Below are 144,179 nucleotides of genomic sequence, written 5' to 3' on the forward strand. Positions count from 1 at the left end.
GGAAAACAACCTGGAAAGGTGTAATATACCAATCTTGACTCAAGCCAAAATAGAAAACCTAGAGAATCCTCTAATAATTAAGAACACTGAAAATCCCTTTCATTAAGAAAACTTCAAATCTAGATGTCTTCACTGGCCAGTTCTATCCAACATTTAAAGAAGAATCAATTTTAGTCTTTCAGAGAATGGAAAAAGAGTAAACAATCCCCAATTCATTTTATGAGATTAACATAACCTGCATGAAAAAACAGCACACAGATACAGCAAGAAAAGAAAGTTACAGGCCAATTTTACTCATAAATATAAATGAAAAATCCTTAATAAAATGTTAGCCACAAAAATCACTATATAAAAGGATACCACGAAAGTGGGCTAGTCCCAGGAACACAAGATTGATTTAACAATAGAAAATCTATTCATACAATTCAGCACATAAAGCGATTAAAAGACAAAAACTACGTGCAGAAAACGACCAGATAAAAATTAATATTTATTCATAATTTTAAAACCAAAAAAATGATAATCTACGACATTATAAACAGAAGGGAACTTCTATAATTTGATAAAGACTATGTCTGCGGCTACCATAATTAATAGTAAAATATTGCAAGCTTTTCCTTTTGAGGTCAAGAAGTCAAGGATGCCCACTATGTGCATTTTATTCACCATTTTATGGCAGTCTTACCCAGTGCAGTGAGGGAAGAAAAAGAAAAGACGTAAGATATGGAAAAGAAATAAATGCCATCTTTCAAAGTTACTATAATTAGTATGTGTAGAGAAACCCAAAATGATCTACAACTATGTTATCTAAATTAAGAAGAAAATTTAGTGTTTTTATTGGATTCAAAAATAAACATATTACAAATATGCTTCCATATAACCACCCACTGAATTATTGAATGAAGCTGCTGGGGGGAAGATTTACACTTAGGGGACAAGAAGATCTTCTGAACTTCCAGAGATAAACCTGTGGGAACAGGTTACCCTGTGTGTGAGCGAGCTTCCCATCACTGGAAGGGTTCAAGCAGGGGCAGGATGGGCTGCATCCAGGGGTGCTGGAGAAAGAACCTGAGCTCAGAGCGAGTGGCTGGTTCTCCTCAGGTGGGACCTGAGCTCTTCTCACACTTGGCAGCGGGAGGCAGCCTCTGTCCTTTCCTTTGGCTCCTCTCAGAATCAACTTAATGCTTCTGGTAAAGTGGGTAAAATGAGCCAGGATTTAAGGCTCCAGAACATGTCTGGAGCAACCCCTAATCTCATCGCTGTCCACGCCCCTCTCCTAGGCTCGCCCTGCCTCCTGCCCCCCACCTCCGCCCCACCAGACTTATCTACCAAGTTCAACTTCTGTGGCAAACAGAGCAGCTCCCCCATGGGTGGTGGGTGCTGGCCTAGGGGCTTCTCCACAAGCACAGACTTGAGAGGGTTCACCCTGTTCAAAGCCTTCAAAGGCTCCCCGCTGCCTAAGCCTTCAAAGGCTCCCCGCTGCCTAGTCAGGTGTTTTTTCTTCCTTTTCCCAACATCACAGATCCCTTTGATAAGGGCAAATCCTTCCTTGCACACAGCAGTCCACTGAGTATTTACTCTGTGCCTGGCACTGTGCTAAGGCTTAACAGGCTTGATTCACTGAATCCCCCATCAGTCCCCACGAGGCAGGACCTATTATTAGCCCCCCAGGTCACTAAGTGGGGACTTGGGACTGGGACATTTTCAGTTCAGGCCACACATTGAAATACCATGCTACCTGGTTTGGTTTGGTTTGGGTTTTGTAACTGTTTTTCTTTCTTTTTTAAAGATTTACTTATTTGTTTATTTTGGCTGCCTTGGGTCTTTGTTGCTGTGTGCAGGCTTTCTCTAGCTGTGGCAAGCGGGGGCTACTCTTCATTGCGGTGGCTTCTCTTGTTGCGGAGCATGGGCTCTAGGTGCACAGGCTTCAGTATTTGCGGTGCGTGGGCTCTAGAGCGCAGGCTCAGTAGTTGTGGCGCACAGGCTTCATTGCTCCGTGGCACGTGGGATCGTCCCGGACCAGGGATCAAACCCATATCCCCTGCATTGGCAGGTGGATTCTTTTTTTTTTTTTTAAGAAATTTTATTGAGATACAATTGACATACAATAAACTGCATATATTTAAAGTGTACAATTTGATATTTTTTCTTATTAGTAATGTATATATGGCAATCCCAATCTCCCAGTTCATCCCACACCACCCTCCCCACCCCCCCCACTTGGTGTCCATATGTTTGTTCTCTACATCTGCATCTCTGTTTCTGGCAGGTGGTTTCTTAACCACTGCACCACCAGTGAAGTCCCTGTAACTGTTTTTCAAGTGAAATTTGACACAGTCCCTTAAAGACACAACACGGACCAATAATGATGCTTTCACTGGGGCAGGCATGGGGGGCCTGGGCTCCTCAACTCTCCCACCTTATCCCCTGAAGCAGCTCCCCCCATACCATTCAGCCACCAAATCCATAATCCTTACCAGAGGGGCCCAGGAGGCAGGGCACATAAGCATGCAGACTTCGGAGTCAGTCCTATACTCTCTAGCTACCTGACCTTGAGCCTTGGTTTCCTCACCTGCAAAGTGGAGCTAATAGGTCTTCCTACTCTCGGAGGGTTATTGTGAGGATTAAACGAGATGGTGAATGTAAGGGCTCATCACCCAGCAGGTGCTGCATACATGCTGTCTGTGGTTACTGGCAGTCTCTGGGGTTTGGGGTAGCCTCTCGGCACCTCCCTCTGGACTCCAAACACCACAAACCGGGGGCCATGAGCTCCTGAAGATGCTGCAATCCATGAGCTGAGGCAGCCCTGACCCCTGCCGGAGACATGGCCATAGAGCCTCACCAGCTTTACTTGCAGCTGGAGCACCACAGGCAGATGCAGGGAACCAAGGCTGTTAATAAATCTGTCCGTTTCCAGGATGCCCCCCACCCCCACCCTCTGGGGCCCCTGCTCTGACAGGCGCCACAGGGGGGCTGAGGCCCAGCTGGCAGCAGACCCAAATGTTGGCTGAGCCGCTAGATAACTCGGTAGCTCTGTAATGAACGGTCCCTCAAGCTGGAGGCATTGACCTTGCAGCCTGGGGGCCCTGGGGTTAACCCTTCCCTTCCCAGCTTGTGTTAGGGAGGGCTGTATGGACGATCTGTTGCTGCCTAACCAATTACCCCAAATTTAGCTGCTGGAAATAACAAATAACTATAAACTTTCAGTTTCTGTGGCTCAGGAATCTGAACGTGGCTTAACGGGGTGGTTCTAAGTCAAGAGTTTTCACAAAGCAGCAATCAAGTTGTCGGCCTTGGTGGCAGACATGTCGAGGCTTGACTTGGGGAGGACTGGATTCCAAACGCACTCACATAGTTGTTGGCGGGTCTCCGAAGAGCCATGTCCAAGCTCACTCACACGGGCCTGTCCACAGAGCTGCCTCACGTCAAGGCAGCTGGCTTCCCCCAGCACAAGGGATGAAGAGGGAGCAAGAGAAGCACCCAAGGTGGAAGGCACAGTCCTTTTAGAACCAACCTCTTCACCCACCACTTCTGATGTTTCCTGTTTGTTAGCTGTAAGTCAGTAAGTCCAGTCCACACTCAGGAGGGAATTACACAAGGGTGGGAAAACCAGGAAGCAGGGTATTACTGGGGACCAGCTCACAGGCTGCCTGCATCAAGGGGGGCAGCTGCTGGGACACACACGTAGGTCTGAGGCCAGCTCACCTTCAGATGCACCTGCGCAGAGAGCCGGGATTGGCTTCAACTTCTCATTCCCTTTGTCGCCACATCCTGTTGGTTCAAAATCCTAAACAGTTTCCGAGTCTGACCACACTGGACCGTCATGGCTTTGGCTAGGCCCCCATCGTGTCTCATCAGGATGTCATTACTCCATCACCATCTCCTCACTGGTGCCCCATCATCTCTTCTGCTCCCCTCTGCCTCCACAATCCCTTCCACCATCATCTGTCCCTTCCTAATAGTATTCGGAGGAGTCTTTTTTTTTAATGCAGATCTGATGCTGTCTTTCTTTGCTGAAAATCCTTCAGAGGCTTCTCATGATTCTCAGCAGGAAGACCCAAGCCGTCTCCGTGGATGACAAGATTCTGCAGGGTCTCGCTCGCCCTGAACCTCGACAGCCCTACCTCACAGCAATGATGGCTCCTTTCAGGGCTCAAACATACCCTGTGCCCTCCTGGCAGAGGCTTTGCACATGCTGTTCCTCTTCTGGGAACACTTTTCTCATCCCTTTCACCTAGTTAACCCCTCATCACCCTTGGGATCTTAGCTCAAGAGTCACTTCCTTGAAGAAGCTGTCCCCATCCGGCCCCGACTAGGTTCAAGCCACCTGTTGAAAACTCATCCTCTGGTCATAGCACTTTGTCAGGCCCACTGTGCCTTTATCTGATTGGTCACTGTCTGTCTCTCCCCAAGACTTTAAGTGCCATGAGGGCAGTGACTAAACCTGGTTTTACTAACTGCATCCATAATGCCTATCACCAGTGGGTGCTTAAGAAACACCTATTGAATTAAAAAACAAATTAAAATCCTTGGGAAGATGATAAAACTACAACTTTGAAAAATAATTCGTTAGAATCACAAGACTCCAGGGCTCAAAGGGGGCTCAGAAACCAGCCAGACAACTTCCTCAGAGGAAACTGAAACCCAAAGACAGGGAAGGACTTCCTGGGATGCAGAGTGAATGAGAACAGGACAAGAAGCCAGGCCCTTGTGTGACCCCTCACCTGCCATTTCCCATCTGTCATAAGCCCCACTCACCTTCGCCACTGGAACTTGACGAATGCTAACAGATCACCTCCATCAGCCCTAAGATCTTGGCAAAAAACTCTAGAAGCTGATGGGAAAGCCTCGTTTCTGGTAAACTCTTTTCTGAGCTCTGGAACTACTGGTTCCAAAGATGTACAACTGGTCCTGAAAATAGCCGTTTCACCCCAAATCAAGAACAGGACCTACTTTTGAGAATTTTTAATTTGGGGTTCCTCCCAAGCAGAGCTCTAGACCATTTGCATTGGCAGGGACCTGAGACATTCTGGGCCAATTCCAGAAGGGGAAACCGAAGCCAGAGAAGGACAGAGACTTTCCCAAGGTCAAATAAGGAATCAGTGACAGGGCTGGGACCAGAACCCCAGGCTCTGGACTCTCTGGCCAGTGCTCCTGTCTCTACAGCAAGCTGCAAGTAGTCAGACTGGATTAACTTGAAGGTACTTGCAGGCTCTGATCCAAGGCTAACAGGTTCTTCTTCGAACAGGGATTCTTCCTCAGACTGATCAGCTGTGCAAACTCCTGTCACAGGTCCTCAGCAGAGAGTAACTTTCAACGTGCAAATATGCAATATGGCATTCCAAAACAAATTGGCATTCCAAGAACAAACAAACTGATAGTCCAAAAATATATATATTCCAAACTGGTATTCAAATTAGTTGCCAACATTTAAAAACTAAAATATTTTTACATGCAAATCCAGGTTTCCACATTCTCTTAGAAAAATCTGACAATCTGGTGATACTGATCTTCCCTTCCGGTGTTCGACACTTGGCTGAACTACAGAGCGGGTGTCACACGCTCGCCTGCGCACAGCTGCCCAAATCCCTCCTTCCTATCGCCTTCTCATGTCCTGAGGGCATTTGAGTTTGCAACCCCTGTTCTATTGGGATTTGCGAATCCCCTCTGTAACTATTCCCAAGATAAGAGATCGAATAGGCACTGTTTGTCGCCTCTAGGGACAGGGAGTTCGCTTCCAGTTTGTTCCATGGCTGGTCAGGAGATGGTGATGGGAAGGGAGAGCTTGATTTGAACCATGGCTGATCTGAATCCATGTATAACAGGTCATGCTGTAATGTACTTCCAAAGTTTAATGAACTTTAATTACCTCAGAATCAGGACTGTCCATGCTTGTTTTGGCTGAGGCAGATAAGAAAGTCCCTCTTGGAAATGACTTCATAGACTGCCAGGCCATCGAAACGAAATCCAGATGCCATTGCATTCTGGGCAAACTAGGGGCCGGGTCTGGATGGCCCTTTTGGAGTTTCAAAGGCAATCAGTGCCGATATCAAAAGAGGGTTTGGAGGGCTGTCCTCGGGTTCTTGAGCAATGACAGTGCTCAGATAAATTGCCTTTCAATGACCTTGCCAGGAGCTGTCACCACCAACCCGTGTTTCAAAATCCATGGGAGTGGGGGGCTCTTAGAGTAATGTCAGGCCGGTGAGCACTTCATCAGGAGGTAGCCCAGGGAATTTGGGCAGACACTAGCTTCAAACTTTGGAACTTTAAAAGCACTGGCTTCATTCCTACCACACTTATCAGTAATCAAATCTCAAAGCCAACAGAAATACTAGAGTGTAGGACTATTCCACATGGGAGGGCCCTTGCAGGTTTCTCTCTCTTTTTTAAACTTTATTATTTTTTGGCGGCATTGGGTCTTGGTTGCTGTGCACGAGCTTTCTCCAGTTGTGATGAGTGGGGGCTTCTCTTCATTGTGGTGCACGTGCTTCCCATTGCTGTGGCTTCTCCTTTTGCAGAGCACAGGCTCTAGGCATGCAGGCTTCAGTAGTTGCAGCAGGCAGGCTCAGCAGTTGTGGCTTGTGGGCTTAGTTACTCAGCGGCATGTGGGGTCTTCTCAGACCAGGGATCAAACCCATATCCCCTGCACTGGCAGGTGGATTCTTAACCACTGTACCACCAGGGAAGTCCCCTTTGCAGGTTTCATCTCATCTCTCTACCTTAATTGAGAAGCTCTCTACAGTACCCCAGAGAAGAAGGCTCAGCCAGCCTTGGTGGGGCAATGTCTTCCTGATAATGGGTCAGAAGCTCTCCCAACTGAAACTTTCAACTCCTGTCCCCAGTTTTATCCTCAAAGTAAGAACCATTTTTATGCCTGTCTTCCTCTATGTACATTGAGCACCACCATATTTGCCCTCTCATCTGCAAGCTGAACTGTTCCAGGTCATCATTCCTGGGAGATTGATTTTGAGGCCTAGCTACTCTCCTGCAATGGGCTGGTGTCCCTCTTCAGTATCTTTTCACAACAGCTGTCTTGACTGTAGGAGGACACAGTTCTTGCTCTATGACCTCCAGAGAATGGCTGAGTCCAGCTGTACCACATCCCAGGCTCACATGCCCAGAGTTTGCAAGGGATTGTTCCACATCAGTAAACAGCTTTTATTTATTTAACAAATACTCATGTAGCTCAGCTTACTTTAGCAATATTCATTAAATCCCCATAACCCTCGGAGTTAGAGTCTATTATTATCATCCTCAGTGTACAGATGATGAAACCAAGACACAGGGAATAAAGTCACTCAGCCAAAGTGCCAATTAAGCGGGGAGACTGGGACTCAAACTCAGATTGTTGGAGTCTGGAGCTGGTGCCCGTAACCTCCCTGTGCTGCCTCTCCGAGCAGTTGTTCATATTAAGCACAGGGATCAAGATTTCCAGGGAGATCTGGAAATAATACATCTCCCTGATAAGTCAGCCTCACCCTGAGATGTGGAGTGACTTGCCTAAAGTCACTCTAGGACTTCCGTGCTAGTTCAGTGATTAAGACTCCGCCTTCCAATGCAGTAGGCACAGGTTCAATCTCTGGTGGGGGAACTAATATCCCACATGCCACAGGATGCAGCCAAAAACTAAAAAATAAAATTAAAGTCACTCCATTCTGCAGTGATGGAGTTGGGACTTCACCTGGGTTCCAAGTTCAGGGCTCTTTGCTCTAGCCTAGAGCATGCCAAGTGGACTCCTCAGACTTAACTGAAGGGGACTCCTCCAGGGTAGCAACATCACAAAGAGCCCACCCAGGGAAGTGAAATGCATTCTAACCTGGCTTTGAGTCCACATGCATATCTAACAGCCCACAATCACCCAGTGGGTTCCTGGTACAGGGAGAGGAGAACTACCCAACCTAATCTTCTGATATTTTGAAAGTGTGCATGTTAGGAAATACATGGAGACCTCATTAACTCACAGCCCAGTAATTCAGAAGTCATCATGGTCTCTGTTGGGCTGAAGTACATGTTACATTAATCCAGAGCTGGGCAAACTTTTGTAAAGGGTCAGATAGTCAATATGTTGGAAAGGGTGGTCATACACAGCCTGATGACTCTTACGCAGTTGCCTGAAAGTGTTCCTGGGGCCTGAAACATTTCCTTACAGGAAGGTAAGAAGTTCTCACAGCCGGTCCTGGGCATATCATCTTGTTTGCAAATATCCTTCCCTGCTAACAGGGGATGTGCATGTTTTTGTTACGCTTAAGTGGCACCTGGCTAACCCCACTGCTTATATTGGTTCCTGGGAAGAGGGAACAGGGGCCTCCTCCTGCAGCAGAAGAGGGGCATGTGCCGACCATCCTCCTGTGTCAGTTGCAGGACAGGACCCGCTGACCATGGGGAACCAATGCTCACATTTAAAGCAGATCTGGCTCTGTCTCTTCTCTCTGTGAGTAAAGCATCGTTCCATCTAGTGCGTACGTGGGTCGCGTCTTCCTTGGTTATTCTGACACCTGGAACTATGCACTTTACATTTCTTGCTATCTCTGCCTTTTAACTGAGGTAGACATTTAATGTGATTACTGATATAATCAGATTTTAGCATATCATCTTGCTATTTGCTTTCTACGTCTCATCTATTCTTTGCTCCATTTTTTCCCCTTTTTCTGCCTTCTTTTGAAATAACTGAATAACTTTTATGATTTCATTATATCTCCTCTGTTCACTTATTAGCTACAACTCATTATTTTCATGGTGTTTTAAACTTTTTAGTGTATACCTTTACCTTATCACATCCTACCTTCAAGTGACATTATAACACATCACAAATACTATAAGATCGTTACAATAATACTTCCATTTCTCCCCCTTCTGACTTTATGCTACTGTTGTCATATATTTTGTATGTTATAAAACTCTTTTAAGTACATTATTTTGTTTCAACAGTGAACTATCTTTTAAAGACATTTAAATTGTGAGAAAAAATCATATGCTTCCCCATGGAGTTATATTCAGTGCTCTCCATTCCTTTGTGTAGATCCAGATTTCTATCTTGGTATCATTTTTCTTTAGTCTGAAAAACTTCCTTTAACATTTCTTATTGTTCAGGTCTACTGGTGATGAATTATTTCAGCTTTTGTTGCTTTGAAAACATTTTTCTTTCATCTTCATTTTTTCTCTCTTTTTAGAAAATTAAAGTAAGGACTTTCCTGGCAGTCCAGCAATTAGGACTCTGTGCTTCCATTGCAGGGTGTGGAGGTTTGATCCCTGGTCAGGGAACTAAGATCCTGCATGCTGCATGGTAAGGCCAAAAAAAAAAAAAAAGAAATTACAGTAAAATTGACTTACAATATTAAATTAGTTTCAGGGGTACAATATAGTGATTCAATATTTCTACACATTACAAAATTATCATCAAGATAAGTCCAGTTATTGTCTGTCACTATATAAAGTTATTCCAATATTATGTAGTCATATAATGTACAGCATATTCCCTATGCTGCACATTACATCCCATGACATTTATTTTATAATTGGAAGTTTGTACCTCTTAATCTCCCTCACCCATTTCATTCAACACCACCCTCTCTGGCAATGACCAGTTTGACCACTGTACCTATGAGTTTCTGTTTTGTTCGTTTTGTTTTTCAGATTTCACATATAAGTGAAATTACATGGTGTTTGTCTTTCTCTGACATTTCACTTAGCATAATACCCTTTAGGTCCACCCATGTTGACACGAATGGCAAAATTTCGTTCTTTTTTATAGCTGAGTAATATTCCATTGTGTATATACCACATCTTCTTTATCCATTCACCTGTTGATGGGCACTTAGTTTGCTTCCATATCTTGGCTACTGTATTTAATGCTGCAATGAACATAGGGGCACATATATCTTCTCAAATGTTTTGTTTTTTTTTCAGGAAAATACCAACAAGTGGAACTGCTGAATCATCTGGAAGTTCTATTTGTAATTTTTTGAGGACTCTCCATACTGTTTTCCACAGTGGCTGCACCAATTTACATTCCCACCAATAGTGCACAAGGGTTCTCTTTTCTCCAATTCCTCACCTACCCTCGTTATTTCTTATATTTTTGCCAACAGCCATTCTGACAGGTATGAGGTAATATCTCACTGTGGTTTGATTTGCATTCTTCTGATAATTAGTGATGTTGAGCATCTTTTCATGTGTCTGTTGGCCATTTGTGTTTCTTCTTTGGAAAAAAGGTCTATTCAGGTTCTCTGCCCATTTTTAAAAAATGGGATTGTTTGTATTTTTGATGTGTCATATAATTTGGATATTAACCCCTTTTGTCTATATTGCTTACACATATCTTCTCCCACTCAGGGTTTTAAAAAATTTCCTCTTTGATATCTTCAAAAATCCATTTCTTGTTTAATAGCATATTATTTAGCCTCCATGTGTTTGGGTTTTATGTAGTGATTTTTTTTTTTTTTTTTGTATTTGATTTCTAGTCTTATACCATCATGGTCAACAAATGCTTGATATGATTTCAACCTTTTTAAATTTACTGAGACTTGTTTTGTGGTCCAGCATGTGATCTATCCTGGAGAATGTTCCATGTGCACCTGAAAAGAATGTGTACTTTGATGCTTTTGGAAGGAATGTTCTATATCTATTAAGTTAATCTGGCCTAATGTGTTGGTCAAGGCCAGTGTTTTCTTATTGATTTTCTGTCTGCATGATCCGTCCATTGATGTAAGTGGGGTGTCACAGTTCCCTACTATTATTGTATTACTGTAAATTTCTCCCTTCATATTATAAGTTACTATTTGCCATATATATTTAGGTGCTCCTATGTTGGGCGAATATATATTTTAAATTGTTGTATCTTTTTGTTAGATTAATCCCTTTATTATTATGTAATGTCCTTCCTTGTCTCTTGTTACAGTCTTCATTTTAAACTCTATTATGTCAGGATTGCCCTGGTGGCACAGTGGTTAAGCGTCCACCTGCCAGAAATAGAGACACAGATGTAGAGAACAAACATATGGACACCAAGTGGGGAAAGTGGGGCGGGGCAGGGGGTTGGGGGGAAATGAATTGGGAGATTGGGATTGCCATATATACATTACTAATAAGAAAAAAAATATCAAACTGCACACTTTAAATATATACAGTTTATTGTATGTCAATTGTATCTCAATAAAAATTCTCAAAGAAAAAAAAGTTTTTCTTGACTTTAAAGAATAAAAGGTAAGCTTGAGTATGCCTTTAAGAGACAAAGAACCATAATTTTTAAATCAACTGTATTTACAAATAATAAAATTCATATATTTTAAGTTTAAAAAAAAAAAAACAGTCTGCTTGCCAGTGCAGGGGACATGGGTTCAATCCCTATTCCGGGAGTATCCCACATGCCACAGAGTAACTAAGTCCATGTGCCATAACTACTGAGCCTGTGCTCTGGAGCCCATGAGCCACAACTACTGAGCCCATGAGAGACAACTACTGAGGCCCACATGCCTACAGCCCATGCTCCACAGCAAGAGAAGCCACCACAATGAGAAGCCCATCAGAACGAGGAGTAGCCCCTGCTCACCACAACTAGAGAAAGCCTGTGTGCAGTAACAAAGACCAATATAGCCAAAAATAAATAAGTAAATACATAAATAAATAAGTCTTAAAAGAGAAAGACTACTAAAATCTATTATATCTAATCATTGTTACGCCAGTTTTCTTTTAGTTTCCATTTGCATGGAATTCATTTTACCATCTCCTCACTTTCAGTTTGTGTATGTCTTTAGATCTAAAGTGAGTCTTTTAGGCAGCATATACATGGGTCCTGTTTATTTTTATCCATTTAGCCACTCTGTGTCTTTCATTGGAGCATTTAGTCCATTTACATTTAATTATTTTTTAAATAAATTTATTTATTATTTATTTATTGGCTGTGTTGGGTCTTCGATGATGAGCATGGGCTCTCTCCAGTTGCAGCGAGTGGAGGCCACTCTCCATTGTAGTGCATGGGCTCCCCACTGCAGTGGCCTCTCCTGTGGGGCATGGGCTGTAGGCACATGGGCTTCAGCAGCCATGGCACACAGGCTCAATAGTTGTGGCTCACAGGCTCCAGAGCACAGGTTCAACAGCCATGAAGCATGGGCCTAGCTGCTCCGTGGCATGCAGGATCCTCCTGGAGCAGGGATCAAACCCGTGTCCCCTGCATTTGCAGGCAGACTCCCAGCCACTGTGCCACTTAGAAAGTTTCTAAAGTAATTATTGATAGGTATGTACTTGTTGCCATTTTGTTTATTGTTTTCTGGTTGTTTTCGTAATTCTTTTTTGTTCCTTTCTTCTTCTTTTGCTGTCTTCCCTTGTGATTTGATGACTATCTTTAGTGTTGTGTTTGGATTCCTTTCTCTTCTTTTTTGGTGTGTGTACCTATTATAGATTTTTGGTTTGTGGTTACCATGAGATTCATATATAACTATAAATACATGATTATTTTAGGGGGTTCCAAGGACAGATGCTGGCCTGCTGGTGGGTGGGTAAGACCCTGGCACTAATAGGCTATAGAGAGAAGACTCCAAAATGGTTCTTGCCACCACCAGTGTCCTTGTGGTAGAACAAGCTCCCCCAGATGGCTGCCTCCAGTATCTACGTCCCCAAGGGGAATTCCTGCCTCTCCAGGAGGCTCTCTAAAGTCAGCAAGTGGGTCTGATCCAGGCTCCTTTCAAGTAAGTGCCCAGCACTAGGACTTGGAACATGTCAGATTTTGTGAGCGCCATTTAACAGTGGACTCTATTTCCTACAGCCCTCTGGCTCTCCTGTATGCAAGCCCACTGGCCTTCAAAGTCAGACTTTCTGGGGCTTATCGTCCCAGTACAGGACCCCTAGCAAGAGGTCTCTTACTCCTTGGGAAGAACCTGTGCAATTGTGATTATGCTCTCAATTGTGGGTCACTGACCTGGGGGTGTGGGTTCTAGCTATACTGCATCTTCACCCCTCCTACCCATCTTGTTATAGTTCTCTATGTCTTTAGTTGTGGACCATTGTTTCTGCTAGCCTTCAAGTTGTTCTCATAGACAGGTGCTCTCTAAATAGTTGCAATTTTGGTGTGCCTGTGGGAGGAGGTAAGTTCAGGGTCTTCCTACTCCACAATCTTGGCCCACATGCCCATCCACTTTTGAAGGACATTTTTGCTAAATACAGAATTCTAGATCTTTTCCCCCCTTTCAACACTTGAAACGTGCCATGCCATTCCTTTCTGGCTTGCATAGGTTATGATAAGAAGTTTGCTGCTATTTTGATCTTTGTTCCTTGATATATGTTTCTTTTTACATTCATTGTCAGTGGTTTAGCAATTTGACTATGATGTGTCTTAGGATGTAAGCTTTTTTCATGTTTATTCTTCTTGTAGGCTACTGAGTTTCTTGGATCTATGCCTTTATCATTTTCATCGTATTTGGGGAATGGCCATTATTTCTTCAAGTATGTTTTCTGTCTCTTTCTCTCTTTCCTCTCCTGCTGGTATGTATTTTTGACACTTGGTATTGCTGCACAGGCTGCTCCGTTCATTCCTTTTCCCATATTTTCTCTTTGCCCTTCATTTTGAATAGTATCTATTCTTGGGCCTTTAACTTCACTGATCTATTCTTCTCAGGGTCTAATTTTTTCTGCTGCTCATCTCATTCAGTTTATTTTAATTTCAGATAGTCTATGCATCATCTCCAAAAACTTTATTTGGATTTTAAAAAATACATATCCTATGTCTTTCCTCATTATGTTCATGTTTTCCTTTATATATCTTTGAGTATTTATAATATTAATACTGTCTGTTTAAGGTCTTTGTCAGCTAATTCCATACCATCTATATCATTCTGGGTCTGTTGAACAATTTTTCTCCTGGTTCTGAACATGTTTTTCTACTACTTTGCCTGATGATATTTTTTTTTGTGCCAAAGATAATAAATTTTACATTATTGAGTGTTGGGTTTTGTTGTATTTCTTTAAACGAGCTCTGGACTTGGTTTTGCCAAGCAGTTACTTGCAGATCAGTTTAAGGATTAACCTTGAGCTTGTTTTATGGCAGGCTAAAAGCAACCTTTACTCTAGGACTACTTTAGTCCCACTACAAAGACATGACCTTTTAAGGATTCTATCTAACACTGTGTATTATAACGTCTCCTCTTTGGCTAGTAGAAACTTCCACTATGCCCAGACCTGTGTGAACCCTGGGAATTACTTGGTTCACTGCTTTCTGATTTTTCTTTCCACACATCAGAACTCACCTAAGGATCAAGAGAAGCATCTGGGGGTTTTCTGAACTCTACCTCTGTGCAGCTACCTCCTGTCTGTTATTTCTCCATGTGAATTTTAGCTGCCTCTGCCTTCCTGAACTCTCACCTCTGGCTCCTCAGTTCAGTGATACAGTGGGTGTCTGGTTCCCCGTCTCTGTGCTGAAGACCAGAAACATCCTAAATGAGTAAGATGGGTGATCGCCTCTTCCTGTGTGTCTCCCTTCTCTTGGGCAGTCACAGCCCTGTGCTTCCTCATGCCCAACGTCTGAAAACATTTGTTTTATATACTCTGTCTGCTTTTCCAGTTGTTTACAGTGGAAGGCAATTCCCACAGCGCTTAACCCTTCATGGGTGGAACTGAAAAATGTCTACTCTAGTTGTTTTCACCATAGGTTTATACTTTAAAATATCATTTAACTAATAGACGGTGACTTCATTAAAAGTTGTTGGAGACAATTTAAGAAAATTGGGGTGGGAGTTAGTTCATGAATATTTCTGAGTTTTATAATTCTACCAGGAAGTCAGGCTCTGTCAGGATTTTATGAAAAGTTGAACCAGGAAAAGATCTTCAAGGTTATCTCGAATTGATCAAGACACAACCCATTACTTAACTTTTAAATTCACTTTTTAAAGTGTTCAAGATTTTGACAAGGGTGCCAAGACCGTTCAAGGGGAAAAAATAATCTCTTCAACAAATGGTGCTGGGTGAGATAACTGAATATCCACATGAAAGAATGAAGTTGAACTCTTACCTCATGCCATATACAAAAACTAACTAAAAAACGCACCAATGATCTAAATATAAGAGCTAAAAGCATAAAATCCTAGAAGAAAACATAGGAGTAAATGTTCATGACCTTGGATCTGGCAGTACCAAAAAGCACAAGCAGCACAAGAAAAAACAGATCATACAATTCATCAAAATTCTACCAAAATAACATCAAGACACTGTCAAGAGAGTGAAAAGACACCTACAAGATAGGAGAAAATATCTGCAAATCATGTATCTGATAACAGTCTAGTATCCAAAATCTATAAAGAACTCTTACAAATCAACAACAACAGAGACAACCCAATTCAAAAATGGGCAAGGACCTGAATAGACATTTCTCCAAAGATATACAAAGCACAATAAGCACATGAAAAGTGCACAATGTCATTAGTCATTAGGAAAATGCAAATCAAACCCACAATGAGATAGCACTTCATACCCACTAGGGTAGCTATTGTCACGGGTTGAATTATGTTCCACCTTCCTCTCCCCCGCTTACCTCAAAAAAAAAAAATGTTTAAGTACTAAACCCTGGTATCTGTGACTGTGACCTTATTTGGAAATAAAGTCTTTATAGATATAATCAAGTTAAGATGCAGTTATTAAGGTGGGCCTTAATCTAATACAATTGATTTACTTATAAAAGAGGAAAATCTGGACAAAGGTACAGAGGGAAGATGGCCATGTGAAGATGGAGTCAGAGATTAGAGGTATGCTCCCACAAGCCAAGGAATGCCAGGGGCTACCAGAAACTAGAGGAGGCAAGGAAGGATCCTCTGCTAGGGATATGGAGGGAGCACAGCCCTGTGAACACCTTGATTTTGGATTTCTAGCCTCCAGAACTGTGGGACAATGAATTTGCTGTTTGAAGCTACCCAGTTTGTGGTACTTTCTTACAGAGCCCTAGAACACCAATACAGCTGTAATTTTAGAAATGGAAAATAACAAGTATTGACAAACTTGATGGTTAGTTTTATGTGGATGGGCCACAGTGCCCATTTATTTGTTCAAACATTATTTTGGATGTTTCTGTGGTGTTTAAGATGAGATTAACATTTAAATGGATGAACATCTGAGAAAATCAGATTACCTTCCACAATGTGGGTAATCCGTCACAGGTCTTAATAAAACAGACTTGAGCAAGAAGTCATTCTGCTAGCAGACTGTCTCTGGATTCAAACTGCACCTCTTTCATGGGTCTCCAGGTGCTGGCCTACCCTGCAGATTTTGTACTTACTACGCCTCCACAATTGTGAGAGCAGATTCCTTAAAATAAATCTCTCTCTATCTATCATCTATCTATCTACCTATCTATCCATCTATCTACATATATCAACATCCTATATGATTCTATTTCTCTGGAAAACCCTAACACAGCAAGGATGTAGAGAAATTAGAATCCTCATCCATTGCTGATAGAAATGGAAATGGTGCAGCCACTGTGGAAAATAATTTGGTGGTTCCATTAGTTAAACATAGAGTTATCATATGATCCAGCATTTCCACTCCAAGGTACATACCTAAAAGAATTGAAAACAGGTGTTCGAGCAAAAATTTGTACAAGAATATTCATAGCAACACTATTGACAATAGCCAGAAGGTAAAAACAACCCAAATGTCCATCAACTGACTGATAAATATTGATGAATATGTGGCATATCCATACAATGGAATATTGTTCAACCATTAAAAAAATAAAATTGTGATAAATGCTATAACATGAATGAATGTTGAAAACACTGTGGTGAATGGACAAAGCCAGACACAAAGGATCACACATTGTATAATTCCATTTATATTAAATATCCAGAATAGGCAATTTCATAAAGACAGAGCAAATTAGTGGTTGACTGGGGCCTGGGAGTAGGAGTGACTGCTTAATGACTATGAGGTTTCCTTTTGAGGGGGGTGAAGATATTCTAAAACTAGGTTGTGATGGTTGCACAACATCATGAATGTATTAAATACTAATGATTTGCACACTTTTAAAATGGCTAAAAAGGTTAATTTGTATCGTGTATTTTACTGCAATTAGAAAAAAGTGTTCAAGTACACAGAGAAAGATAGTTCTTGAAGTTACTAATTAAGAAACAAATTGAAAATGTGGAAATGAACTTTTAAAGTTAAAAATAAAACAGTGAATGAAGAAGTAACGGTTGTAAAATAAATCATGTGTGTAGCAGTTACGATAAACAAGTAGGCTTGTGGAATTACAATCACAAAGCAACTTTATTTTTGTCTCCTACTGTCCCTTGAAATCCAACTTCTGGGACTAGCGTATCCCTTAACTCTAGAAGAAAACTCAGGCCTCTACAACTTCTCTAGTCAATCTTACATCACCATCATCATCATATCATCCTGTAGTCACACTTAAGGTACAAAATAGTCTCAGTTCAGAAATTTAAATGTCCAATCCCATTATAATCAAAATGGCTTATCATGTGAAGCTGAGGCTTCTCTGGGCCTGCTGCAGACCAGACGTTAACATCAGGGAAATGAAGCCTGCCTTGCATATTAAGGTTTCTGACTCTTCCAAGGATAGGGCCATGGGAGTGAGGAAACGAAGGCAAAGCAAGAAAAAATCCTTAGTTGAGGTGTTATGGTGACGGAGGACTGACGTGGCAAGAGTTTAACTGTGTCTTTCTCAGGTGGGCTCCTCCATCCTCTTCTCCCAGTCGTGCCATCTTCATGCCCTAGGGATCCCTCAGGGGTGATGCCTTCCCATGTGGCTCTACTTTCTGCTTCCTTTGTTAGCACTGTGAGTTGGAAGTTCACCTTCTGGAGGAAACCCTTGCTGCTTGCTCAGGCTCTGAGTTGACCATGTGCCAGTTCTCTTGCACGCAGACCACATCTGGTCTTCGGGAGGCATGCACGCATCCCCCGTCTTAACAGGCTCTGGGAGTGGAGGCTGCACCCACCTCTGCCACTTCTCCTTTGCTCCATCATTAAGGCACCCAGCCAGACACTGGTATCTCATCCTTTAGATTTTCCCAGGCCAGGGTCTGTGTACTCCTCCAGATTGTTACCCTAGAGGGGACGTACATTAAGCTCCACTGAGGCCCTTTTCCCTAGCCTTGAGGTGAAGGGCAGCTGGCAGCCACTTCTCTCCCTGAGACTCAAAATACACATATGGTTCTCTTCAAACAAATCCCCACCAAAAATTCTCCTCCTTCATGAAGCTCTTACTCTTCTTTTATACCCTCAGTGTGGGTGAGGAGGTTTAAGACAGCTACAGGTTTTTGACCATCTCCATTATAAATAGAGCATATGGTATAGGTATGTGGTATCTGTTGCTGCTTTGCAAAAAACATCTATTTTAACCTCTTGTTACATGTGCATTTAAATAACTACAATCATTATTGAATATAGTAACAGCTACTATGGAGCCCCTAATTTGCCCCAGACACGGTATTAGGCCCTTTTTACAAACATCTCATTTAAAGTTATTAATAGGTATGCTTATAACTACCTTAATTTATCGATTTCATGAGCTCATACAGATAACTGGCATTTAAAAATCTACAGGGTGAGGTATTAAGATTCTCAATAGGAAGAAATATTCTGAAAGCCAAGTCACAAAACTTTAGATCTGGCAAGGACTTCATAGGTTAGCCAACCTCACTCATTTCCTTTAAGCAGCAGCTGAGGTCCCGCAAGTCTGAGGGACTTGCCCAAGGTCATCACAGTGAGAGGAGATGAGAAGAAAGGGGCCATCATTTGCTACAGCTTAGTCATAAAAAGTATTAAGTAAATTTTGGTGCATACTGCTAATTTTAATATTTATCAAACCAGTGGTAGAAGTGAATTCTTAATGCAGAATAACTATTTCAGAGTCTTAAAAAATTGAACTAACTGGGCTTTCAACCCTAGATAAAGCTGTGAGAATCCTAATCTACTGTACAAGAGAATAATGGATTCTTAATTGAATCTGCACCTCAGAGTGGAACAATGAGTTTTAAATGGAAAATCCCACAGAGGTGGCGATGAGAAATGAGTTTAGCTAGATGAATGATCTTACGAGAAAGTGAGATAGCAAACCATGCTGGAGAGTAGATTTTTCTTAAAGATCTCAAACCAGATGCAGACTATTTGTGTCCAGGCAGGGAACTGCTGTGTTTACTATCATCTTCCTAGTCTTGTCACTGTCTCGCATTCCCATCCTTATAGTCTCCAGGGCTTCCTATATACTTAAAAAAAAAATAAGCGTATACAGCACAATGATGATATTATTACTCTATTAAATACTATTGGGAACCCAGGACGTGCCATCCAGCATCCTCAGACTTCAGTCCTGCCCTCTTCTCCGGCAATACAACGATCATAGGCTTTAGGGCTGGCAGGGTGTCCAGAAAAAATGTAGTGCAATACACTTCAAAGATAAGAAAACTGAGGCCCAGAGAGGAAAGTACCTAGCCAAGGAAGGTCACACAGAAAGTTAATGGCTCTAATCACAAAAGTTAAGCATTTTGACAGATTCATGAACTCTTGGGTAGTTCCATCCTCAGCTCTGAGGACCTCGGAGTCACATTTTGTAGCCTGAAGTGCTAATTAAACTAGAGGAATTATGGACTCACTATTTATAGGTAGGAGTGAGCACATTAAGTAGGCCATGAAACCTGGGGACACAGAAGATCTTGTCTCCTGAGATTCACATATTACATTCAACCTTTATATTTTAAGATAGAACTTGGTTAATGCATACTCCAACTTTTCAAATCTGATCTTAATCTTTAGCCTTGAAGGACGACCGTGGCTACAACAGTTTTTTTGTATCGTGAGATAAATAGGATAAACTGGTAACTGTACTTCTTTTGGTAAATGCTGCCCTCACCCAGGTAAGAAAGGTTAAAACCATCCTTCTAAATGTATCAATTACTTTAAAGGAATGTATTTCAAACCATTTTTTATTATTTTTAATTTTAACCAATAATAGTCAATATGCTCTCACTGAATTTAAAAATGAAAAGAAACCCACAAAAAATGTTTTTAAAAGACATATACCACTTGGGTTTGCAATTATCTCACGTTTCTTTTACTGTTCAGAGTGGCTTTCACTGTACTGCCAAAATCAAAACTCTCTTAGGAGGCCTAGTGGTGTGAACAAAAGCACTGAAATCAAAGAACTTCCAAGTTTTAATCCGTCAGAGACCGTGTGGTACTAGGGAAAGAGTCATTTAACCTCTCTCCATCAGTCCCACTTTTGTACAATGAGGATAAAACTATGGAGGTACCTCTCCTGGGTACTGTGTGGATTGGCTAATTAAAACTAATTAATCCCCTGGAAAGAACCAAAAAATACTATGTAAGTGCTGAGTATTTATGGGCCACTAACAGTCATGAAAACTCCTAAGAGACAAGACTCTGTGCAGACAGCACAATCTCTATTGGTGATTACTAATTACCCACTGATTACAAAGAAAGCTTTGGGTGTTCCCTAACAGGGGAGGGAAAAGAAATATTACACAATGCCGTTCAACAACACCATCTTTATTCAAAAATATATATCTATGAGACATTTCAGAATATACTGCTACCGCCAATGGCAGCCTATACTTCTAAATAAAGTCCTAAATTAATATACAAATTTAAGCTTTAAAAATATTCTTTAAGAAAAAAACAAAAAACAAAACAAAAAACAAAGGAAGCTTGAAGACTTTCTGGGGAATATGACCTAAAGGAAAGGTCTCTGAGGCCAATGGATGCCCTAAGTACAGGAAAACACAAAACAAAAAACCACCCACCCCACCCCACCAGATCACCTCATACATACAAGGAGAAAGGTTCATTTAAATTAAACAAATGAAGTAAAAAGCACACTTGGGGAGGATGTGGGAGGATTAAGAGTTAAAAAACAAAAGCATTTCATTGAAAAACAAAAAACAGAACTAACTTCCTTACAGGAAGTCCACTAGTAACAGGTGTTAAGAGGCCAACACATTCATTTACATAATTGCTACAGTTTCATTTCTTGCTCTTGCTGTAATAATTATGCACCAATTTCTAGTCAAAGACTCAGACAAAACACAGCAGCGGGCAAAGTCCATTATGTCACAACATTTTCATCTAGCTGATGAGAGCAAATACCTACTATACCTTTTGGTTGGTTTGTGGCTGGTAAGATTTTGCTTCCTCGGTGAAAGAAAGCACAGAGTATGTCCAAGATGGGTCTGTTCAGAGGCAAGCTCATCTGCAGGACTAAAGCAGCACACCACGTAGGGAGGGGGCTTATATGCAGAAACAACAAAGACTGGAATTTATTTTGCAATTTTGGTAAAGTCATTTACTGCCCTATGGCCTCTGCGAGAAAAAATTTTATATAGACTCATTAATTTAATAATGACAGGACAACAGGCAGTGTCAATATGCAAACAACACACAGTCCGTATTCAATCTGAAAAATAGTTTAAATGCTACCAGGTTCTACACCAAGTGAAACTGTATACCTGCTATGACTTCTCATCGTTTTCACTTCATGGCAGGCAAGAGAGCTTCTTGAAGGGACACCTGTTACACTTTTAAAAACAGACGTTATGTTCTAACATGTTGAACATGTAAAATTATGTGCTTTTTGGTAATCCTGAAAGGAGCAACTCAAAATAATTCTGGAGCCCCCTCCACTGAATTCCTTCTTATACCTTTTGGATTTCCACCTCTGGGCTATAATTCCTATTACATTGTTGGGGCAAATTGTTTTCTGCCCTTTCCAATGTCAAAAATAAGCCTGCCAAATTAGAATAATTTGCAGTCAGCAGGCCTAACCTTTACTTAAAACCAAGGTAAAAATCCTCTCTAACTGCATTATATAGTCATAATGTCAGCTGGCATGATAATGGAATTAAGACCCCCAATTAACATCCCTCACTTTCCCCCTTCCCGAGAGGAGCTATTCAGTAACATCTGACACACAACAGTCCCTCTCTGAGGGGCACGAGGACATGTGCAGTAGTGTGAACTGAAGGACAGACAAGCATGCAAACTGTGTCATTTGCAGGGGAGATTTTCAAGTTTAGTCACCATGCTGCGGACATGTGCCCAGTGCAGTGAATTAAATGTTAGTGTGTGCCCTAGTCCCCAAAAGAAAGGGTCAAAGCAACACCCACATGGAGCCCGGACTCCCAGAATGCCTTTAGCTTTGGGGGCCCACAGTGCCATTTCTAACAACTGCCTTCACAACCAACTGGATCAAAGATCATGTTTCTAGGAACGTGCTCTCTGACAGTGGCTGGGACCCCTGATAAGTGCAGGCTGGGAAGGTTGTTGATAGGAACCTAAAACAAATAACTTATTTTTAATTCATGCCTGATTCCTGTTAGTCTGTCTCTGAACTGTGACCTGATGTCCCAGATCAGCTTTGAATCGTACTGCTAGATTCTCTAGTCTGCTCACAAGACAAATGCACCTAGCTTCTGACTACGCATTGCCAGAAGTCACAGTAAGGGACAATCCAAGATTTGGCAAACTCTTTATGGCAAAGCTGCTCAACAGTTGCGCCTCCAGCCTCTGGGGTGGATGGCAACCAGGAAAGCCAACGACTCCAGAATTGAGTCCCTCTGTGGAAGCCTGTATTGAACTTGAACGAGCCCAGCTCTGAAAGGAGAAGCTGCTTTCATGACACAATGCTGTCATGAAGGACAAGATTTTTCTACACATGATTTTTGTAACATCTTGGGTGTAAAAAGAGAGATGACAATGGAAAACCAACAGGGGCGTGGACACATGAAGTGAGTCTGTATTCTTTCCAAATATAAATTCAAACTGGATTCCATTCACCACTGTCCTCAATTGTGCGCAACAGGAGAGACCGGAGAGGAGAATCAGAGTCTGTGGTTGTTTCTTGAGGCGGGGGGTGGGGCCGAGCGGAAGGAGGGGTAGAATCAGGATCTACTAGGTTATTTCCAACCATGACTTGCCCTCTTCCTTCTGCTGGTACAGACGGGAATCTGGGGCATGACACCTGCCCTAGTCAGTTGAAAACAGGTCACCAGCAGAAGGCAGGGGGGCCAAGCCCCCTGTGACGTTGGGCAGCAACGAGAGGTCTGGCAAGCTCTGAATATGGGACTTGAGCTCCTTGCGGACCTGGGTTACCCGAGCAAGCTTCTGTTTATACTCCTAAAGAGACAAAGAGAACACAATGCAGTTAAGTCTGTGTGACGGGCAGGTTGAAGGAGCCGCTACAGGTACTCTCACCCTCTTGCTCTACGTGCTCCTCACCAGACAGCCCCTCCCCCATTCAGCAAAACGATAATGCTCAGGTTTTCAAACTCTCAAAAGGCAAAACTTTAAGTAAAAAAGGAAAGCTCTAGAGTTCAATACTGGCAACAGTGAATTAAATGGTATTTAATTTAGCACTTGAGATTTGGAAGTAAAAGTGATGTTTTGTATTTGCAGTGTCTTTGATTCTTACCTATTGTAAAATCCTTTATAAGGTAAAATAAAAGAAAGCCTGAGCTTTACAATTATTTCGAAGGCTCACCTCGACATGGCTAGGAAAACCACTATAAAGCTCTATTTTCTGTGTTAAACTTAGATTAACCCAGAGTTATCATCTTCGTAGACAAGGACTACAGAAGCTCAAAATTCTCACTGCCACTGCCTGTGTCCAGGACTTCCTCGTTCCACACTGAGAACTGCAGCAAGGCCCAGCTGAGGCCTTCTAGTAGTCTCCCCGAAACGTGCCCCAGACTTCTCTCTCAGAAGCCCAGCTTTCATCAAGTCACCCCCTGACAGCGGGATGCATGGCACCACACCATCTCCATGACTGCTCCCAGCACAAGCTCATTAGCCCCTGTCCAAATGTAACTTCTTACAACTTCCCAACCCCCCGTGTACAGGTCAGAGCCTAAACGGGCCCTTTGTTCAGGATTCCCCTCAAGCCTGAAGGGATCTCTTTCTTTCCCTGGTCCCGACAAAGTCCTGACTCCACTCCTTCACCTACTTGCTGAGTCCCACCGCTCTAGAAAGATCTTTCCTCCTCATCCAAGACACTGGTCCCCATCTCCACTGGCCTTTCTATGCTCTGAGCCCCTAACAGGCTGCTCTTAGGTGCTCTCTCCATACATGTTAGACTTCTACGTTCCTCTAAAATATGACTCCCCTGATGACAGGAACTGAATATACCATTTTCTTTCCTCAGCTCCCAGCTAAAAGGTCTTCTTGGTAAATCTATATGGACGAACAACTCCGGGCCATGTGAGATCTGTGGTTTGTGGCCCCTTTGGGGCTTGATTTTCTCCCTCTAGCCGTGTCACCCTCCTCAGTGTTTCTGCAAAGACAAGGAGGTTCCTGAGGCTGGGCCCCTGCTGACTAAAGCCTGTCCTCCAGGAATGTACAGAAAGCCCTAGGCTAAAACGCAAAGCTCTGTGTTTAGTTCTGGCTCTGATTTTTAAGTTTCTGTGTGACTGTGCATGTGTCCCTCCCTTCCTTCATCCTTCCTTATATGAAAATGAAGGAACTGGACCACCCGTAAAGTCTTTCTTCAAGTTCCAGATTCCTTCATGCCAGACACCTTATGCACACTTAGAGAGGCAAAGGGTTTGCGGGCATAAGCTTAAGCACTCCTAGGAAGAGTGATAAGACAGGAAATAGGTTAAATGAAGAACACTTAGTTCAAGCTGGGAAGACAAATTCCCAGCATGGAGTGGGAGAGGGGAATGGGGAAATGGGCAGGGAGGCTCTGCCCCCACGGGACTGCCGGCGCTCAGCCTTCCACCTGAAATGAGAGCTGCTCACACAAGCCATCAAACGAAGAGACAAGGGACAAGAAAGTAAGCTCTCCTGGCACCCCATTACTTTCCTGTGTAGACTTAATACAACTAAAATAATGACTTTTGTAAGTTATTAAGTGACTCCCCCATCAAACTACTAAGTGCCGGGAGGCTAGGACCAGATGCATCTGTTTCACCCAGCATCCACGTGCCCAGCAGTGCTCTGGAAACAGGAGGTGTCTACACAGCTGCCCTATGAATTAACAAGATATAAAAGATAATACCATGTACAAGTACACCAAGTAAAGTAATCGCTTTTCATTCTTGAAACTAAAAACTAATTTCAAATCTGAGGCTTTAAAATGTGAAGGTTCTCTGTCCTTCTCCTCTACAAACAGTTTTCTTCTTTGGTTTTATAGACTTCACAGGAAATTAATAGAGGAGACCAATTCTCTATTATTGGACATGGATTCCTTCATTTAACCTCTCCTAAATTCTAGGTACAAAAGAGGTAAAATAGTTACTGAATAGGTACCCCTTGCTCCCTGCCCAAACCCTCTGAGCACTGCCGACAGATGAAAGCCACCTCAACTCAGAGCCATCCAGTCATGGTAGCTACAGAGCACTTCAGCTGAAGGAATTCCTCAAGAACAGTTTGAAAATCACTGAGTTCTTAGTGAGCTGACCTGATATCAGAATCCAAGGGTCCTCACCCTTGGGTGATGCTCAGACTAATTTAGCAAGTCCACCTGAGGTCAAAAGGAAAGGTGGTTGATCTTTCACACCTTTATACCACCTTAAGTTCAAATAACTCTCTTTAAAGGCAATCTTAAAAAGAAAAGTCCCATTCGTTCCTGTTTAGGAGTGGGGAGGGGGGTTGTTTAGGCTGCTATTATGCTTAGGCTACTATTACATTCTAGATATCATCAAAGAAACTTCATTTTAATAAAAGGAAACATGTTCCACATTAAAGTCCCCTCTTCAGGCCACTCTGGAAGTGGATGGATCCTGCCCACACTTCCTTGCACCACGGGGGTTTCTTCTCGTTCTCTTCCCACAGGGATTTCTATTTTAAGAGCAGGTGCAGGAGCCTAGGAGAGGGCATCACCAGAGAAAGGATGAGAGTGGGATTCACTGAAAAGGATTAAAAAACTTAAAGATATAAGGTTAATATATAAAAGTCAATTGCTTGGAACTTCCTAGGTGGCGCAGTGGTTGAGAATCTGCCTGCTAATGCAGGGGACACCAGTTCGATCCCTGCCCCGGGAAGATCCCACATGCCACGGAGCAACTAAGCCGGTGTGCCACAACTGTTGAGCCTGCACTCTAGAGCCCGTGAGCCACAACTATTGAGCCCATGTGCCACAACTCCTGAAGCCCACGCACCTAGAGTCCACACTCCACAACAAGAGAAGCCACCGCAATAAGAAGCCTGCACACTGCAATGAAGAGTAGCCTCCACTCACCGCAACTAGAGAAAGCCCGTGTGCAGCAATGAAGACCCAATGCAGCCAATAAATAAATAAAATTCAATTACGTTCCTATATACCAGCAATGAACTAGTGGAATTTGAAATTAAAACCCAATGTCACTTACATTAGCCCCCAAACATCAAAATACTTAAGTATAAACCTAACAAAGTATATATAAGTACATATAAGATCTATAGGAGGAAAACTACAAAATTCTGATGACTGAACACAGAGGAAGTAAATAAATGGAGAGATATTCCATGTTCACCTATAGGAAGATTCAATACTATTAGGATGTCAGTTCCTTCCAATTTGATCTACAGATCCAAGGCAATCCCAACAAAACCACAGCAAGTTATTTTGTAGATATAGAAAACTAATTCTAAAGTTTATACGGCAGGCAGAAGATTCTGAATCGCCAACACAATGTTAAAAGAGAAGAGCAAAGTCAACCACCACCCGACTCTAAGGCTTACTTTAAGCTGTGGTAATCAAGACAACGCTGTACTGGCAAAAAAAAGACAAACGGATCAATGCAACAGAATAGAGAGCCCAGAAATAGATCCATGTGGTCAACTGATCTTCGACAAAGGAGCAAAGGCAATATAGTTGAGAAAAGGCAGTGCTTTCAACAACGGTGCTAGAACAACTGGATATCCACATGCAAAAAACAAAACTTAGACACAAATCTTACATCCTTTACCAAAATTAACTCAAAATGAATCAGAGACCTAAATGTAAAACACGAAACTACAAAACTCCTAGAAGATAACAGAGAAGAAAATCTAGATGATCTCTGGTTTGGTGATGACTTTTTAGGTCCAACACCAACGGCACAATGCACAAAGGAACTGATAAGCTGGACTTCATTAAAATGAAAAATTTCAATTTCACAAAAGACTATCAAGGGAACGAAAAGACAAGACAGAGACTGGAAGAAAATGTCTGCGAAAGACATCACATATCATCAGGGAAATGCAGATTAAAACAACACTGAGATACCACCCCACATCTATCTGAATAGCCAAAGCCCAGAACACTGACAACACCATAAGGTAGTGAAGGTGTGGAGCAAGAGGAACTCTCAAATACATTGCTGGTGGGAACGCAAAATGGTACAGCCACTTTGGAAGACAATTTGGTGGATTCTTACAAAACTAAACATACTCTTACCAATGTGATCCAGCAATCATGCTTGCTGGCATTTACCCAAAGTAGCTGAATATCTATGCTCACACAAATACCTGCACATGAATGTTTATAGCAGCCTTATTCATGATTGCCAAAATCTGAGATCAACCAACATGTCCTTAAGTAGGTGAACAGATAAACAAACTCTGATACACTCAGACAGCAGAATATTATTCAGCACTAAAAAGAAACGAGCTATCAAGTCATGAAAAGACATGGAGAAACCTTAAATGCATCTTATTTAGTGAAAGAAGCCAATCTGAAAAGGCTAACTACTGTATGAATCCAACTCTATGACATTCTAGAAAAGGCAAAACCATGCAGACAAAGGTTGGAGGGAAGTAGGGAGGGATAAACAGGTGGAGCAGAGATGACTTTTAGGGCAGTGAAAATACTTCAGTGATGAATTACACATTTGTCCAAATCCACAGAATGTACACCACCAATATGAAGCCTAATGTAAACCACTGACTTTAGGTGACTACAGCGTGTCAGTGTAGGTTCATCAACAGTAACAAACGTACCATATCTGGAGAATGTTCATAGTGGGGAGAGTAGACGTGTGTGGGAATAGGGAGTATATGGGAAATTTGTGTACCTCCCTCTTAATTTTGCTGTGGACCTAAAAGTGTTCTAAAAAAAAAAATAGCCCTAAAAAACATGACCAATGGGCCAAGAGGCTGAAATGTATCAGCAAGACTGACTAGGCATATACTCTGAATATCTATATACAGGTAAAGACTGCTTTTAAAACTGTTAAAACATCCCTGGGTAGGGGGAGAACTAAGATCCCACATGCTGTGCAGCACAGCCAAAAAAACCCCCCGAAAAACAAAAAACAAAACCAAAAAAACTGTTGAAGCATGTACCTGCTTAACTGGGGCAGCCGAATGACCCCACTTAATGTCTCGAGGAGAGATAAGCAGGTTAGAATTCACAGCAAGCTCTGATTAGGTCAAACCGAGGCTATAGTGATTTTATAGTCCCCTAAACAGATTTAGTAGTAACTGATTGTGATCTGCCACCCTCCCTTTAAAAAAAAAATTAAACACAGCTTTTCCCCAAATATAGTCATCTATAAATGCTGCCATGGGCCAACAAAAAATTAAGAGTGAATCCAAACAAAACTATTCCCCCCAAATACAAATCCAGCCTTTACTTGCCTTCCACGTCTTCCCTCGACAGCTACCTTTCCAGTATTCTCTTAGGTTCTCAACAGGCAAAGGAGACAGACCTCAGGAGGATCCAAGAATCTTTTTTCTCAACCTACTAGCCTGCCTTTTGACAACTGTGGGCCACAAGCTCTGCTGCTACAAGGTTCCAAACTGCACCCTCAGCAATTCCTGTACTCAGCAGAAATCCTGGCTTCTTTTCATGATAGCATGAAAACCAACTTCAAAATAATGAGACCCATTCAAGTTCTTCTGACTCATTTAAGTGTGCTGCATCCCACAATCTCTTCAGCACACCAAGTACCACTCAGACAAATGATGTAGCAAGGTGGTCACGTGCTCCTTGTTTAAAATACCTTACACTCGTGTGTAACAGAGGACCTAGCCTTTAATCTGAGGCTCACACTACCCTGCCTGGTACAGGAATTGGAGAGATCAAGCCCTGCACCATTTACACCAGCAGATGACACCACTGCACCGCTCCTGCTCATCAGTCTTCTCTCCCTAACAGCTGGTTCACCTCACCCACACTTCACACAGCTTTTTCGTACTTGTCTTCAGACACTTGCCTTCTCCTCCACTACCAACCTTAAGCAAGAAAAGACAAGGCAAACCCAGGTAGCTCTGTTGCTTTTCCTGCCCTGCTCATGTATAATTTATACTGGCGTGGTGGCAGAGGTGAAGGGTTGAGCTAAATGCTCCAGTCAGCTATAGGCACCTACTGCAGCAAAACCTCACCCCGCCCCAGAGAGGCCATGGGGAGCCATGAGACAGGGAGGAGTTCCACCAGATTCACTGCTACTGCTGCCCTGTTTCAGGATCCCTGAGGAGGGGAGATGGAGGGGAAAGCGGGTACCTGTGATGAACTGCCTCAGTTTATCTGACTGCTAAGAAATGTTTAAAACAGGGAAGGTAAAAGCCCAATGTGTAGCTCTAAGATAATGCCTAGGATCTATGCTCCTGGAAAAGCTCTGGAATCTTGCCTCACAGACTCTTCAAACGAGAAGGAGAAAATGTGTCCAACATTTCCCCTGCTTCCTATGGATCCAGCTGACACTGTGGGAATGCAGACCAGCATGGAGCACCAGGAGAGCTGGCTGAAGGAACTGACACAGTCTTTGCCTTTTTTGGTTAGAACGGTAAGCCAGACCTGACACGCTGCAGATAAGATTGGGGTAAGATGGTTAGAAATGAGAGGGGCTGACATCTCAATGACCTTTCTACAGGAATTTCATTTTCAAAACAAGCAAAATTATAAGCATTTCCTCTAGCGACTCATGTAAGAAATACCGATCAAAATGTAAACACTGTCAAACCTACTTTTTTTCTTGCTAAGAAGTATTTACGTAAGAACTATTATGTTAGAAATAACACCACGGGCAGGGGCTTGATTTGATAAGATTTCTAGTAACAAGACTCATGTTTTCCTTTACCTTGCCCTGTTGTGCTATAGGACATAAGGTGTATAAAAATCACCCACTGCTTGGCTACTCCCAATTAAGAATCATAAAGGGTTATTATTCATGAGGAAGTTTACGAAGGGCCCTGTTTAAACGTGACCTGCCACACTGAGTTGAAGTCAATGAGAACGGCTTCATCGCACGAAGGGTGAGAGCCAGGCAGAAAGGGGAAGCTGATCCTTGCCCTCAGATTACTTAACGTGTCCACTCATCCTGGCAGGAGGCTTACCTCTTGCCACTAAGGCTCACAGGATCTACACTTAGAAATCACATCTTGTACTTAAACCACAATTAAATAATTAATTAATCTTTCATTCATTTTTTTAAGGGAAAACACAATATATAAATCTTTGAACTGAAAATAAGAATGCTGCTTTTAATTTTTCTTCAAGGTTCTACACAGGAACATTGAAAATCCATCACTGACCTGCACCAGCTCCATGCTTCATATGACTTAGTGGCAGCTGAGACGTTTCAAAATGATACATTCTGGGGTGTCACAGCAGGGCTGGAGCTGCTGAGTAAGATGCTGGGGAGGATACCAGGAAAAGAGGAAGCTGTGGCTCTGATCCCAGTACTCAGGGGCCTCTCAGCTCCACTGTTAGGGGCTCAGAGTGGGCTGCCCCAAAATATGCCACCATGGTACACTGATTATTCTGAATTGAAACTGCTTTAAGAAGCCACTGATATAAGAAAGGAAAAAAAAAAAGGCTGTGATCCCCCTCTGTCTCCCTGAAAAGCAGGAAATAAATCTCCCATGTGAAAGGTTCACTCTGCATCTGGAGGTGGAAGGACACCCTTATTGTCAGAAACAAGGAATTCAGAGCTGAGAAGCCTGTATAAACAAACCTTGTTACTTTACTTCTTTACTTTATTACCCCAAGCTCAAACTCTGTTTAGATTCTTTTCTAATTAAAAGCCTAAATTTCTTTGTGCTGTCAATTCCTCACAAATTTACTGGTTGTTTAGAAAGTATAAAAGCTGCCTGCTTTGGCTACTTCTTAGGGCCCATTTTTATGAGATCTCCACATGCATGATTAAAATGTGTTTCTTTCTCTCCTCTTAATCTGCCTTCTGACAATTTTATTATTAGCCCAGCCACAAGAGCTCAAGAGAGGCAGAGGAGGAAATCCCTCCCCCTCCCACCCCCAACAGTACACACAAAGTATTTCCCAGAAGGGAAAATGACAAAATCACTACAATTAGGAGTATTCTCAGAGCAATCCAACCACCCAATGGAGGAATCAAATGCAAACAGGCTTCTTAAGCTTGAAATCATACCACAAAGTGTTCTCAGGGTATTTCTTTCTCCCCAGAAGACCCTCTACACAAAAGGTTTAAGGGAGCTTCTACTATCATAACAAAAACCCCCTTCTGATAGGGATTTGCAAAAGCCAGGGAAGAAGAATGGAAAGTTACTGTATACACATAACTAAACTCATAAAAAATGAAACTAACAAAAATAAAATCAATTTTAGGACTGGACAAATTTTCCAATCTTTATGTAATCATAAAGCTAAAATTTACAATTTAACAGATGTCCATAAAAGTGCTTTAAAAAGAGACTTATTTAAAAATACACCTGGGTCCTTCAAAAATGCTTACACCATTTATGCAATGGGTCCCTCATACAAAACCAGGTAAAACAAAAATACTAACAGGAAGAATTATTTATAATTAATTCTTCTTTTAAAAAGTTAGCCTAAAAAAACGCAAGCTTTATGCAAATAAAGCCCCCACAAGCTGACTTCCTTAATGACCATTTTAATAAAAAACCAGGTTACTGATGTTGTGCAAAGGTGCAGACCTTTCACCTGTTTCTCCTGTTAAGCCTAATCCTGGTGGAGTCAAGCAGTCCTAGAAGGCAGATGAGAAGCAAAGGGTGCAAAGGAAAAGGGCATTTTTCACACAAAATAATTTTAAGCAACGTTTATTATAATTTTAAGCGTTATAAGGTCCGCCTGGAGCAGGCCAGCCTGTAGGTTGCTGAACTGTATTTGGATATGGCTCTCTCTATAAGCAATAAAAAGACATCAACTCCTTTCCATTAGCAAACAAACAAAAAAAGAAAGAAAGAAAGGAAGGAAGGAAGGAAAGAAGGAAGGAAGGAAATGCGTTTCCTAGCTCTTCCAAAAGACTGAGGGTGTATCACACTCCCACTGGAGGGAGGTCTCTATGGTAGAACAGAAAAAACTCAGAGTCAGAAAATCCAAGGTTCAGATCCGCCTCTGCCCCTTGCCTGGTATGTATGACACGTGACTTTACCTTGCTGAGCTTAGCACCCTCCCATCTAAGATGGGTATGGAAATAATGCCTATACCCTGGGGTATAGGATTTGGGCCCATATTCTAGGGGCAATAGGAAGCCATTTAAATATCTGAGCAGAGAATGACACGCCCAGAGCTGCATCCTGAAAACACCACAAGCTGCCATGTGAAGGATGGATCACAGGGCGTAAGAACAAATGCAGATGGATCAGTAACGAGGCTACTATAGGCGACCAGGTGAGAGATGGTGACAGCTTGGACTAGGGTGGAGGAAGTGGAGACAGATGAAGAAAAGGGGGACAAATTCGAGAAAAACTGAGCAAATAAAAACCACAATGGCTTGGCAACTAACTCCAACATGGAGGACAAGCGACGGGAGGTTGTCTGGCAGAAGTGCAGCAGGGGAGCCGAAGGAGAGACTGGGACACGAAGAGGGTGAACTGACTGGTGTGGGAGGTGGGAAAAACAGGGGGAGAAACACTGGCTGAGATCTAGTGTCTGGTTTTGATGAATGGCAATGCTATTCTCCAAGAGAGGGAAAGAGGAGGAAAGGAAAGGAAAGGTTGGAAGGGAGAAGATGGTGTGTTTTGATCATATTAAGTATGAGGTGTCTGTGGAAATAAGATAAATGGGTCTTAAGTACAAGGAAGGGTTTAGGTAAAGATCTAGATTTAAGCCATCAGCACACAGGTGGTATACCGCTGAAGTCACTCAAGGAAAAGGTCTGGAATGAGAAAAAAGCTAAAGGAATACCCACATCTACAGGGCAAGGATGGAGAAAAGCTGATTAAAGGACAAAAATCCTAGAACCAGCAGAAGGTGGGATACAGAAACCAGAGAAGGAAAACACATATAGAAGTAATAAATAGTATTAAATGCTACAGAAAAGGCCAAAAAGTGAAAAGGAGATGAGAGGCAAAGACTGAGAAGTGTCTTTTGGCTTTTGAGATTAGACTAGTGGTGGAGGATTCTAAAGACAGTAATGGAGATATGCCTGCCAAACTGCAACGCCATAAACAGAGGCAGCAAGGGGAGACATGAAGTTACCAAGTGATAGCGGTAGTGGTGCAGGGATGCGCTTGTGTGAATGTGATTTAAAAAAAAAATATTGGAGAGGCAAAGCACTACACCTGCTGCCAGCCTATTGGAGACTTCTTCCACACAAAGGAAAATAACTTGGCCCTAAAGATCCTCTGGGATAAGGAAAAGCAAACACTAACAACTTAGGTTAGACAAGTATTGGAACTTATTTGCCCCAGGAGAGGGTAAAATTGTTACTTTTATAAATGAAAAACCACACCAAAGATAAGAGGCTGCAAAGACCACTGGCCTCAGTAGAAAAAGTCAGAAAAAGCCTGGAATTGGCACTGCAGATCCTCATCGCTAAACCCTAACTGGGGTAAACGGTATCTTTCTGGGAATAACTCAGAGTGAGTCTATGTCCCACGGAGCAGAAACACTGTGGGCAAAATAAAAGAATTTGGAAAAGCACCATATACGCCAGCCATCATGAAGAAAAAGTGGGATGTGTCTATTTATAATCACTATCCAAACCCCAAGAATGCCTAGAAGGCTGCTGGCAAATTTTTGCTGAGTTGAAATTTGCCAAGTTACTCCACTTAAAATTCTCAAAATACCTAATGACTGGAACAAGCAAGAGAGTGGTCCATACTTTTTCCTACAGATGCTGAAAGAAACTGAATAAGGACGAGAATAAATAAGGAGGCTTGCAGAGTCATAATGACACTGGGCTGGTACCATCACTTCTTCACATGAAGCATGCCATACCTAAGGGACTTTGCAAAGGTTTCAGGTTGACTCCTTATTATAACCATGCATATTTTTGCCCTAGTCATGGAAAAAGCCTCTTTCTGACCTTATTTTATGTCCTACATTTTACAAGGAAAAACAAAGTCAGAGATATATGATTGCAGAGGATGCCACAATCTAATTTTACTTTCTTCAAAAATCACAACTTGAAGTGGGAGTAGAAGGCCCACCTTAACAGGAGTAGGAACATTCATAAAGACTAAAATAGACCTTTGCTCAAAATAACATTGGGTCAAATAGACACTGAGACACAAGAGCTCATATTTCTGTAATCTTAACTCTGCTCTCAAAGTTATGCTCACTCAAGTCAATGTTATAATAAGTAGTTGCTATTTTCCCACAGCTGTTTCAAATGTAAACAGATAATTTAAAACCCAGAAGAGAGCCCCCTTTGTCTAATTAAACTATTCAATGTTCATTCCTTCATACAACAAAGACTAATCCTTACCTTGTGGATATATATACACATATGGTACATATATATCTTTTACCTATCTGATTATAAAGGTCAATAAAGTTCTAGATTGCTTAAAATGCTTTGAAAAAGATCAAGAATCCTTAAGATAGAAATGCCTACTGGTGGCAAAGACACTGAAATGCATATGACCTGAGACTTAAAAGACAAGCAGACATTTGCACACATACAGAATCAATTTTTAGATATTTATAGGAAGGAAATAAGCCAGATACCAAAAGTTAGCCCAAAGTAAAAAAAAAGAAAAGAAAGAAAAAAGAAACAGTACAGTAAAAATAATCATTGAATATCCAACCACTGATATTCATGCAGCCATTTAAAATGTTTACAAAGTTTTTAATAAGGGAAATGATCATGTAAAGTTTTTAAAAGCATGACATTATGATTATTTTAATTTTAAAACCAGAAGGAAAAAATAAAAGAAATATACCCAAACTAAAAGTAACCATCTCTGGGTAGTGAGATTATGATGTTTTTCTTTATACTTATTTTTTCTAAGTTTCCTATGATGTGCTTCTTTTATAATCAGAAAAAAAGAAAAAAGAAAGAACTGAATATTAGTTGAATAAGAATGAATGTTTTGGCAGACCAGCAGTGACATGGGGCCCAGATGCTATTTTGACTCAATTATGTATATGCACTTTATAAATAAATATGAAAAATCAGTGCTATACACAGTGGCTAAAACTCACTGGAGCCGTTTTAAGGAAGAGGAATCATCAAAAGTTGAAGTATAACTATGAAAACAATGCTGTGGCTCAAAGTATGGACTTCCAGCTGGGAGAACTTTGAAATCCCATCACATTTCTCAATATAAAGCCTCAAATGTCAGTGTACCATGCCCTTAGGTCACCAAGTAAGTGAAGTGTACATTATTGGGGGCATTTTTCCCCCTGCAGTGACAAGAGATTAACACAGAAAGAACATACACACACCTAAGCACACACACAAATAGATAAAAGCTCCAGCTGCAAATCTGGCCTGAGCTATAAGCAGCACCTAAAATGAATGGAAGGAATCCAAGGACTAAACACAGCTAGCCTCCAAACTCCAAATTACTCAGCGAACCACACAACTCAAGAAAAGTCCCCACCTACTGGAGGAAAACCTATTAAAAAAAAAAAAAAAAAAAAAGGATCCCACATCAAAGGGATGAAAAAGCAGCGAGCAAGCCCTGGCCTGCTGTGTGGGGAAGGATAGAGTACAGCCTCCTGATCACTTGACCCGTGTGAGCAGACTAACCTGCTTCAACACTGTTCTACAGCCCGCGGTGCTGACAGCACTGCTAGTCCAAGGGAGGCAAGAATGACATGCTAAGGAAGGCCAGTGAGTGTAGAAGACTGCTTGGCATGGGGCCAAGCAGGGCTCTCAGTTCCCAGGGTAACACAGTAGATGATTACTGGAGTCAGGATTCAGGAGACTGGAGTTCTGGTCCTCACTGACTTCCTAAGTGACCTTGAACTGCTCATATAAACGCTGAGCTCTGTCTTCTTATCTAAAGTGAGGATCAGGGACTTCCCTGGCAGTCCAGTGGTTAGGACTCTGTGCTTCCACTGCAAGAGGCACGGGTTCAACCCCTGGGTAAGGAACTAAGATCCCACATACCACACAGTGAGGGCAAAAAATTTTAAAACAAACAAAAAAAACCCCTGATTACAAAATGAGGATTAGATCACCTGTTCCCATCTGCCCTTACTGTTATGCATGATGAGATAAGATACTGGCTTTCATCACCACGGGGAAAGGGGAGAATTCACTCCAAAGCTGACAACAAAAGGAGCTCTCCATCTCCACCTACTGCCTATCCCATTATAGAAACGAACACTTCTAACCATCTGCACCCTGCAGGGAGGTGGGGGATGCTGCCAAAAACGACAGACGGCCGTCAGTTTGGTTTAGTACCCCCTCCGCTACAGCCAAAGAATTTCTCAAGTTTGTTATAACCAAACTACAGATATATGAAGAATCACAAGACAATGCTGGATTCTGGGCCATTATCCCCTTCCAGCTGTACTGTCTGAAGTAGGAGGCTGTACTCCTGAGTATTCATTACAGCCGAGGGGTAGGTGCCAAGCTGGGGAGAAAGAACAGCAGGCCCAAGTTCAACAAGCCAATTTCTCTCTCTCAGAGCAAGAGCATGCATAGTTACAGCAGCAGGGAACTCAGAACCTTGGTGGCAAAGTGGGCTCCCTCAAACTCAGAAAAGTTTTCTTGGGGGTCACTCTAGCAATGCTTTCATGCAACCATTTCAATCTTCCTACATAAGATGTCATGTTTCTAAAACAAGATTCTTGGGATTGCTGAAATGATCAATTGTGGCTACCCTTCTGTGTAGAGTGTCTTTCTGCTGTGACCTGACTTTATGAAATAAATAAATTTTAAAAACCACAATACACAAACAAAAACACAAACTTGATAAAAATTATAAGATGTCTGCTTTGAATTGTATTCCTGGTCTTGGCTAACTCTGGGTCTAAGTTTCTTCACCAATTCAGAAGCTGGACTATACAATCTCTAAGGTTCTGCCCAGCTCAATAATCCTGTTAATGACCTTACCTAGACATCCAGGCCTTTTATTTTGCAGAGTGAAGCTGGCTGTCGATGACCATGCCCTGGCGACTTTGCTGAGTGCACATGCATATACATGCACCTTCCAGAGGTGAGTAAAACACTGCCTACTGAAAAGAGGTGCATACTGTCCTCTACTGTGGTCCCTGATACTGAGGGCACCTAAACAGGGCCTTTGTAATATCAAATGCATCAGTAAGAGACACTCTAGCATCTCTTTTAAAATTCTGCAGCAGAAATGAAAGAATATCTAAATAAATGGGAAGACATCTCATGTTCATGGATTGGTAGGCTTAAGATTGTTAAGATGGCAATAGTGCCCAAAGCAATTTCCAGATTCAATTCCTATTAAAACTCCAACAGCCTTTTTCGCAGAAAAGGAAAAGCTGATCCTCAAATGCACATGGAATTGCAAGAGGCCCCAAATAGCCAAACAATACTGAAAAACAAGAACGAAGTTTGAGGACTCACATTTTCCGATCTTAAAAATTACCATGAAGCTACTACAGGGATCAAAACAGTTGTGATACTGGCATAGGAAAGACACATAGATCAGTGGAAGAGAACAGACAGTCTAGAAATAAACCCACACATCTATGGCCAACCAATTTTTTACAAAAGTGTCAAGTATTCAGTGGCGGACAACAAATGGTGCTGGGGCAACTAGGTATCTATATGCAAATAATGAAGTTGCTTTCAAGTCCCCCTGCCCAACCTCACGTAATATACAAAAACTTACTCAATGACCTAAATGTAAAAGCTAAAACTATAAAACTCCTAGAAGAAAACATAGCAGTAAATCTTCATGATCTGGGATTTGGCAATGGATTCTTAAATGTGACATCAAAACACAAGCAACACAAGAAAAAACACAGTAGAACTCATCAAAATTAAAAACTTACTACTAAAAAAAAAAAAAAAAAAAAAAAAGGCAAGGGCTTCCTAGGTGGCGCAGTGGTTAAGAATCCGCCTGCCAATGCAGAGGTCACGGGTTCGATCCCAGCTCCAGGAAGATTCCACATACCGCGGAGCAACTAAGCCCGTGTGCCAAAAAAACAAAAAACAAAAAATTTACTACTTCAAAGGGCATTATGAAGAAAGTGAAAAAACAATTTCTAGAATGAGAGAAAATATTTGCAAAGCATTTATTTGGTAAGAGTTTAATATCCAGAACATACAAAGAACTCTTACAATTCAAGAACAAACAAACCCAATTCAAAAACGAGCACAGGACTTGAATAAACACTGCTCAAAAAAACACACAAATGGCCAACAAGCAGGTGGTAAGATGCTCATCCCTGTTAGTAGTCAGGGAAACGCAAATCAAAACCATGAGATATCGCTTCATGTCCAATAGGATGGCTACAATTTAAAAAGGACAGACAACGGCAACTGCTGACAAGGATGTGGAGACACTGGAACCCTCGTACATTGCTAGTGGGAATGTAAAATGGTACAGCTGCTACGGGAAAGTTTTGGTGGTTCCTAAAAAAGTTAAACATAGAATTCACCTTATGACCCAGCAATTCTATTCCTAGGTATACATATACCAAGAGAAATAAAACATACACCCATAAAAAAACTTGTACACAACTGTTTACAACACTATGATTCACAATGGCCAAGAGGCAGAAACACTCCAACTGTCCATCAACAAATTAATGGGTAGACATTTTTTCATATCTATATAATGGACAATCCAGCCATAAAAAGAAATGAAGTACTGATACATGCTACAATGTGGATGAACCTAAAAAACACGCTAAGTGGAAGAAGCCAGACACAATTATATGAAATATCCAGCACTGGCAAATCCATGGGGATAGAAAGCAGATTGGCGGTTGCCAGGGGCTGAGAGGAGTGGGCACGCTGGGAGGAGTGGGCACACAGGGAGTGACTGGTTAATGGGTATAGGGTTTTCTTTTGGTATGACAATGTGAAATGTTCTGGAATTTGATATAGGTGGCAGTTGCACAATGCTATGAATGTACTAAATGCCACTGAAATGCATACACTTTAAAATGGTTATTACTTTCATGTTCTATACATTTAACCTCAGTTTAAAAAAAAAAATCTGCAGATAGGAATACAGTTCCCTAGAGCTCTTCCCTGTGTGGCATACAGTCTGTGTGTGTACCAAGTGGCCATGTATTCACACACAGAACTGTCTCCTTTCAGTTCTAGAGCACTGCTAGGCAAACACCATGATGTAAAAGAAAACAACTGATGTGCTAAGGTGGTAAAATTTTGGGTACCTTCCCCCTTTTGATTTTCTTCTTCAATGCTTGTAAAATAGATTTCCTTCTTTCCCCTTTTCACATGCCCTAATCAGTCAGACATACATCACCATGCTTTATCCAAACTCACAAGACAGGAACTCTGTCCATCCTACTTTATGGCTTGTAAGCTTCTAGCAGTCACTTGGGATAATGGTCACCTCTGTCACCCAGAAACAAACCTTCCCTTTGCTCTAAGAACTGAAGTTTTAGAGGCATTTCTGATACCTCCGACCTTCTCCTTCTTGAATTCCCCTTCTTCTATATCCTCCACATTTCTTATCCTCACTCCAGAGCTGCTATTTGTGCTTCCTTCTACATGTTTTCTTTCCCATTTCTGTGTTTCCTCATGTTCATGACAAAAACATGACAAATATTAAGCAGCTCTCCTTCTAACCCTGCCTGGAGTTTAAGGCCAATGTCTACCATAACACCCAAAAGCAAAAGCAGAAAAAAAGAAAAGGTTAAAAAAAATATATCATCATCTCAAAATGAATCATGATTCTACTTAAAGGAAAAAAATAAAAGTAACACAAAGGAGGAAACCCACAGCTTCCATCAAATACTCACCCTTCTTTACTCATATATTCTTTACAACCAAGAATTAATTTCTTTAATGCAACCTGAAAAAACCTCTTCTTTATGAAATAAGGTTATATCAGGTGATGAATTTCACTCACATAACAAATTTTACTGAGGAGCAATTATGTTCCTGACACTGTAAGAGTAGCCAAAGAGCACATATTCTACTGAACTTTGGAAGACCCTCTGAAGGCATTATGTTGTTCAAAAACTACCCGTGCATTTCATAATTCTCTTATATTTTAAATAAACTTCTGATCAAATTAATGTTAAACAATTAACATTTTCATTTTCCCGTGGTCTATTTTAACTTAGACACAGTGAGTTAGGATATTCTCCTTACTTAACATGTCTCATATTCTACTTTAATTCCTTTGTAGCTGCTGTTCTTCCCACACTGGAGTAGAGGCTCACTGAGGGGAGAGCACACACCCTGCTCGTCTCAGTTTATTTCCTGCCTGGCATGGGCTTTGTTGACTTCAAGGCTAAATGAGCAGCCCTTGAAAGAGTAGGGAGCTTAATTCCCACAGGAGGGCTCTGGCACCCCCACCCCTACCTTCTGTCTGTGTCTTCTTTCACAAATCTATCTGCTCTAGTCTGCCTGTTCCCCATTTATAAATATATTTCCCTTCTTCAACTGCTACCTCCTTTTATTGCCTGCCAGGAAGTTTGGACTTAACCTTAATCCACAATCACAATTGCCAACTGTCTCCTTGATCTATATTATGTACAATCCCCAGGTTTGGTTTTATGTTCACCCATGCTGTTTGTGTGAGAATATTATCTCCTTGAGGGCAGAAACACAATCTCTCTGTGAGCCGTAACTCTGTCTTCTCCATCCCAGGGTCTGAATCACCCTCTGCTCTGAGTCACTACACTCCCTCTCCCAAAGTTTAGAAGCCACCGAGAAATTTAACATAAAATCCTCAAGTGAAAGAATAAAAAGATATGTGTATTACATAAGGAAGATAAAAACTTGAAGAAAAAAACCTACGTGTTAACAAATTAGAGCTTTGGGAAGAACAGAGACTCTCAAGTAAACAATTACATTTCCAGAGTTCTAAGAATTCCATATTACACATCGACAGCAATGAAAAGATTAACAAATAAAAGCAGACTTCATCAGCATTCTGATGTGGCAGTTTTAAAGCAAGGATTGGCAGTATTAAAAAAAAATGAATGTTAAAAAGATAGGTAACTTTATGTACTGTCCTCATCAATAAGAGACTTTTTGGAAGATTTATAAGACTTCATAGTAATAACGCATCTTTCAAGTGGCACATACCTAACAAGTTTTATCATCACCAGAAAGATATAATGGAATTAAGACCAGTCTATTATGGGATATGAGAGAAAAATCTCCGATTCTAGGGAGCAAACCGTTCACATTTTTAGCAAACAGGGACAAAGAATAAATTAAAACCATCTCTCAACATCTTATATCTAGCAGTTTGTTTTTTTAAATGTAGCAAATTTAGCTCCACTTTTACAATGAATAGTTTTGCTCACCTGGCTGAGAGACATGGTCTGGAATAAGAACTGGTAGTTCAGAATCTGTACTTTCCAGTGGTGGGACATGCCTGTTCTGATTCTTAAAGCAATGGAATCCCAATGCCCAGATGAGTACAGAAATTTGGGCTGGAAAGCAACAAAACAGGCTCAAATCTCTGATTCATCTCTCTGCCTTAATGACCTCTTGTGTCATCTAGCAAACCACTGGTTCTACAGAAACTAGATTGATCCCCCAAGAAATATACGGAGGAAAGTGCAACTATGACGAAGGAAGACGAACAAAGAGTTAAATTCACTCTCCAATTCAATCTCCTTCTCAAAGACTCTGTCCTCTATGGTGGCATGCCACATTCCACCCAACAGCAGCTGCTCATGATAATCAATGTCTGACAGATCAGAGAAAGCCCTTAATGTGTCGCCAAGGGGCAGTTCAACAGATGGCATGGTGACTTACAACCAGAATCATTAATTACACTCTCTTATTAGTCCCGGTGCACAGCGCTGAAAATGCTTCCTCAGTCAAAGAGGAGCATTTCAGATAAATGACCGTCTGGTACTGCCTGTGAAACTCCCTTTAGGATTTCTGGTCAGTGTTGATTTCTAAATCTAAGCCATACTATTTTTACAGCCGTTTCCCAACTTCCACTTTCAAGCTGGCTAGGAATATGAAGTTTCCACTACCACTACCCATCACAGCTCCCATAATCACCGCAGGTAACGACATGGTAAAAAGCACCCACCCTTCATTTCCCTGCACAAGTCAGGTGACTGTGCTGAAATGCAAACACAATCATGTCAGCCAGAGGCCTAGCTCACTTTTCCCTCCCTCTGTGCCAGAGAATGTGTTTCTTTAGTGCAGGGCTGGGGGAGGGGGACTATCCCCTCCCTCCCTGATCGACTCTGTTTCTTGTAATAAGTGACAGATTCTCCAGCTCAAAATTGTCTTCCCTTCCCAAATCACTGGCTATAACTCTTCTCCATGTCTCTTTGGGAAAAAAGAAGGGCAGACATTCCTAAAAAGGAAGCCTTGCAGATTAAAACAAGCAAGAGTTCCCAAATGTCCACACTACTGGTTCAGTTATCTCCATATATTTAATTAAGAAGCCAGACAAATGCATGGAGAGAAACTACTTTTGATGTCCCTCTCCAAGGGCACTCAGAAAATGTCAACTCAGGGTAGAAATTAGTTCCTTCTCAACAGTTTGAGAATTTGGCTCCATAAACATTATTACGTTTACATGGAATTTTAGAATAGACTGTAGACAGAGCTTGGAGGCACGCTGCTCTTTGGCCTTAGCAAGGATACGAGTTGGAAATAAGTCTCAATATAACCCAAAAGAAAGAAAATTTCAAGCACTTCCCAAATATCACCCAACAATCATTCTTTGGTCTCGCTGAATGCCTATTCTTCTTGTACCTCAACCTACAATTGTTTTTTTTTTTAGTATGAGTTCAAACTAAACCAACAGTAAGACCCTAAATGCATTTAAGACTTCATTGTTTGTTTTCTGCATTCCCTTTTGTTCCTTCCTGGACATACAAAAACACGACTTCAATCTTCAACTAGGTTCAAATAATTACAGTATCTGATGGATGCCCTCACCTCATGAATTAACTTTAAGGGAAAAAATGTGTTAATTAAGGCATAGTAAAAACCTCCTAATGTGGGCTACAGGGAAGGGAAACTTGGAAAGTTTGGGTCTGCCTTGCAATTAACTACTCACTTCTAGTTTTTTCTCCTTTTCTGACAAAACGTCTTTCTGGTTCTGGGTGTACTCCACCAACATCCGAGCCAGCTGGCGTCGGTCTTCCAGTTCTGCCGCCAGGCGCCCGTTATATTCGGCTAGTAACAGACATGCTTCATCTACTGTTTTTGAAAGACGTTCAGCTGCCTCTTTGTCTAAGTACAAACGAGACCAAAAAAAGAGAGACAATGTACAATGACACAGGCATAATTGCAAATATTTCTGGGGGAGACGAGCGGTTTCTCCCCTAACACCCAAGTCCAAGAACAGGCCAGAACCTGTAGGCAAACAATGGACTGGCTGACAGAGATATCCAAAGGTACTCACTCCTGTCAATAGGACGGGACATTTCTGAATACCCAAAGTGAGGCACCTGTACAAAGAGGGGAATCTGGCAAAGGATTTCTAAATGCCGACACCAAAAAAATATATATATATATATAAATAAATAAATAATTGTATGCCTATACCTACAAAAGCTCTACAAATAAACAGAAAGAGATATTTAAGGTCATATGTGAAATAGTATTTCCCTGCCTCTGAGAATTTCAAAGGTGCTTTCATTCATATTATTTCATTAAATATTCTTTGCATATCCCTCTGAAATACAAAAGCAGTGCTCATTTCTTAGGTGTGCAAACTAAGACTTAATAAAAGTGACAGATCCCATATGATGTGCTTTGCGGAGGAGCTGGGGCTCCATGCCACATGTATAAAATGGACCTATAATAGGATTCAATTTCTTAAACTATGTAAGCCTTAAACCTCTTCTTCTGCTCAACAAAATATAGGGTCTGATAAGAATAGAAGCTTTCAACTGCTTTTGAATGTGAGCCACACTAAGAAATATACTTTATATAAACATACAAAAATAAAAGAAACAAAAAGTTTCATAAGACAGTACTTTCCTCAGTATGTGCAGGTGTTCTATCTTCTATCCCATTAAAAAATACATACATGTTGGTCATTATCTACCAGACTGATTTCAGGTCCCATTAATTGGTTGCAACTCATTGTTTGGGGAAAAAACTGTGTGGAAGAATCAAAGTATAAGAAAGGGTGTCTTTGGGAAGAAGTGGTGAACAAGGCTCAACATTAGGAAATAAAAAAAGATGAAGGACGATTTGTATTTCAAAGAACTGGTACAACTGACTACGTGTGGGTATGGTGAGATTAAACCTTTAAGTATGTATACCTCCTTTGAAAATGGCTTTAAAGGATTAAGACAGATTGGTGCTTTGAAACAAAGCACTAGAGACTCCAGTAGTTTCACGGGACAAACTCTGAGTTACACAGTGACACAGATCCCTTACGTCCTATGAACACAGGTCATCAAAGTAAGAGACCCTGGCGTTGTCATAGGTAACCAGGATTTAAGAATTCCTGACTCAGTTTCTCTAGCAAACAGTCTGCCTGACTTTTAGATGCCTTCTCAATATGAATACTGAAAGATGAACTGTTGAGGGATTCCAAATTAGGCCTGATGCCAAAGATCAGGTACTTCTACACTCCTCAGGGACAGGGAAACAACAGGATGTTCTTAGTGGAGGAAGAGTAAGCCAAAGAGAACACAAAGGAAAGAGACAATCTCAGTCTCTGAGGGTAAAGAGGACAGCGAAACTTACTCATCGAGACTGGTGGGATGGTCTGGGAGTAAGCTGCTGGGGTGGTTAGGTTGGTTTAGGTTTGTCACTGCTTAACTAGTTTTTGTAATGGTTCACTCATTAAAATGTTTAAGTGCCTGTAGCAGAGAAATGGCAAGGAAAACATTAACTATTGAGATTAAAAAAAAAAAATCAATTCTCACACACTAAGATGTTGTACATGCCTACAAATAATTACAACCCAGAAAAAGAACCTGTAGTAGTTTTATGAGCTACAGAAAAAACTGCAGCCGAAATGTTCACTTCGGAGAACTTACCTGTGGCTGTCCTCACACACTCTGCACTCCCAGTCACACAGACAAGGGCTGTGTACCTCTTTCAGCCAAATCTTCACTTGCTCATGGGCATCCCACCCCTTCCTGCTTACTCCAAGACTCAAGTTTCTGGGACTGTCCCCTGCATTTCCCCACACCTCATCAAACTCCCCCCCAACCCCCTCCGGAATCACCCCACCAGCACACACGCTGCTCTATCTTCCAACCACGTGTCACTCTCCAGCTACTGCACCACATCCCTGCTCCTTTTACAGGAGAACTTCTCGAGAGAGCTAAATATCCTTCTGGTACCCACCTCCTCTCCTACTACTGTCACTAAACTCACTCCAATCAGACTTTTATACCCCAAACCTTCCAGTTAGCCTGACAAATATGTGGGCTCCTACTGTGTGTCCAACACTGACCTAGGCTCTGAGCCAACAGGTAACACAAAGGACAAAAACTCTCTGCCCCCAAGTTTACATTCTCAGAGAGGAAGAGAAATAAATAATACACTATATTTTACTTATTTACTGGCTGAAGGTAAGAACTCTAGAGAAAAATAAGACAAAGGAGGAAAAATGGGGCGTTCAGAGGAAGGCAGGGTAGGCTTCACAGAGGTGATACAGAAACCAAGGGCTGGAGGTAGTGAGAGAACAAGCCACATGACTATCTGGGGAAGATCATTCCAGGCAGAGGAAACAGCCAAGTACAAAAGCCTTTGGAGGGCAAAGTACCCGGCAAGGAGCCCATATGACTAGAGTGTTCTGAGCAGAGGGGGACATGATTCAACTTCCATTTTAGCAGATCACTCCGGTTACAGTTTTGAGGACAGAGGGATGGCTGAGGGACAAGAGGCAGCAGGGAGAACACACAGGAGGCTGCTGTGATAATTCAAGTGAAGGTGGTGGTGACTTGTACTAGATGGCAGCACGGAGGTAGTAACAAGGTGTCAGATACAAGCTGTACTCCGGATCAGCAGGAATTATGAGGGGTCACCTACTGAGATGGGGGAAGACCACGCGAAAATAATGGAGGGAAGATGAGAAGTTTTGTTTTGGACAGGTCAAGTCTGAAATGTCTTTTGAGATATCCAACTAGTAACACTGAGCAGGAGGCTGGATGTATGGGTCTCGAGTTCAAGGGAGAGGTCAACCCTAAAGATGTAAATCAGGGGATCATTAGTATAAAAATTGTTATTTAAAGTTATCAAACTGAATGAGAGGAACTGTCAGTGAAACTAACTAGGGAAGAGGGCTAGTTACTCAAAATTAAGAGGTGAAGGAGAAGGGAAGAAACCAGCAAAGGAGAACTGAAAAGACACAACCAGAGAGAAGAGGAATGCTAGGAGAATATGGGGTCCCAGCTTCTTCCTGCTTTTCTAACACGTCACCACAAACCTGGTGGCTTAAAACAACACAAACCTACTACCTTATTATTATCAGGCCCTTTTCTCCATCTTCAAAATATATCTCTCCAACTTCCGCTTCCACAGTCATATCTCCTCTGACTCTTGGCCTCCTACCTCCCTCTTCTAAGGACCGGGCCCACTTGACTAACCCAGGATAGCCTCCCCACCTCAAGATCCTTAATTAAAATCACATCCACAAAGTCGCTTCTCCTGTGTAAGGTAATATACTCACAGGATCTGAGGATTAGAACATGGACATTTTGGGGGATCATTATTCTGTCCACCACATCAAGTGAGAAAGTGTTATCAGGAAGAAGAGATGATCAATTGGACCAAATGTTCCTGAGATCAAGTTACAACTGGGCAAAAAATTCACCACTGAATTTAGCAACACTCATAAGAGGAGAGTCAGTGAAGTGGAATCAAAAGAGAAGGAGGCCGGGTGGGGGGAGACAGAGACACATGAGCACAGGCGATCTGTTTAGAACGTTTTGCTATAAAGAACGGAGAAATGAGATGGGTAGCTAGAGGAAGATATGGGTCAAGAAAAAACTTCCCACACAGAAAAAAAAAAACATATTTTATACTATGGAGAATGACCCAGTAGAGGAAGGGAAAAAACAAACAAACTGGATATGCAAGAGAAAATGGGAGAACTGTTGCAGCAATGTCCTTGAGTAGGTGAGAAGGAATAGGTCAAACAGGCAGAGGGGCTTTAGAAAACAGCATGCTCATCCACAGAAACAGGAAGAAAAATCAGCCAATGTTTGTATTTGTTTTGCCAGCCACATTCGGTTGTGAATGGCGACCGCCGGGAGCTAAGGGTGGGGAAAATGAATTGTTATTTAATGGTATAGAGCTTCAGTTCTGCAAGATGAAAAGAGCTCTGGAAATCGGTTGCACAATGTGAATGTACTTACCACTTCTGAATGGCACTCTTAAGAATGGTTAAGACGGTAAATTTTGTTAGGTGTATTTTACCATAATTAAAAATCTAAAATAAATAATTTTAAAAAGCCACATAAATCTTGTAAGTCAGTGAAAACAGACAAATGAAATTACATACACTGCTAGTTTTATATTAATTTGCTTCCAATTTTGTAAACTGCGATTCTGACAGTAAGAATAAATGAGGTGGCCCTTATCACAAGGACAAAGTTGGATTCAACCAGGAGAAAAGTTGGGGTTTTGCCACAAGACTAGAGTGAAGGGGAAGAAGAGCAAAAGGGGAAGAAGAGGGTGTGTGTGAGGGAGCGATTATAAAGACTTGAAGCCGAATAATGAAGAAAGCGAGGCCGGAAGGGAGTAAAGGCTGGGAAAAGGGGGAAGGATCAACAGCCTGTTAAATCCAGTGGGTTTAACTGTTGGGGTGCGGGATGGGGAAGTAGAGAGAGCAAGCTGAGAGGCCTCCGTGCTATGTCCTCCAACTAAGCGCGCTCCTGCCTGAAGGTCTTCCCGTGCACCGCTCCCTCCGCCAGGGTGGAGCTGCATTCCCTCAGGCCTCCCCACAACCTGCTTCTTAATTTGGGGGAGGGCCTCTGATCAAAGACCACCTCATCAGGAAGACCCTCCCTGAGCACCTTTAGAACCTCGGTCATCCTCCAATCCCCGCACCTCTACTTTATTTTCTTCTGGGACACTTAACCCGGGACAGGATGTGGGTGGGGCCCCTCGAGCAGATGCTACACACAGCGCCTCAAATGTTTGTTGAGTGAAGGAAATATTTCACGAGTTAACCTTCACCTTCTTTAAATGCATATGGAGGAAGTGAGTGAAGCAGCCAAGGAAAGGGCCTGGAGGGGGAAATGCCAACCCTCGGACATGACTCCAAAGAAAGGTTCGAGCTTTTGTAATGGAAAGAACACAGGTTCAACAGCCTAGGCTGGGAGAAGCACCTGGCATAGAGCGTGCTCTAAATGAGTTCACGCTTCACACCTTCCTCTCAACTGCCCACACAGAAAGTGGGAAGAAGGCCAGCTGCCCCTCCCTGTTTAACTGGAGGTGATCATCAAGAGGGCAAAATGACATGACTAACACCACAAACCTGGAGTTCTTGGCACTGAAGGCACTATCATCTATGGGGTGTGTCAGTGTACAATGTATAAATCATGCCACTGAATCATATTTTTTTCTCTTTTTGTAAGAGGATCATGAGTTTAATGCCTTCCTCTCTTCAGTCCCCCGCACACACAATTTGCATTGCGGTTCCAAAAGACCAACTGTACTGCGTACCACAAGTTGTGGCATGCTAGCATTTCTACAATTCCTAGAGTCACTATTTAAGCTGGGACTATTCCAGTAGCTTCTTTGTTCAGCACGTTAGTTATGTTTGCAAATCCCAAGATGACAGAGAATCCAATACCATGTGGAAAGTCTGTATCTGCAGACGTAAGTGTGTCCTAGGAGTTGAGGCGTTGGAGATACATTGCCCTTCCCTCATCTTTCACCCAAACTCTACCTTCTCACCTGTTATTTTTTCCAAAAGAGAAACGTCTTGCACTTCCTGGGGTAAAGAAGCAATTTTCTGTCGGACAGTAGCATCCCCTGATGCAGCGTTTTCCAGGTCCTGCAAAGCTTTGATTAGTTCCTCAGTCTGTACAACGAAAACACAAACAATACTATCATTAAGATATATGGGGATATAGGGTTTAAAGAAACTTAGCTGGAGTTAAAGTGGAGGCAAATTCCAAAAATGATCATCCCTGACATCTAAAAAAAAAAATCACTGTTCTTATCCCAGAGCATATACTGAAGTCAATGATACCAATTCTAAGCGAATATACATAATTTTTTTAAGTCCATGGTAGAAAACAAATGAAATTCTACATAATGGTGTAAAAGAATTTTTTTAAAGAACACGTTTTTGGCAACTTAAGAAAATGGAGTCTGTGCCATACTGCTTGGTTTCAAAGGATGCATCATCTTTAACACACAGAGATACTTAGAATAAAGTTCAGAATCCAGGTGCATGTATCAAATGCTTAGCAACTTGTGTGCTGACTGGTTAAATGATCTGACACTACCTACTTCAATTCTTTCTTGGATTTGCTCTACAAAATGAATGTCACAAAGATGACATTTTTGATTTTGGCAGCTACTCCCAAAATTAAATGTGTCAAGCTCATTAACTACAAACAAAGAGGGAAGAAAACCAAGAAGGGCAAACCAAGAATGCATATTCTGTGTATACCAAACAGGGGTTTTCTAACTGTCAGGAAACATAAAACGCTGACAGGTTAGCCAGTCCATAATGATCCCAAGACTACCATGGAGATGGTAGTCAGGTATTCTGAAAGTTGATAATTCAGGCTGTTCTCTTCGAAGTTTTTAAATGCAAAGATATATGACCTAATACTGTTTTCACTTAACCCCCAGAATAATTCAACATTTTAACATAACACAAATCAGACATGCTTCCTGTTTACACAGGCCTTAAACCCACCCATGTGTAATAAAATAAAGCTGTTTTAGGCAAAATGAGAGGCAGTGCAACTCAGTGAAAAGAGCACAGGCTCTGAAGTTAGGCCCATATTCAATTAAAACACTGGGCAAGTTACTAAATCTGTCTCCTTGAGCCTCACTTTCTTTGACTATATATGGATAAATAATGAATAAAGAGCTAAAACGAACCAACCACACAGAGTTCATGAACTAACTTACACAAAGCGTCAAACAATGCAAATGCATAGCTAAAAACTCAGTAAGTGCTAGCTCCCTATTTTAATATTTAAATAGGTTATAATGTAGCAAATTTGCTATTGCTACATGAACTGTCCTCAGAAATTAATATGTTGTTTACCTATAAGAAACAACCATGCTACTGGAGACAAGCCATGGTAGAGGACTTTTTAATGTCTTTGTAACATTATCTACCCCTTTATGGAAGTCTATTTTTAAATAATATTTTCAATTTCTAAGAGTGAAAAAAAGCCAAATGATTCCATACTGTTGGTCGCTCACGCCACCTGGTGGCCAGAATCTTCAACTAGAGGTCATGTCAAGCCACTCTGCCCTATTCTCTGGGGGTCAAGACATACCAAGAGGGGTCCTGCAGAAGGATCTTGGGGAGAGTAGCTTCCAGGGTAGTCGTCATCCTCCTCCTCTTGTATTTGCTGAAAAGTTCGCTTTAGAGACTTCTTCTCCTCTGTTACTAGAGGAAAGAAAGAAGTGACAAATTTGCTTCACCACGGCCTGTACAGGTTAAGAGTCAAATGCTATGCACAATGGGTCACAAGTAAAAAAAGGTAGAAGGGGTGTGTACATTTCCAGAGATGGCTTAACATTAACCTTTATGCTACTTATTTTCAATTGGTTGGTCATTCCCTGCGTTACTGAAGAGTCAAAATGGCCTCAGTCTGTCATACCAGATTGACTCACTAGAAAAATACTACCAAAAAAAGCATCTAAAAGTGAAATTTACCAAACTAACACATTTCATTAAAAACCTCATCTTAAAAAAAAAAAGTTAACAGGAGAAGTAAAAAGGTAAGAAATCTCATCAGAAAATGTAATGAAGCAAGTTGATGTGTGCAAGGGTTTGTAGAGAACATACCGTGTATAAAATGAGATACTCTACGCTTCCAGGGTCATTTCAGAATATAAGTAGTAGCGAGAGAGATCCATCGATAAAACTGTGTCAAAAGCTCTAAAAACAATTATCCTTTAAACTATCCCTTTAAGAACAAAACAAACCTAGTTTTACCTTAAAATTTAAAATAACCATTACTGAACATTATGACATACTGCTGAGAGAAATTACTTAAGTCACCATTTTAAAATTAATCACCTTTGAGGCTAACAGGTTACTTTTTTTTTTAATCAGTACCATGTGCTTTTAAATTGTATGACAGATGTGTTAATTCCAAAATCATTCCTTTTGCATTAAATTGGACGATATGAATAAATGCCAAACGACTGAGGGACATAAATCTAAATGAGAAATTCAGGCTTGGAAAGTAAAGAAGCTATTGGATGCCTAACATGTGCCAGGCATTGCAATAGCTTCTTTATGTTTGGTCCTTCCAACAATTCTAAGATGTACAATGGTATCTCCATTTTACAAGTGAGAAAATGAAGGCCCAGAGAGGCTAAATAACTCATGTAATGATATGATTTCAAAATCTGTGCTCTTTTCACTAACCTCAACTTACTTAGTACCACACAATTTCCATCTCATCTGTCAAAAGAGGGTCACCATGCACCTGTCTCAGCTGTTTCGGAACTCTGTGAGTTATAAACAGAATCATGTACACTTCCTGCTTAATTCAACATTTTCTTCTGGAAACCAGGATGTAGTTTCTGTTCTCTACCTTACATATTAACTGACTAAACTATGTTTGACGTGAACGCCAAGTCAATATTGTGGGTCTTATTTTTTTCTTAATGTTTTTGTTTGTCTGTTCCACTAAAGAAAAGAAACAGCAGCATCTGCATGACTGGCAGTCCTGTCTTTGCACTGTTCTATTATGCACAGATTTACTACCATGGTTTGGTTAAACGACACCATTCCTCCAACAACAGAGTTCAAATTTCAGTTACCACGGCATATTTACTTAAGAGTAACTGCATAAACAACAAACCTTGCTGCTAACTTCAGTCCACAAATCACTATGTAAATAAGAGAAGTGCATCATGACTAGTGACTACATCACTTCTCCCAAGGTCAGTAGTTGGTCACTGCACCTCTGTTATTCATTTTACACACAGACAGGAAACTGTTTAGTTGTGTCGTTAGTCTCCCAGTGACAAAATCCACATGACGTTTTGTAAAAATGAATAATCAACACAGGGAACCGACAAAGATGAAAAAAGCAGCAAAGAAACTAAAACTAAAATGAATGCTGAAGATGAGATTCGCACAGAATGTAAATAGGGCTACAGAAGAAACAGCCACTGTGGGGATGCTGGCACCGCCACACTCTTCTAGAGCCTCTGGATGCGCAGCCAGAGGAGCTGAGCGAAGGCCAACTTATCAACACAAATGGAGAACGTGGTTGCGATGGAAAGGATTACAATGTCCCAGAGAAGTGATGCTGACAAAAAAAAATTCACTTTAAAGGAACTCTCAGAGATACTTCACAACACTGAAAGCACACAGGATAAAATGTTGGAAGTGGACCCAAACCTAGGAAGGAGTATGACAAAGATGGAAAAGATACAACAAATCTTTGTTCAAACTACTCTCAATAGGTTTGTTACTCAATACCTTACAGAGAAACAAGCACTTTAACTCACAACGTTTCTCATTTATGTTACAGCATGTTAAATAAGTCTTAATTTTACTAACTTTTTTGTTTTTCTATACAACTGTAATCAACAGCGAGTTTTTAATTCTTTGATGAAAAAATTTTAAGTCACAGAATAATTGTAATTTTCCCCATTGATTATTAAGATCACTTTGTACGGTTTCAACTTGAAAGGTCATTTTTACAGTTCTGTACTCCTATGCAAAGCAAGCACGTCTGTATATTTCAAACAGAATCTATAAGGATATAATCTGCATATGAAATATCTGGCAGTACTATGCACACAGTGGCTGCCTAATTAATGTGTAGTGTGTGGTATGACCCATGTAGACATTTAGCCTCTACAGCATCAAAATGGCTGTGTTTGATGAGTAGCCACTAGAATGTAAGCATAAGAGGGAAAAAAAATTTATAGTACAGTTCTGTTCACTTCCAAACACCTAGAAGAATGCTCAGTAAGTAATTGTTAAATACACTAAAGAAGGTAGAAAAAAATAATAAAACTTGAATCCTTCAATTTTCCAACTCTCATACAGAAATTATTATCTATAAAAACCACACATCACTGAACATGTCGGGACACTCAGAATCACTGAATTTTGGCACTTCAAGGCCTTAGACAGACCTATGTCTTTGCTTTCCCCACTGCTCCCCACCTCATTTTTCATAGGTATGCCAAGGCCCACCAGCTATGGTGTGTCCAAAGCCAGAGAGCTCGTTAGTCTAAGTCTGGGTCCTACAGCAAAAGTCTTCTGTCTCCTAATCTGGAGTTTTTTACCACTTCATGCTGCCACTCACACACAGCAATGCAAAACAAATCAAACTGATGACAATTTTAGGGCCATTTCTGTCCTTCGCCATCCTGATGCAAGAGGGTGTAACAGGAGGTAATCATTATCATCCTACTTTTCCAGTTCTCTCCTATCTCCACTTAGAGGACCTATTGGAAACAAATTATTCATCACATCCCCCATAGGGCTCCTCCTTTCCTGAGCTACCTATTTCCACTGTGAACACTTCCACTGGCCCCATCTTCCAAGAACAATGCCTTGGAGAACAGCAGAATGTCTCCTAAAGCCCCAACTTCTAGCAGATCCCACAGCTGTGAGGAATTCTTCTGTATCTCCTCTTTCTGCTCCTTCCCAAAGCCTCTTATCAGCCACCTGTCCTTCCTCATGCCTTGTCCAGACCACTGTCCCAACTGGGCTCCCTGCCTCTTCTAGTCACCCCTCTTCCAACTCAGACTACACTATCTTCCTAGAGCTGAGCTCTCACCCCATCATGCTTCTGTTCAAAACCCTGGAAAGGCCACATAAGTTCAAAGTCTACTTTGGTAATGGTAATGGTAGAATCACCTTGAGTATTCCCTTTCAACTATCATCCTCTCCCTCTAACCCCCACAGCACGTGGGCCTCTCTTTGAAAGCACTTGGCCCTTGCTACTTTGCATGGACACTGGCAGGCACAGGCCTTACCTCTCTGATAGAAACATTAAGTGTCTTACTCTTTTACATCCCTATAACACCCAGGAAAGTGTCAACACACCTGAGTTTGAAACTTCTTGAAGGCAGAGGAAGCACAGCACTTGGAGAGCCCTGGTGCTGTGCCAGAAATCACTACCCCTGCTTCCCTTCACACAAACCAGACTCTCCCCTGCTCATCTGTACAGAGTTACCATGGAGGAGGCCCAGAATTCTCAATCAGTCAGACAACCATTAAAATGACCTAGGAAATCTGCCAGTCCCATTCCTGTGTCTGGATTTCAGATCAGGCACCTTCCGCTATCAATTTGGCTCTGACCACAGGTGTTACACTCACTGCCTTTCTCACTCTCTCAACGACTCTGTTTACAGGCAGGGCAAACACGACAGGGGCCAGAATCCTTCTGTCCTCATACTGCACACCTTCTGTTCTATCCTCCGACACGTACCTGTGTCTCCAGGGGGCCTTGTACTCAGCTAACCTTCAAGTAATCTGGTTACCTAAGTGTTTATGGTATGCCTCTTAAAGACCTGACTGTGATAGCATTTCGGACACTATGGCAGACTGTGAAACTAATTTTAAGGCAAAAAAGTTAGCCTGAAGGATCCCAAATCACATTACAAAATGTAGTCATCTAGCTGTTAAGTTGGATCTTCTAAAGGATCCACTTGAAATTTCTAGCACTGAAAAAAGAAACAAAAAACAAAAAACCAACAACCACCAAAAAAACCCCACAGATTTTATATTTCTCTTATAATGAAAAAAGAATCAGGAAATACTGATTCTGACAACTCCCTCATTCTTTGTTCCCTCCCTGCAAAATAAGGGAGTTTCTTTAAAAAGCACATTAACCTTTACTGTAGAGAGAAAAAGATGTGCAACAAACAAAGGGCTGATACTTGAGGCACAGTTCTGAAAGCACTCCGCCCATATTATCTCACTGAACTGAATGGCCAGGTCCAGACCTGAACCCAGGAAGCTGGGCCTCGAGCTTGCGCTCTTAACCATCAAGCTCTCCGGCCTTGTATAAAATCTGGGGGACTGAAAACACGAACCAGGCTCCTCCTACTTTTGCTATCAGTGTGTATTTAGAAACTCAGAATATTAGAACTGGGGCGGGAGGAGGGCAAACAGAAGTCATATGATCACAGTAATAACATCTTACCTATGTTATCTCAAGTAATCCTCACACAATCCTATGAGGTATTACTATGAATAGCCACACTGTACAGTGAGGAACCTGAGGCTCAGAGAGGTCAAATGCCATGCCCAAGGTCACACAGCTTGGAAGTGACAGAGCTGGGATTCATACTCTGGAACTCTGATTTCAAACCCTTGCTCTGAGTAGCTAAACTAACTACACTAAAGTCCAGGAAAGTTGGGTGACCTACTCATGAATTCATACTCTAATTCAAGTCTACTGAGTCCCTGTGCTTTCATGAAAAATTATGGTGTGAAGAACACAGGCTTTTAAGTTATACAGACCTGGGTTTGAATTCTCTACTTATCAATTTTATCTACTTGGACAAAATTACGGTACCCTTTCGAGTCTTAACATCTTCATTTGAAATATGAAAATAAAACTAAATATACAGAATAGCTGTAAGGATCTAAAATAAATGAAAAGCAGCCATCAGAGGGGCTGGCTGAACAAGTGCTTAATAAATGCTATTTCCTGTGTATCTACCCTTCCTTTTTAAAGCCTATAATGACAGGATACTGTGTAATTTATGTGGGACTTAAGTAAATGATGAAGTTCTACCCAGTCAAGCAACAGCTTGAGTATTCCCAAGAACGGAGAGACAACTTTAGAATCCCTGGGTCTTGGACCTGGGAGACAGGTATGCAAACTCAAGAAAACTCCCGTTCTAAAACAAAATTCCTAAGCTCACACATTTGCCAACATTAGAACTGTCAAAGTTCCACAGGAAAATTTTTATTCCAAAGGTAAACTCTATAAAGTTGTCTGAAGACAAAGAATTACCCTTGAATTAAGGCTGAAATATAAAAGGACTATTTAAATTTGGAAATAAGCTTCTGGAAAACTTGTCAGTATTTTGAAAGGATTGTGTAAAATGTTCTGATAACTTGGGTCCAAAGAAGATAGAGTGAGTTAGCTGAGACACACACATTGGAACCTTTTGATACGTGTTTTCATCTTTACAAACTAGAGAAAGAGAAATTATCTTTGGGTCAGCATCCTCCTCCACGTTAGAGGAATACTGCCTCTAGTGCTGTTACTGTCTAGACACTCAAAAAAAATCGGAAACCCAAAGGAGCTATTTTCCAATCTACCACTGCCACACCCCACCCCCATTTGTCTGCCTGCTCCCTAAGTGCAGAACTATTTCTCACTCCGCTCTTGCTCTTTCCTGTACCACCTAGCATAGCTGTTTACTCAAAGCATATGTCTGGCAAATGCTTGTTGAATTGAAATTCAACACTCAGCTTCAAACACCATCTTTCAGAGCTCTCTTACTTGCCCAAAGGTGTTTTTAAAAAATCAGCACTGTTTACGAATGAACTTGAAGTCAGAGGAGAGAAAAGAATGCTGGATAATTCCCCAACACTGTGCAGAATACCTCCAAAGGACACAACACAAACACCGCCAGCATCCAAGCCAACCCCCAAATTGTTCTCTATCAATTCCAAGTAAAACAGCAATGACCTGCAGTCTGAAAGCACTTATGTCATTCTCAGAAAGCCTCTAACCTCTAGTTTCACAGGAGAGTTACTCCACGTTAAAATGCATATAAACTCAGACCTGGAAGAGATCATGAAAGGTATACAATAAAGAGCTGCTGAATGAATGATATTATCACATATGCTAATTGTGGTTAAGTTGTATTGCAGAGGCAGTACGGAGCACCAGAGGAACATGGGGGGAATTGCCTACATGTGCCCAGACAAGCTAGCAAAGATGTCAGAATACGAGTAGCATTCTTAAAGAATAAGTTCACCACACAAACTGGGCAGAAGGACATTTTAGGCAGAGGTAACAGCAGGTGCAAAGGAAGGGGTACCAACAGAGCATCCAGAGGGAAAATTGCTAAGTATGACCAAAGAATATGGTATATGTGAGGAAACAGAAGAATCTGGACAAGTAGACTAGTTCACATTATAAATGGTCCGAAATACCACGTTAGTATTTGGACTTGATCCTCCAGGCAATGCGTATGTGTGCAGTCAGATGAGATCTGTAGCTTAGAAACACGTCATGCCAACTACAACTAAACCACAACTAACCAGAAGCCAAAGAACCAAATAATGTTTGATCTTACTCCTCTTTAAAGGAAAAAATAACATAGCTTTTAAGAAGGACTTAGTAAGATTCACACACATACATGTACAAACTACCTGAGGATATTCTGGATTTAGTAAAGACCAAAACCAATTTTAGACAGCAGCTGACAACCATCAAAAGTATGTCCACAAATCACATCAACATTTAATGAAACCAAGTTCCAAAAGGGTGAAAGGACTTATCCAAGATCCTACAGTAGTTAGTGGCAAGGCTAGGATGAAATCTTAGCCCAGGGTACTTCCTAGTTCCCCATAGCTCTAAACAATTTTGCTGTTCTTCTCCCTTGTGCAAGGAAAGTCTCTGAAAGGCAGAAGCGTGCCAAGGAGAATACAGAGCAAAAGGGAGGGTGTGAGATGATGGACAGCATGGACACTAGAACCAGGCGTGCGCGCTGCAAGCACTACATAAATTCTCACCATCGTTTATGATCATCTCTCTCTGAAGAATCATACAATCGCTGGTGGTTCACAGCAACCCCCACTGCAGCTTTTCATATTTGATTCGAAAGTAGGCAAAGACCAAGAGCTGTAAACATGTGGTGATGTTTCTACCTTTGGGGGGAGGGCTCTTGGAGTCCTCCATAGACAGCTTCAGCTGCTGTATGAACTCGCCGCCATACACACTTCTTTCTTGCCAGATGTTCAGCAATCTTTCTAAAGGTTTTTTACAGCCTTCATCTGCCTCTCTGCCCAGAAAAGACGAAAAGATATATATAAGCTTCAGATTTTTTGTTTTTAATTAGGACAGATTTACTTTAAAAAACAAAAAGACAACAAAACAAAACCAACAACTGACTAAATGATTTACATATTTAAAAACAGAAGGAAGAGTAAGGTATATACTGTAATTAATGGATACGCAAAACTTGACCAGAAACTACATTCTTCCTGTGGTGTGTAGGGAAGAGAGAGGGATTACAGTACAGAAGTCATCTGTCTTTTATCCTCTTTGAAAGATGGGGCAAATAGGGCAAAAAGCCAAAGGCTGATTTTTACCAACAGAGAATTCTCAAAAATCAATCATATCAACTGTGACAGCTTGCTTTTTACAAGGCACTAACTGAAATCTGGTGCCAGACATACTGCTGGAAATTAAAGCAGGCCAAAACTTTTAAGGATAGGAAAAAAGTGATTAAAACCACATGCTGAAAATGGGGAATAAATTCATAACAACTCATCAATGCTAACATACCAACACCGCTAACGTGTATAAATACAATCGTACACACATATATGTCAAGACTGATCTCAACTTCAAACTCACTACTTCATAATTATTTTAATTCATGGCTAGGTCTGTATTCCAGGTTCACACAAAGGTGTCTAGCACATAATCTTAGAGCGCACCGAGCATAATACAGTCCTTCATATTTATATCTAAATGAAAGAAGCTAGATAGTTTTTTCCCTGACATATCACTCTCTTAACACAGACTATTTTTCAGTGAGATGACCGTAACTCGCACTCAGCGTGAGTTGCTTACCTTAAAGTGTCAGACGGCAAGTGGAAGCATGGGGGGAAGGGTTTCCGAAAGGAAAACCCATTCCCCCACCATCCGCTGTTACTATGAATCGTTCTGTTCCATGAGGCTGTCTAGATGTCAGTGATTTTACACTGACGGACTTTAAACCTGACATCTTAGTATCTAAGTCAACATCTTTAATAGGAACCTCAAGAAGAAACCATACAAAATTCAACTCAGATGGGAATCTCACCCACCCCCAGCCCTGACACACTTTTCTAAAACTTAAGTTAACACTCAAGGTAAGCTGAGGTTTCCGCCTAATCTGGTCAGATTGTATTACTTATGAATTATTAGTGGCAAATTTTGCTAAACTGGGGGTCAAAGTACTAAATAAATCAGGATGCATACAAATTATTTTTTTGTTAAAGCTTTTTTTTTTCTTTTTAAGTCAGAGGTCAGGGTGAAGAAAAAAAGGGAAAAAAATTTTCCACTTACAGTTTATAAAACTTAAAGATATGACCTTGATATTTATAATAAAAACATCTCTATTTCATCTTCAAAATATATCTAGGAACAAATTACTTCTCATCTCTTTCTCTGCTACTGGCCGGATCCAAGCCACTATCATCTCTTGCCTGATTACTGCAACAGCCTCATTACTAGTCTCCCTGCTTCCACCCTGTCCTCCAACCACCTATTCTCAAGTTTAAAAAATCCAATCCTAGCTGCTGTGTTAAGGTTGATCAGGTCACTCCTTTGCTCAAAACTTCCAATGGTTCCTCCTGTTCTCCCTCAGAATAAAAGTCAAAGTCCCAAGAAAGCCTACAAAGCCCTTCTCAACCCAGCCCATTGTTTCTCTGACCTCACCTCCTATCCTCATTCTCCCCTCCTTCCTCAATAGCTCCCTGGCCCTCCTGCCTCAGGGCCTTTGCACTTAGCCTGGAACCACACTTACCCAGACAGCTCAAGGCTCAGGCCAGGCTCCTTTGCTCTCCTCCTTCAGGTGTGTATATTCACACAGCACCTTTTCAGTGAATATTTTTCTAACCTCCCTACTTAAAATTACACTCCCTAACTCCTACTTAATTTTTCTCCACACAATTTATTTTCTGATGTGCTGTGTATACTATTTCCCTGTTGTTTACGCTCTCTTTCCATTTGAATGTAATTTCCACAAGGGCAGGGATTTGTCTTTTCCCCCCACTGCTATGTGCCCTAGAACAAGCACAATAAATATTTAATTGCAATGTTTTTTGAAAAATTTTAGATAGGTTTCAGTAGGCCATACAATTAGTTAACTTTCAACAACCATTTTACCACACCAAGGTCATTCATATCAAACATCAATTAAGCATTCACCTGCACATTCATTGAGGTTTATGAAATATTGTGCTTGGATTACAAAGGACAAGGCCTAGGTCCTGAACGCTAGGTCTTGACCCAGCAGCCCCTCACCTCACCACACCCTACCTGAGGCTTCATGTGCCAGCAATGCTCAACCGTAAGTACTTTCTACTCAGCACTTGCTGTCATCGGCGCACATGCCTACGCTCGTGCTATCTCCTCTCCCTTGAATGGAATCCCCCAAACAGATCAAGGTGAAGAGCAAAAGGCTGTGAGTAATTCAGCTGGTTGAAGTACTATATGGGAAGTGTGTGGAAACAGCAGAAGAATCTGGAGGGATAGAGCGGAATTAGATTATAGAGGACCCTAAATGCCATATTAAACACTGGCCTTTATCCTGAAGGCAATGAGAAGTCCCTAATGTGATCAAATGCAGTCATTTGATAATAAAGTCATTATAATTACTATAACAAAATCACAACTAATCAGAACTTAACTGGTTGGTATTTTTAACATAAAATCTGTTCTCTGAAAATTCTCTTAAGAGAAACCAATCATGACAACAAATTCTTATCAAGGATTTAGTTAAAAGGTTTGGGAGGGGCACCACACCCACAACCATCCACCATTCCTGGGGCTATCTGGGGCTTGAGTAAGACTGATACTGAGTACAGCTGCAGCCAAACTACTGTACTGATGCTCAAACCTGTTGTAACTAAAAGATTTTCAAAAGTCTCTCATCATTAAGGCCTAAAGCCAAAAGGAGCTCTAGTTTAATTAGTGAACATAATTAACCACGACAGGCTAGTTCTTTGCGCACTACAGTAAATCAAAATTCTGCCAGCTAAGGTCCAAAGATATAGACACAACAGTCAAGAAATCTTTTTACTGATGAGGTTTTGCCATTAGGTAGCTCCAATGAAGTGGAAGTCACTTAAGCACCTGAAATTGGATACAACCAAAGCAATAAAGTCATTTTATGACAGAAGGAGTTATCTTTTCAAGTTGCACTAATAACTCCATTCTAATTTGAGAAATCTTTAAGTGAAAAAACACAAAAAATCTTTGCCACTTATCAATGAATAAACTGAAAGACGATAAATAAGTACATACATAACTGATTTTGCAGAACACAACTTAGCATGTATCAATCCCAATTAATTATAAATTCAACCACTGAAAATTTGATCTAAAAAGTGAAAAGTGTGTATTATACAAACGTAGGACTGCTGCTTGAAGGGTGAGCTAGATACCCCTGAAGCCAGTGTGGGGGCCTTCTCTTCCTCTGCAGCTCTTATGGCACTGCCTTGCTACACCCAGTATCATTTGTGTTTCTCTCTTATCCCATGCACAGCAGGCTTATAGCAGGCCTACTTAGGGCAGAAATTCTAAGTATCCTTAGCACTTCTATTAGCACTTCATGAAGAGCAGAAACAGTCCTTTGCAATTGTGTAGAAAAGAGTTAACATAGCAGTCATGAAACAGCTGCCCTTAGAAAGGCCTGGCCCTTGACTGGCATCTTGGAATTTGGGTTTCAGAAGTGTTCCCATCATTTCCTAACTGATAAGCGTGGTTTACTGTGCTTAAACTGTTCGTACACACAGTATGCTTTATGCTGAACACCTGCTTTCCTTCTGGGAGTCTAGAATTTTGGCAAAGAGTGCCTGTGACCAACCCCAACAAAACCGCTAGGTACTAAATCTCTAATGGGCTTCTCAGGTAGATGACACTTCACGTGTTGTCACAATTCAAGGGGGGAGGAATTAAGTATGTCTTGTGTGACTCCACTATGAAAGGACTCTTGAAAGCTTATGCCTGGACTTCATCCCTTGTACGTTTTCCCTTTGCTAATTTTTCTTTATATCCTTTCACCGTAATATTGATAAATCATAGCCGTGAACACAACTATACATGAGTCCTGTGAGTCCTCCTAGCAAGTCACCAAACCTGGAAGTGGTCTTGGGGACCCATGACTGTAGTAACAGGAAGTAAATATATATATGGTGATAGTTTCAAATTCATGTCTCCAGAAATCAATTTCCTACTGAGCTTCAGATGGTTTCATCCATTTGCCTATCTAGCATTAGCCATCTCAAACTTAACATAGCCAAAACAAAACGCCTGACTTCCTCCACCAAATCTTTACCCCAGTCTCCATCTCAGTAAACAGCACCATCAGCCATCCACCTACTCATGTCAAAAACCTAGAAATAATCTTTGATTTCTCTTTTCCCTCACTACCAAACTCCCACTCAACTCCCACAAATCCTGTCAGTTTTACATGGGGCGGGGGCACAAATCTATCCATAAAGTAAACATTCAGTAATCGGAAGCTATTATCTTCTCACTGCTTCTGGGTCCTAGCCAATGTCATCTCTAGCCTCTAGAGCAGCACCCTCCATGCTCACGTCCCCACCCCTCCCCTGGCCTTTATAATCCATTCTCCACCCCAAGTTGGAGGGATCTTTGAACAAGGTATTTGGAATATATCATTCCCCTGCTTAAAACTCCTCAGTGACAGCCCATGAGATCAAAATCCTAACTCTCTCCCAAGGCTCACAAGGCCTGTGTGACTGTCACCTGCCTATCTCTCTGATCTCACCTGGATGCCGCTTTCCCCTCTGCCGCCTGTGTTCTAACCACAATGGCCTTCATTGTGATCCTCTTAACATGGCAAGATTATTTCTACATTAGGTTTTTTTAAACAGCTGTTCCTACTTCGCATGATTACCTCAAATGTCACTTCCTTAGAGAGGCCCTCCTTCACCACATGAGAAGAGATCCCACGCCAGAACGTCATTCTATTTTATCATGCCCATATTATCCTCTCTGAAAGGATCCTGTTCATTCTGTCCTTGCCCGCCTTGTTTACTGCTGCCTCCCTAATGTCTGGATCAGGACTTTGCACAAAAAAAGGCACTTAAATACATCTTGAAGGAAAGACTAAGTGCACAACTATCTTCAAATTGAGAAGGAAACAAGAAGGCATTTGTGTGGAAAATAAGTTTAAAGTCTGGTTACTTAAACTGCTATTCAAATTAAAGCTATCCTATGAGCTTGGTAGCTTCCTCTGACTTGAGAGGTTTGTTGGTTTTTTCCTAGGGGGCAGGGGATTTGAGGGAGGAAGTAGGAAATTATCATACAGATTCCCAATCAATTTTAGTCAATATTAATAGGTCCGCTATCTTTGTTCATCAATTGGCCACAGAAAAACTGTACAGAGAGCACTTCTTGCCGTTCATAAGGTGCGTCAGGATGGAAGTAGAGTGGTTGGACTTTCTATTCTAATAATGGGGGTGGGGGGGAGCTTAGAAACATGGGGATCTTGAATATAATACCCAAACAGGACCTTAAAAGAACTAGAAAAATGCAAAAAAGAAAGGTAACAGGTCTATCTTTTTTTTTATTTGAAAGGACCAGGTCTATTTTCCCCATAATACCACAGAATTTGCCAAGACATTTTTACACTGCCTCCTAGATAGGTTTTAAGATGTCACCAAGTAGAAAAGAAATTTTTAATCCTGGTATGGCTTATCCCCCACCCCCCTTTCTACGTACCCTTCTCTGATTTGGGGGCGGCTAATGATTGCTGTTAAATTTTTAAGGAAAAATGTTACGTTTACTATCCCTGTAGGAAATTATTTTAGTCAAGTTCCTATACCCTAAATTTATTAACTTGTTCAACAACTACTTACAGAATCCCTACCCTGTGCCACGGCAGATCACAATGTCACTCAGCTCCTGGGACACCATTCCCATCAAGACTATCTAAACGGTATTCCCAGAGCTCTGTACCCCAGCAGCTTTGTGCCAGACACTCTAATAGGTGCAAAGAACAAAAAAGAAACAGTCTTTTCTCTTCACATAGTTTGTAATTTAGTAAACTCCCATGAATGAGCAAAGACTGTGGATTGAGCATTGTTGTTCTACTTTAGCCTCACAACAACTCTAATGAGATAGTAGCGACATTCCCTTTTAATCAACTAGGAACCTTGGGCTCAGAAAACTAAATAACACATCCAAGGCCTCTCAGACAGTGTTGGAGGCAGAGCTACAGCCAGCACCTAAGAAACTGAACTACATCTCCTCAAAACAAGAAAATGCCTGTCTCCAATTTCAGATGGCTACTCTAGTAGTCTGTTCTAAGCTTATTCTGTTATGAAGATTCAGTTGTTTTTTCAAGTTGCTAACACATTCTGCTTTTTCAGTATCTATGTTCACACACACACACACACAAAAAGCCAGTTGACTAACAAAAATCTTTTTTCCATCTCTATAAAGCTAGATGTCATTTCTTAAAAATCTTTTGGAGTTTTCATTTCATTCCTTCAAACTTTCCAAATCCTTCATGGAATGTCAGACTTATTTTCACACTTAAGGTCTTTCACTTACACTTTAGGCCCCAGAACAATTTTTATTTAACCCACTAGTCTCCTTCTCACCTATCCCAGTTTTCTTTGGCAAAGACGTTTAGTTTGATATGCTTACTTAGTAATATTCTAGTGAAAAATAGTTTTTCTTTGCTCCTCCTGGGCAACTAACGTATGTCTACATAAAGCAGTTTGCTTTTAAATGAATAAAAGTGATTTGTAAAACTTTTAATCAAATATATAATTTCTGCAATGTTAGCTGTAAGTATGTTCTACACTCCCATCCTCTGTCACAAGCCACAACAGTGGCGCACACTTAATATGACAGAGCCAGAGCAAATAGCTACTTTCCACACTAATAATTACTATCTTTCCAGATATAACAATGACTACTATTTTTAGTAAGTTAGACATCTAGACATCCAGAAGTAAGTAAAAACGAAGGCACAGCAACTAATTTCTTGCTGTTGAGGTTTTGTTACTGGAAAGTTCCCTTGTACTATTTAGCTTTGTTTTTTGACCATAAGCTAATAAGATAACTCAGCCAAACCAAGGAAAGTACCATATTCAAGAAGTGAATTATAGTGAATATATCTAGGAGAAATGTGCTTCAAGTGCTAGACTGAGTCCCTTCAATGCATCAAAATATTTACATGTCTGAGATAGTTCTCAAGGGCTCAGGCAAAATATAAAATCACAATTTGGCCTCTGCAACACTCTCTATAAAGCACATCTCTTTAAAGTATGAAGTTGTCAAGTTACAAAGGCTATCGCAAAAAAAAAAGAAAGAACAAATAGGAAAACGTAATGCATTCAAAACCAAAACAGAACAAAAAACCAGAAAACATACCTGGCAACGTGAGAAAAAGCATCCACAAGGACAGACTCAAATTCTCTAGTGAATTCAGGTCCTTTCCTTTTACTGTTTTGAATGACATCGTTGGCTAAGTACAGAAAAGTAAGCTTTCTATTTGATTTGGCTGAAAAAAAAGAAAAGAAGATAATTTAGCTTACACCAAGGAAATTCTCAATCCACAATTCTTTTGCCCTAAGCTACTCCTAAAGAACACTAAGACAAGCATTAACTACTTGAGGTTAAGCCTGCTATGTTTGAAAAATCAATTTAAGAAACTCCTGGAGGTGTCTAATAAAACAGGATTGAGAATACAATTCTGAAAAAACAAAAAAGAATACACCATCTTCATTTCTGTGTTATTTTAATCAGGGTAATTAACTGGCAGTAAAAATGAAGATATTCCAAAGAAAATTCCTAGAGGATAAGCAGTCAATATTCTCCAGTCAATTCCTAAAGGATAAGTAGTCAATACATCTCCAGGAGACATGTTAAAACCAAGGTTTTCATTTATTTTACTGCAAAGATGAGCATTTCTAACTCGCTGTTAATTATCAAATACCACAGAATGAAAGACTTAGGCTGCAATTTTAAAATAGATTCTTTATAAATTATGTTCCTAGACCAAGAATTTCTCTTTGAACATTCCAACTGCCACAGTCAGTCAATGATATCAACTCTACAATCCAGAGGAATCTCTAGATGCACCAATGGATATTTATCTCAAATACAAATATACATTAATGCTACATGATCACTGAAAATTTACACACGTCTGAAATATGGATATGCAAAATTATGGCTCCCACAAAAACTATAATTCTCTCTTATCCCTACTAAATGTAGTATTTCCTATCACTCTATATGGTATCATATATTAAACCATAAAAACCTCACGCAGTACATCTGAGTTACCGTTGCTTGGGGGAACACTACTGAATTTCCTGGCATGTATGCACATAACTTTTCAACCATAAATTTACATAACTACCATTTTTGGTTCCAGTTTTCTTTTAAAAGAAGTAAATAATAACACAATCAGATAGCTCAAAACATTAAGTTTTCTCCAATGCTAAAGTGCCCAAAAAACTCAAGCAAGCCCATGTCAACCTTTATACACCTGAATTACTAGTCCTTACTCCACTGCTCTCAGAAACCATTTCTGTTTCTTTTGAAATGCACACAGCATGTATAAATTCTGACACAGCAGGCATAAGATCTGACATTTTAAAATGTAGCTACAGGAGAAGAACTCAAGTTGAAAACAAGATTTTTAAAGCATATTATAGTTTAAACTGATGACTTAAGGTACTCATAAAATTAAATATGGATATCTTGAAATGTATTAACCTTTGGTAATAACCTAGTTTACATGGCCAACTGAAGAGAATACTGAAAACCTGGAACTGTCTTAACTGTTCTAATTATTATTCAAAAGCAGAACAAAAGTGTCAATAGTTTCAATATTCCACTGTTGCTACAAAGGTGTGATTACAGCAAAAAGCTTTTTTTTTTTTTTAAAAAGCAAACCTTGTTCTAGGATGTTGCAGCAAGTTAAACTGGCAAGTCTATAACACCATGAAAGCCAGATTCAAAGGTAAAACAGAACTTCTACAAAGCAAATCGGACTAAGGGAAGCTTTACAAATTTGATATACTTTATGTTAAAAAACCCAGAATCCATAATGTAAAATATCAATTTGGCCATTCAAGACCTGATACATTTTGCAGTATTACAAATACAATAGCTAAGAAGATAACAAAGGTTTTCACTATCTACAATACCAATTAATTCTCATCACTCTCAAACTTAGCAGTGGGAATTTATTTAGGATAAAACTTTATTTATCCCTCCACATCCAGCATCCTGAATAGTCAACATAAGCACGATGTGTGTAAAGGTAATATAACAAAGCCCTAGAGGGAATTCCCTGGCGGTCCAGTGTTTAGGACTCCACGCTCTCACTTCCGAGGGCCCAGGTTTGATCCCTGGTCAGGGAACTAGGATCCCACAAGCCGCATGGTGTGGCCCCCCGAAAAAACCCAAACTAAGCAAACAAACAACAACAACAACAAAATCACAAAGCCCTAGAGCACTTGAACACACAAAACACACACAAGTTCTACTCCAGCCCTGGGTAATAACTCACTGTTCAGATGTCTTTCCAATCTGTCAGTATAGATTCTTTCACTCCCTACAGAGGCCCTTTCCAAATTGGTTGAAATAGTTATCCAGCAAAGTTTAAATAACTGGCTGACCAAAATGTTCACTTGTTTGGCTGGTTTTGACACCTAGAGAAAGTAATTTCTTTTAATAAAGACCTATTTACCTGCATTCAGGCTAAGGTACAAAAACACTACTAAAAAATATTCATATATTTTACACCAAACTGCTCCAAAAAGAAAGGGAGAAGTTCTACCTAGAACAGTGCCAAAAGGGATAAATTAAGAATTATTCCTAGGAAATGGAAAGAAAATAATACATTAGGAATAGAAGTAGTATTTAAGCAGGAAAAAGAAAAATTTTTAAGTCTCATAAATATTTGGAGGCAAAACAGAGAGAGTCTGTGAATGCCTTAAGGAAATGACTATAGATAGAAACATCCATTTTTAAAGACTCAGGGTGGGCTAGAAACTAAAGGGCTAGTCAATTCGAATATTAGGGCACAAAATCTTTTTCCACCTTAGTGTGGGGGCATTTTCAATTCATGAAGGAAGCCTGGGTACTAGGACACTGTATACTCATGCTTGGAAGAGCATCCTCCAGTTCTGCACTATCCAATATGGTAGCCACTAGCCACATGTGGCTACTAAACACTTGATTTGTAGCTAGCAAAACTCAGGAACTCAATTTTCAATTGTATTTATTTGAAACTTTACTTCCTTAGTCACACATTTCATGTACTCATGGCAAGAGGCTACCTTGTTGCACACCACAGATACAAGACATTTCTCTCATCACAGAAATCTCTATTAGACAGTGCTGCTTGGATCCTTTACTCAGCCATGAAAATGATGCCAGCGACCACAATTTAACTCTTAAACTATTTTTAAACTGTGTTAACAGGCAGCATGCTAAATGCTGTGTACATTACGGACAATTGGAAGAGTTTCTCCCTCAAAACATAATCCAGTGAAAGAGACATAACTAGTAAGAATGAAATAAACGCTGATTAATTCTAATGAATAAAAGCATTATGGGTTTGGCTGGAGTAAGATGATCACCTTCACTTATTAACTGCACTGATGCACTGGGTACTTGAAAACAAGTTTCACGTCACAGAGCTCTGGGCCCTGGGCCCAGTGTCCCAACTGTATACTCCTTAACAAAGCGCTTAATCTCTTCATGTCTTTATCTTCTCATCTACAAAATGGGGATAATAATGCCAACCTACTTACAACATAAGGTTTCATCATATGAGATTAGGATTAAAGGAGCTTCATAAACAAAAGTACTCTTTAAATTATTTTCAATAACTCAAACACGGTGAGGTGGGGAACCAAGATGACCTCACAAAAGTGACATTTGAGATGGATTTTGACCTGCCTCTGAGATCCTACCAGATAGGATCCTGTAGAAGCAATTTGAATCCCAGTCCCCACCCCACGCATCTCAGATGATAGAAATAATATCTGAATGGCACAGTAAGGTATACGAATGAGGCTCTGGGAGCTCTGGGCTCTATCCCCCAACTACCCGGAGGGGCTGAGGGGACCCCCATCTCAGTACAGCATATGATATTTGGGGGGGGAGGGTCTCTGCCAGAGGACTAGAACTGGGTCTCCTGAAAGAATCCTGGATTTTGGGCCTGCCAGTCTAATGTAGTCCGAGCCTCACTGATACTAAGGCCTTGAAAATACCACTTAGCCACTTCAGTTTCTCCATGTGTAAAATAGAGTGACATCCTGACCTCACAGATAGCAGAGAACACCTGTAAAATTACTTCCTATGCTATAAAGAGCCTACCACATATAGGCTGTCCAAAACAGCGCTAAGCTTCATTTTCTCAGCTTTCTGCTATGAAACTCACTGGGGTATCAGATAGCTGTGTAGGTGCCCAACTTTCTCCACCAGACTGTAAGTAACTTGAGGCAAAGACCATGTCCCACACTGAATAATCAGTATCCCACTTCACCATTATTTACCCAGTGCCTACACTGTGCCTGACACCACGCTAGATGTTCACGTGGGTTATCCTGTCTACTCTCCCACAAGTTGCTTGAGCCTCCATTTTTTTCTCATCTGCCAAGTTCCTACTTCATAGAACTCTGAGAATTTAAAACATGACAAGGTGTGTAACGATATCAGTACTGCACCTGGCACAGAACACAGGCACAGTAAATATCAGTTATCATCATCTCCATTTTACAGATGAGGAAACTGAGGGAAAGAGAGGTGAAGCTGCGGCGGGCTCAGTAAACGGCAAAGTCAGGCTCCACAGGCAGCTGGCTTCTGCTGCCAACATGCTATCAAGCTCCCAACCCAGTGCCTGGCACATAACAACAGGCTGAGCTCCACCGACGGCCGCCAGATCCTGAGCAGGGTCTGGAACCAAGAAGAGTTGCATGAGGAGAGGAACCTGAGAGCCCGGTCTAGGTGGTGTGACCCTTTGACTTCTCTGTAATGGCAGTGATTGTACCCACTTCCCAGGGCAGTGCTGAGAACTGAAGAGCGTGGATGCACATAAGGTCCTAGCATAGTGACTGGCACAGAATAAAGGCTCTGTAAGTGGCAGCTACCCTTGTCCTCTTTTGACAGATGAGAAAATAGAGGCTTAGAAGAAACTTGCCCGGTATCACTCAGCTAGCAAGTGACTGAGCCAGGGCTCGATCTAGGCAGTCTTACACCGAATGCCCAGCAAGGACCTGGCACACAACGCGCTGAGGCCTGTACCCTCCACCAGGCGCTCAACGCTGCCGAGAGACGAAGAGTCACAAGTGTCAGCAGGTGCCGGAGGGGAAAACGGCTGGGTGAACTGGGAGTCCTGAGCCCTGATCGGTGGAACCTCAGACAAGTTCACCTTAAACCTTCCCAGGCCTCGGTTTCCTTCTCCGAGAAATGGGGATAACACTGTCTCCAACTTCAGAAGCGCAATCAATCAGAGGCCCGGGCTGGGAAGTCAGGCTCAGCTAAGAAGCTAGAGGGGCCTTGAGAGCGGGTGCAGGAGAGGGCTGCCCGGGGGGGGAGCACGCACGGGGGTGGGGGCGGTGTTTACCTTTACGGAGCTCGCGGTGCCACACCGAGACGATGGGGCCCGCGTGCTTGCGGTGGTGGATGAGCCACAGGGAGAGGGTCTGCACGCTCTGCTGAGAGTTGCTCAGCTCCGAGAGCTTCTTCTCCAGCGCCGACTCCGAGAAAGAGGACATGGTGGCGGCGGCGAGGCCCGGCAGGGAGCGGCCTGGGCCGCCCAGTGCGGCGGGGAGAGCGACGGCACGAGGCCGGGGCCTCACCTGGCGGCCTGCGGGACTCTTTACTGACTGACAGACGGCCGGGGGGGCCGGGGGGGGGAGGGGATGGGTCTCCGCAGTAACAGCCGCCCGCGCCGCCGCCACAAGATGGCCACCGACCTCTCACCCCGCCGCGAGAGCAGGGTCAAAGGGCAAGGGCCGGAGTGGAGGAAGAATGGGAGGGCGGAGATCAAAGTGCAGAAAAACCCCCCTCCAGTGCCGAAGTCCTCTTTGAATCTTGCTCGGAGCGCTCCGAAAGCCACAGACACGGAAAAGAACTCACTTCGACGGCCTCCGGAAGGCGCTTTGACCGCTCGCGCCCGGACGCCGGCGCAGTGAGTCTCACCGGAACCCTTTCTCCCGCTCCCGCGGAACCTTTCTGGCGCGGTGCGGCGCGCAAGTTATGCGTCACGTCCGGCGCGGTGGAGGAGGAGGAGGAGGAGGAGGAGGGAGAGTGAGGGAAAGCCTGGAAATCGAGGTAAGGGAAGAGTGGCGCGCGAGAGAGGGAGCATAGCAACCGCGAGCCCCTAGAGGGGGATCCTGAGGGGGATGCTGAGGCTGAGAGGTCATGACCTGGGAATGGAACGGGGCATTTCTCCCTCACCTGGCAGGCTCCAGCCGCACTCTTCCTCCATACATGTCCTGCTCTCTGGCCGCCCCCAGCAAAAAGCTTTTTTTGGTTCTACCAAGCCACCCACGTGCACTTTCCACGCCTTGGTCCTTGCTGTTCTTTCTCAAAAGGTGACGCCCCCCTTCTCACGTGGTGGGCTCCCACTCGGCCTCCAGAACCACTTTTAGTGGCCAGTTCCGATGTTTAGTCTTTGACAGCAGCGCAGTGAAGCACCCCCTTGTGCTCACGGCTATTGGTTGGTTGCTGTATTCAGGGAATTACAGGCTGCCTTCTGGGGGTCCATTTGACTGTTGCTCAAATTTAAATAATATCATTTCACTTTGGGGGGGTGAAGAAGTCAGTGGGTTCCCTGACCTCCTTTAAGAAACACTATTTGAGACTATATCCTTTTCCTATTTTAAAAACGTTTTAAATTGCAATTATCACATCAGCAGAGAAATTTGTTCTTCTGACTGCTGTGGGGTGGTGGTAGGGATTATGGGGTTATTGTAGACGTAATAGAATTTTCAAATGTCCTGATCATGGTGTAATTGACCAGTTGTGGGCAGATTCCAGTTAGGAGGCACCGTACTAGTTGATGCCTGTTTTTGCTTTTACTGCGCTATTTTTTGCTTAGATGATTTTACTTCTCCTCCAGAATGGAATCATCATAGCCAGCATAATGAGCTGCTGCTATGGGCTAGACACTGTATTTTCACATAGTGACTCATTTAATCCTCACAACAAAGCTATGAGATAGGTATTACGTTATTCCCATTTGGCAAATGAGGAAAGTGAGGCTGAGAGAGCTTGGGTGACCTACCCAAGATCACATAAGATCAGAGGGAAAGGACTCTACTTTGTCTTTTTTACCCCAGCACCTTATTCGTAGCTGATTGAGTGACAATGTAAAAGAGGTGAATAGCCTAAAATCGCAGTCAATATCTAGTCATTATTATAACCTAGGGCCTTTGAGTCCCAATCTATGCCATCTTTCTGTATTAAGTAACAGTGTCATATACTGAGCACTTTTATACCAAGTCACTGTATTAAGCACCTTGCATAAGTTCTTTAATTTAATCCTTACAACAGTCCTATGGGGTGTAGATTATTATCACTATTTGATAGGTGAGAAAACATTAAACATGGGTGATAATCTGTTCACTGTCACTTGAACACAAGAAATGATAGAACCAGGAATCAAATCAAGGTTATCTTATCCCAAATTCTTCACTCCCAAGCCAGTGGTTTATTTATGCATTCAGCCAATAATTTTTGAGAACCTATGTGTGAAGCACTGTTCTAGGCAAACAGACAGAATCAATGTCCTTGGAAACTTACCTTCTGCAGGGGAAGATTAACATGTGTGTGTAAAATGAGCGTAAAGGTTATAAGTGCCTTGAGTAAAAGTAAAGGAAGGTAAGAGGGATGAGAAATGCATGTATGGGCAGATAGGAGTCTATTATATATGCTGGTGAGAGAAGGCCTCACTGATATGGTGACATTTGATCAGAGCCTTGAAAGAAATGAGAGAACAAGCCCTATGCTTTATGGTGAATGTTCCAGGCAGAGGGAAAACCAAGTACAGAGTCCTGAGGTCAGGCTATTGTTGGCCTTTTCAGGGACCAGCAAGGAGGGTAGCTCATGTGATGTGAACCAGAATGAGCTCAGAAAATTTGCCAGGGACCGTATCACGTGGGGAACTATAGGCAGTAGTAAGGACTTTGGGTGTTACTAGGAATGAAACAAGAGTCCATTGGACCATTTTGAGAAAAGGAGGAGCATGTGGCTATTAAGTAGAAAATAGACAGTGAGGGTGCAAGGATAGGAGCAGGAAGACCAGTTCAGCTGCTGTTGTGATAACGCAGCAAGGAAGAAAGGAAGACTCAGACCAGGGTGGAGATAGTAAAAAAGGGTCAGATTCTGGGGATATTTTAGAGGAGGAGATCACAGGATTTGCTGACAGCATAGATAGGAGGTATAAAAGAAATAAGCTTATATGACCCTAAGGGTTTTAGCCTAAGCAACCATAAGAATGGAGTTTGCATTTATGTACTGAATTCTGGGAAGAGCTGTTTGGGGAGTAAGAGCAGGAGTTTAGTAGATGTGTATATGTCTAATGGAAAATGCCTATCCAAGTAGAGGTGTCTCACAGGCAATTGGGTTTGTGGGTCTGGAGTTCCAGGGAGAGATCTGAGGTAGAGATATAAATGTAGAAGTCATAACGGGGAATAGGTATGGAAAGAAAAGGGGCCCAGTGACTAAGTCCTAGGACACTTCAACATTTAGAGGTCAGAGAGATGAAGATGATATAATCATGTGATTTATCTTCTTTAGCCTGTTAATATTAATTATACTGATTGATTTTCAAATGTTGAGCCAGCCTTACATCCCTGGAATAAATCCTGCTTTGTCATGGTGTGTAATTCTTTTTACATACTGCTAAATTATATTTCCTAATACTTTGTTTAGGATTTTGGCATCTATATTCATGAGGGAAATTGGTTGTTCTGCCATTTTTAAATTTTTTTAATATTATCTTTGTTGAGTTTTGGTATCAGGGTAATACTAGCTTCATAAAATGGACTGGAAAGTGCTTCTTCTTCTTCCATTTCTAGAAGATTGTGTAGAATTGGTGTTAATTTTCTTTAAATGGTTGGTAGAAGTCCCCAGTGAAACCATCTGGGCCTGAAGATTTCTTCTTTCTTTCTTCTCCTTTTTTTTTTTTTCCTTTAGTTTTGGGATTTTTTAAATGATAAATTCAGTTTCCTTATAAGGCTATTCAGTAATCTATTTCAGATTGTGTGAACTCTGGTAGTTTGTGTTTTGTTGAGAAATCCGCCATTTCATCTGTCAAATTTGTATAAAGTTATTTGTGGTATTCCTGTATTATCCTTTGATATCTGCAGTTGGTAGTGCTATCTTATTAGTGATATTGATAATTCCTCTCTCTCCCTCCCTCATTCCTTCCTCCTCTTCTTCTCTCCCTTTCTCTCCCTCCCTCCTCCTCCCCCTACCCCCATCAGTCTTGCTAGAAATCTGTCAATTTTATTGATCTCTCCAAAAAACCAATTCTTTGGTTCATTGATTTTCTCCATTGTTTTCTGTTTTAAACTTCAGTTCCTGTTCTGATCTTTATTATTTCTTCCTTCTGCTTGCTTTGGATTTATTTTGCTCATTTTTTCCTGGCTTCTTACTGTGGGCATTTAGATTATTGATATTCATTTGAGAGCTTTCCTCTTTTCTAATATATGTATTTAGTACTATAAATTTCCCTCTCAGCATGGCTGTACCTGTGTCATACAAATTTTGATATGTGAACTTTTATTTTCATTCACATCCATGTATTTTTTAAAATTTTCCTTGACATTTCCTCCTTGAACCATGAATTATTTAGAAAAGTGTTGCTTAATTTCCAGGTGTCTGAAGATTTTCCTGTTGTCTCTCTATTAGTAATTTCTAGCTCAATTCCACTGTGGTTGGAGAACACACTCTGTATGATTATTAGTTCTTTTAAATTTGTCAGAGTTTGTTTTGTGGTCCAGGATATGGTCTATCTTCGTGTGTGTTCTGTGGACACTGGAAAAGAATGTAGATCCTACTGTCATGGTATTCTGTAAATGTCAATTATGTAAATGTTGGTTGGTGTAGCTGAGCTCTTGTGTTATAATAGCTGAATTTCTGTCCAGTTGTTCTATCAGTTGTTGAGAGAGGAATGTTGAATTCACCACCTATATTTGTGGTGACCACCTATACTTTTCAGTTTTATCCACGTTTGCTTCACACATTTTGCATCTCCGTTTTGTGTATACACACTTAAGATTGCTGTCTTCATAGATTTACCATTTAATCATTACATAATGTCCTTCTTTGTCTCTGGTAATTTTTTTTGCTCTGAAGTCTACTTTATATGATATTAATGTAGCTAGTCTTGCTTTCCTTTGATTAGTATTTACATAATAATATCTTTTTCCATCTTTTTACTTTCAACCTGACTATATCATTATGTTTGAAGTGAATTTCTTGTAGAATTTCATGTAGTTAAGTCATGTTTTTTAACCAACTCTGACAGTTTTTTTTAATTGGTGTATTTAGACCTTTATATTTAACACAATTATTGATATGTTAGAGGTTAAGTCTGAAATTTAATTTTGTTTTCTATTCTGTTTTTTTGTTTCTCCATTTTTTGTTTGTTTGTTTGTTTCTCCAGACTTCCTGTGGGTTACTTGAATGAACATTTTTTAGAATTCCATTCAATTTATCTATAGTGTTTCTGAGTGTATCTCTTTGTATAACCATTTTAGTGGTTCTAATAGTTATATTATGTGTATATAACTTATTTTTGACAGTTCTAGTGATGTATATGAACCTTACTTCCTTTATGTCTCTTTACCCTTTCCTGTTTATATTTGTCTTAAATATTTCCTCTAGATACATTTAGAACCACATCAGTCAGTGTTATAATTTTTGCTTCAATTGTCAAACTCAATTTAGAAAATTTAAAAGAATAAGAAAAGCCTATTGTATTTATATATATATTTTTGCTGTGTTCTTTCTTCCTCCTTGATATTCCAGGATTTTTTTTTAAACGTTTCCTTTCTGTTTGAGAATTTCCTTTAGCCATTCTTTAAGAGTAGGCCTTTTGGTGACAAATTCTCTTAGTTTTCCTTCATCCGAGAATGTCTTTATTTCACTTCATTCTGATGGACATTTTTGCTGGGTATAGGATTATGTTGACAGTTCTTTTTTTTTAGCACCTGAAAATTATTGTGCTGCTTCCTTTTGGCCTACCTGGTTTCTGATGAAAAGTCCAGTGTCATTTGAATAGTTTTTCCCCTGTAGGCAGGGTATCATTTTTATCTGGCTGCTTTCAAGATTTTTTGTCTTTAGTTTTCAGAAATTTTAATTATGGTATAATTATAATTGGTGTAAATTTCTTTAATATTATCCTGTTTAGGGTTCACTCGGCTTCTTGAGTATATAGATTTATATCTCTTGCCAAACTTGAGGAGCTTTCAGTTCGTTGAATATTTTTGCAGCCCTGCCCCTTTTCTTGTTTCATTCTGGGACTCTTAAATCTTTTGTTATAGTCCCACAGGTCCCTGAGGCTCTTTTCAGTCTATTTTCTCTCTGTTGTTCAGATTGGGTAATTTCTCTTATGCTCTCTTCTGTTTTACAGATTCTTTCCTCTCTCCCCTCCATTCTGCTGTTGAGCCTATCTGCTGAGCTTTTTATTTGTCACTGAATTTTTCACTTCTAAAATTTCCATTTGTTTCTTCTTTGTATCTTCTGTTTCTTTGCTGAGGTTTTCTGTTTTGTTTTAAGCAAGTTCATAATTGCTTATTGAAGCATTTTCATCACAACTGCTTTAATAACTTTGTCAGATAATTCTAACATCTCTATCATCTTAGTGTTAACATATTGATTGATTTTCTTTAGTTCTTCATTTGGAGATTTTCCTGGTTCTTGTATATGATGGATGGTTTTTGATTGGACATTTTTGTATTATGTTCTAAGACTCTGGACCTTATGTAAGTCTTCTTTTTAGCTGGCTTCCTATGAAACCACTCTGGCAGGATAAGGTGGGCAGGTGGAGACCCACCTTGTTATTGCCAAGTGCAGATAGAAGTCCAGATTCCTCACTCAGCCTCCTTTGACACCCATGAGGGAGGACTCCTCATTGCTGCTAGGTAGAAGTGGAAGTCCTGGCTCCCCCACTCCTACTTAGCTTTCTCTTCCCCTCCCCCCACACGCCCCCGCCCTCCTTTATTGAGATAGAATAGACATACAAGATTGTAAAAGTTTAAGATGTACAATGTAATGATTTGATACACATATATCACTATATATTGAGAATGATTACCACAATAAGGTTAGTTAACACGTCAGTCACCTCACAAAATTACCCTTTTGAGATCTATTCTACTCTCTTAGCAATTTCGTGGATCCTCAGACTGACCTTGAGAAGTTTTAAAAGAGATTCCCAAAACATACCTGTTCCACCCCACCCCCAATATAGATTCTGATTCAGTAGATCTGGTGTGGGGCCCAGGAATCTGTGCTTACATTGTTTCCCCTTGATTCTGATAAACAGTTAGGTTGGAAACCTCTGGTGTAGTGAAAGGAGTGTATACAGCCTTTGGAGTCGCACAGGCTTGAGGTGAATCCTAGGTCGGGCCCTGCTTGCTGTGTGACCTTGGGCATCACGTAATCTCTCTGAACCTTGTGTTACTCAGCTTGTAGATGAGGAATTTATGTACATAAGATACCTAGCACATTGCCTAGCATATGGTGGATTTTCTCAACAAATATTAATTCTCTTCTTTCTAATCAAAAACTTGTGTTGGCAATTCTTCTATTTAAACTCCTATTTCTGGATCTAAACCCAGTCTTTCTACCATGTGCTAGTTAATTCGAAATTAGCAGTTTTAGAGATCATCTAATCCACCAAGTTTATTTTATGTTGAAGAAACTGAAATTCATGGAAACCACACAGCCAGGTACTGTAAGAGCCAGTTACCCAGATTGTCAGATTCCTTTTCTCATATTCATTCTGTCCCTTACCTGGAAGCAGGCTAAAAATGGGCTGGCTTACAGCCAAATCCTAGAACTGTGATGCTGCCTGAGAAGGAATCCAGTAAGATCCTCCTATAATGGATGAGAACTACCGGAAGGAATAACCCACCCCACGAGAAGAAGATATGATGGTTTTACCCAGGCTGCAGTTCACACATATCTAATATCAAAGCTTCACCAATGAGAGAGCCAGACTTTGATCTATGGCTGTGGATTCAACAAGTGTTCATTGGATGCCTGCTCTTTGCCAGAAGTGATAAACAAACCTGTCAAATATCCCTGCCCTCATAGAACCTATATTCTAGTGAGAAGAGAGAGACAGTAAACAAATAAATAGATGAATAATCTGATTTGACAGATGGTACTAAGTGCTATGGAGGAAAATTTCAAAGGCAGGGGAAGGAGATAGGAAGTACAAGGCAGGGGAGGAGTGAGGATGGGTTACAGTTTTAAATAGGGGTGAACAGAGAAGGCCTCCCTCAGAATTCACGTTTGAGTAAAGCCCTGAAAGGTGAGAAAGCAGGCCATGAGGATATATGGTGGAACAGCAAGTACGAAGACCCCAAACAGGTGGTCTCATCAGAACATCACCTGTGTGCAAGGCGTGGCTCACTTGCTGTGATGGCATGTCCCTCTTGTCTCTGCCTTTATTAGGGGCTACAGCTTTTCTGCTTTCTGGTCTTTGCTTATGAGGCACTGTGCCTTGAATGGCCTACCCACGCAGCCCCAAGTGTGTAGTCCGCCCACCCCAACACAAATCCTCCTCTCTCCACGAACCCTTCCCTGTTGGTGTTCATTCTTTTTCTGAATTCCTTTTGTACTTCTCTGAGTTTTTTTCCTCACTTTTTCACTTCTTGACTGTATGATACAGTAAGTACCTTGTGTCTACATCTTATCTTTTCAGTGTCTGTAAAGTATAGCACCTTATCCTATACTGTGGATTGTCTCATTTGTCTTTTCCACCTGTACGCCATGGCCCAGAGATCGTACACAGCCCATCCCTGTGACGATGCAGAGAGATGGGGAGGAGGGGAAGGGGCTGCCGGGGAAATGGGTCCATTCAAGCACTCCAGTTGCAGATCTCTTCCCCCACCTCCCCAGTGACTGCTTTCCTTGACTGCAGAAGGGGTACACTGAACTCAGAAAGGGTTAGAGTCAAGAACTGGTTTATTCAGTCATTGTCTGCCACAGTTGAACTCTGGGTTGTTTTCTCTGCTAACCCTGAAAAGCAGCTTGTTCTGAATGCCTCATCACTTTCTGGGCCAGGATGCCCCTGTTACTGTCAGTTTTATAAACATCAAACTTTGCTGTGCCACTTTAAATAATCAGGGTTGCATTTTTAAAATTTATTTATAGGGTTGCATTTTATAGGAATAGAATCTAGGACTCCTAAGCTTCTAAAGCTCTAAGCAATTCCTTCTGTAATTGACATATTGTTGTCACACAGGTGTGATTTCATGGCCATCCCATAAAGGTATATGATTGCCTTTTATAGTCACACCATAGTAGCAGTTTGTTACACTTTCTTCCTTACAAAAAGCTGGTTTATGTATTTCTGAGCCCATAACCCATTCTTTTGAAGATCTCCAATTGTGGTAAGTTTTCATCTATATAGTATCACATTGGGAGAATATACCACAGTTTATCCATTCTACTGTGGATAAGCATTTGGGTAGTTTCTTTGTGGGGGCAATTGTGGATAGTAAATTCCAGAACACATCTATTGGTAAGTTTATGTATGCATTTCTGTTGGGTATATGTCAAAGAATATAATTACTAGATCATAATGCATATGTATGTTTTCCTTTAGAATAATAGATATTGCCTAAGTGTTTTCCAAAGTAGTTGTACCAGTTACACTGTTACCAGCGCTGAATGAGAGTTCTAGTTGCCTTATATCCTTGCCAACACCTAGTATTTTCTTTTTCCCCCCTTTTTTTTCCAGCTTATTCCTTCTGGTTGATGTGTAATGGTATTTTGTTGTGGTTTTATATTGCATTTCCCAGACTAATGATGTTAATGTCCTTTCATATGTTTATTGACTGTTTGGATATCCTCTCTTGTGGTATGCTTGTTCAAGTTCTTTTCCATATTTCTGTTGGATTCTCTTTTTCTTAATGATTTATAGAAAATCTCATATTAATTTCAATGTAGTCCAGTTTATCAATTTTTTTTTTATGGTTAGCTCTTTTCTGTGTCCTGTTTAACAAATCTTTTATGGTTAGCTCTTTTCTGTGTCCTGTTTAACAAATACAAAGATGTTCTTTGTTTTCTTCAGATATCTTTATTATTTGACATTTCACATTTAAATCTAGTATGATATAATCAAGACCTATATGTTTTTTCATATGGATAGCCAAGTGGCATAGTACCTTTAATTGAAAAGACCATTCTTTCCCTGTAGATTTCATTGTCACCTTTGTCAAGTATGTGAATCTATATATGGAGTCTCTGTTGTATATGTGGGGGCTATTTCTGGACTCTATTGTGTTCCCTTCATCTGTTTGTTTTTCTTTTTGCCAGTAACACACTGCCTTTAATTATTGTATCTTTATAGTAAATCTTGAAGTCAGACAGTGTAAAGCACTACCACAATTTGCCTATTTAATTCCTCTTCTTCAAGATTGTCTTTGCAATTCTAGGTGATTTGCATTCCCATATCAATTTTATTTTATTTTATTTTATTTTATTTTAAGCTCTTTATTGAAATATAATTGCTTTACACTCTTGTAGCAGCTTATGAGGTACACCAAAGTGAATCAGCTGTATTTATACATATATCCCCATATCCCCTCCCTCCCACGACTAGTTCCCACCCTCCCTGTCCAGACCCTCTAAGGCATCACCCATCATCGAGTTGATCTCCCTTTGTTATACAGCAACTTCCCACTAGCTATCTGTTTTACAGTTGGTAGTGTATATATGTCTATGCTACTCTCTCACTTCCCCCCAGCTTCCCCTTCGCACCGCCCCCCAACCCCATGTCCTCCAGTCCATTCTCTGCATCTGCATCCTTATTCTTGTCCTGTCAATGGGTTCATCAGTACCATTTTTTTAGATTCCATATATATGAGTTAGCATACGATATTTGTTTTTCTCTTTCTGGCTTACTTTGCTCTGTATGGCAGTCTCTAGGTCTGTCCACCTCATTACACATAGCTCAATTTCATTCCTTTTTATGGATGAGTAACATTCCATTGTATATATGTACCATATCTTCTTTTTCCATTCATCTGTTGATGGACATTTAGGTTGCTTCTACGTCCTGGCTATTATAAATGGTGCTGCCATGAACATTATGGTATATGTTTCTTTTTGGATTATGGTTTTCTCTGGGTATATGCCCGGTAGTGGGATTGCTGGATCATATGGTAGTTCTATTTTTAGTTTTTTAAGGAACCTCCAAACTGTTTTCCATAGTGGCTGTACCAACAGTGCAGGAGAGTTCCCTTTTCTCCACACCCTCTTCAGCATTTATTGTTTCTAAATTTTTTGATGATGGCCATTCTGACCTGTGTGAGATGATACCTCACTGTGGCTTTGACTTGCATTTCTCTAATGATTAGTGTTGTGGAGCATCTTTTCATGTGTTTGTTGGCCATCTGTATGTCTTCTTTGGAGAAATGTCTAGTTATTATCTTCCGTCCATTAGTGGATTGTGTTATTTGCCTTTTTGGTATTAAGCTGCATGAGCCGCTTATATATTTTAGAGATTAATCGTTTGTCAGTTGCTTCATTGGCAAGTATTTTTTCCCATTCTGAGGGTTGTCTTCTTGTCTTGTTTATGGTTTCTTTCGCTGTGCAAAAGCTTTTGTTTCATTAGGTCCCATTTGTTTATTCTTGATTTTATTTCCATTATTCTAGGAGGTGGGTCCAAAAGGATCTTGCTTTGATGTATGTCATAGAGTGTTCTGCCTGTGTTTTCGTCTAGGAGTTTTATAGCATCTGGCCTTACATTTAGGTCTTCAATCCATTTTGAGTTTATTTTTGTGTATGGTGTTAGGTCAAGTGTTCTAATTTCATTCTTTGACATGTTGCTGTCTAGTTTTCCCAGCACCACTTATTGAAGAGGCTGTCTTTTTTCCATTGTATATTCTTGCCTCCTTTGTCAAAGATAAGGTACCCAAATGTGCTTGGGTTTACCTCTGAGTTCTCTATTCTGTTCCATTGATCTTCCTTTCTGTTTTTGTGCCAATACCATACTGTCTTGATCACTGTGGCCTTGTAGTATAGTTTGAAGTCAGGAAGCCTGATTCCACCAACTTCGCCTTTCCTTCTCAAGATTGCTTTGGCTATCTGGGGTCTTTTGCATTTCCATACAAATCGTAAGATTTCTTATTCTAGTTCTGTGAAAAATGCCGTTGGTAATTTGATCGGGATTGCGTTGAATCTGTAAATTGCTTTGGGTAGGATAGTCATTTTCACAATACTGATTCTTCCAGTCCAAGAACATGGTATGTCTCTCCATCTGTTTGTACTATCTTTGATTTCTTTCATCAGTGTCTTACAGTTTTCTGCATACAGATCTTTTGCCTCCTTAGGCAGGTTTATTCCTAGGTATTTTATTCTTTTTGTTGCAATGGCAAATGGGAGAGTTTCCTTAATTTCTCTTTCTGCTCTTTCATTGTTAGTGTATAGGAATGCAAGAGATTTCTGTGCATTAATTTTGTACCCTACTACTTTACTAAATTCATCAGTTAGTGCTAGCAGTTTTCTGGTAGAGTCTTTAGGGCTTTCTATGTATAATATCATGTCATCTGCAAAGAGTGACAATTTTACTTCTTCTTTTCCAATTTGGATTCCTTTTATTTCATTTTCTTCTCTGATTGCTATGGCTAAAACTTCCAAAACTATGTTGAATAGTAATGGTGAGAGTGGGCACCCTTGTCTTGTTCCTGTTCTTAGAGGGAATTCTTTCAGTTTTTCACCATTTAGAACAATGTTGGCTTTTGGTTTCTCATATATGGCTTTTATATGTTGAGGTAATTTCCTTCTATGCCCATTTTCTGGAGACTTTTTATCATAAATAGATGTTGATTTTTGTCAAAAGCTTTTTCCGCATCTATTGAGGTGATCATATGGTTTTTATCCTTCAATTTGTTGATATGATGTATCACGTTGATTGATTTACATATGTTGATGAATCCTTGCATTCCAGGGATAAACCCCACTTGATCATGGTGTATGATCTTTTTAATGTCCTGTTGGATTCTGTTAGCTAGTATTTTGTTGAGGATTTTTGCATCTATATTCATCAGTGATATTGGCCTGTAATTTTCTTTTTTCTGTGACATCTTTGCCTGGTTTTGGTATCAGGGTGATGGTGGCCTCGTAGAATGAGTTTGGGAGTGTTCCTCCTTCTGGTGTATTTTGGAAGAGTTGAGAAGGATAGGTGTTAGCTCGTCTCTAAATGTTTAAAAGAATTTGCCTGTGAATCCATCTGGCCCTGGGCTTTTGTTTGTTGGGAGATTTTTAATCACAATCTCAATTTCCGTACTTGTGATTGGTCTGTGCATAGATTCTGTTTCTTCTTGGTTCAGTCTTGGAAGATTGTACTTTTCTAAGAATTTATCCATTTCTTCCAGGTTATCCAATTTACCCATGTCAATTTTAGAATTATCTTGTAACTTTCTGCAAAAATGCTGCTGGGGTTTTGATTGGGATTATGTCAATTCTATATCAGTGATTCTTACCCAGGGCAATTTTTGCCCTCCACAGGACATTTGGCAGTATCTGGAGACATTTTTGGTTGGTATTCTGGGGGGAGTGCTACTGGCATAATGGGGACAGAGGCCAAAGATGCTGTGAAATATCTGACAATGCACAGAACAGCCCTCCACCAACAAATTATCCAGCCCAAAATGTCAATAGTGCCACTGTTGAGAAACTCTGAGTTAATATAATCAGTATTTCAGTTGAGCTTCTGTCTGCCATCTTACTGTTTGTTTTCTGTTTGACCCACTGGTTTTGCTTCCTTTTTTTCTCATTTTTCACCTTCTGGATTAATCAAAAATATTTATTGTCTCATTTTTACTGCTCTCTGAACTTTCATAGTTCTTTTGGAGTTTACCCTATGGATTTCAACATGCATTCTTGACATGTTACAGTCTAATACAGATTTTTTCTTTTACCGCTTCCTAATACTGCTAACTCTTAATACACTTAACTCCTTTCACACCATCCATACATCTTTTGTGCAGTATTGTCTTGCATTTTACCTTCATTTGTGAAAAATGTTTTTGTAGTGTGTAAAATTCAAGGTTGGCAGTTATTTTCTTTCAGCACTTTAAAGATGTCATTCTTTTGTTTTCTGGATTTCATCATTTCTTTAGAGAAGATGTCTGTCACTTCTGTTGCTGCATAACTTTTAAGATTTTTTTCTTTATTTTTGGCTTTTCAGCAATTTGACTGTGATGTGATGTGTCTGTGTGTTTCTCTCTGTATTGTCACCTTGGGCTTTACTGAGCTTCTTGAATCTGTGGGTTGATCTCTTTCATTTGTTTGGACATTTCTCAGCCATTTGTCCCCCTAGTAGCAGCCTTCTCTCAGAAGTCATGTATTTTGAAATCCCTGAAGACCACAGGTTTTGCAAATAGAACTTCAGTCCTATATGACCACATTGAAAGCATTGTGGTTTCTTTCTTCCTCAGTGACAGCCCTGGGCTTCATCGTAATCCTGAGCCATGTCCAGGAGCAGCAAATGGACCAAGGGAAAACAAACAAACAAAGGAAACAACTATTGATTGTTGACTCACTGTGAATTTTCATCCTTCACTAGAGTATTTGTCCATCTGGTCTTCGTTGCTTCTACTACAATTTGATACTTTAAGAAATGATTTTTATATTTTATTTGGGTTTCTCAAGTTGTCACCAGGAGTATTGGCCGGCCATACCCTACTATATCCTACTTGAAAGGAGAATCTGTACAGATGTTTTTGAGTGCTTATCATATGCCAGATGTCCTTGTAGGTTCTAGGTGTAGGATTGCCCAGTCTAAAGTAGGTAAAACCAGCATATACAAAATAATTCAACATATTAAATACAGTTAGAGCAGTGTGTGCAGTGGTAGGAATCAGGAGGAAAATATGAAATAGCACCACCTGTTTAGGAAATTGCAAGTTTTATAATTTCACGTGGTTGCAGTTTCAAGTTCAAGGGGTGAAGCAGTGCAAAATGAGGTTGATGAGATAGGCAGGGGCCTGATGGTGAAGGGCCCTGTATGCGATGATAAAAAGGCGTTTGTACTTTAGGCAGACTACAAAGAGCAGGTGAAGAATTTTAAGCATGGAAAAGAGCGATCTAGATTTTTGTTTTAAAAAAATCACTTATATGTGGGACTTTCCTGGTGGTCCAGTGGTTAAGACCCCGAGCTTCCACTGCAGGGAACACAGGTTCGATCCCTGGTTGGGGAACTAAGATCCTACATGCCGCGTGGTGTGTCTGAAAAAAAAAAAAATACTTACATGTCAGTGAGAAATGTGGATTCAAGAAGGGCAAGCACACAAGGCAGGGGTGGCCAGAGAAGAAACCATTACGGTCAGTCCAATATTTTTATTTTGATTATTATTTTTTAATTAAAGAAAAAGTTTTGGCTGCGTTGGGTCTTAGTTGCAGCATGCAGGATCTTTGTTGTGACATGTGGGATCTTTGGTTGTGGCACACGGTCTCTTCGCTGCAGCGCACAGGCTTCTCTCTAGTTGTGGTATGCGGGTTTCCTCTTTTCTAGTTGTGGTCACGGGCTCCAGTGCATGTGGTCTCTGTAGTTTGTGGCACGTGGGCTCTCTAGTTGAGACGCAGGCTCAGTAGTTGTGGCACATGGGCTTAATTGCCCCACAGCATGTGGGATCTTAGTTCCCCGACCAGGAATCAAATCCACATCCCCTGCATTGCAGGGCAGATTCTTTACCATGGGAGCAACAGGGAAGTCCCGGTCAGTCCAATACTAAATAGGGGTAGAACTGATGAAACTTAAGGGAACAGTGGAATTAAGAAGGAGGTGAAAGAAAGCAGAGACACTAAGGTGTCTAGCCCTGGTGAGGACCATAAATCACAAAGGGAATACAGAAGAAAGAGCAGATGAGTTCAGTTTGGGACAGGCTGTGTGTTCTCACTTCACTAGCTCTCTTACGGTTTTTGTCATGTAATCTGAGAACATAGTTCAGGGGACCCCAGCTTATCTTCTTGAAACTCCTGAGTTGAATAAGAGAGATACAGAGCCCCAGGCCATTGCTTTCACCCCAGCTTTAACCAGACCCTCTGATTTTATCTGTTTTACGTGATGGGCTTCTACATCAACAATTTATTTGAAGAAAGTTTTCCATGCTAAAAGGAAAAAAAAAGTTGCTCAGCAATGTTTCCTTCTTCATGCATCTTCCCAATGTAGATCTGTTTCGAGTCACTTTTTGTTTGAATGGAGTCCTCTGGTTGGCATGTGGTGCTACCCTCTCAGAATCCTTGCATATGACTCTTTCACCCTGACAGCTGAATATCTTTGCCATAAGTAGGGTTCAGGGGCCACAATCCTTTATTCGCGGTCAGTAGATGCTATTCCACTGTCTTCTATGGCAAATGAGAAGTCCAAAGCCAGTCTTTTTCTTTTACAAGTTATTTGTTGTTTCTTCCTGAAGGCATATGTGATTTTTTTTCCCTTTATCTTTTAGTGTACAGAAATTTTACCAGAATGTGACTAGGTGTGTATCCTTCAGTCTTTTCAATCTCCAGATAAATCCTTTTGCAGCTCAGGGAAATGTTTCAGTTATTTATTTGTTTTAGCTCCTCCATCTGTTCCTTTTTTTCTTTCCAGAATTCCCAGCTATTTATATGTGGGTTCTCCCAGATCTGTCCTCCAAGTCTCACATTTTCCATATCTTCGTATTTTTGCTCAGAGTTTAAAGATAGCGCTACTTGATCTTCCCAGCCACTGATTGGATCTTAGCAATTAACTGTCTTTTTTGTTTTTTTTTTTTAATCAATTGAGCTTTTTTGGTGTGGAAAGACATGTTTTTAAAATTCTAAGAAATATCCTTTGTCTTGTAATTGAATTCCCTTATTAGTCTTATTATGTTTCAAATTCTTATCTGTCTCCTTTAGCAGTTCTGTTGATCTTCCAAATTGGGGCTCTATTTGCATTTCCTGCTCCTGACTGTTGGGTCCCATTAAGGTGGTTACTTTCTTTCCTTTTGTTGTTCTAACTACTGGTACCTTGGGCAGGAGGTAGCACAGCAGCCTCTGGGTCATCAGTGTGTGAGCTGGTGCTGATGCGGTGTCAGTTGTCCCTGGCCCAGCTTTCTGGCCTCCACACCTGGCATCTTGCTAGCCCGAAATAGGGAAGATTTGGGCTTCTTCCCTTCCCTGGCTTCTTTGGGGTCACAGAGACCAGGAGATATCCCCCCACGGAGCCTCACAGACCAGCATTGCGCTTCCTCTCATCGAGTTCTGTGGACCAGACTCTGTCTAGGAGCCCTCCCCTGACCCGGGGGGGAGATCCAGCACCAGCTCTCTTGCTGGGCTGAGCAGGTCTTGCCCACATCCACCAGGCACCACTTGCCTGCCAGCCCTACTGGGGACAGGGGGAAGCAGCAGACACTACTGTCATCATCTGTTCAGAAGCCCCCAGCAAACAGAGCCAAGACAGAGAGAGACAGAGAGACAGAGACAGAGAGAGAGACCACCAGACTGGTGATCTCTAAGCTTCCATCCAGCACCAGAGTTTTACAGTTGTGCACGTTTAATGGTCTCCAGCTTCCGCGCAGTCCTCTGTACCCTTGGGTCACACTTTTATGTCTTCCCAGCATGCTCTGCTTCCCCAAAGGGAATATTTGAGACTTTTATTTCTCTCCTCAAGCCCTCTGTTTACCCTCCTTCTTGTTCACTCTCAGCCCATGACTTTGCATTTCCACTCGCAGAGGAAGGAACCTCTCGTGTAAAGTTGCGCAGCTCCTTCGCTTACCTATAAACCCGTCTCCTTTCACCGCCTGCCTGCTGTCCACCTCTCCATCCTGCTCGAACCTCTCTTCTCCCATGGTCTCTGAGATAGCATGCGCTCCTGGTTTTCCCATTTCCCTGGCCACTCCCTTTCCTTTTGTTTTGCTTTCGGTCTCACCCAGCTCTGACTCTTCTCCCATATTACTGGCTGCCAGGCGGTCTTTTCAATGCATAGAGTTGATCCTATCACCCTCTGCTTCAAACCTCTTCACGACAAGAACAGGCAAAGCTAGTCCACGGTGATAAACGTCAGAGTAATAGTTACCTCTGGGCAGGGGAAATAGGAATTGGTTGCAAAAGGGCATGAGGAAGCCTTCCAGGGTGCCGGAAATACTCTATATCTCATTTTGGGTAGTGGTTCCATGGGTCTCTGTGTACATTAAAATTCACTGAGCAGTATGTTAAGACTGTTGCACTCTGTGTATGTTATACCTCAAGTTAAAAAAGACCAAAAGCTTCAGTGGCTCTCCATCACTACCACAGGTTAAAATCCATACTCTATAGAATAGCCCACAGGTTCCTATTCACTCCTCCCTCAAATCTTGGCTCAAGCATCTTCCTCCTGTGAACCCCCCACCCCCCCAGCCTTCTGAGTGTTATGACACATACGTCTTCCACCCTCATGAGGACCATAAGCACAGGCCTATCCTCATTCTTAACAGACTGTGTTGTAACTGTACATCTGCTTCCCTCCCTGGACTGGGAGCTCCTTAAGACTAGGAACAGCTCTTTTCCGTTCCACTGCTCCCCTAGTGCTTTGTGCAGTGGCTGGCTCATAGGCCCCCACTGAATGTCTGTTGAAGGAATGGGTACAAGTTCCCTTTGTATTTGCTTTGAGCTTGGCCTTCTTTACTGAAAAGTCTCCTCCCTCCAGCCTGCAGGATGTTTCCTCAGTGAGCGGAAGGCTGTTGCACAATGGCGGTTTTTGATACCCCGGAGGAAGCCTTTGGCATCTTGCGTCCCGTCTGTGTTCAGCTCACAAAGACCCAGACGGTGGAGAACGTGGAGCGTCTGCAGGCACAGTTACAAGCCGTGAGTGACTCTGCCCTTCAGGAACTTCAGCAGTACATCCTCTTCCCTTTGCGGTTTACTCTGAAGACCCCGGGCCCCAAAAGAGAGTGTGTGATCCAGAGCGTGGTGGAATGCATCACCTTTGTCCTCTCTTCAACGTGCGTGAAGGAACAAGAACTTCTCCAGGAGCTCTTTTCGGAACTCTCTGCTTGTCTGTATTCGCCTAACTCCCAGAAACCAGCGGCTGTGTCAGAGGAGTTGAAATTGGCAGTGATCCAGGGCCTCAGCGCATTAATGCACTCAGCTTATGGGGACATCATTCTGACTTTTTATGAGCCCTCCGTTTTGCCTCGTTTAGGATTTGCTGTGTCTTTACTGTTAGGCCTAGCAGAACAGGAGAAATCAAAACAAATTAAAATGGCTGCCTTAAAATGTTTACAGGTTCTACTCTTTCAATGTGACTGTCAGGACCATCCGAGGTCCTTGGATGAGCTTGAGCAGAAGCAGCTGGGGGATTTGTTTGCTTCTTTTTTACCTGGACTCTCAACTACACTGACCAGGGTCATCACAGGAGACTTTAAACAAGGGCACAGCATTGTCGTGTCTTCCCTAAAGGTCTTTTACGAGACAGTGAGCTTCATTGTGGCTGATGAACAGCTCAGAAGAGTCTCAGAGGTTCAGGCAAAGCCTGCTGTGGAGCACAGAGTAGCGGAGCTGATGGTTCACAGGGAAGCCAGTTGGGTAAAAAATACCAGCGACAAGTTGACTGTCCTTATTAAAAAGATAATTGAGTGTGTTTCAGTTCACCCACACTGGAAGGTGAGGCTGGAACTGATACACTTTGTCGAGGCCCTTCTCTTGAAGTGCAGTCAGTCGCTGGTTGAATCAGCTGGTTCCCTCCTGAAGGCTCTGGTGAGTCTGGTAAATGACGAGAGTCCTGACGTCCAAGCCCAGTGCAATAAAGTCCTGAGACGTTTTGCAGATGAGAAAGTGGTGGTGGGCAGCAGAGCCTTTGCTGACGTCTTGTCAGAAAACCTGCACTCCCTTGCCACGTCCCTCCCCCGCCTGATGAACTCGCAAGACGATCAGGGCAGGTTCTCTACTCTCTCCTTGTTACTCGGATACCTGAAACTCTTGGGCCCCAAAGTGAACTTTGTCCTCAACTCTGTGGCCCATCTCCAGCGCCTTTCCAAAGCGCTTATCCAGGTTCTAGAATTAGATGTGGCCGACATCAAAATCGTTGAAGAGCGGCGTTGGAACTCGGAGCATCTGAGTGCTTCTCCAGAGACGTCAGTGACGCGGCCATGGGGTCAAATGCAGAGGAGGTATTTCCGCTTCTTCACCGACGAGAGGGTTTTCCTGCTCTTGAGGCAGGTTTGTCAGCTTCTTGGTTTCTATGGGAACCTCTACTTGCTTGTGGACCACTTTATGGAACTTTACCACGAGTCGGTGGTTTACCGGAAGCAGGCCGCCATGATCCTTAATGAACTGGTTGCTGGGGCTGCTGGGCTGGGGGTGGAGAATCTTCATGAAGAACACATTAAAACCAGCCCGGAAGAACTGAGGGAGATCGTGACGTCGATACTTGAAGAATACACAAGCCAAGAAAACTGGCATTTGGTCACTTGCGTGGAAGCTGAAGAAGTGGGAGAGGAGCTGACAATGGCTCATTCAGGCCTTTGGGCCCTCACATCTGGGGCACACTCCTGCCAGGCCGCCTCGTCTCCCACCTCCTCAAAGCCAGGTCCCACGATCTGCTCCATGAACAGCAACATCTGGCAAATATGCATCCAGTTGGAAGGGATTGGCCACTTTGCACACGCACTAGGCGAAGACTTCCATTTGCTCTTGATGTCAGCCCTCTATCCAGTCCTGGAGAAAGCTGGAGACCAAACCCTGCTCATCAGTCAGACAGCCACCAGTGCCATGATGGACATTTGCCACGCTTGTGGCTACGACTCCTTGCAGCACTTGATCAATCAGAATTCAGACTATTTGGTAAATGGGATCTCTTTAAATCTGCGTCATCTGTCTCTCCACCCCCATACCCCGAAGGTCTTGGAAGTCATGCTACAGAACTCAGATGCTAGCCTGCTTCCTTTGGTGGCAGATGTGATTCAAGATGTCTTGGCCACCCTAGACCAATTTTATGATAAGAGAGCTACTTCCTTTGTCAGTGTACTGCACGCCCTGCTGGCAGCATTAGGTAAATTGAGAGCCCTTTTGTAACGTTGATTGGAGGGAAAGACCAGTATCCTTGTTTGCTTAACCTTGTTTTTTTCTCTGTGGTTGTGCTGTGGAGGATGTGATTTGAATAGTTGCCTATCTGGTCCCATGTGTTCTGGTAGGGTTCTGTGGCTTATAATAATAATAATCTCTACCATCTATTGAGCTCCTGGTCTGTTCCAGGGACATAAACCCTGCAGACTAAATGTAAACGTTATTTTTACTTTACAGAGAAGGAGAACTAAGGCTCAATAAGCTCCTACTTAGCTAGGGTCACACAATTAATAAGTAATAAAGTCAGGATTTATGACAATTTTGTTCTTTTCAGTAACACGATATTTAGTGTCAGCAGTGTCTATGCTAATGGAGAACAGGGCTCACATGAATTATTCAGTCCACAGATAATCTAGAACAGTACCGTCCAATAGAATTTTCTGTGATGATGGGAATATTCCATGTCTGTTTTGTCCAATACAGTAACTACATATGGCCAGTGCAACTGAGAAACTAAATTTTTTATGTTTATTTAAAGAGCCACATGTAGCTAGTGACTGCTATGTTGGACAGAGCAGGTCTAGAAACTTTCTTTTAACCTTTTAATTGTATGAGATGGTTTAAATTTCTCTCCTTCCCTTTGACCCTGTTGGGTGTCTGTTAGAGGTAGTAGCCACCATTAAAATGGCAAAGTTTTGGACTATAAGAAAAAGAATCCCTCCACTGGATAGTCAATCTTGGAATGAAAAAAAAAAAGAGCTATATACATGAGTTCCTTTTATCCAAAGAGCATCCCTCCAGTGTTTATTTCAGTGCTGCTCATAGCTGCCAGGGTAGGTGGGAAGGTTGCTGACCTCATTTTGTCCGCTGAAAAAGCTAAGACCACGTAAGAAAGTTTCTCAGGGAAGGCGACCGAACAGGGACAGTCCTCTGCCCTTTGGCTGATACCGCTTCCAGCGTTCATTCATTCGATGAGTGCCTGCCGGATGTCAGACACTGTGCTGAGCCCTCAGGATGCAGCAGTGAATAAGACAAACTCAGGGAGCTTTCCTGCTACTGCAAGAGATTAACAGGGACAGTAGCAGAGTGGTCAGGGAGGGCCTCTCTGAGGAAGTGATGTTAGAGCTGAGACCTGAAAGCTGAGAAGGGCTCATCAGTACATACAGAGCTCTCACATCCTTTTTAGGTGTTTTAAGAACATTCAGGCAAAGGCCTGGAGGGAAGAAAGGGCTTGGGGTCTTTGGAGAAAGGAAGAGAGGTCATTGTGGAGACAGTGACACGAGGTGAAATTGGAAGGGTGGGTGAGGATGAATCCTACAGGGCCTTGTAAACCAAGGGAAGGAGTGGGGGTTGTATTTTGCAACCACTCGGAAGCCTGCGTACTGGGCTAGTCACTGGGACTAACCTGTATACCAGACTAACCTGGTCCCTGCCCTTGTGGAAACAATCATAAGGCTGGCTTACTGCTTATAGATTTTAAACTATGAGTGGGTTCCATGGCCCACATATACCCCAGGCTTCTACCCTTAGTGCTCTGGGGGATTCCACTAAGTGTCAGTTGGAGTTTTAAAACATATATTAAGAAAAGGCCTATTAAAAGTATCCTCTCATGGGACTTGCCTGGTGGTGCAGTGGTTAAGACTCTGTGCTCCCAATGCAGGGGGCCTGGGTTCAACCCCTGGTCAGGGAACTAGATCCCACATGCATGCCACAACTAAGAGAGTTTGCATGTCGCAACTAAGGAGCCCGCCTGCCACCGCGGAGACCCAGCACAACCAAATAAATAAATATTTTTTTTAAATTAAAAAAAAAATCCTCTCAGGAGATATCTTAGTTTGGGCCTTGAAAATTGAATTGCCTTGGATTCCCAGTGCCTTTGGTCGTCTCTAAAGGAGGAATCCTGTGTAGCACCTTTTCTTTAAATTGTAGAGAGGAAAATGAGGGATGACTAAGCTTGACTTGAGAACATCCTAGGAAAGGCAGCAGAAGTGGGGATAGCTTTTCTGAAAGTCTTGAAATAACCCAGACGATACCTGCATTTTGGGCGGTAAGCAGTATTGTGGGGAGTGGATCTGTCCCGCACGCGTCAAAGTAGCGCCGTCTGCTGGCATTTCCTCTTGTCATCGAATTGTCTTAACTGATGGTCACTCTTTTAAGATGGGAGTGGAAGTGTGGTCTCAGAGAACTTCCAAAAGGTTTTCCATGAACCCAATGTGCCTTTTGGAAGTTGGGTTACCACACACCCAGCGTTTCACAGGCATTGACAAAAAGCACATGAGGTTCCGCCGTGAAGGCAAGCACCATCAGTTACATTACTGCTTAGCACCAGCTGCTGGATGGCTGATTATCCATAACAACAGAACACTTCGGTAGCTTTGAAAATGAGAAAGCATCTATGCCACACACCTCAGCACGTGGAGGTCGTGCCACAGCCACACATACAGGGCCGCCGCGTGGTTGTGACGGTCACATAGCGTTCTGTTGTGTGGTGGCACCATGCTTTAAGCAGTCCTTTCTTGGTGGATGTTTTGGTTGCTTCTGATCTATCCCCCCCGCCCCGCCCCCCCCCCAAAAAAAGTGCTGCAATGAGTATCTCTGTAGGTCATCTTGGACATGTCTAAGTGTATCAATAGGGTAAATTCCTAAGACAATTGCTAGTTTAGAGGGTATTACATTTAAGTCTTTGATGGAGCGATACAGAGTTTCAAATTGCTCTGTAAAGACATTGCACCAATTTAAACTCCCATCTGCAATGTAAGAGAGTGCCAATTTTGCCACCCCCTCACCCACACTATATATTACCTAGCTTTTTGATCTTTGCTAATCCAGTAGGAGAAAAATTGCACCTTATTAGAGTTTAATTTGCATTAAGAGTGGGGTTGAGCTGCTTTTCATGTTTAAAAGCCATTTGTGAGCAAAGACTTTTTAATGTCTGGCACTAGCCTTAAATCTAGAAAATAATCTGTAGCGTGTCTACTTTTAACAGTGTAAATGCTGGGTCCTGGCTTTAACCCTTGGTGAAGGCAATCCCTCAGAGTGCAGTAAGGACAGATTTAGGTCTGGGCATTGAAGAAATGGCATAATTGATCCCTTCATGTAGGAACCTCCAGATACTGGACGGAAGGCTCTCATGTCCAGCATTTGTTCTCTGCTGCTCCCGTTGGCCTGGCCCTGGCATAGCCCATCTGTTATTGCTCTGGCTCTGTGCAGATGCTCCTTGCTAGGAAAGAGATTAGTGGGTGCCAGAGGTCGTCAGAAACTTTTCCCCTGCTGTCTGCAAGAGGAGGACGAAAATTCAGGCTACAGGGCTTTCTTGTTGTTTCATCCTTTAAGTAGTAAGGGCCTTTTTTGCAATGAAGCCGTGGGAGACCCCAATAGACACAAAGAGTTAAAATTAGAGCAGTGCTGGTTAAAGAAGGCATGGAAACACTGTTCCTACCCTTTAACCTGCTGTCTCTGTGTGCCCTCCCTGTTAGGACCCTGAGACATTTCTGCAGAGCTCGAGGGCTCAAGGCACAGTTTGAAAACCACTGGTTCAGTAATGTTTAAGGCTTATTTAGAAATATTGGAGCATCACTGAAGAAGGAAAAGCTTTGGAGAGGAAATGCCCGCCTTCTGAGCATTTTATATCAAATACCTATGTGAGACTTAGTTCTGAAGGCTCTGCAGAACCCCTCTTCTGCCAATGAGCAGTGTATGCTGCACTCAGAATTTTGTCACTTGTAGCTGTTCTCCAGTCTAGCATATTTATTCACTCAGCATATATTCTGAGCACCTACTCCATGCTGGGCGTATTGGCTTTCCAGTGGCGATCAATGGAGCACAGTGTCTAATGGGAGAGTCAGACACTAAACAATACATACAAAGTAAATATAGTAATTAGAAGTGATGAGTTGAAATGAAAGAAAAGAACACGGTGCTGTATAAGATAGCATATAAGGGCATATAAGTTAGATTGCGGGGGGGGGTTGGGGGGTGGCATCAAAGGATGGCTTAACTTGGCAAGGTATATTTGTATTGAAACATGAAAAGTGAGTAGGAATTAACCAGATGTGACATAGGGGTTGAAAGTATCCCAGACAGTGAGAACAGCACGTGCAAAAGTTCTAAGACAGGAGGATACCTGGCGCATTGGAGGAACCGGAAGATGGTCAGTGAACAGGCAGCTGGGAGTGATTAGAAGAGGAGGTTGGAGGGACAGGTAGGGACTGGATCCTGTGGGGGCCATGCAGGCCATGGCCAAGAGCTTATTCTACTTAGAAAGTACTAATGCCTGTTGTCAGTGACCAAGGTGATCATTATAACACTTTATTTACAGCCCAGTGGTTCCCAGACGCAGGTCATCTCGGGCAACTCCAAGAGCAAAGTGTAGGGGAAGAGGGAAGTCATTTGAGCCAAAGACCAGCAAGTCTTGAGGAAGGACTTGAGAATACCGCAACAGCCGAAGACATTGAACAGTTCGTGCTGAACTACCTCAAGGAAAAGGATGTGGCCGATGGAAATGTCTCAGATTTTGATAATGAAGGAGGTAACTGTTATTTATTTTGGCTTCAGCTGTTTTTTACTTTTTGAAGCAGATTATTGTAAAAACAATCGAACATCATTATAGAAAGTTTGGAAATAAGAAAGGTCACTCATAACCCCACCACACTAACGTAGGCATTCTCACTTTGTGTGTAGTCTTTTTCCATCCTTTTCTATTGCAAACCTGTTTTTATTTGGTTGCAGCCACAGTGTAAATGCATTATACCCTTTTTGCATTTAGTTATATAATAAGGAACTCTTCATGTTGCTATGGAGTTTTCATAATTAATGTTTTAATAGCTGCTAGTAAGTATCCATTCCCCTGTGGGAAATTTAGGTTGCTTCTAGCTTTTCACTCTAATAAACAGTGCTGCAGTGGATGTTCCTATGCACGTGACCTTTTCCTTCATTTTGCATATTTCTTTATAAATCCCAGAAGTGGGATTTCTAGGTCAAGGATATGAACATTATTTTATGCTTGCCAAATTGCCTTCCAGAAAGGTTGTATCAGTTTACACCTTCCCTTCAGCAGTGCAGGACGAATACTGGTTTCCCCACAATCTTGCCAACAATGGCTATTACCAGTTTTACTTCTTGCTAAATTAAAACGGTTCTTGTTATTTTCCTTTGCATTTCTTTGATTACCAGAAAGGTTAAACATCTTTCTGTATGCGTCTTGCCCAACAATTTTTTTATGCCCATTATCTTTCCATATGCTTTGTCCATTTATTTTATTTATTGGTAGGAGGAGATTCCAGTGTTTTCCTTACCAATTTATATGATAAAGGAGAAGGGAGTTCAGGCTAGTTGAAGCTCTGGCCTGTTGTTTTATTCACAAGCTCAATCTGGAGCTTCAGGTCACGGAAGGATTAATAAATTATTAGAATCTCCTCTGCAAATATAAAATGCCAAGTCATAATGAGCTTGGTGGTCTCAGAACTATCTTAAATCGAACTGAGTCCCAAATTAGTTTGTTAGGTTGGAATCGAGCAGATTTCTTTCTTTTTTTTTTTCTTCTTTTTTTTTTTTTAGGCTATCTCTACTCCAAGACGCTGGTGAACTGAAGCCAATACTTCCAGGAAAACAGGAAATAGTAGTTCAATGCAACTAACTACAACAAATTCCTTCTAAATAGCAGGGAAGCATCACAGGGCCCAAATAATGATTTATGCAGAGCTGAGTGGTTATTCTCAAGAACAGAGTTTTCTGATCTGAAATCTATCAGGCGTTTTCTTCTCAGTTTTGTTTTTTGAGCCAACCCAGTCCTTCTCATAAACTGCGCCCCTCGCCCAAGCCTAGAAACTGTGAAGAAGAGGCATCTTGATCCCTTGTAATCCAGATTTGCCGCTCTTGTTTGATACTCTAGCATTGTCACTGAATCCATTCTTTCATGATTAGGATCTTCTGGTTCTAGTTGATGTTCCCTAGGAGCAGACTGGATGAATCAAATCTTTCTTCCAATAACAAAAATCCTTATCCCTCAGATAACATTTCGCAGTCGGTGAATTTCAAACAACACATCCTGCTCTAGAAAGAAAAGCACAGCCTTATCATTCTTATACTCATCATCCATCAAGTACACACCACACATTTGGCATTATAAGGAATGTTTGGATTGATGTTGGTTCAATATAGGTTTTTTGTTTTAACCACAAGAGCAACTTGTGTATCTGAGGTCCCTTTCTCCAAGAAATGCAAGCATTCTACAAGCGCATTTTCATTTATTTTTTCAGCATCTGTTAGAGACAGGAGTGGACTCTACTGTAAGATTCTGTTTTTCCAGCAGAGGAAGCTGAAATGGGAGAAATGAGCACAGCCGGTATTGAGGGTGTGGGGAGGCTGGAGGCTATAAGCAGATAGAGGAAAAATTTCAAGGGAGGAATTTTGGTCTGGGTTTCATGTAACTCTCAGGTCTTTTTGTCGTTTTAATTTACAAACTTTCACCTATCTCAGTGCAGCACTCCAGGGAATGAAAAAATGATAATAGCTGGTGACATCTCATTTAACTCTCTCAACAAGCAAATGGGGTATACATGCTTTATCCCTTTTTTTCAGATGAGGTAACATGGTATGAGAGGAGTTGCTAATAGGATGTGGAGGCAAGACTTTGGTCCTCTGACCAAACCCCATCCCTATGTATGATACCAAGCTGCCCTGGTGTTATTCTTATGCAAAGATGCATAACGCTTCATCTTGGCCCTCAGAAGAGCTTACAGGCTAGTAGAGAAGACAGACAGTTACCTCCTTTAGTCAAAGGAAGAACCAAAAGGAAAGGAAAGAGAGAAAAGGGCAAGAGGCCAGCCAGGGAACGGTCAGCCCTGGGGCTTCAAATTAGAACCTTGCCCTCTTATGTTTTTATTTTAAATATTTATTAATGGCAACTTAGAAAAGACTAAAAGTATAGGGAAAAAATAAAGATCATCCATTATCTCATGACCCTATCTCTGTTAATATTTTGTGCTTCCTCCTGCCTCTATATAAAACTTTATATAATAGTGCTCACACTGTGTATGCAGTTTCGTATCTTGCTTTTCTCTTTTTAACACAATGTTATTTCATAAGCATTTTCCCTTGTCATTGAAGCCCTTGGTAGACACAAATTTTGGGGTGCTTATAACATGCCATTCATCGTATGGCTATGCCGTGGTTTTTATAAGCACTCCCCCTTGAGTGGACATGAAGAGTTTTCCCTGAGTTTTTAGCTGTTACAGGTAATGCTTTGGTGAATACCTTGACCCATAGCTTCACCCAAATTTTACATAGTTCCCTTGGGATCAGTTCCTAGACATTTTCCCTCCTGAGTCTTACTCCTGATCTGAGGTTGGGAGATTAAGTTGAGGTGGGGCATCTCTCATAAAACACTGCCCCCAGCCATGCTCTTTTTCCAGAGGAGCAGTCAGACCCTCCCGAAGTGGATGAGAATGACACCGGTCCCAACATGGAGCCACCACTGCCAGTGCAGGTCCAAATAGCCACAGACGTGATGGAGCGCTGCATCCACTTGATGTCAGACAAAAATCTGAAAATCCGCTTGAAGGTCAGTGTGCGGCCCTTTCCCTGCACTCACAGAGCAGCGGGACTGAGGTTTGGTCTGCTGGCAGTGACTACACAGATGAGCAAGGAGCCGCCCTTATCTCCCAGTGCATGTGCGGTGGCCAGGAGAAAGCATCAGAAGGAATTTATCTGTGGGACACCAGTCTTACGTCTTTCTGTATCAGCCCAGGTGCCGAAAGGGAGCTGAGTCCCCTCAGTAGAATTAAAAACCACAAAGTTTTGGAGAGTCATTGCATCTCCAAGGGGGAAAAAGTCATGTGCTTTGGAAAGGATATCATTTTCTGAGCTGACTTAATGTGGAACACGGGTTTTAATATTTGAGAGTGGTCATTCGTCCAGGCCTGACACTAGCCCTTATCTCTGTTTCTGTTTCCATTTTCATCCTAGCCAAGCACCAGCACTTTTCTTAATCTTACAGCCTCGTTTGCTGGCAGTTCCCCAAGCAGCCTCCCCATCAGCAAGGACTTAAACTATACAGTAGCGGCTCCGATGACAGGACAGTGGGGCGGGGTGGGCATGGGGACGCAGCTTTCAGAATCACCTGGGGGCAGATCTTACACCCAAAGGAAAGCACAGCCTGACCCACTCCTCCCTACCCCCAAGCAGGAGAGAAACTCAGCCGCCTCCGTGAATTACTGATAGTGAGGAGAGCGCTTTGCCCTGGTCAGGGGTGGTGGGCTGGGAAACCCTGACCCACAGATTACCTCAAACCTCAGCGTCTGGGTTTTGGGGAGTTTGTTTAGTCTTCCCAGAGATACTTCTTAGCATTGTCTGTTGTTCCATTCAGGGGGCACTTTTCAGGAGACTTTTGTTGGTGGTGTCTGGCTGATACATTAGCAAAGTGTCTTTCCTCTTCTGGAGGCTTTGCAGCAGCCATACATACACTGTAGCTACTGAGAGCACCAGCATTGGGGTCAGCGCTGCATACCCGAGTTCGAATCCTGGCTCCGTCCCTCATTAGCCACGTCACCTGCAGTAAGTCAGTTCACCGTTTTGAGCACCGTCTTCTCCATCTGTAAAGTGAAGATGATGGCACCGACCTCACTGGGTTGTTGACTATAAATTTAAAACAGCATCAGGCGTGGCATATACACCCATTCACTTACTCGCTCATTCACTAAATGCTTATTGAGGACTGCTGCAGGTCAGGCAGGGGCACATAGAAGGAAACGAAGCAGACATGATCCCTGTCTTCATAGAACATCCCCTCTCTTGAGGGGAAGGGGTGATGTGCAGATTCACATACATGGAGGAAATGCTGTAAAGGTGATAAGCAGGTTCTGTGATGGAAAATTCACCCATGTAGTAAACACGTTTTGGGAATCTACTCTACCAAACCCTGTTGAGTAAGAGGGAGCTTACATTCTGATTTAGACCAGATTGTCTAAGGCTAAGAAGAAGCCAGCCCTGCGGGGCAAAGGGAGGGGAAAGAACGTTCCAGGCAGAGGGGGAAAACGTGCATCTTTGAGTCACTGAAGTATGATAACTTGCCCAGTAAGGACAGAACTCAAATCCAAAGCCAGTCAGCGATACCAAAGCCATTTCCACCATACTGTACTCTCCTGAGGTTTCTCTTTTTCCCCTGCCTGACTATTCAACCCTTAAGGGCAGGGCCTGTTTTGTTCTTTGTTTCTGTTCCAGTCTCCATGGGACCAGCACATAGTAGGCATCCAATAAGGGTTTACTGCAGACCTCACTCTGTCTTTCTGACCCAGACGTGTACCCTCCCCTGCTCTGGGAAGGCCGGGCTGTCTGTGCGGGAGGGAAGCCTGCGCTGGTCATCATGGTGACCACTGCCTGTGACAACGAGCAGGCCGTCTGTCTTCAGTGAGCTTTGAGACATGAGAGATAAGGAAACATGTTCTCAGGGAAGGTAAAAAACCCAATTTACGTCAAGGCTACCCCAGACCTTTCTTCTGAGAGTGACCTGTATCCCAGCTGCCTACTTGACCTCTCTGTTTAGCAGTAACAGAACTTGATCTCACCCACCTTCCCGGTTTCCTCCTCCTCCTTTGTTCCTGTCTCATTTCGCTGCACCTGCGTCTGCTCAGTTGCTAAGCCTGAACCCAAGCAGCTCTTTCTGATATCTCTCTTCGTCTCCCTAAGAGCAGTCCTTCAGCAGTTTAAGCCATTTCATTTCCAAAACAAATCTCCAGCCCTTCACTTCTCTGCCTCTGCCACCACCACGTGGCCAAGTAACTCACCCCCTCCCGTGTGGACGTGCGCCATGGCACCCTCAAGGGCCTCCTCACTTCTTCTCGCTCCCACTCCAAGTCCCTTCTCCACTCAGCAGCCAGAGTGACCTTTTAAAAACATGAACTGTATCATAGCACGTTCCGGGACATCTCCATGGCTCCCCGCTGCATTTAGCATAAAATGTAAAAGTCTTAATGTGATGCCTTTGTGGTCTCGCCCCATCTTACCCCTCCTCTGCCCTGCTTTAGCCTCCTAAGCACTGCAAGCTCTCCCTCCTCTGGGTCTTCCTCGTTAATGTTTCCAGTGCTAGGAATACTCTTCCACACTTTATGCGACCAGCTCCTATCCACCCTTTAGGAGAAGCCCTCCTAACAGTTGTGTGGTGTAGATCACTCTCTTTAGTTGCTTTGTACTTCCCCCTTGACTTCCCTTTCTAGCACCTGTCACATTGGTAATCATTCATTCCGTTATTTGGGTCTTATCTAAGGTCCTCCCCCGTTGACCATAAGCCCCCCGTGAAGGCAAGGAAACATATATATTTTGTCCCTGCGTGCCCCCCACCCAGGACCTAGCCAGTGCCTGGCATGTAGTCAGGACTCGTAAATATTTACTCGATTCATGAGTTTCTAAGTTTTGTTCTTTTAAAATGGTGACTTGATCCCAGGTATTTGGTTTCAGGCCTTTACTCTGCTGAAATCCTGTCCTCTTTTCTCACAGGTCTTGGATGTGCTGGATCTGTGTGTGGTTGTTCTGCAGTCCCACAAGAACCAGCTCCTTCCCCTGGCTCATCAGGCCTGGCCCTCGCTCGTGCACCGACTCACCAACGATGATCCCCTGGCGGTGCTCAGAGCCTTCAAGGTACCGCACTGATGCCCCACCACCGTCCGTCATGGGGATGGAGGGGAGTGAGCACAGAACTCAGCAGTGTCTTCTGAGATTGGTTCTCTTTTTATCTGATTGTGACCTACTATACCTTGAAAGAAGTATAGAAAAATAAGAAAAGCACAAAGGAAAAAATAAAAGTTAGTTTCCTTTTGAATTTGAAGCAGAGTAGATGAACGGGGCCACCGGTATTCACTGAGCACCTCCGCTGCACTAGGCAGCATGCTTGGTGCTTCTCCACTCATGAGCTCATCTCCTTACCACACCTTGCAAGGAAGATACTAGTATCCCCATTTTTGACAGAGGAGGAAACAAGCCCAGAGAAGTTAAGGAATTTTCTCAAGATCACACAGTAAGTGATAGAACCTGAATCTGCGAGTTCACACCCAGGCGTAAGAGTCAAGGTGAAGAGGCCAAGGTTCTAGCAATGGGCATCCTCTGTCCAGCCGAGCAACTCTGGACAAAGCTCAGGACCATCTCTCCCACTTTTCTAATAGTTGTTGTTGTCAAGGATAAAATGGGACTATTTGGTGAAAAGCTTTGAAAAGTTAAAAGCCCTCTGTGTATGTAAGGTATTATTCTCCTTGACTTAGTTTGGCTTATATTAGCACACATATTTTGGTTTATTTATTTATATCCTTCCTTGTTCTAAAAAGCACTTAAGGCAAGTTACAGAGGTACATTTACCATAGCAAGCGGACATAAATTAGAAGTGGGTGAGCAAGATAAGGCAAAGAAAAAAGATGTGTAGGGATATAAAATGAAGCCAGGAATGCAACATACTTGGCAAAAGTCTTTTGTTTCTGTAAGATTCTTCAGCTTATACTGGACCAAAATGCAAGCTTACATTTAAAACACATAAAATTGTTAATATTTTTTTCCAAAGCAAAATACATAAAATGACACACACATAGACACACGTGCATGTGTTGAGGGCATGGGGGGAGAGGGAAGGCGGGAGGCTGGGAGAGAGGAGAAGGAAGGAGGTCTTGCTAAATCTTACTCAGATGTGCTGTTTTCCTTTATGAAAATTAATAGGTTATCTGAAATGACAGAAAGTATAAAAAAATGAAAAAATAAAAAGATACGTGCACTGTAACTGAGGCTGCTTGTCCACTCCCAGACCCATCAGTGACCCTTGAGGTCCGTAAGGCCTTGTGCAGTCCAGCTGAGGGCCCTGAAATAAGTGCCTTATTCTCTAACAAAGTCGGCAAATGCTCTCTGTGCTGGATATGCCTTGCTTACCAATTTTTAAAGAAATTCTTATTATCCTGTATACTCAGTCTTGTGCAGCGGGGCAAAACGTTTCAATATGTTCTGCTAGAGAAAGTTTAAAACGAGACATGCAGAGACTGCGTGTTGTGAAAGATGGAGTGAGGGTGATGTACATAAGAGATTGTGCCATGGCAAAGAAGGAACTCTGACTCGGCTCTGCCCACTGGGGACCCTGCCCTGACCCAGCCAAGGACCTCAGCCAGCCACTGCCCTCCCAGTGCCTGCACGTGGCAGCCGCTGAGCTGGGCTTCAGCTGCTGGGCCTGTTTATGTTTGCTCAGCTAGCTAGAGTTTCCTCAAGAGATGTTAGGAAGATTCAAGAGATGGTCTGTGTGAACCGCTTTAAGCTCTTTTTTTTTTTTTAACAAAAAAGGGCGGAAAATCCAGGTATTAATCATATTATTCATCCAACCCAAGATTCCTTTGAGTTATTCTCCGTGTAATCTGTATTTATGGATAGAAGCAGCCATGCCTCGGGAGCAGAGACCTCCGAATTCATAACTGTCAGAATCACAAACCACAGGCAAGGAATTAACAGCAATAATTCTGTGTTTTTTCAAGCAGAGACCTAGATGAAACTGAATTAGCAAACATTCTTTTAGCACTCTCTCTGCCTTGGCAATGTTCAGTCACTGGGTTGGGGGCTGTTTCCGCAGGTTTTGCGTACCCTGGGAGGCAAGTGTGGCGATTTTCTAAGGAGCCGGTTCTGCAAAGACGTCCTGCCAAAGCTGACTGGCTCTTTAGTCGGCCAGGCTCCCATCAGTGCCAGGGCTGGCCCAGTTTACTGCCACACGCTGGCCTTCAAGTTGCAGCTAGCGGTCTTGCAGGGCCTGGGCCCCCTCTGTGAGAGACTGGACCTAGGTAGGTATCAGCCAGTCTCGCGTGGACACACACACTGTGCTCTCTGTCTCACCCCCACCCTTGCCCGCTTCACTTAACCGTGCTCCTCTCATCTCCCTTCCCGTGCACATCCTTCCGTCTCACTCCGGCCTCATTTATCCATTTACTTTGCTGTGTTTTTTGACTTGGGGAAGGAGTACAGAGCCCACAGCATCTTGCCTAGCTTTCCCAGTTTCATCAGACAGCAGTTGGTTACTGCTCATCCCCAATGAAGACTGAGGGCCAACGCTTGTTTTGTTTTTCCTCTCTGCAGGTGAGGGTGACCTGAATAAAGTGGCTGATGCCTGCTTGATTTACCTCAGTGCCAAACAGCCCGTGAAATTACAAGAGGCTGCCAGGAGGTACGTCTGCTTGATCACCCGCATCTCTTTACGTTTGTCCTAAATTATAGATGATTTGCTAATGGCGAGCAGAGTTGAGGCAGCTCTGTTCTTTTCTCTTCTCTCTCTTCTTGCCAGGTTAAGATGATTTCTTTAACTATGCCAACATCTAGAGGTGGTATTTTTACTAGACGCGTTTCTCTTTGAAAGTAACCTTTCCCTCTGCTGCAGCATCAGCAACAACTCCAAAGGGGCCAAAAGCAAAAAGACGATGCCCTGGAGGGGACAAAGCACTCTCCTGGTCAGAGGGTGATCGGCTTCTAGGCCCTGCTCTTCTGGTGACCAGGTGACCCTGGCATCTCTCTCTTAGCTTCCTCATCCACAAAGCGAAAGCATTGGGTTATTGATCTAGCAAACCTTGGCTCCACAGAGTGTCTTAGTGGGCGTCAGGTGCCATGAACCCTCACAAATTGTATGCAGAATTGTGTGTGTGCAAGCAGACATGGCCGGGTGTTTTTCTAGACAGAGTCCACATCATTCATCCGATTATAATAGGAGTCTGTGAACCAAGAAACGTTCCAGACCACTGGAGTAATGATTTAAAGGGCCTTTCCAACTTTGAAATTATGTGATTCTAATTTTCAGGAGTTTTGCTTATTAGGGAATAGCTATACCACCTCTAATGGAAGAAGCTATGACTGATTCCTGAAGGATATTTATCAAAAGCTAAAACTCTGAGCACAGGAGCATTCCCCAGACTTGAGACCCAAAATGCACCCTGACCCCCTTTTCCCCAGTTCTCCTTCTAGCCGGGAGCAGCCTGCGTCCTGGAACTGCCATCCCTGGACGTCTGCAGCTGGGGCGAAAGCCGGCCCGTCTGGCCTGGCACTGCCTGCTGCTCTGGGCCCTGCAGCTCCACCTCCCCAGGCAAAGAAACAGTCCCTCCCACTTCATCAGCTCTGCAGACGTGTCCCTGATCTTCCTTGGTGGGGTAGGCGTCATCTCGCTCCCTGAAGGGCTAAAAGGCTGCTCTGACTGTGAAATGAGGAAAGCCGACTTGCTCCCTTATAAACCTTGCACTCTCTGGGAGTGATGGAAATAGCTCTTTGAATTGATATATTATCCTGTGCAGTTTTCTGCTCTTGATTTCCCCAGTTCCCTTTTTTCTTTCTGTCCCTTTCCTGTCACATCCCCTAGGCCCAAAATCAGTCATGGTTTCTCAAGCACAGGGGTGCATCCCAGCCAGATTCTTGTCCCCAGACATTCTTATGCCTTAAAGAACCAACTTAGGATGAAAATAGTCCTCCCCCAGGCAGTGTCCCTGAAGCTAACTGTGCTACGATTTAAAGTACGACTCACAAGCACGATGAATCCATCTTGAAGCAAATTCTTCTGGGTGCCTGTTACAACCAAGGGTTCCAAAGATCTGCTTTTCTCATTCCCTGTCCCATTGTACTTTTCCTACACCTGCCCCGTACCCATCCTTCAAGTTGAGACCCGTCAAACAAGCTAATATTCACAATTCATTATCTTTTCATTTCTGATTTTCTTTTTTTTGCCACTGAAAGCAGTTAAACCCTAATCAGACCTTGCTGACTCGAGTTGGAGCTCCAGGTGTCTCCAGAGGAGGAGATTGCAGCCAGACGGGCTGGCTGCTGTGCCTTTGTTTGCTCCACTGCTTTCCACTTGGGGTTGAGTCAGATGACCTCCCTCTGATGGGCAGGCAGGGAGGAAGTGCAAGGTTGATTGCTTCACGTATACATCATCTGCAAACTTATTTTGAAATCAGGGGAAGAAATATCTGTGTTGTCCTTGATCTGGAGGTGATTTGGCATCTTGATTCAGAAATTAACAAGCTCTCTAAATGGGAGAAGAAGCCTGAGACAATAGGAAACCTGGTCTCTTTGTGAGTCTCATTACAGAGCGAAGAGAGGGAGATGGGTGGGCCGATTAGTATGAAAACAGTCAGACCTCCAGGGACTAATGAATGAGGTCCCCTGCGTGAGACAGAGTCCCCAGCTCAGCAAATGGCCACACATCCATCCAGTTGTTTGTCCTTCATTCTTCTCTTTCCTTCACACCCTGCATCCATTCCAGAAGTGAAGCCTGTCTACCTAACTTGGGAAATCTCTCTTAAAACTGTCCGCTTCTCTTCATCTGCAAGCTGCCAGGCCAGGCCAGGTCACCCTCATCTCTTACCTGATCCCCTGCAGAAACCTTCTCCCCACCCCCTGCTTCCACACAGCCATCAGTGACACCCGCACCCCCTTAGGCAGGGGAGAAGAGAAGGCTGTGTGTTCTTTGCTGGGGCCCAAGCCAGAGGGTTACAAATACTTAAGCTTCAGCTCTTATTCAAAAGAACTAATAAAAGCCAGAGCCATCCAGAGATGCCCTGATTCCCTCAAAGGTAGTGATTTTCCGACCCTGGGAGGATGACTGCTTGCTTTGGATGTGGCAGGCCTGGTGAGGAAACCTGTGAGGGCAGGTCGCTGCTCTGAGGCCTCCTGTATTCTCAAAGAGGTGGATGAGCAACTGTGTCTGTAGGTCTGGCGGGTGGGGGTTGGAACCTCTGCAAGGCAGCCTCCCTCGTGTTTGAATGAAGGCAAACTCGGCCCCTCCTTGAAAGTTCCTCTTTGTGTGCATGATGGTTGGCTTTTTCCTCCCTCCTGTTTGCTTCTCCTGGCTCCAAAGAATGGCCAAGCCTGTGTTTGCTTTTTTAATTTGTCATATTAAATATAGCCTTTGTGGCAGGCTTTTACATCCAGGCTGTAAACTCTAGAAATGGAAATTGATCAGGGGGTGGTTGATATAACCGAGGCTGTAAATGCTAAGAACGGAGATGCCATTCCAGTTTAATGCTTTTATCTAGCGAATGTGCCTTGTAAGGAGGGACATAAATCTTGCAACTTGGTTAGGGGCCAGGGTTGGGGGATGGGGAGGGTGGTGAGGGGGTAAGAACAGGGTATAACTTTGCTGTTTGTTACCACCAGGTGTCACTGTTAACTGGCTATGCAAGAAAAAATACCAGCTCCCCCAAAATCCACCTAGTTAAATGACTTCAGTGGAGAACAAATGAGAAAACCGTATTTGGGGAGGGGTCGGCATATCACGAGCTGTAAATAAGGCTGAGCCCTGAGAATAAGCACTGGATTACAAGATAACAGGTTATATCAGCCACGCCCCCCTCTCAGCCTTGGCAAACTTAGCTGACATAAATTCTCCAGTGGCCCTGGAAGCCTCTGAGATACCTCCCGGCATGCAGTGGGCCTCCACAGTTCTGTGCCTTTCTGGCCATGGAGGTTTTCCTTCCTGCACATGAGAGGAATGTGAGATGAGAGCACATTCCCCAAATTTCTGTGTTTTTCCTTCCAAACAGTACATGCTCTCAGCATGGTTCAACTCAGCTCCATTAAAGCCACACTCCTTGGGCCTCTCTCTGAGCAGCCTCTGAGGCTCCCTGCCTTTTGCATAAATCAGTCAGTCAGTCTTCCACCCTGGGGCTAAACGGAACAAAACTAGGCAATATCTATTTTTTAAAAGTTGAAAGTCCGTGCCCAACAATGGAGGAACAATGCTTTTAGGCCACTTGGTTTCCACCCCCCAGTCCTGCCTCCACCTGTCAACCCCAGAACCCAGGTGGAGATGCAGGGTGCCAGCAGGTAGTGAGCAGCCAGTGCGCCTCCTGGTTGTGCAGGTGCCAGATCCTGTGGTTCTCGATGTGTGTGGTGGGGAAGGGAGAGGGGCCTCCCATCTTCCTCTCCTAGCCGTTGTATAGACGGGTAAAGGGCATCAGTCTTGGAGGTGGACAAACCTAGGTGCACATCTTACTGGCTCTGTGACCCTAAGCAGATGACTTCGTTTCCTTGCACCTCATGTCCTTCCTCTATAAACTGGGTTTGGTGATAACACCTTCCTCCAGAATCATTGTGTGGATGAATAGCATTACTATGTAAGAGAGTCCTCTCTGCATTCATTCGTTCTGCTCATTGGCTGAGGAGCTGCTGTGTGCCCAGCACTGTTCTAGGCACTGAAAATAGAGGGGAGCAGGAGAGAGGAGGCCTCTGCCCTCGTGGTGCTTATGTTTTGGAGTTATATTTACATGTGTATGCACAGCTGGATGGGAGATATATAAATTTGCCAAATATATGATGTATTATGTGTATGTTACACATACGCATCTACGCTTGGGCATGGCATTTCTTGTTGGAAGCCTGCTTCCTTTTGACTGAAATCTGAACTGGGGTTTTCACTTCAGAAGGATCTTTTTCATGTTAATTGTTCCACCTCCCCCTACTGCCTTTTGCCTGAGAAGCCAGGACCAAAAGTTTGAAGGTGCGTTTACTGACTGACTTCCCTGCTTTCTTTCTAGCAGTAGGCTCCCAGCCCATCAAAAACCCAGCCGCTGCCTTCAAACTCTGGACGAACTCAGGCTGGCAGAGGCTCATTCATTTCATCCCCGCCGGAGCCCCGGCGCCTCTCGTTACCCACACGTGGGCCTATTATATTTGAACAGATCAGGAGCCACGGAGGTGATCCGTTGGTTCAGCTAAGCTTGAAATTAGTAGCTCATCCCCTTAAATGGCACGGGCAGTTTGTTTGAGCTTGGGCTGCAAAGCCATTTCCCCCTCGGACTGTGCCCAGCATGGAGATGAGGGCACTCCTAATATTTTCCCTTTTGACATTTGATTAATAGTGGACAAATCCAAACCCAAGTAGTTAGCTTTCCTATTATCCCTCCTTTGACGGTCATTTCTGCTTTTCTTTTCAAGGCTCGTTGTTCTAAAAATACACTCAGATCTGAAGCTGTTCACTGGGCATGTATAGGCATGATTTCCTGTGTCAAAGATAAGGGACATCTGCCATGCAGATTACAAACAAAGTAGATTGCTGGGTTTCAGAGCTGAAGGCAGGGACCTCTGTGCTACTGAAATCAAGTGCAACCAATCCTTCGCCTGCTTCCTCGATGTTGTCATGTGGTTGATAATCGGCCAGGGTCGTCCATTTCACCACCCCGTGGGAAAGCCGAGTGTGGGGCATGCATGCGTTTGCTCGTGTGTGCCATGCTGGGTCAGGAACCACGGTGCTCTTGACGGGAGATCGAGCCTGGTAGCTGCCTGCATGAAGTGGATTTCAGGTATCAGAAGCCTTGGCGGACCACAGGGTAGTCACTTCATCCCTTTGCGGGGTTTGTGGTCTGTCCTGAACACCTAAGAGGCAGAAGTCAATGTCGATGATCTCAGTACCAAGTAAAGTAGCCAGGGACGTGGCCTCAATTGTCTTATTATATGTGTATTTATTTAAAAGATGCTTTAGAGTCTCTTATTAGGCAAGTACTGTATTGAGAGTTCAAAAGTGAAGACCAAGGTAGAGTTGGCCTTACATCACTGCTAAGTAGTGGTATAACCTTGGGCAAATTAATTTCCTCCTCAAAGTCTCAGTTTCCTCATCTATAAGACTTAGGATAAGCATATCTATTTTTTCTACCTAGTTAGATTATTACAAAGATTCAGTGAAGTTATACATATTAGTCTTTAGCACAAAGTGTCAGCCCAGAGGTCAAAAGTCAGTAGTAATTGTCATCATTATTTAAACTTCCTCCTTATTCCAAAAAAGACCTAGAGCATCTTGCAAACTTAAATGTATGCAACAAGGCAAATAAGAAGTGAAGACATCTTTTAAGGGAAAAATAATAAGAGGACAAACAAGGTGAAGGCAGGGTTGAGGTTAATATATAAAATGCAGGCTTTGAACTCTTCACCTCTGCTAGAGATGAGCCTGCAGCGTGGCTCTGGGCCTCCTAACAGGCAAGGCAAAGAGGGAAACGCATCTGCTGTGCAACTTCCAGTCGTTACTGAAATAAGAAAAGAAAGCTTTCAGAGGAAGCGCAGCTCTGGAATTCCCTTGGTACTGAACCCTGAGAAAATCTCCCCGTGGGTCATCTCAGAAGAACACTAGGTACCATTGTGACTGATTATTCCTAACGTCCTTGCAGTGAACACAGAAGTACATTTCCTAGAGCTGCTTCTTACGGCTCCATCAGTGGAGGCTGCTGGCTTAGTGCCAAAGCGTGGGTTACAGGAAAACAGTTCAGAGGGTGATGGGGAGGGGGCTGCAAAACAGATAGGCTGCCACGAAGATGTCTTTATCTGCAAGGGTGTGACTCTTTCAGGGAACACCAGGAAACACGGCAAGTGGCCTGAGAGTGCAGGCAGCCGGGGCCACTTTGAGATCTGCACCTAGCAGCGCTGTCATCGTGGGATCTAGGCCGGCGGTGGAGCCTGGAGTGGGGAGAGCTGGCCAGATGGAAAGAGCTGCTTTTAAATTCTGCCCCCATGGGATTTAAACCCTTCTCAGTTCTGGCTTATTTTTGAATTGTCGGTAACAGATTGGGCCTCTCAGTGCCATATCTTTTTAAATATGCACAAAGCAATGGAGTCATTCCACTGCATCTATGACACTTTGTCTTGTGGTACTTTAGGGACTCGATTAGCATCATAAGCTTCCACTGGTGTTTGTGGTTTTAAGTCCTGTCCCCATTGCATTTAAATATTTTTAATATCGGCCTCTGTGTGAGTGTGTGGGTTGGTGATCAATAGATGAATGACTGTGAACAGGTAAATATGGTTAAGTCGAACGAGGATGTGTAGCTGCAAAGGTAATTGGTAGTATTTATTTGGAGAGTAAATCGTTGCTTCAAGTCATAATCCTCCATTTCCAACATTTAGAAACAAAAAACGGCCTCCGTGCAGGGGAAGATAGCTAAATTGAATAGCAAGAAAGGACAGGCTTGAAATACTGGTTAACCAATGAACCGAGACCCATTAGAGTAAATTACCGCGTATGGAAGCATTGCCCCATTGCTTGCTGGCTCGGACACGTCGACACCCGGAGCATCTGTTTATTTAAAAGGGAACACACAGCCTCACGTATAGCATCAGCATGTACGGCGTCATGGGAGAAGAGATGGTCAGAGAAAAGAAGAGTGTGGAGGCTGTTCTGCCAGAAAGGGAACAAAAGGGAAGCCAAAGTAACTTTGCGGATGTGCCTGCTTTCCAGCAAGTGAGTTTATCCTCCGATTGCATTTAGTTGTGCCCACGTAGAGACAGCCTGTATCGTGTCCCTAAGGAGACACCCTGAATAACTTCTTTAGACGCCCCAGATAAATAAATAAATAAACATCACAAAGCCCCAAGTTCTTTACCACTGGCGTTTACGCAGACAGCTCATGAGAGCATTTTATAAATCCAGAGAGAGACAAGGAGTAGCAGATCCCTCAAGCAAGTAATTGACAGAGAAAGAATAGCCTGTCACCCTGGAGAGCTGGGAGCTCTGAATTTCAGTTACAGTTTATTTAGCTTTGCTGGGCCTCGATTGGCTGACGGTTTTCTAGAGCTCCCCTTGAGCAGATGTTATCTAGCCTAAGAAGGTGAGGATACACTCTGTAATATTTGCGTCTTCTACAGAGGGGTGTCTTTTTGCTTCTGCCACGTTTGGGGAGGAAGGGCCCATGATCCAGCCCCCATGCTCGAGAACTGCGGAGCAGTGTTGGAGCTGGGAGGGGCTTAGAACCAATCTCACTGATGTACAGAGAAGTGACTTGCCAGGTCCCCACCTCAGGAGTCCTTCCCCAGCTCCGGCCCACCTGTGACTTGAGCCTGCCCCTCTTCACGTTGTATCGTGGGCTTCTGTGGTCAGTCTGTCCTCGCCGCCAGACAGGGAACCCTGAGGCCAGCGCCTTTGTCCATCCATCTTTGTGTCCCACGCACCTGACACAGTGCCTGGGCTGGACCAGGTGCCAGTAAACATTAGATGAACCACACCGAGATGGGACCAGACCCAGCCAACCAGATTCGAGCAGCACACTTCCCAGCTCTGCAGGCGACCTCACTCCCAGCTTTGTCACTCAGAGCACCTGATATTGATCATAAAGAAATGAATCGCTTCTGTTGGTTTGGTGTCTGGAGTTTATTAGGTACTTACTGATACCCGTCAATTGTAGATGGGGCCGAAGTGCAGGGAAATGGCTGCCTGCATGAAGTGAAATTCAATAAAACCCCATTTTAAGTGAAAAATCAGTATAAACACCAGGCTTCTTTGCCATGGAAACAGAGGTTGCTTAGAAACTGCCTAACAGCGAGTTCTAAATTTTTTAAAGTCAAGTTATCATTTAAGCTACACGGCCCTACAGGTTATTGAGAGATAATCACTCGCCTCAGGACACTCGGAGGCAGGAGGCACAGCCGAGTGCCGCCCGGAACTCTGGGGACCAGATAATCTCTTGATAACTGTGCTCCCTGGAGCCACTGATTCGGGCCTGGGGGAAGGAGAAAGAAATTTTTGTTCAGGAGTTAAATGGTGTACATATTTTTTTTAGAGTGTTTCTCTTTGGGTTTGAAAAAAGATGGAGTTGGCCATTTGGCATGTTCAACAGCCATCTCAGCCATGGCTCAAGATGTATTGGGAACATTTTCCAGGCAGTTACGCCAATCACTTCAAAGCAGAGGTCTCCTCTTTGTCTTTTGTCTCTCGATTATGCAAAAGGACACTTTCAAGATCTTCAGCTTTCTGCCCTTCACTGTCTGGGAGCCCCTCTCCCCAGCTCAGGAAGGGCAGGACCTGGCCCTGAGACAGAGCGACACTGGAGTTTGGAGCAAAGCTGGGCCACTGAGTGCTCAGACAGCACCTCCTGGGTCTTGGGCTTAGCTCCCAGGGCCTCAAAGTGAACATGGGTCCAGGTTCATAATTGGTCGGTGTTTAGAGTTCAGCAGGTCACGTGCCTTTTGCCAAGCAAGAGCACAGCTATGCCTGCGAGCCACCTGGTTGCGTGGCACGGCATTTGCTGCCAGCCTCAAGCATGCAGAGGGCAAAGACTATTACATTCATTTCTTCCTGAAAATAATGGGCAAAATTACAACCCCAGTGGCTGAGAATTGGGACCCCCTACCAAGTCAGTATGAAGGAAATTATGACTGAAACAAAAGACAAATGTTCTGCCCTTTTCAGAGCATCTGAGAATTTTCCATGGTGTGGCAGTGCCGCCAGGGTTGGTAGTGATAATTATTCCTTAGACACACACACACACTTTCTGGAAGGAACAGTGTTTTCATTATACACTTCAAAGTGTTTTCCTGCAACCTCATCTCCTTGGAGCCTCAGAACAAACCTGTGAGGAGGGTGGGGCAGGTGTGATTATTTTCCTTTGGAGAAAGAGGAAGCATGTTCACAGAGGCAAAATAATTTGCTCCCAGCCGCAGAGGTGGGAGAAGAAACTTGCGTTGCTGCCTGCCATCCTGGGGCTTCTACCTCTTTAAGAGCTCAGAAATGAGACCCAAAATAATTCTTCCAAGAGTTTGGCTCTGGCTTACTAAAAGAAGATGAACTTTGCACATGATTCTTCCTTTGCCTCTCTGTTAGCATTTTATTTAGGGATCTCGAAGGGCAAAGAGAGCTGCTTCCTTCCTTTTCCTTTCCTGCCAATGAATACAACACCCGCATTTGGCAAGTTAAAAAAGACACCAAAAATGAACACTGCAATATTTCCACGCTGCCGTGTAAGTCAGAGCAGAGCTGTGACTGAACTGGGCCGCGGCTCCACTTTACTGGGTGTTGCCCAGATCAAAATACTCCTTGAAGCTGAGAGTGCGCCCATGCTGTAGCTTGAGGAATTGTTCCAGTTCTTGAAGGGGAAAAAAAAAAATAAAATGAAACCATTTGCATTCTAACAGTCTTTGGCACCGGGGAAAGCTGTCAACTGTGTCACGTGTAAATAGAAATCCGCTTCCCATTTTTGGTGCAGTTTTTTCATAATTTCTCTTGCCACTCTAATTATCAAAGATATTTTTGTTTTTAAACAAAAATTGTCTCCCACGCAGGCCCCATCTCCTTTCTGTGGTGAAGTGGAAACGATGAATTAGAATATTCTAATCACTTCTCCAGCAACCACCACTGAGGTAAACTCAAGATTATCCTAAGTAAAGAAAACTTACATTGTTCAGGCAAAAAACAGGCCAGAAAATGTTTCAAAGTGCCCCCTCCACCTTTCTCCCTTGCCTCCTTAGCATATGTCTGTTAAACCGAAGGAAGAAAGCAAAACTGGCTTCGTCGAAGTAAAACCCAAATCCCCCGAGGGCACAGGCTTTTCAGATGAACGAATTAAAAACCAGAATTTAGCTCCCTTTAGTGAGCATTTAAGTTCCTATCTGATGCCCAGCAGTACGGGAGAGGCTCCCAGGAATGGTCATCAAGAGCAAAAGGTGATGGGCTTCCTAGGTGGCGCAGTGGTTGAGAATCCGCCTGCCAATGCAGGGAACACGGGTTCGATCCCTGCTCCAGGAAGATCCCACATGCCGAGGAGCAACTAAGCCTGTGCGCCACAACTATTGAGCCTGAGCTTTAGAGCCCGTGAGCCACAACTGTTGAGCCCAGGTGCTGCAACTACTGAAGCCCAAGGCGTCTAGAGCCCGTGCTCCACAACAAGAGAAGCCACAGCAATAAGAAGCCTGCGCACCACAATGAAGAGCAGCCCCCGCTCACCGCAACTAAAAGAAAGCTCTTGCACAGCAACAAAGACCCAACGCAGCCAATAAAATAAATAAATTTAAAAAAGAAAAGAAACTACTCAGATTTTTTAAAAAAGAAGAACAAAAGGTGACCCATCAAAGAGGTTCTGCGCGCTGTCAGTTGGTAGACAGGGATCCTTGTGGCAGGCCCTGTGTAGGGCTGGGTCTGTGTTTTCTCATTTAAACCCTGGATGAAGTACATCCTGCATTTTTAGAAATGAGGGAACCAAGACCGAGGCAAGCCATACAGCTAGTGACGTCTGCGGTAAACGCGACTCCTGTTGGTAACGCGCCCTGGTCCTTCCTTGGTAGTGAGCAGCTGCCCTCTCCTTTAGATCATTTTACAGAATATAACTATTTTGAAGCGGGATGCCATCTGAAGTCATTAGTGTGCAGCGTAATAAGTCCCTTATTAAACATGAAGCCTGTTCGATCAAGTGCTGGTCGAGTGCTTACCAGGTGCCATGCCCGGTGCCTGAGATACAGCAGTGAACCAAACAGACGTGGTCCCTGCCCTCGGGTGTTGTGCTGTGAGGAAGGGAAATGGTCGATAAACAGGCAGTTGATGAATGCTGGGGAGGGTGTCCTGAGAGAGGAAAACAGGGGCAGCCGCCTAGGTGAAATGGTCGGGAAGGCGGACCTCTCTGTGCAGGTGATGCGGGATCTGAGATGGGCAGGATGGCTAAGAGAGAGCCACGCAGCTAGGAGAGGGTCTCGTCCTTTCTGAGACTGAAAAGCCAGACTGGATCGCTGAGTCAGCCAGGCGTAGGAAGCTTGCACTAGGGTTGCCCAGTGCAGTGGTCCTGGGCACCGTTCAGAAATGGGATGTGAGCCGATAAAAGGCAAGGGCTGTGACCCTACAGTTCAGAGCAAGACGAAGAACCTCACCCATGCTGGGGGTCTGGTGCTGGGTGGTCCCGGCCCTTCAGCTGTGTTCGAGTTGTGTGTAGGGCACCAGTGCTCTGGCTCTGCTAAAGGCTCAGCCGGTCCTGCCAACGGGAGAAGAACTGGATCTGATCCCTATACGGGCGCGTTCAGACCACTGAGAATCCGTGGCTCTCAGGAGCCAGAAAGGGACCAACTACTAAGTTCAGCAGCATGCTGGAGGGTCAGAGATCAGGACCTGAGACAGGAGTTGAGGGTTTGCCCAAGCAGGAGGGGGAGTCCCTGCCCCGGGGCTGGTCCTGTGCGCAGAGTGGACCCTGTAATGGGGGGTGGGCCCTATCCATTTTCTTCCTTCTGAAAACTGCTTTATGGCCCAGCATTTAACCAGTTTCTTTGCCAAGAGCTTGTTTGATGTCAAGATTGTTCTGCTCAGACTAATTTCTTTCCTTCTTGCTATGTCAACGGTTATGAAACACTTTACCTCTCTTTCTGTTAGGCTTTGGGACCATCCTAATGGCCCTGTCTGAGGAACTAAAGTGGGTTTTGTTCTACTGTGTGAAGTGATGTGATTATCAGTTTTTTCTCGAATAGTCCAGTGAGCAGCCTCTGGGGTGGGGCACCAGCAGCCCTGCCTCGTGCCCCCCACACTCCTTTTCCATCTCTCTACAGCGTTTTCCTCCACTTGGTGAAGGTAGACCCAGACTCCACCTGGTTCCTCCTGAACGAACTTTACTGCCCAGAGGAGTTCACACCTCCGCACCCCAGCCTCCACCCAGTGCAGCTGCGGGGGGCCACCAGGCAGCAGAACCCCTATGCGGCCAACGTGCTCCACCTGCTCCAGGAGCTGCAGTGACCCTGCCCCTACCCCACCAGGCGGGCAGGCTCCGGAGGAGGTCCCCTTCCTCCCCTGCCAAGGACGGGACGTGGGGCCGACCCCACCCGGGCCGAGAGCGGGGGGTGGTGGAGGCAGCAGAGAAGACTGCCGAGGTGGATTAGACAGCCGATCGATTTATAAATTGATCGATCACACAACTGCTTAGAAACTGGATTGAAGGAAAGCAGCTGACTTATTTATATTTCATACCTGGTGTTTTCAAGTGACATTGTCTGGTAGCTCTAAGGGCTTAACTCCTTAGCTTACCATCTCTGCAGCCCCAGCTGCCTCGCAAGCCAACCCACGCACCCACCCACAGCCGAGAGCTCGAGGACACGTGGCGCGGAGGCCTGTGCTACCCATCGTGTGTGTCCTCGGAGCACCTGAGCACCACGCGGATGTATCACACATCGAGAGTTTTCAGATCACTGGCCTGCAACATGAACTCACACACCTCCCCCTCCTCAAATAAGGAGATAAGAACCTAACCTGTTCTTTGGAAGAAAATGAAATAAAGACACTTCTTGGATGAAAAGTACAATCAAGAACTCACTTTGAAGTTTGTTATTTAAATTGGGTGATTTTTTTTAAAAATGAGTTTATGGGGAATTCCCTGGTGGTCCAGTGGTTAAGACTGAGCTTTCGCTGCTGAGGGCCCAGGTTCGATCCCTGGTCGGGGAACTAAGATCCCATATGCCAAGAGGTGAGGCCAAAAAAAAAATAATAATAATTGAGTTTATGTTCATGAATGGGTAATACAAAGTCATGGTATAAAATCCAAGCAGTACAAAACAATGAGAAGTCCATCTCCCCATCCTCATTCCCCAGACATCTGGTTTCCCTCTCTAAAGGCAAACACTCATGACAGTTTTTTGGATACCTTTTAAGTATCTTTTAACTTTCTGTTATGAATAATGGTATACTGAAGCCCCATGCGCCCATCACGCAGCTGTACCGGCTACCAGCACGTGGCCAGCCCTGCCTCATCCTACCCCTTTTCCAGGGCTTCACGCCCACCCAGCCCCTGCCTTGTTTTGAAGCAAATTCCAGATGTCAGATCCAAACTTTTTTTTTTTAATGTGCAACCAAAATAGCATTATCACACCTAAAAAATTTAGCAGTGGTCCTTTAATATTGTATTCAGTGTTTGAATTTTCCCAGTGTGTTTGAATCAGGATGCAGATAAGGTATGTGCATTGCCATTATCAATATGTCCCTTAATAAATCTGTTAATTTATAGATTCTCCCTCCACCTCTCTTTTCTTTTCCTGGCAAGTTTTTTGTTGAGGAAACAAGGTCATTTATTCTACAGCATTTCCCACAGTCTGGATTTACTGATTACATCCCTGTGGGGGTCGTTTTACAGCCTCCTCCTGTCACCTGTATTTTCTATAAATGAGGAGGCAGAACAAAAGGCTTGATCAGGTGTGATGTTTTTGGTTTTGGTTTTCGGCAGCACTCCTCCCTGGGTGGTATTATTTACTTCCATCAGGAGGTCCCTCATGTCCGATCTCTTCTCGTGAAGTTGGCAGCCACGAGTGGGCCTTGCCTGGACCCACTCATCCATTAGGGGTTGCAGAGCAGCACTGCTGCAGCCCCGCCCCGCCAGCTTGCTTGTAGCTAGAGCCTTGCGTCCCTTCATCAGCCACGCGGCAACCTTGAGGGAGCTTGTGTAGAAAAGGCACTTGATTTTTCTAGCTGGGAGACTTAAAACCCACACGTTGTGTAAATTCAGCTTTGCAGCCCCACCCCCCACCCCCACACCCCGCCACGTGCACCCATCCTGATGCACATGCAGGAATGATGACTGCTTCCTCACCAGACGCATGGTAAGGCACTATCTAGATAACTCCTCCAGGGACACAGATAATCCCCAAGCTCTAAAAAGAAACAAAAACAAACAAAAGATGGTTGGTGTGGGGACCTACTGGAGCAAGGGCCCCCAGCCAGTTCCAGGGAGGCCCCACTCCTTTCTGTTTAGGGTCTTCCCTGCAGGGGCCATGGGATGTCCAGCTGGCTTCTGGTCTGATTCTGTCAGTGAGTCGTCAGCCACCCCCTCCCCCACACCCCTCCCCCCCCGCCACCGCCATCCTTTGGGCCTCAGTTCTCCCACCTGTAAAGTGGAGGGAATGGGCCAGAGAGAGAGCTCTTTTTTTTTAAAATCTTTATTGGCGTATAATTGCTTTACAGTATTGTGTCAGTTTCTGCTGTACAACAAAGTGAATCAGCCACATGTATACATATATCCCCATACCCCTCTTGAGCCTCCCTCCCAACCTCCCTATCCCACCTCTTTAGGTCTTCACAAAGCATCAAGCTGATCTCCTTGTGCTCAAGAGAGAGCTCTTAAGCTTTGGGGATTCTGGGCTCCTCCAGGAATGAGGTGAAATCTGAGGACCCACTCCCCCAAAACATTCCTTCTCCCCTGTCACTTCCCGAAGGGCACCGCATCCTCCAAGCCTGCCTCTCCAGCTTCAGCCCACCATCTCCACCTACCCCTGGGTCTGCTTAGCTGACCTCACAACATTCTGTGTACAATTTCAGAGACTTCACCTATGACCCCACAGGGCCTCCAAGTGAAGAAGCCCTGAAAGAGAGAGATAATCACCTAACTCTCTTCCAGTTTTAAAATTCTGGAATGATTTCCTTTGGGAAAGGGAGGAAGTGCCCTCTAATTGAGGGGATTGTAGAAGGATTCAGAGAGCATTGTTCCTAATTCCACTGGGGACACAAAGTGATAGACTAATTTAATCTCTAGGTCCTGACAAATGAGAAAACAGGTCAGAGAGGTGGCGTGACTTGTCGAGCGTGACCTGGCTCCAGGGAGATTAAAGCAGCCTGCCTTCCTTCCCCGGGGTGTGGCGGGCTGCGATGGCGTGCCGAGAAGTGGGGGGGACATGCACACGCGCACACACACACACACACCCCCTGTGCCATAACAAAACTCGCGCTCTGGGGAAGCCCTCCAAGGAGATGGTCTGCGTGGGAGGATTTGCCGTAATGTTCCAAATATCCTCAAAGAGTTAACACATCTCGAGCTGCTTTCGGATTCCTGCAGGCAGATTGTTGCACTTGATTAAAAAAAAAAAAAAAAAAAACTAATTAGGGTGCCTCTCCAGTTATTATTATATTCAGGCAACTTTAATTTTGAACCTGTCCAGCTGACTCAATCTAGTCCTTGTTAACGTAGGCTTCGCAAAGTGATCGTTTCCCGCTGTTGAAACTTGCTAGTGTCGTGGGGGTTTCTCCTCTCCTTCAGGGTGCACCCTGAGTTCTCTGAGGATCTGTGTGGCTGGAGTCGGGGATAGGGGAGGGATTAACAGGCAGATACTGAAAGGCCTTGCATTTCGGGTTGAGATGTCTGAGGTCTGATCTGCAGGCAGTGGGGGTTCCTGGAGGATTCAGGGAAGTGTAGAGCTGGATGACAGGGATCCTGAGAAGAGCCTGATGTGGCCCTCGGGGGGCACCATACTGTGGAGAGAACAGGGATGTAGAGTTCATCAGAGCTGGGGTTGATTTCTGACTCTGCCTCTTAGTAACTGCGTGACCTCGGTGGGTCACTTTATTTTCCCATCTCTAAAATGGAGTCGCTGCCTCTGCCTCTTGGTGGCTGCTTCAGGAGGAATAAGTGCTGTAGTGTTTATGGTGTTTAGCCTAGTGCCCGGGGCTCAACAACATGCTTTCCTTCCCCCTCTCCCCACCCCATTGCTCGTAGGTTTGTTAACTGCAATATCTACTCCTCCAAAACAGTTATAGCTGAGGAAGTAGATGGTGATGTCTCAGAATGAACTACCCAGGAACTACAGGGGACCACAGCAGAGGAGGGGGTAAGATGCTGGTAAGACAAGTGGACTTTTGGCAGACAGAGAGGATAAAAGGCGTTCCAGACAAGGTAATAACATGCCCAAGGCATCAGGCATACCTATCAATATCTGTACTCATCATACCTCCTTCCCTTGCAACTGACAAGAGACCCAACTCAGACTGGCTTGAGCTGAAAGAAATGTCTGGGCTCCCAGCTGGCTCCAGATCCCACAGCCAGTCTCTGTCTTGTGGTGCTGCTTCCCCCAGTGTTGCCTGGCTTCTCTAGCAGCTTCTCTCTGTGAAGTGTCAAAGATGGCCACCAGTAGTTCCAGACTTATGTTCTTTCCACTGAACAAACCTAGGAGAGTGTGCACCTCCTTCTGACAGCTCCAGCTCGAGTCCTAGGACTTGCTCTCCTAGGCTCAGCCCCTTGGTCACCCCGCCCCAAGCCAAGCCTTGTTCATCCAAGCAGGTGTCCACAAACTTTCTCTGTAAAGGACCAGATGGAGAATATTTCAGGCTTCGCGGGATGGGCTCTCTATGGCATGTTCTTCTTTGATTTTTTTTTAACAATCTTTTGCAAATGTAAAAATTATTCTTAGCTTAGGCGCATTTCAAAATAGCCTTTTTTTTTTTTTTTTTTTTTTTTGCCCTGGGACCTTGGTTTGCGAAGCCCCGATCTGCATTGTCATAGACATGGCTGGAAGCAGATGTCAGGTCAGTTCACCCGAACCATAAAGAGAGGGAACTGGGGTGGACTGGTTTCCCCCAAAATGAAGCATTGCATTTGGTTACCAGGAAAAAGAGATGCAGGCTAGAGAGGGGCCAAAATGACAGGCATTCACCACCCCATATTTGTGGCGGGTGACAAAGGGTGGCTTGGCGGTCTGGGGAGGGTGTGTGTGAGGAGGTTGTGGTCGCCAAGGCCATGTGTACAAAGGGCCTTGACTGTCAACTTGGGCATCTCAGTCTTAAGAGATCCAGGGAGGAGACCTTGGACGGTTCTTGAATGGGTGAGTAATGCACTTAAAGCAGCGTTTTAGGAATATTCATCTCACAGCAGCATACAGGAAAAAATTGGAAGGGAGAGAGCCTGGTGATGAAATTGTGTTTCTGAAAGTCCCAGGACGAGAAAATGTACCTCTTCCATCAACCCCAAACTGTTTGACATGCCGTGGTTCATGGGCAACTTGAGGCACATAAATATGTGCTTTAAAGTTTAAAAGTAAGAAGTGAGATGAATGGAACCTCTGATGAGGCTTCCTCCAGCTTGCTCGGAAGAGTTGAGAAGCCCTAGATATGATTTTCTGCAGCTCCAGCTGTGATGAACAGGGCAGGGTTCCTCTCCTTTTGTGTGACTTACCCCAGCCTCTGTGTCAGTCTTGATTGGAAGCAAAAGTGCCTGTGTTGCCTTTCCTCCAGAGTAAGGAAGAGAGGCCAAATTTCAGAAAATAATTCTGAGTGATGACTGCCTCTGTGGAAGCATTGATTGCTTTATAAATGGCCTTCTCTCCGCACCCCCCCGCCCCGCCCCCCCCCCCCCCCCCCACTGAAGTTTGGAGGCAGTGGCTTTTCAAATTATGCCTGAAAAGCAGCCTGATTTCCCAGAGGAATCATCTCCTAGATTAGGAGCTGTTCTACCTTTTCTGGCACTTTTACCCAGAGTACAAACCCTGTCTGCAAAGGGCGAGAAGGAAGCGGTGCCCACCTCCCTTCAAAGCCTTCAGCACGCGCTGTTTATGAAAATGCCTCTCACTGCAGCCATCTCCTAGCATCTGGAGATGCCCATTCTTGCAGCAGGAAAGGGTTAGAAAGCACCGATGAATGGCTGCCTCCACCACCCCCTTCCGTTTTCCCTCCTTATATAATTTGCCATTCTTTTCGCACAACAGCTCCTTGGGTCTCAACCTGCTCTCTCAATCAGTACCCTCACGTCCTCAGCTTCCTCCCACACAGGCAGGCTCCGAAGTAAGGGAAGCACCTTTCAGAATCTCTGAGGCTGTTTCCAAGGGAAAGGATGCTGGGGGGTGGGGGGTGGGGTTGGAGACAGGGAGAAGTAATGGAGACGTGGAGACGAGTCAGAAGTTTCTTCAAGAAATAAAACACGGGGGACTTCCCTGGCTGTCTAGGGGTTAAGAGTCCATGCTTCCAGTGCACGTGGCAGGGGTTTATTCCCTGGTCGGGGAACTAAGATCCCACATGCCTGTGGCGTGGCCAAAAACAAAACAAACAAATGAACAAACAAACATAACAGGAAATAAAACATGTCACATTCCCCAAGACAGAGGTGTGCGGTGGACACAGACCTTGCTGCACCCCGCCTCGCCTCCGCCCCATTTTCAAGTCCTTTCTTATCTCAAGGACCCCACCTGGCACTCTCACACATTCCACCTGGTGCACTGCCCAGTCCCCTAGAAGGGGACAGAGAGGCCAGAAATGGGAATCGAACTGTGCCGCAATTCACAGGTGACCTTGGGCAGTCCCTCCTCCTCCCCAGGGTCTCAGTTTCCCTGTCTGCTGGGGTAAAGGGTTGGAACCAGTCGGTCTCCAAAATTGCTCCATCTCCTAAACTGTGATTTGATAGTGCAGTGTCGGCAAGTATGTGGGGAAGCGGGTATGTAAGTTGGTACAAGCTCTCTGGAGGTCAGTCTGGCCGTATCTCGTAAATTTAAATGTACACACCTTTTGACCAGCAATTCTGCCTCTAAGAATTTAATACTCACGCATGTGCACAAAGGGGTACATGCGTAGGCAAGTCACTGCAAGGCTGTTCCTGACTTACAGAAACTCACAAATACTGAATGCCTGGTATGTATCAGGCATTATGCCTAATGCTTTACATTAATATCTCAAGAGACTGGAAGCAAAAGATAGGAAGTAACCTAATCATAGGACTTAAAACATCCATCCAGAAGAGACTGAAGCACTCCCTCGCCCCCCAAAAACAGAAACTCTAGTGAACTATACTGAACAATGGTACATCAAAAGTTATAAAATGTTGACTATTTCTTAAAAGTGAATATGGAATTAAAAAGAAAGCAGGAGAAGGGGTTGGGGAAGGAGGGAGGAAGGGATGGAGGGACTGAACTATAGTCCATCCATATAGCAAAATGCATAAATCAATAATGGCTTCAGGAGACTTCCCTGGTGATGCAGTCGTTAAGAATCCACCTGCCAATGCAGGGGACACGGGTTTGATCCCTGCTCCAGGAAGATCCCACGTGCGCCACAACTGCTGAGCCTGAGCTGTAGAGCTCGTGAGCCACAACTATTGAGCATGTGTGCTGCAACTACTGAAGCCCGCATGCCTAGAGCCCATGCTCTGCAACAGGAGAAGCCACCGCAATAAGGAGCCCACGCACCACAATGAAGAGTAGCCCCCACTCGCTGCAACTAGAGAAAGCCTGTGCACGGCAACAAAGACCCAATGCAGCCAATAAATAAATAAATAAATAAATAAATAAATAAATTACTTAATTAAAAAATAATAATGGCTATCAGAATTTTAAATGCACATACTCTTTGACTCAGCAGTCCTGCTTTTAGGAATTTCCTTGTCCATGTGCAAAGATGGTGAACAAAGTGTTCATTGAAGCAACGTTTGGAAACAATCTAAAAGTCCATTCAAAGAGTCTTGGCTAAGTAAGTGTCTTACTAATGTGTAATGTACCAAGTAGCCTTTAAAAAGAAAGAGCTGGTTCTCTGTGTATATCTCCAAGATATATTGTTAAAGAAAAAGGCGAACAGAACAATGCTACTATTTATGGGGGACGGGGGTACTTTATGTGTGGAATATCTCTTAAAGAACACCCAAGTGGCAGCCTCTAGGAAGAGAAGCAGAATCAGTGATGAGAAATCTTTTCACATTGTACCCTTTCTACTCTCCACATTTCTTTTTTCTTTTTTCTTTTTCTTTTTGGCTGCACTGTGCAGGTTATGGGATCTTGGTTCCCTGACCAGGAATTGAACCAGGCCCTCAGCAGTCAAAGCATGGAGTCCTAACCACTGGACCACCATTCCCTTTACTCTTCGCATTTTTAAATCAAATACATGTGTAACTTAGTCACTCACACAAAAAAAGTTATTATTGAAATATAAGACATTTGTGAGTCTATAATTCTGTGGCAAACTCACATTTTGGTGATAGGAGTCTCACATCATCTGGGCTCCCTCTCCTGTGCTGTGGATTTCTCAAGGGGAACCAGGCTGAGGAGGGAGAGGAGGTATTGTTTAAGTCAGATAAGGAAAGGGATCTTGGAGAGGATCCCTTCGGGAGATGGGTTGTGTGCTGTACAGGCAGCCACCCCACGGCCCCTGTGTGCATGCAGAAAGACACAGGGGCTGTGCCACAGCTCATCTGAGCCCCTCAGAACACCCAAGAGAGGCAGGTCGAGCCTCAGAGGCTCTCCTGACTGCCCAGGTAGAATTTAGGGCTCGCACTCAGTGCTCTCGGAGCATTGTACCTTGCCTTCTGCCCCAGCCCCCACTGCAGATCATCCGGCATGCAGCCTTTTCCCTGCGAAGGGGTCGCATCCACGACTGCATCTTCAGCACCTTGGACAGAGCTGTGGCTTGTGCCTTCCTCTCAATGTTAGGCTGACAGCTACCCAGTGGTGGGCCCAAGGCACCAAATAAAGGGCAAAGATAGGATTCAAACCTGAGGCTGCCAACATCACATGATGAGTTACATAATCAGTTACATCAGGTTTATGCAACAATTCAAAATCTGCAGGTTGGAAACTTCAATTCAGTTCAACAAGCATTTTTTTCTGAGGCTTTTTATGTGCCAGGCCCAGAGACAAAAAGACATAAATTCCGTCTCCTAGGAGCCAGGCTCAGAGGAGAGCTAAACAAGACAACCATCATGAGGAGGCAGCAATAAAATCTGGATGGGGAGGAGGCTAGGTGCCGCCGTGAGGAGCACGGCCTCTGGACACAGACAGCCTGGGTTGGACTCCTGACCCTGCTGCCTTGGGCAAGTCTCTTCATTGCTCCGAGCTTTGACAGAATGGGAATAAATATACTATATCCCGGAGAGCATGGTGACAATAAAGTGCCAGACTCAGGGCCTGGCCCCTGGGCAGTGCTCTGTAGGAGTTGGTCGTCATGACGATGATGATACCTTAGAGATATAAGTGGCAGCCCAGACGTTGAACTGAACAGAAACTGGGAGCCTTCATGGAAGAGAGGCCGTCCAAGCTGACTTTGCAGTAAAGAAAAGGAAGGGCCGGACTTCCTAGGTGGCGCAGTGGTAAAGAATCCGCCTGCCAATGCAGGGGACACGGGTTCGATCCCCGCTCCAGGAAGATCCCACATGCCGAGGAGCAACTAAGCCCGTGCACCACAACTATTGAGCCTGCACTTTAGAGCCCGTGAGCCACAACTATTGAGCCCAGGTGCTGCAACTATTGAAGCCCACGCGCCTAGGGCCCGTGCTCCACAACAAGAGAAGCCACTACAATGAGGAGCCTGTGCACCACAATGAAGAGTAGCCCCCGCTCTCAGCAACTAGAGAAAGCCCATGTGCAGCAACGAAGACCCAACGCAGCCAATAAATAAAAATAAATAAATAAATTTATTAAAGAAAAGGAAGGGCTCCTCTGGGAAGAGGGAACAGCACATATAGCACGTGGCTCATTTGGGTGGGAGATGGGAAAAGTAAACAGTAAGGCTGAACAAAAGAACGAAACTTCAGTAAGGGAGGCTGGTCTGTTCTATTCCCAAAGGCAGATGCAACTCTACTTCCAGTGGGCGCTCAGTAGGTGCCTGAGGAATGGGTTGGTTGCATTCCCCCAGGGAAGTTGTTCTCTGTGGCTTTCCTGAAGGGCTCTGACTGGATGGAGGGCAGAGCTCACCCTCGCCAGACCACCCCCAAGCCCTCCCCTCCACCATTCCTGAGGCCTGTTGTGGGGGCAGAACTGTCCCCCATGAGGTGACGTGCACAGGCTCCGAAGGCAGCCTGCCTTTGCCATTTATGTACTTTCCAGCCACATGACCTTTGACAAGTCAGTTTTCTCATCTAAAGATGAGGGTAATAATAGTAGCTTAACCTGCAGAATTTTGGTGAGAACTCAGTGATTTAATGCAGAAAAAGCACTGAGCACTGAGGCTAGTATGTAGTTAACGCCCAGACACAGGTAGCTGTTGCGTTTCTGGAGAGCACCAGGTCCCTGGGAACAGGAGGAAGAGTAAGGCTGAGGACCGGCAGACCCACCTGATGCAGCACAGACTGGGGAGAGCCCATTTCTGCCTTGAGGATCAGACACAGCTTCCTGGAGGAGACAGCTCAGCGTGGGCAGGAGAAAAGGCCGTGGGCCAGCGCCTCTGCTCTCCCTCAGTTTCCACATCTGCAAATGCAGGTAATAATGGACTTGCTGTGAGAATTAAATAAGCTAATGCAAGGCCAGGGTGAGCACAACATGACCTGTGAGCCTCTACGCTGGGCTGCTTAGGGGGAGAGGGGAGTCTGGTGTTAACAAGAGCAAAGGTGTTCAGGACAGTGGGTTTGCCATAGCTACATTCTCAAAATAGACCCTCTATCGGCCATCAGGGAGGATAACACCAAGGTGTGAGCTGACACTCCTGGCTACACAGCTGCCCCTAATCTTCACAACTAGCCATGAGATTGAATGTTGTGCCCATTGTACAGGGGCAGAAACTGAGCTCAGAGGGCTGAAGAAGCAGGTTCCTAAGTTCCCACTGTGAAGGAGGACTCGGGGCCTCGCCCAGGGTAATTCCAGCTTGTGAGCCCCTGCTTGTCTGACTTCTGGGAAGTCTGTACAAAGCAGGGGGTGTGGCCATAGAATTTACACTCCAGTGTGGGAGGCCAGACTTGCCTAAGAAACGTTTTCATTTACTAATGGATTTAATGAGCACAGAACTTCCTGTTTTAAACAAACAAGTGATTAGCATTGACTACTGAAGTGAAAACGGATCCTAACGAATTGCTAATTAGCCTCCTCCTCCTCCTGGGGTCTTTAGCTGGTAAATTTTCTCTCTGGCTACTGTGAGTCCTAGTCAATGGGACTGGAATTCATTCATTCATTCACTCATTTTTCATTCGTTCACCCCACATATATTTCTTGAAGACCTACCATGTGTCACTGTGAACAAGACCAGCAAAACTCCTTCCTTAAGTCTGATTGGAAGACAGTGATGATCAACTAACCTCACAAATATATAATGACACCCTTTTAGGACTGGGAGCTGCGACAGTATGCAACAGGAGGACTTGTTCTTGTCCTGGGGTGGGGGTGAGGTATTCCTCAGAGAAAGCCACCTAGATAGAGGAAGGGACGTTTGAGCCAAGATCTGAAGAATAAGTAGAACTTGACTAGATGAAAGGGGATGGGAAAAAGTAGAAGAGTGCTTCAGATGTCCATCCACAGAACAGCATATGCAAAGGTCCTGTGGTGGGAGGGAGCAGGGTGAGTCCAAGGAAAAGGAAGAGGTGAGAGGTGTGCAAGGAGCATGTATGTGTGTGTGTGAGAGAGAGACAGAGAGACAGAGAGAGAGAGAGAGAGATGAGGCTGGGCGTTAAGGATGTTGGTCTTCTCTTTTGTGGCAGGCAGTGTCAAGTGCCCGGCCCATATCCTTCAGGTTTTACCACCTCCGTGTGCTCCAGCCAACTTCCAGCTGCCCTATGTTTGCATACCTTTGCCTGAGGACTTTCTACAGGTAAAGAAGGTCTTGTGTCTCCATACTTAGCAGGCCTGGAGTCTTGGCAAATTAACACCCTGGGAGCAGCCTTCAGCCAATGACTGATGGAAGTTAATATATAAAAACCACAGATTGGGACTTCCCTGGGTGTCCAGTGGCTAAGACTCTACGCTCCCAATTCAGGGGCCGGGGTTCAATCTCTGGTCAGGGAACTAGATCCCACATGCTGCAACTAGTATTACCTCATTCTGCAACTAAAGATTCCACATGCTGCAACAAAGATCCCACATGCTGCAACAAAGATCCCACATGCTGCAACAAAGATCCCACATGCTGCAACTAAGATCTGGTGCAGCGAAATAAATATTTTAAAAAATAAAAACTAAAAACTGCAGCTCTCCCAGCCCTTGGGATGACTTTGAGGTGCGTGCTCTACACTGGCTCCCAGAGCTCCCTGGTAGGGTGGAGCCCCACTTGCTCACAGTGGATGCTTGCCTGACCCCTCACACTTTCCCTGTCTCACGTCCCACTCCCCTTTTGGTACTTTCTGGGATCAACTCCCCAGTAAACTACTGCCATTAAATCTTTGTTCCAGCATCTGCTTCTGGAGGAACCCATACGAAACCATCCTTTAAACAAGACACAGATATGCTACTCGCCCCCTCTGCACCCTTGCCTGGACACCTTCCTCTCTCTCATTTGTTTCCCTCGCAGCGTGTGGGGCCCATGGGCCATGGTAGCCCAGCTGGGGTCTGCCTGACACTGTGTAGATCAGACCCATCACCTGCATCTTTCTTAGCACCCTGCCTCTGCAATTCGACCTGAGATGTCTTTCCTCTGGGGCAGCACTGTCCAATAGAACTTTCTTCAGTGATGGAAGTGTTTTATGTCTGCACTATCCAATATGGTGGCCACTAGCCACAGGTGTCTACTAAGCACTTGAAATGTGGCTCATACAACTGGGGAACTGAATATTTTATTTTATTAGTTTAGATTTAATTAAATGTGGCTAATGGCTATTGCATTGGACACACAGCTCTGGGATATGCCCTACCCCTTGTAGGCTGCTAAGTTTCCTGGATACCAAGCCTTATGGATGATGGGGAGGGCAGATGATTGGACCCAGCTCTCTGCACCCAGCTCAGCCATCGGGCCCATCAGAGTTTCCTCGGATAGGTCACCAGAAGGCAGCCACTCAGGTCCCAGGGTGGTCAGCAGTGTGGGCCTGTCTACAGACTCCATCATTAACTCCCCCTTCTCTGAATGCAACATCCTTCAGCTGCTCCCTACCCCCTGTACCTGGAGCAGAAAACCTCAAGAAAGAAGCCAAGGTGGCTGGTCTGTTGGCAGGGGGTGGGGCCTGGAGGTGCTGAGTGAGTCACCTCCTTACCCACCAGCCTGGCATCCTCTTGTGTAGTTAATTGAAAAGTTCTCATTGGAGTTGAGGAATAAACATATTTTTCGACTAATATAGTATATTGAACTCAAAGTGCCTAGAGTTCAGGACAAAGGCAGGCTCAGGGGAGGCCTGCTGGAAGTCATCAATATCTAATCTCCCCTTCTTCTAAGTAAAAGACCCTTGCTGTTTATCTAGGCACACAGCTAGTCAGAGTAAAGGTCACACTTTCCCATCTCTCTTGCCATGTGGCCTTGTGGCTTAAGTTCTGGCCCATGATAGATAAGCAGAAATGATCTTTAACTTCAAGCAAGTACCCTTAAATAGAGGGTGTATGCCCTTCTCTCCCTTTTCCTCCTTCTTCCTGGCTGAAAAGCAGACCCAGTGCTGGGAGGTGGAGTGATCATCTTGGGCTTTGAAGAGAAGCCTGGCTAAAGGGATGGTAGATCGCATAGTAATGGGGTAGACATGCCAACTAGTTCAAAACAAGGGTCTTGTGAAATTTAAGGAAGGAGGAAACAGGGCTCCAGAAAATGTCGTTTGCTTAAATAAGATGCTGTAGGTCCAAACTTTGACCCAACCCTTAAAAGCTGTTAATGTCTGTCAGGGACAAATCTTTATTCATCGATTCTTTTATTGAGTTCATGCCATGAGCCAAGACCTGTGCGAGGCATTGGGGACGCAGCAGTACACAGGACACTAAAAGTCTATGCCCTCACAGAGCCTTCATTACCATTCCTGACATTTTATAGCTCAGTGTACATTCTAAAGTGTTTTTACAGTCACCTGCAGTGAAGATGGCATTGAGTTCATGCTTTAAAAATAACCTGCTCCTCAACCAGAACTCTCATACATTGCAGATGGGAATGCAAAATGGTGCAGCCACTTTGAAAAACAGTTTGGAAGTTTCTTAACTTAAACATATACTTACTATACTGCCCAGCAATTCCCTCTTAGATATTTACCCAAGAGAAATGAAAACATGTTCACACAAAGATTTGTGTATGAATGTTCATGGCTGATTTATACATAATAGCCCCAACCAGAAACAACCCAAATGTCCATCAATAGAAGAATGGATAAGCAAATTGTAATACATCCATACAACAGGATACTACTCAACAGTAAAAATGAATGAAGTACTGGCATACACAACATAGAGAAATCTCAAAATCACTATACTTAGTGAGAGAGGCCAACCACAAAAGAGTATATACTGTCTGGTTCAATTTATATGAAATTCTAGGAAAGGCAAAACTAATCTATAGAAAGTAGATCACTGGTTACCTGGGGTTGGGGTTTGGGGAAGGGGATTGATAGCAAAGGGGTACAAAGGAAGTTTGGTGGTTGATGAAAGTATTCTTTTCTTTCTTTCTTTCTTTCTTTCTTTCTTTCTTTCTTTCTTTCTTTCTTTCTTTCTTTCTTTCTTTAATTTTTTGGCTGTATTGAGTCTTCATTGCTGTGTGCAGGCTTTCTCTAGTTGTGGTGAGCGGGGGCTACTCTTCATTGCGATCCGCAGGCTTCTCATTGCGGTGGCTTCTCTTGTTGTGGATCATGGGCTATAGGCGCATGGGCTTCAGTGGTTGCAGCATGTGGGCTCAGTAGTTGTGGCTCACGGGCTTTGTTGCTCTGCGGCATGTGGGATCTTCTTGGACCAGGGATGGAACCCGTGTCCCCTGCATTGGCAGGCAGATTCTTAACCACTGCGCCACCAGGGAAATCCAGAAAGTATTCTTTTCTTGATTGTAATGGTGATTATATGATTGTATGTGTTTATCATATAATGGTGATTGTATGACTGTATCAAATTATACACTCTAAATGGATGTTTTTATTGTATATTAATTATATATACCTCAATGAAACTGATGTAAGAAAATTTAACCACATCATCCATGAATTAGTGAGGAAAAATAACCTCTATTTATACACTGCAATAATAGATAAATTATATTTTTAAGTAAATAAAATTACACAGCCACACTCACAAATATGATAACTTAAGGGAATAGAAACACAGAGATAAATGGAGGCTGAAGCCTCATACCTGCCAAGCTCTGGGTCTGGAAACAAGCAGAAGTGACCAGGAATTCAAGACCAAAAAGAGTTCTTCAAGAAGTGGAGGTCTAGCATAAGACTCTTGCTTGAAACCATATCTTAGGTAACAAGGGGGAGAAGATGCAGGTCTGGCAATTGGTATCTGAGCCATGCCACCTTGACTCATTAACTGCATCTGTGACATTCTCTGATAGCACCCAAAGTTGGGAACCCTGAGCTGCCAATAGGAAGCCCAGTTTGGGACTAGGGTCCTGAGGATTTAGACAAGTGTAGAGAAAGAAAATGGGCAGAAAGATTCCTCTTCAAAATAAGCTTGCAAACCCAAATTCTAAAGCACTTGAAGTAAACTGACAGAGAAACAACCAACAAACTCAGCTCTTAGCAGATGAATTTGTTCATAAGTGCAAATAATAGAGCAATCTGAAAATTCCATTAAAGGTTTAGGATCCTAACAAAGGTAAACAAATGAATAACTTGTAAGAAGAAAAAAAATTTATGAAACAAACAGAACTATTGATGTGAACAAGAAACCATAAGAAATCCTAAAAATGAAAAGTATCACTATTGAAGTGAATTCAGATAGAATAAATTCCAAATAAAACACAATTGAAGAGACAGTTAGTGAATTGAAAGATATTCCTGAGTAATTCACCCAGAATGCAGCACAGAGAGATGAAGAAATGGAAGATATGAAAGAGCAGTTAGGACATAGAGCATATAGAAAGAGTCCAACATATGTGTAATAGAAATTCTAGAAGGTTAGAATAAAGGATGTAATGGAGATACAATATTTAAGAGGGGGTGATGGAGAATATTTCAGAATCAAAATGAAAGTCCTCAGATGAAAAACACATACCATGTGTTAAATATTGATAGAATGGTTAAAAATAAATATCAGGAATTCCCTAGCAGTCCGGTGGGTTAGGGCTCAGCACTTTCACTTCTTGGGCCTGGGTTTGATCCCTGGTCAGAGAACTAAGATCTGGCAAGTTGCATTGCATGGCAAAAAAAAAAAAAAAAAAAAAAGAATCTCAACCAGAAACATTGTAATGATAGAGTAGAATGTCAAAGATTAAGAAAGAAATTGTAAGATTTACAGAGAATAAAGACAAATTGCCTACAGAGGAAATCCAATTGATCTGACAGCAGATTTCTCATCAACAGCAATGGATGACAGAGACAGAGAAATAATATCCTGATCATGCAGAGGGTGAAATATGATCAGCTTATCTCAATACACAGTTACATGGACACTGAAAAAGGAAATCAAATTACAGATATTTTCAGACTTTCATAGATTGATAGTTTACCACCTGTACCCTCACTGAAAGGATTACTAAAGCATGTACTTCAGCAAAAGGGAAAGTGAAAGGAGGAAAACATTAAGTACAGAAGTTGGACAAATATAATCGTGAATCTAAATAATTTCTGATAACATAGACATTAATTTCTGGGATAAACAGTGGAACCAAAATTCTAGACAATAACAAGGATGATGGGGAGGGGGACAACTCAGTTGCTAGTTACATGGTGTTAGAGGGGTTGTCTTGTCAAGAGGAAAATAGATACTGAAAAACTTTATACTGTTAGGAAAATATATACTTAAGTAAGCATGTTAAAAATTAAAATGAAAACACGAAAAGAAATGTCATATACAGCTTTTAAATCAGTGGGGAGGAAAAAGGTTGGGGTGCTAAAGAATGCTATCTATCAAAAGTCAAAAAAGAAGAAAAAAATTAACATAACCATATATACTCACCAACCCCCCCAAAAAATCTCATGGTAATAGAAAATAAACATACACTCAAAATAAGAAGGTAGAAAATAAGTCCAAATAAATTAGTGATCACAATAAATGTAAGTGGATTAAACCTACCTATTAAAGACAGAGACTATAAGATTTTTAAAAAATCAAAATTCAGTAGAAGCTGTGTATAAGAGATATACCTAAGAGAATGACACAGAAATGATGAAAATAGAAAAAGATATACCAGACAAATACTAACCAAAGAAAACTCATCTAACAATGTTAATATCAGGCAAAATAGAATATAATACAAAAAGGACTACTAGGGATAAACTGAGTCATGATATTTATGGTGAAACCAAGAATCCCACCAAGAAGGTGAAAACTCATGAACTTAAAGCTTTTCCTAGCATTTCAAGGGAGTCCTTTTGTCACTACACTTATTCAAGGATTGATTGTTCATTAGACCGAATCTTCACACAGGCCTTAGTCCCTTAATGTGAAAAAGGGTGAGGCGTGAGGACAAAGGGAGATTAAAAAATAAGGTTGCCTACTAAATTATTAACTATAAAACTCTGGGCTAAATCAACATAACTGCAACCAGAACAATAAAGGCACAGCACATCCTAAATCACTTGTGGTATATTTGCATATTAAATTGGAACATTTATGTAGCTGTAGCCTAGAAAATGGCCTTTATTAAAATGTGCCCACAGTTAACAGTTTCAGAGATGAAACTCATGTGGCTCTAAATGCAACACAGCAAACCTAACCTCCTTCTCTTTAGGGCAGCAGTGAGGGCAGTGAAAGGGCTGAGTTGTGGGTGAAGGAGATATTGGAGGCTCAAGAAACCTGGGGCCTTTGACAAAAATCACATTTGATGACCTTGTAGACAAGAAAGAGAAATAAGCTAGATGAGGCACAATTAGGTAAAGTTGTCTTGGGTCCCAAAGGGCAGCTGATTAATTGAGGCTGTTAAGCAGGAGGAGAGTTCTTAATTGTAGAGTTCTTTAACACAGGCTCAAATCCTAGATCCTCCATTTATTTACCAGCTAAGTGACCTTGAGGATTGTTTTTCTTTATTTCTCTGGGCACCAGTCTCCCCCAGAGAGGCAGCTGCCCATTTCAAGGGTTGTCGTGAGAATTAAATGAGATAATTCCCCCCGCCACTTTTTTTTTTTTTTTTTTTTGGCCACTGCACGGCCTGCAGGATGTTAGTTCCCCAATCAGGGATCGAACCCATGCCCCCTGCAGTTGAAGCGTGAGTCTTAACCACTGGACGGCCAGGGAAGTCCTGAGATAACTCCTTTAAAGCACTTGGCACACAACAGGCACTCAACAAAGAATAGGGAGAGAGTTTAGGAACCAGATATGTGATACAGGTTTCAGAGTTTTGGAGACGTTGAGTTCAACAGTATGAAAAAGCAATTTGTAATTTGGGCCACAATAGTAGGAGCGTGCTATTGGTGTTGAGGGAGGTAATAGTTCTGCTCTGCTTAGCACTAGCCAGGCCCTGCCTTGAGTAGTGGTTTCATTTTTGAAAGCCATGTTTTTATAGGGACCTAGACCGGTGGTTCCCAAACTGTGGTCCCCAAGCCCAGCAGCATCAGCAGCATCTGGGAATTTGTTAGAAAATGCAAATTATTGGGATCCACTCCAGCCCCACTGGATCTGAAACTCCGAAGGTGGGACCTAGAAATCTGTGTTTTAACAACCTAATGTTAATAAACATTAGCATGTTTCCGATGCATGCTAAAGTTTGAGAACCAGTGACCTGGATAGAAATACGTGTTAGCGGCAGATAAAGATCTCAAAACCATGTCACCTGAGTCCAGTTGAAGGACCTGAAGATGTTCAGCCTCGAGGAAAGAAGATCTGACCAATCTAAATAAGGGTCAGATGGAAAAAGGAGCTGACTTCTTCCTCCATATCACCCCAATGATGGTTAGGACCAAGTGTGGAAAACATGGGGGAACAAAAATAGCATGGTGGATTAGAGAAAGTGCTCTTGTCTGCAACTAAAAGAAAACTGACCCAATGGCCTAAATCTTAAGGGTTTTATTGATTGATAATAGGAGTCTAGAAGTAGGGAGGTTCCTATTTGACTAATTCACCAGATCAACCACATCCTCAAAAACCCAGGCTTCTCCCATCAGTCTTTTCTGCATCTCAAGTGGATCAGCTGCTCTCCACATGGCTACCCAATGGTGGAAGAAATTCACAGCTCACATGCTCAGACACTAAGAAGCAGAGGAAGGGAGTATGACTTACTTGTGTCTCCTCTTGGGGAACCTTTCCCAAGAGGGACTCCACTCTCCCTCTTGCATCAGATGTCCCCTTGCATCTCATTGTGAATGTGATACACTAGGTCACATGACACTTCTTAAGGATAACGGAATTGCCAGCATTGGCTTAGACCAGGGTTTATTCACCTTTTCTGTGCCATGGACCCCTGTGGCAGTCTGGTGAAACCTAGGGACCCCTCCCCAGAATACTCTATTTAATTGCATAGAATAAAGTGACCAGATTACAAAAGAAACCAATTATATTGAAATATAATTTTAAAAATATATATATTTTTAAGTGATATAGGAATAAACTTGCTTTTTTCTTAGTGTACTAAATAACAAAATCTAGTGGCAGATCTAATAACGATTATAATTTTTAAGTAGTGATGAAAGTAAACAACGTTCTGAGATGCTTGTAATAACTGTTTTGTGCTATGAAAATATTTGTGATTTCCATTGGTGACAAAGTCACAAGTTACTGCTAATGATACTGTGGTTTGTTGCTTACAATCATAATAGAAGGAAATGATAAATTTCAGTTGGAGTTTAATGAAAATAAAGACATAGCTTTTTTTTTTCCCCAGTGCAAGACTGTGAACCCCACACATTCCATCCACGGACCCTTGGTAGGGGTGGTCTGTGGACTCCACATTAAAAGCCCCTAGCTTAGATTAATTAAGATTCACATACTGAGTCTGGGAGCAGGCAGGACTTTACTGAGACAGGTGGCCTCAAAGGAGTGTGGATATCTAAACTACATTAGGACTAACTCAAGCCGAAAAAGAAGTGAGAGTGGGAAGAGGGTGGGAGAGTAGGGTAGAGGAGGAGTGGGGTGAACTTGACTCCAGCGTCTGTTCCGTGTAGGGTCAGCAAGGGCTTCCTTCAGAGGGAGAACACGTCTCATCACTGGAGGACGAGACCTTGTCAAGGGGACTCGGACATACTAGGATTCCTGCCAATGTTGGCATCTTACATACCCCACCCCACCCCCCACTTTATTTACTTTTGTTTCTTGGTTGGTTTTCTTTAAATATTTGTATGTATTTCAAGGTACGGATATAAAACTTGCCCTTTACAAATATTCGGCCTACTGCAATATATCCCTTCTATCCGACTCCTTAGAAGTAACCACAGCTCTCAGCTTAGTCAATGTCTTTTCAGACTACTTGCTATGCACACGTGATATGCCACCAGCTTACAAACGTTCTTGTGTTAGCAGTGCAGATTCCCAGGCCCTGCCCTCCCCCATGCTGGAGAATGAGAACAGCCTCATTGTGCCAGATGCTGAGCTCACAGTGTCCCCTTAAATTTCCCAAAGACACTTGAGGTTCAGGGAGGGGAGGTGGCCCTCACACCACATACCTCAGAAGTGGCAGAGCTGAGATCTGAACCCATGTCTATCAGACCCTGACATCCATGCTGTAGATGCCATACCTGTTGGTTTGCAGAGCTATACCTGAAGGTCCAGACATTTTTTCCTTTTTTTTTTCTAAAGTGGGGTGGGCATATTCCCGGAACCTAGCTTGGAAATGGGCATTCACGTTGAAGTGTTTGGGTGTCTCATCAGTAAGACTTGAGTCTCCTAAATCATTCTCAGGAGACTCCAGACATATATTCAAAACCCAGCACTGGAAACATGAGAAGCATTCACATTAAAGCTAAAAGCAAGGCAAAGATGTCCTCTATGAGTTCCATAATTTAACATTATCTTGGAGGTACTTGTCAATGCAGTTAGACAAGAGAAAAAAAGTAGGGCTTATATAGATCAGAAAGAAATGAGAAAGATGATCTTACTTGGGGATATCATTAATCAAATGAAAAACTATTATAAGCAATAAAAATTCAATAAGGTGGCTGGATACAAAAGTTAAAATACAGAAACAAACAGCACTCACGTTTATGCAAGCTGCATCTGGTTAGAAGACACACGGAAGAAAAGACTCCATCACAATAGCAGCAACAGCAAGTGTTTTGGAATTAATTCTTAAAAATGCAAAGTCTATAGGAAGAAAATGCCTAAATGCTCTCTTCTCCCTCAACATCTTATTATAAAAAATTTAAGACATACATAAAAGTTTAAATAATTATACAGAGAACACCCATATACCCACCACCTAGATTCTCCAATTAACATTTTTTCCTATTTCACGTATATTATGCATATCAGCCCATATATAATCCTTCTATTCATCCAAAAACACGTTATTCTTTAAGTACTCTTTTTAGAAGCACACAAAAGAAGTCTCAAACAAAATGAGAGGGCGTTACCAGGGAAGGGAGTGTTGAGATAAAATAGGAAGACATTGTCATAAAATGTAAGTTCTGGCTGTGTTAATTTATGAGTTTTCCTGATCCTAACTACAATAACAATCAAATTCTTTTTAACTAGACAAGTTGATTCTAAAGTTCACACGGAAAAGCAAAGAAGATTCCAGGCAAGTTCTAGAAACAAAAATTAAACAGAAAGGGAAGTAGAAAACAGCCTTAGAATATATTAAAATATGTCATAAAGCCATAACAATTGAGACAGTGTAGTACCAACCCATGAATCAGATCAAGGGGGTAGAAAAGAAAGTTGAGAAGTGGTCCATATATATGTGGGAGTTTGGAATATGATAATGATGGCATTTCAAATCAGTGGAGGAAAAATAGTATGAAGTGATAGCCATCTAGAAAAAAAATGGGAACCTTATCTCATACTCTGAAGCAATTTAAATCCCTGAAGGGTAAAATTTACATTTATAGAAATGAAACATAATACAGAGATGATAAAATAAAAGATTAATAGATATAAAGTAACTAACAATTTCTGAAATTTACATGGGAGGGAAAAAAACCACCAAAAACAAAGCCAAAAGACAAACAAAAGACTGAGACAAATATTTGCAATTCATCTCACAAAGAGCACCAACAAATCAATCAGATGACAACTAACAAACCAACAGAAAAATGGGTGAAGATTATGAACTGTCAGCCCACAGAAAAGGGAGCATAAATGGTTCTTAACTAGGCAAAAAGATGCTCAGTTTCACTCATAAGAAAAGTGAACATTGAAGCCACCATGAGATCCCATTTTAGCTAACAGATTGACCAGGATCAAAACGTGAGAGTAGGGCAATCAGGAAATAGGGTTGCGCTCTCACAAACACAATTCATAGGAGTGTAAGTTGGTCCAGCTTCTGTAGAGATCAATTTTGCAATATTTACCAAAATTAAAAATGTACAAACTCTTCGACTCAGCAATTCTAACTTCTAAATGTTTATCCTACAGACATATTTGCATATGTATGTGCAGATTTATGCTCTAGGAAATTCACAATAAACATTGTTTATGACAGCACAAGACTGAAAACCACCTCCGTGTTCATCACTAGGGCACTGGCTACATAAATCGTGGTTCATCCACATAATGGGCTATTCTGCAGCCAATAAAAAAAACCCATGTGGAACCATCACCAAGGTAGACTGTTAGGTGGAAAAGGCGAGATGCAGAACTGTGTATGTCACACCATCATCCGTGTACTTAAAAGCACACACACACACACACACACACACACACACACACTAACTGGAAGGAGAGTTAAGAACTTCCTAATGGTAATTGTCTCCTGTAAGAATTGGGAAGTGGTGGATGGGTGGGAACAGAGTGAATTCTGTAATTCTCTATAAATACTCTTTGGAACTTTTCACATTCATATCATGTGCCCTTATTACTTATTCCAAAAAAAATATTTTTTAAAATAGTCAAGGTTGCTTGGCGAGGGCAATTTGCTAGACTATCTGGTGCTAGCAATTCCATGTTTAAGGATTTCCCACACACTCTGAAATACCCCAAGAGTGCCAAGCTCTTCACAGAGCCATACTCAGGTAATCATTACCTGTTATAGCAAATCATTAGAAATAACTTCCATGTCCATCAGGAGGCAAGTGGTGAGGGTAATTGTGGTGCATCCTCTGCTGAAATGCTCTCCAGTTAGCAGCAAAAATGAGATAGGTCTCTAAGTGGCATGTGGATAAGTGAAACAAGTACCCACTTTTATAAAAAGTATTATTATTTTTAAAGTTATATGTGTCTGTTTCTTTAAAGAATCATGTAGTGCAATATTTCTCCGAATATATTCCGCTGGTTACCTCCATCAGGATCCTGTTGGACATATAGATTCCTGGGCTCCACTCTAGAATTACTGGGTCAGAATCTTTGGGGATAGAGCTCCAAACCTGGGTTGCTCACAGGCTGCCATGACTCAGATGGCCCCAGGTTCAGGTGATGTGTGTGCCCCAAAAGGGCAGGGACCCTAATGGGGCTCCTGGCTCATTTCCAGGGACCCTGATGGGGCTCCTGAGCTCCTTCCTGCTCCCCCTAGACCAGGCCTCCGTTATCCCCTGCCCCACACTGGCTCTTCACTGAACTGCTGGGATGATTCTGCATGGTCCCTGCCCTTCTGGTTAGCTGATCACACAGCCAGCACTTACTAGTGACTTGGAGTGCAGTCAGTCCTGCCCTGTGCTGGGAGGGTCCAGCCCCTGGGTCAAAACTTACTGGACCCTCTCTCATCTTCTGAAATGGGGCATCCCTGCCCCTCACTCTAAATCCTGGGATGAAGGATCACGAATAGAGGGGCAGACAGGACTTCCCTGGCGGCCCAGTGGTTAAAACTCCATGCTCCCAATGCAGGGGGCCTCGGTTCGATCCCTGGTCGGGGAACTAGATCCTGCATGCTGTAACTAAAGATCCTGCATGCCACGGCTAAACATCCTGCATGTCGCAACAAAGATCCTGCATGAGAACCAGTGCAGACAAACAAACAAAGTAAATAAATAAATAAATTAGGGGGGTGAGGCCTGATCCTTGCTTTCGATTTCCCCCATTTTCACGCAGCAGGGGATGGAAAGGGAAGTTCTAGGGTAGAGTGGACAGGGGAGCCCTGTGAGGATGCATGCCTGAGGGCAGCTGGGCAAACAGGGTGGGTAGGGTGTGGGCCAGAATTCAGGGCCTTGGAGACCGAGGGAGCTGAGGGGCTGGAGTCACCCGTGAGCATGAGAACTGCCAGGGGCACTAGCTATGGATGTGGGTGACTGAGGAGCTGAAGGCCAAGAGGGGGCCTGGACATCTGAGTTTATAACAAGCACCTCCCCTTTGTTATTCTTATACTGGGGGGGTAACTCACCTGGGGGTGCGAGGGGGGTTTTCTGAGCTTTCAGGACAGAGCCTGGGGACCCGCTTTAAGAACTTCCCTCTGGATACAGAAGATGTGGCATATGTATACAATGGAATATTACTCAGCTATAAAAAGGGATGAGATGGAGCTATATGTAATGAGGTGGATAGAACTACAATCTGTCATACAGAGTGAAGTAAGTCAGAAAGAGAAAGACAAATATTGTATGCTAACTCACATATACGGAATCTAAAAATGGTACTGATGAACTCAGTGACAAGAACAGGGAAGCAGATACAGGGAATGGACTGGAGAACTCGAGGTATGGGAGGGGGCGGGGGGTAAAGCGGAAACTGAGAAGAAGCGGGAGAGTAGTACAGACATATATATACTACCAACTGTAAAATAGTCAGTGGGAAGTTGTTGTATAACAAAGGGAGTCCAACTCGAGGATGGAAGATGCCTTAGAGGACTGGGGCAGGGAGGGTGGGGGGGAATCGAGGGGGGGGCGTCAAGGAAGGGAGGGAATATGGGGATATGAGTATAAAAACAGTTGATTGAACCTGGTGTACCCCCCAAAAAAATAAAATAAAATAATAATAAAAAAAAAAAAAAAAAAAAAAGAACTTCCCTCTGCCAGGTCTCCTGTTTCTCTACTGCCCTCTGGCCCCACCCCCCAGGCTGCCACCTCCAGCTCTGCTCTGAGGTCAGCACAACTTGGCTTTGGCTTCCACAGAAAAATCACAGCAATATTAATAGCAGCCAGAATTTCCCCAAGTGCCTCCCATGTGCCTGCTGCGGGCACGTGGGCACTGGGCTGTCATCAAGTGGATCCCATTTGCCTCAACAGCTTTATTGAGATATAATTCACATATCATACTATTCACCCATGTAAAGTGTATGACATTAAAATTTCATTGGTTTTTTTGTTGTTGTTTACTTACAGGGTTGTATGTCCATCACCCCCAATCAATTTTAGAACATTTCCATCACCCCACATAGAACCCTGTACCCACTAGCAGTCACTCCCCACTTTCCTTTCCTCCAGCCCTGGCAACCACCAGTCTGCTTTCTGTTTCTATAGATATTTTTTCTATTCTAGACATTTCATATGAATGGAATCCTGTAACATGTAACCTTTTGTGTTCGGCTTCTTTCACTTAGAATAATGTTTTGATTATCACTTAGAATAATCCATGGAGTAGCATGTTATCATACTTCACCTTTTTTATTGCCAAATAATACTCCATCATCTGGACACACCACAGTTATTCATCCGTTCATCAGTTCATGGGTATTCAGGTTGCTTCCACTTTGGGGCTATTATTTATGAAGAATGCTGCTCTGAGTGAGTATTCATGAACAAGTTTTTGTGTGGACACACGTTTTCAGTTCTCTTGGGTATATACCTAGGAGTGGAATTGCTGGGTCATATGGTAACTCTATGTTTAACATTCTGAGCAACTGCCAGACTGTTTTCCCAAGAGGCTGCATCATTTTATAATCCCACCAGCAGTGTACGAGGGTTCCAGTTTCTCCACATCTTTGCCAACACTTGTTATTCTCTTTTTAATTCTTGCCATCTTAGTGTGTGCAAAGCGGTATTTCATTATGATTTTGATCTGCATTTCCCTGGGAGCATTCCCATTTTACAGAAAAGGAAACAGGCTCAGAGAGATGAAGAACCTTGCCTGGGATCCTAAAACAAGGGTGGGCAGAGGCAGGATTCTAACCCAGGCACTGTCCTCTCCCTTGAGCTGCATTCCCAACAGAGCAAGAAAAATCCCTCCAGGGAGGTGGGGACCCCTCTGAAGGGCAAGGGAGCTGGAGATGAGACACAGGCCCTTGGGAGAGTGACATGAGATCCTGTGGAGGCTCAGGATTTCCTGTGGAAACCCTTTCACTAGCACATAGTAGGTGCTCAGGACCTGTGAGTATTATTATTACTCTAGCATGAGCCTGTACCCTCCAGACCATCCCAGAGGGACCTGGGCTTCTTGGGGCCTGCTTTGTACTTGGGCATTTCTGGGAGGGACCATGTTCATTGAATAAAGACTGGCTGTTGGCCTGAAAGGACCACAGGTCAAAGACCATCCAGCCCAGGGATACCTGGATTCTGCAACTGCTCCAGAGCCCTGCCTGCTTCATAGCCTGGTTTATCCATGTCCTCATCCAGCCAGCCAGCCTCCAACACACTCTTCTCTGAACTTCAGTTTCCTCATCTCGAAACTGAGGATACACGCCTCCCTTTGGGGCCTCTGTGGTCGTTGGCACAGTGCCTGGGGCACACTTAGTGCTCAGCCAAAGTCAGTCATCATTTCAACAGTTCCCAGTCCCTGCCCTTGAGGGAGGCATGCTCAGTCTGGCTGGCAGGGGAGCTCAGGGACAGGCAGATGCCCCAGGCTCAGTGTGGGTGATGCGCGTGGTTTCTGTAGGTGCACAGAGGAGGCGCCAGCTAGCCATAGTGGCTACAAAGGCTTGACTGATGTGCCCTCAGGCAGGTTCTCAGCAGGACCACGGCAGGTGGGACTCTAGGCTGGGATGAGTCAAGGGGAGTCTAGAGCCCAGGGCATGATGGGAGCAGGGGCCAGGCTTGGCAGAGCAGGGTTCAATAGCTGTGTGACCTTGGGCAAGCTACTTAACCTCTCTGAGCCCATTTCCTCAACTGTAATATGGGGATGGTGATACCTGGGGAGAAAATGAGACCCCTAAAGTGCAGTGCCTGAACTTCCAACCTAGCCAGTCCAACCTTGTGCTCACGTGCTCAGGGCAGTGCTGTTGATTTATCACGCACACAGATGGGACCACAAAATCTTGTCGACGGTACAGTGGATAAATAAGTTAATAAGTTGTAGGATAGTCATGCAGTAATAAAAATGGACAAATTACAGGCACATGAAACAACACGGATGAACCTCACAAATATTGCAGTGCGAGAAGGAATAGAGACGGTGTGACTCCATGCATATAAAGTTCCCAAACCATAGACAATACTCAACTATATTGTTTAAGATGACATACATATAGGCAGTAAAGCTGTAAAAAGAACACTGAGATTACCTTACAAGTCAGGGTGGTGGTCCCCTCTAA

The 144,179-nt window shown here is 43.0% G+C and overlaps 2 protein-coding genes across 6 annotated transcripts; one reads left to right on the forward strand and one right to left on the reverse strand.

The window, feature by feature from the left end:
* Positions 1 to 2,233: 2,233 nt before the first annotated feature.
* RPRD1B (regulation of nuclear pre-mRNA domain containing 1B) lies at positions 2,234 to 71,429 on the reverse strand. Of its 3 annotated transcripts, none has more exons than XM_057701341.1 (7): positions 70,878 to 71,429; positions 65,660 to 65,789; positions 58,183 to 58,316; positions 50,639 to 50,751; positions 49,068 to 49,194; positions 43,252 to 43,427; positions 2,234 to 9,276 (listed from the first exon to the last, which is right to left on the reverse strand). In XM_057701341.1, exons 1-7 carry the CDS (start codon positions 71,026 to 71,028, stop codon positions 9,262 to 9,264), a joined length of 846 nt encoding a protein of 281 aa, XP_057557324.1. In that variant the 5' UTR covers positions 71,029 to 71,429; the 3' UTR covers positions 2,234 to 9,261. The 3 variants fall into 3 exon arrangements, with proteins under 3 accessions (XP_057557324.1, XP_057557322.1, XP_057557323.1); XM_057701339.1 differs by lacking the exon at positions 2,234 to 9,276 and adding an exon at positions 20,427 to 23,127 and having other exon boundaries at positions 70,878 to 71,427; XM_057701340.1 differs by lacking the exon at positions 2,234 to 9,276 and adding an exon at positions 38,290 to 38,642.
* Positions 71,430 to 71,536: 107 nt separating this feature from the next.
* On the forward strand, positions 71,537 to 117,516 carry TTI1 (TELO2 interacting protein 1). Of its 3 annotated transcripts, none has more exons than XM_057703239.1 (8): positions 71,537 to 71,587; positions 89,154 to 91,496; positions 95,829 to 96,038; positions 98,923 to 99,071; positions 102,002 to 102,142; positions 104,097 to 104,301; positions 104,594 to 104,681; positions 116,774 to 117,516. In XM_057703239.1, exons 2-8 carry the CDS (start codon positions 89,195 to 89,197, stop codon positions 116,955 to 116,957), a joined length of 3,279 nt encoding a protein of 1,092 aa, XP_057559222.1. In that variant the 5' UTR covers positions 71,537 to 71,587; positions 89,154 to 89,194; the 3' UTR covers positions 116,958 to 117,516. The 3 variants fall into 3 exon arrangements, with proteins under 3 accessions (XP_057559222.1, XP_057559223.1, XP_057559224.1); XM_057703240.1 differs by having other exon boundaries at positions 114,533 to 116,868; XM_057703241.1 differs by lacking the exon at positions 116,774 to 117,516 and adding an exon at positions 110,830 to 111,958.
* Positions 117,517 to 144,179: the final 26,663 nt, after the last annotated feature.

Source organism: Hippopotamus amphibius, chromosome 12 (genome assembly GCF_030028045.1).
Source record: "Hippopotamus amphibius kiboko isolate mHipAmp2 chromosome 12, mHipAmp2.hap2, whole genome shotgun sequence".
Classification (NCBI taxonomy): Eukaryota; Metazoa; Chordata; class Mammalia; order Artiodactyla; family Hippopotamidae; genus Hippopotamus; species Hippopotamus amphibius.

Bases quoted from the DNA above. Each gene is read 5' to 3' on its own strand.
- TTI1 (XM_057703239.1), top strand. From the start codon at position 89,195: ATGGCGGTTTTTGATACCCCGGAGGAAGCCTTTGGCATCTTGCGTCCC. The intron at 96,039-98,922 runs GTAACTGTTATT...CTCTTTTTCCAG, and splicing joins AGATTTTGATAATGAAGGAG to AGGAGCAGTCAGACCCTCCC. The intron at 102,143-104,096 runs GTACCGCACTGA...CTGTTTCCGCAG, and splicing joins CGGTGCTCAGAGCCTTCAAG to GTTTTGCGTACCCTGGGAGG.
- RPRD1B (XM_057701339.1), bottom strand. From the start codon at position 71,028: ATGTCCTCTTTCTCGGAGTCGGCGCTGGAGAAGAAGCTCTCGGAGCTG. The intron at 65,790-70,877 runs GTAAACACCGCC...CTTTTTTTTCAG, and splicing joins GCACCGCGAGCTCCGTAAAG to CCAAATCAAATAGAAAGCTT. The intron at 58,317-65,659 runs GTATGTTTTCTG...TTTTCTGGGCAG, and splicing joins GCTTTTTCTCACGTTGCCAG to AGAGGCAGATGAAGGCTGTA.